The 131,495-nt window shown below is 43.1% G+C and overlaps 2 protein-coding genes across 3 annotated transcripts; one reads left to right on the forward strand and one right to left on the reverse strand.

Annotated features, from left to right (window-relative positions):
• Positions 1 to 14,934: 14,934 nt before the first annotated feature.
• LITAFD (LITAF domain containing) lies at positions 14,935 to 18,805 on the forward strand. Its single transcript, XM_066329603.1, has 4 exons — positions 14,935 to 15,037; positions 16,752 to 16,817; positions 17,996 to 18,155; positions 18,626 to 18,805. The coding sequence occupies exons 1-4, from the start codon at positions 14,935 to 14,937 to the stop codon at positions 18,732 to 18,734; spliced, it is 438 nt and encodes a 145-aa protein (XP_066185700.1). The 3' UTR covers positions 18,735 to 18,805.
• Positions 18,806 to 23,097: 4,292 nt separating this feature from the next.
• Positions 23,098 to 91,420, reverse strand: USP7 (ubiquitin specific peptidase 7). Of its 2 annotated transcripts, XM_066330240.1 has the most exons (32): positions 90,804 to 91,420; positions 61,158 to 61,262; positions 60,731 to 60,763; positions 55,225 to 55,423; positions 53,681 to 53,819; positions 52,894 to 52,982; positions 52,073 to 52,181; positions 46,201 to 46,331; positions 43,744 to 43,798; positions 43,137 to 43,217; positions 42,954 to 43,044; positions 42,085 to 42,167; positions 41,034 to 41,143; positions 40,062 to 40,218; positions 39,041 to 39,185; positions 38,332 to 38,462; positions 37,108 to 37,242; positions 36,801 to 36,902; positions 36,017 to 36,122; positions 35,589 to 35,681; positions 34,732 to 34,799; positions 33,702 to 33,802; positions 32,201 to 32,354; positions 30,813 to 30,880; positions 29,651 to 29,759; positions 29,480 to 29,557; positions 29,041 to 29,141; positions 28,330 to 28,429; positions 27,355 to 27,474; positions 26,056 to 26,127; positions 25,069 to 25,159; positions 23,098 to 24,493 (listed from the first exon to the last, which is right to left on the reverse strand). In XM_066330240.1, the coding sequence occupies exons 1-32, from the start codon at positions 90,883 to 90,885 to the stop codon at positions 24,387 to 24,389; spliced, it is 3,345 nt and encodes a 1,114-aa protein (XP_066186337.1). In that variant the 5' UTR covers positions 90,886 to 91,420; the 3' UTR covers positions 23,098 to 24,386. The 2 variants fall into 2 exon arrangements, with proteins under 2 accessions (XP_066186337.1, XP_066186338.1); XM_066330241.1 differs by lacking the exon at positions 60,731 to 60,763 and having other exon boundaries at positions 90,804 to 91,418.
• Positions 91,421 to 131,495: the final 40,075 nt, after the last annotated feature.

The following is a 131,495-nucleotide window of genomic DNA, read 5'->3' on the forward strand; positions in this document are numbered from 1 at the left end:
ATCTTGCCTGGCAAAATATCTGAGAAGCAAAGGGAGCACCTCATGTACAGCACTGAAATCCTCCTGCAAACGGGGTCCAGTAAAACACAGTGACTCAGGTCAGAGGTTTGTGCTGAAGGAGTTCTCTGTATCTTCTTTTTCAGACTGACATACTCCAAACCACTTAAAAATTACAAATGGCATTACAAAGCTTCAGACACTTCAAAACTAAGCTAAACTCACAACTGAAGCTCTCAGCTCGTGCTCAAGATCCCCTGTGCTGGCACAAAGTCATCATCTTCTCTCCCACAGTCCTCCTGACAGCACTCACACACATCAGCTTTGGATGTCCTCTGCTGCTGTCACCTCCATCTTCCTGGGTCAGGATTTTAAACAACCCAAAGAGTTTAGAGCACAAAAAACTCTTTCTTTGACACATTCTTTTGTCTCATTCTCTTTTTCTTTCTGTGCAGGCTCACACACATAGCCAGGACAATTCCCAGTTCCCAGTTTTTGGATTACCCAGCCTGGTCAGTTCCTCAGTGTGTTTAACTTCTGCTCCTTGGGGGTGCCTTTGAATTATTTTGCTTTCACCAAGCACAGGGATGTGTCCATCCAAGTGAAGGGCACAGCAGCCCAGGCAGCTGGTACCCACAGGAGCAAACTGTGCAGGGGCAGAGAGCTTGTCCCTTCAGGCCAGAAAATAGAAAGCTGGATGAGTCTGGTTTTCACTTGGCCACAGTGATCACAACTACCAGCACCTGTAGGGTTCAGGGTTGCTTTTTCACAGGGCTCACAGAACAAGGACTACATTAAAAAAAGTAGAATTTCAGCATAATTTGGGACTGAAACCTGAACTAGCAGAAAATGGCTTTAAACTGAGCAAAAGTGACTTGTAAATTAGAAGGGACATAGCCCAGCATAAAGATGTGGTTTCACAGCCTGACAGGAGAGCATTAAGCAAGTTCTGCAGTACAGTAAGTACCTTAAGAACCATCCTGCTTACAGCTGATTTCAGGATAATTCCCTCCCTGATCTCCTGTACTACTTTTGCACACCTTTAACTCTCTACAAGCCCCTCTTGACACAGTTTCAGACACAGACTGATAAACGTTTGGACATTGCTGGATGAGTTTCAGAGAATTGTTCCAGCCACAAGACTTCCTGCTGTGTCTTTTGTTTCCATCAAGAAAAGCACTGCATGTAAAGTAGAAGGGATCATTTTAATTAGTAAGGTCTTGATACTTCAGCTGCTGCTCAAGGCCCAGCAACGGGTCATTCAGATATGAGAGGGCTCCTGGAGCAAGTCCAAAAATAACTTTAAAGGTACCTGGATTGTGAGGAATGGGATTATGGAGGCTGCAGGTTCTGGCCCCAACTGGAGCTACAGAAGAAAATCCCATTATCCTGTCCCCACACAGATCTTTGAGTGGCCTACTTTGAGCTCAGTGATGGAAAAGGGTTCAGTGCTTTTAAGCTGTATTCTTCAGGTAAGAGATGAGATACTGGATTACAGATCTAGTGAGTGACCATTAATAGGCAATACTATTGATTGCTGATGGAATTGTTGATGGAATAGATGATTAAAAAAAAAATCTAAGGAGATCTAAGCTCTGGGTTTTTCATTACTTCGCTTTGGTTTTGTAACTCCCTGATTTTGTTAACTATTCTGTAAAACCCCTTTGGAAGCAGATACTTTGGGATGTCAGACACGGATACATTTGAACCTGAGGTTTCTAAAGGCGAGAAGCAGAGGGGGCAGAGTCCCTCGGTTCTGTCAGTGCCACAAACCCGGAGCTCTGGAGCTCTGCAGGCTGCAGAGGGCAGCAGCCTCTAACCCAGCCCCAGCAGGGTGAGCTGCACCCAGGACAAAGCCACGAGTGTTCCGGGGGCTGGAATCCACTCCCACACACCGAGTGCTGCGGTATCTGTACAATTCCAGCCAGAGTTTGCCGTTTTAATACGATATTTGTTCTAATTACTGATGTAACGCTAATTCACATTTTGATTTTTGATTTAATGGCATTGCTTTCTACATACCACAGTCACAATCTCAACAACTGGAGTCGTATCTAGTTATACTTTGCACGTCACTAATATGAATTATTCTTTGGCCAACACCATCATTATTAAGACACCAGGCACACAGAAAAGCTGCTTTGTCCTTTGTGCAAGTCAGAGCACAGGGAATGCAGCTCTCCCTAAGTGGAACCTCTTTTCCGACAGGTTTTTTTGTTAAGTGCTCTAGAAGTTCAGTCGAGGGAAAGAGGTAAAAAAAAAAGCCATGCTTATGAGCTATAAAAGAGGAATATATGTTCTCTTATAAAATGTCATTCTCTACCTACCCGGCAGGTGAAGCAATCTTCCAAGAAAATCTCAGCATAGAAATTCCAAGAACTCTTTGCATTTCCAGGGATTTAGTGGTTGGGATCTGTGCCTTTGATTATGTCAGTAATTCAGCCATTAACCTGCCACAACTAACAGCTGAGCTCTTCCCATCCTTTCTCTTATAGAAACTGTTCTCTGAGATGCGGCTTCTTTCAAGTGAGGAAATTGAAGGGAGGTCCAGCTGTTCGAGATTTAAATTTAATTCTCTTAGGAAGAAAAAGAAAATAAGCATCGTTTTCAGATAATTTTGTTTGCTTCCAGAAGCTGAAACAGAACATTGCAGGCTGGAAGTGACCTATGAGGATCATCAAATCCAACCCCCTGCTCTTCAAAGGATATCTAGAATTAAACTTAGGGCTCACAGACCTAAAAAACCAAACCAAAACCAAACAAACCACAAAAAAACCCCATTTAAACTTGTAAACTATAGATGCTCAAAATTAACAAAAGGGTGCATTTGCCAGTGCAGGGCCCCATGCTGGGACTAGGGCTAATTACTGCCCCAGTTAATTAGAGGACTCCTGAGTCTTCGGGAGCCTCCCCCAGGCTGAACCTGCAGCAGCTCCCTTAGCTCCGACTCCTCCTGGCTGCAGGGACTTGAGGCTCCTCTGATGAGAGGGATCAGGCACTTTAAATCGTTAAATCTGTGTTTTTGTGCCTTTTGCATCATCCTTTGACCTTGTGGTGGAAGAGGGGAGTGCCCCCACCCCTCTGTGTGCCCAGGAACAGATATTCTTGTGTTTAAACTGTGTTCCATCTCCTTCTCACCTTGTCCACTTGGATAATTAAAATAAAATAGAGTTCTAGAGACAACTGGAATGCTGAGATACTTATTCTTCTGGCTGCACCAAAGTGTGCAATTAGACAATAATTCAGATATCTAACCACAGGCTGTTTCTGACATCAGAGACATCCCAGAGTCGCAGGGCAGCTCTGCTGGTCAGCTCTTTCCAGCAGCTCACTCCTCACCACTGAACTTAATTACCTGGATCCGGATAATGAACTTCCCAGACGACCCTGAGGGTTAAGGGTCCACTCCTCTGCCTTCCCACATCAGCATGATGGTCTGTGAGGTGTCCTTGTCCTGTGTGTCGTGTAGGTGGCAACGCTGTTGATTCCCATTGTTAGAAAAATCAGAAAGCCCTTAGATTCCAGCAGAAAATGTGACACCTGTCGGACACTCCCAGCCCAGCCCTGGAATCACCAGTGTCACACCACAGACACCTCAGCACGGCAGGATTTGTCCTCCCTCCATCAAATTTCACAATTCCCCGATTTGATTTTATTTTTTTTCCAGCCTGTGAGTCTGATATCCCTCATTGTTCTGGCTGTAGCAGTTGTTCAGGTGTGACAATAACCAGGAGGTGACAATTCCAGTCCTGTGGCAGGGTGTCTGTGCTGTGGGTTACCCACATTGTGCCCTGTCCCCTCCAAGTCACCCAGGGCTCAGCAGTGACCTCGCAGCTCCCAGGGGTTCCTGCAGCTCTGCCTGTCCTGTCCAGGGAAAAATCTGTGCTCCAGGCTGGAAGAATAAAAATTTCTGCTGGTGGCAGGGATGTATTTGCAGGAAAGCAGAATTTACTCATCTAATGGAACAGTCTCCTCTTGAAAACCATTAGGAGCCATGGTGGTAAAAAACAGCAAAAATTAAAAAAAAAAAAAAATTAATAAATTTTGAAATGTTCTCCCTGACTTTTTCCCATGTATTGTTTCAAGAATTTTCAAGTACCAAGTTAGGATTGTGGATTTTTTTTCAAAATCCAAAATGAAAATGAGAAAATCGTAAGGTACTTCTCATGAAGGTATTCCTTGCAAACCAAGAGGGATATTCACTCATTTTCCTTTGATTTCAACGATTAATTTTGAATTAAAGTGTTTAATGTTTTTTGCCTCACATCATCGATGAGTAAGACTGCATGGATGTCATAACCATCTTTCTGACACCAAGTTCAGAGCTTTTTAAACTGTTATTTTAAAAGGAAAAAAAAAAAAAACAAAACACCAGAACCAACCAACCAAACCCCCCACACCCCCCAAAAAAAAAACCAAAAACAAAACAAAACAAGCCACCACCAAAAAACAAAAAAACCCAACCAAACAAAAAAACCACAGGAGGGAAAAAAAAAAAAAAAAAAAAAAAGAGAAAGCCCATGACTTTTGTGCTTTAACAAAACGACCTAATGGCTGAGGTCTCAGATCAGATGAGCTGCAGAGGGTACAGTGATTTTTCAGATTCCTGCACGATGTGCTCTTGGTGCTCTTCCTACATGTCATTTCAGTGAGCAAACAACTAGGAAAAACCAATGTCCAATTTGTCACACTGGAGGTAATTTTTCGTGTGGAAAGCATTATGCAGGAGTGGTTTCTTCTCTGAGCTCTTTGCCACGTGTCACCCAAATATTTACTTTGCACATGAAAGCAACTCATCCCAAGATCTTATCTGAGGAGAATGGTGTTTCATATTTGAGTCACTCTTATCCTTCATGAGTAATCAGTGTTCCAAGAAAATGCTGTATCAGATACCAAACAGGACAGTTCCCACCAAGAGGAGCTGTGTTCACCTCTGATAAACTGGCATTTTAACTGGGAAAGGAATTTCTTTCTCCCTGCGCTGTATTTATGGCAGACAATAGCAGGGATGTTCACAGACAATGGATTTCTTGAATTACAAAATTCAGACACCGCTGCCTGCACACAAACACCTGCTGGTGTAAACGGGGGGGAGAATTGCTCAAGGTCTCTGCTTTCTATAACTGGAAAAATGGTTCAGATTTTTTCTCCAAGCTTTATTGGCTTTGCCCATGGTTTGTTTTCCAGTAGCAGAGAAGCTATAGCAAAATATGAGTTATCTGTAATGAGATCTCGATTCAACTTCATTTTTGTCATGCCTTAACAGAGGTTGCAGTCAGCTGGGCTAGACCTGAACACAGAACAGCAAGAAAGAGAGAAACTCACTTCAAAAAACACGTGGAGTATTTATATGGGATCAAAGAGAGAATTAAATCTCCGTTTCACCCACCTACAAGTCAGGAGCAGAGCATGAGCCACTTGTCTGAGGCTTCCTTTGAAATCACTGGAGAGGCACAAAAATCTCCTTTGTGCCCCATTCCTCCTGCCCGGGTGGATGAACAAGGTCTGTCCCCACTGCTCTGGTGGGTGCTCTGATGGACAAGGAATTTCTGTGCCCTGTCCTGGAACAGGCTCCAAACCTCCCAGAGCTCCCCCAGGGGCAGCTGCCCCTGCCTGGGTCACACAGGGTTTGATATCCAGCAATGCTCTGGCTCAGCAGAAATCCCCAGATGAGGATTGACAGCCTTTATCTCACACAAAGACAGCGTGTGAGTCTTTATCTGAACTCCACAGTTACAACATCCACAGGCAGAAGCAACCAACTTCACACAGGAAAAAAAAAAAAATCTTGAATCCAGTTTTCCCGTCCTATGAGAAGCTGTAAGCAAAAATGGGAAAAAAGCCACCGTTAATAGTGAACAGCTCCTACATGCAGCAAGTGGCTATTTTTTACAAGGATAGGAAAAGCAGTCATCACTTGATGGACTAATTTATGATTATTGCACCCTGGTTTGTCTCTGATAGCAAACATGATAATCAGAGGGCTGATACAATCTCTCTCCTGCCAAGTATCACACTGTTTCTCCTAGAGCAAGAAGGGTAATTAAGATTGGGAAACAAAGCCAGTGATACACATGTAAATCAAAGTTTAAACCACTGACTTCCCCCACAGGCTGATAAGACACCCATCCCCTAAGAAATGGCCCCTTTCCTCCACACTGATTTCCTGGTATGTAAATATATAAAAGGATTTTTATATTTATATATATATACATACACATATTTATTTATTTATTTATAAATATTTTTTTATATAAATCTTTTTTTTTTCTACAGATATTTCTGTTTTGATACTTACCTCCCCTCTCTTTTTTTTTTTTTTTTTTTTTTTTTTTGACACTTCCCCTTTTTTTTTCTTCTTCCACAGTGTTTTCCCTAGACCTTAATTCCAGTTTAAGGAATAGCACATTGCAGTTTCAACAGGCAGTGACTTTCCTAAGAAAATGTTGTCAAAATAAAGCCTTTCCACAAAGCATTTGAGTTTCCATAATGCAGCATCTTAACATCCCTATTAAAATTGATTCATTAAGATCAGTTCATTATGAACACTACTATTTTACTTTACATGAAGAAGTTATTCATTCCTTTACACAGAGGAATGAATAACTTGCCCAATATCATACCAGAAACCTGTGAAGAAGGAGCAAAGATTTGAAAGGCAGAAATGGGATCAGGCACAGTTGCTGTCAGTCACCTTTTCATATTTTTAGTTTAGCCTGGAGATGTGACTCTTGTGAGGTGAGTCTGCAGCTCCTCTGATGATGTGTGCAGTGCACAAAGGGCTGAGCCTCCACTTTTTGGCAGTGAAGCAAATGTGAGTAAGTGCCCTGTACCTGGTCCTTCATGTCTGGAGGAGAGGCAGGTGATGTGCTGTCACCATTAACAGCATCCAGCCCCACCAAAACATCCATTAACAGCAACAAAAAAATCTCTGTTTCCAGAGTTTCCGAGTTGTGGTGACAAAAGAGGCGTGAAAATTTGGAGTGCACACAGTTCCCTCTCTTCCTTTTCCCATGGCACTTTCCCAGCTGTACTGGGAAATAATATAAAATATTGGTTTGTTTTATTGTACAATCCTGACTTTCCAAGCTCAGGGGCTTCCTGCACTTCTGCAGCCCTTTCTTAAATAAGGTTTTGGCCAGGAGCTGAGCCAAGAGCATGTTCTGTGCCGGTGATGTGGGTCTGCCAGGCAAACCCAGGACATCACCCTCGTGGGAAGCACTGGGGATGGGCTCCTGCTGCAGAGGAAGATCTTTGGGCAAAACAGTTTTGCAGGAGGGTCAGATGAATAAAACCAATTCCTACAGAGAGGGTCACACAGCCACTGTTATACTCGGTGCCAGTTATACTTGGTACTTTGGAGGTGCCAAATGTGTGGTGTATTTGGCCACAAAGGTGATGGAGGTGGTTTTGTCTCTGTTTCTCACCTTTCAAATATATTTTAATTGGCAATAAATTCAGTTAGCTTTCCCCAAATCAAGTCTGGTTTGCCTGGGATGGTGACTGGGATGTGATGTCCCTGATTTCACCTCACCTGAAGAACATTTCCATCTCATTTTCACTGTTGAAGAAAAGAATAAGAGCATCTATTTAACAAAAATCCAGTTCAGCTACAGGCCTGGTTACCAAGAGGATCCCAGCTAAATTATCAATGGTTATCAGCCTGCACAGAGATCTTTGCTGATCTAAGCACACTTAATTGGTCAGAAATTTAAAATGATCACTGATCTCAACTGTGTAATATCAGAGCCCCAGATACACCTATACCTGTGGCTTTTTACCATTCTTTTCAGCTAGAGACAAAAATGATAAAAATTCTAACAGAAATGTACTTGAATTTAAACATATTAACATACCAAATCAAACTTCCAAGCACCAAAAAAAAAATCTGGATTTGTTTTTAACCATGCAGTTGTAGACCTTCTGAAAAGATAGACACTTTTCTCCCCACAGCCCTCCAGTGGTTCCTGGGCTGCTTCTCACCATCTCCATGACTTTCAGCTCAGCACGAAGGAAAAATTCCAGGATATTGGGAATAACACAAACCCACGAAAACAACCTCTGGTGGAAGCCAGTCCCACAACATTCCTGTGTGACAGAGCAGGTGTGAGCAGCAGGCTGGGGCTGTGGCAAACTGGGGTAATTATACCCTGTGCAGGCTGACTCCCCTTCCAGGGGATGTCACAGGGCAGGAGCCAGGGCCATGTCACTGCTCAGCCCTGGGCTCCCTCCCCACGCACACACACTGCACAGACATGGATGAAGAGAATACCCTTTGAAGCTTCTCCTTCCCTCCCCAGATTTGCCAGAGCTACAGAAAGGTAAGAGCTTTCCAAAGGCTTGGGCTCAGCCCTGTGTTTGCTCCTCAGGAGGCAGAGGAAGGGAGGTGAGGAGGGCTGGAGCACACAGGGAGCTCAGGGTGCCTGGCAGCTGTGGCTCTCTCTTGTCAATGTTAACTTTTTGTGATTAAATGGTCAGGCTCTGAAAATCTGCAAGCCTCTCTCATGTTCCTAAAATCTATAGGCCAAGATTTTCCTCAAGGTGTTTTTCCCTTTCTCCTAGAACAGATCAGAGATGGAAGAGAGGAAAAGGAGCTTTCTGTGAAGGTGGAAATGAGAGCAGTAATAAGGACAGAAATTCAAACTAATGCACCGTAGGAAAGGGTTAGCTCACACACAAAGGCACTGGCTTGCTTCAAGTGAATTTAGTCATAATAACTTTGTAAGAGTGGCTAAACCAGCTCCAGATGCTGAAGGACACATTACTTGAGCTGCTCTATCAGCTTTCATTTGAAGGATAAGTTTTGGACATTATTTTTAAAGGAATGTAAATGAAATGCTGGCTACCCGTGATTCAATGCTGTTGGTGAGGGAATGTTCATCTGTAAAGGAATTAAATTAAAAGCTGCCAAACATCAATTTTAAAAGCAATGATGAAGTGCTGGAAACAACTGTATAAGGCTGCCCTCAATTTTGAAAGCTAAAAGGGAACGTGAAAGACACAATTGTGTTCACAGAGGACAAAGGCTGAATCTAAACTCAGCATTTCCTAGCTTCTGTTGCTCAAGTTTTAAGGCATAACCAAATGTGACCATGTCCCAGCAGAATTGATGCAGTATCTCCCCCAAACAGTATTTCAGTCCACAACAGAGCTAATGAAAACCAAGATTAATTAATTGTTAAACGTCACTGTGACACAACAGGAACTGGGTTTTTTTTTTTCCTCAGCCCAGGTTAACACATAAACCACTGGACAATGTGTCCCTTTAGTGGTTATTACTCTATTTTTGGAAGGTAATTAGGGAGGGACAAGTCCTAATGCAATCCCAGGGCTCAGCTGTGCTCACCCTTCAGAGCAAGTGCCCTTTAAATGTGAATAAAGTCGGTCAGCTCAAGGGAACAAGGGATTATACTTCAAACAGTAAAGTGAGGGACAAGGTTTAATAGATAAACCTGGTTTGCATCAAAGGTTGGCACAGGAAGCAGTGATGGATCTTATTCAGCATTTTAATTAATAACCCTGGCAGAAATATAGGAGTGGCTAATAAAATGTATGACTTAAGAAACAAATTATGGAAGCAGAAAATCTATTACAGGGAATAAGAAAAGTTAGAAACCTGCTGTGGCAGCATTTGTGTGCATTATAACGCCACAAAGCTGTGCACTTAGAAAACTACCCAAAATTTCAGCTGCAAGCTGGGAGTTCATTAGTACAGAATGACATTGGAGGAGAAAGACCTGCTGCTGGTTAATGACAACTTAAATACAAACCATCAGCATGAGGTGGCTGAGAAAAGGAAATAAGTGCCGCTGGATTATTCTGCAGACAACTTTTCCATGAAATACAAGCTGACAGTGGTAGCATTCCATAGGCTGAGGGCAGAGATCACTGACCTTTCAGGGACAAGATGGGTGAATCCACTGCACAGAAATGAAAAGGACTCAAAGCCTTGCTCTGTCCTGTGAAGGAAAGAGCAGAAAGGGGCAGGAATGTTCTTTGGGCTGGCTCAAGGGGAGGTGGTTTTCTGCAAAAGCATGATTCTGGCACAAAGCACACAGCAAGAAACTCCTGTTAATAATTCCAGACTAGAAGGTTTGTGAAAGTTTACAGTGCTTTGAATTGCTTTAAGGTGAGAGCAACAGGAGCAGCAAATGTACTGAATTATGGGTCTGCCTTCATGAAGGATTAACCTAACATCTGATGTGGGACAGGACTGGAAAATCCAGGCAGTGCCTGCCTTTCCAGCAGCCTTGGCAGGGCACATCTTGGGGAGGGAATTGAGGCAGTCAACAGAAAAACAAAAGGGACCAGGTGAAGGGTTTGCAACAGGAAATATGGGGCATGTTCAGTCAATGTCCCTCATATGCATCCTCTCCTTGTGAAGAGGCTGGTAACCTGATTCAGGCTTAAAAGCCAGAGTAACTGGGATGTACAAAAATTAATTTCATGAGTAAAGAATGGGGAAATGGCAGAGCGTTCTTCATCTCCTTGAAAAGGTTGTCTACTTCAGATATAATGAATACTTTCTAAAGTCCAACTTCTCATTTGCTGCCAGCAGTCCTCTCTTTTAGCTCCTATTTAAGAATGAGAATAGGCTAATACCTGAATGCTGCTCCCCAGTTATGTTTGTCTGTATTAGAGCTGGAACTAGTCCTTCTTGAACATCTGAAAACCCTCAGCACATTGTGAATGTTACCCTAAATGACCAGCTCAGGACTAAAGGGAAAAGATCTCCGCACTGAGGAATTCAGTATTTCATTGCTAGCCAAAAACTGGAATTAAGTGCTTCAATCAAGTGAAACAGGCTCTTGATATTGTTCAGGACCCAGATGTAATTGCATGCCAGCAATGGCATTTTATGGCCACTCTTTAAAATATCAGAAATTTAAATTGCCTCCTAAACACAGCTGGAAGGGCTAAATGCCCAGGAAAACATTAAACTAGTGATGGCAGGAGAACCAGAACACATTGCAGCAAACTGAAAGCCTTTGGGCCAGTATCCCACAAGCCAACAAGGCCACTGGAGAAAATTCCAGCTATTCTTCCATATGTCTGTGAAATGTGGAGATCATTTACTATCATGTTTTAATGCTCATCTTCCAAACTACCAACGTTTTGAATGTAGTTCCCTATATTCTTCAAACACCCACATCTTAAAGTTTCCTCCCAAACTCCATGTTCCCTTTTTCCTTTCTCTGGACACACCCTCACTGAATGGCAAATCCCACACTGGCATCAGCTGAAGCTGAAATGGAGATTAAACACTTCTTGCAAGGCCACTGCTTGCTGAGATGCCATCCTTGAGAGCCGGGTATGAACCTGAAAGGAGTGTTAGCACTGCAGGCAACTTGGATTTTCAAGTGGAACCCCTTTCCAAGCAGCAGGCACATTTGGGATTAATCCCAGCCCGGGGGTTATTTAGCCAACAGGGGCATTCAGGAGGGGACGTGCAGAGCTGGAGCGTGGGGCTGTGCCCTGGAATTTCACAGTTCATCATCATCTTCACACCCCAACACAGCCCCTGGAGCAGATCAGAGGCAGGTGATGGGAACTGCCTGCCCTGGAACAGAAACCTTTGCCATTTGCACCTCGCTCTCACTGAACTGGCTCTTTGTGCAGGTGCCTCGGGGGGTGATTTAGTGCTTTTTGAAAATACTGATTTCCACAGGACTTAGAGTCAGCTTCATTTTCCAGTGCAAACCATATCCATATCCAGATGTAAACGAGACTAAACCTTGAGAGAAGACGGGGAATTGTTTTGGTGGCCCTGGGACGAGGCGGTTCTGCCTGCAAATGGAGCATTTTGAGTCATTCTGTTCGGACAAAGCCAGGGGAGCCCCAGGGGCTGCTGTGCCCTGGCACAGAGTTTGCTCAGGGTGACTGCAGAGAGCTCACATCACTCCTAAGCTGATAACCCTGCCCCTCCTGGGTGATGCTGTAGGCAAGTTTATAGGGAATTTTCCTGCTCTTCAGGAACTGCTTCCTGATGGTTCTCCTCACGACTTTTCCCTCCAGGGCTGCTCACACTGTTCTCTCCCACATCTTCCTCTCCAACATCTGGAAAAGAGACAAACCTCTTGCTCTGATTTATGGCAGCAACACCTTCAGCTTTGAGAGCCTCAACCCTAAAGGGCTCTCAGGGACCTTGTACAGGGCTGGAACCAAGAACTGAGAGCAGACACCTCTGTGCCAAACTAAAGCACCTACAGAACTGCACAAATACCCTGGAAAATGCCTTTCCCGGACCCCTGGAGGTGCAGCAGTCAGGCTCAGAGGGTATCCGAGCCGCTGTGGTGGTGGCACAGAGCCCGAGGAGCGCTGCCAGCACACAGCCCCAAGGGGACACTGAAAGTGAGCGAATCCAGGGCTTTACAATAGCCTCAGCCCAGAGCCCTGTGCTTGGCAGTGCCATGGATCAGACACAAACCTGGCAGCCCACATTATTCCCCTCTGTGCTGCTGATTTGCTCCCACATCTCGTGTCCTCCGCCTTTACCTGGCGGTGTTCTCCTGGCTCCGGCTGGGTGGAGGCAGGATTAGTCAGTGTGGGCCTTGCACTCAGCAGTTCCCTTGTGTTCACAGCAGTTCACTGTGTTAGCCATTATTATTCCCTCCTACCCCGTGCCTCTGGCAGGTGCCTGCCCGGGTTTACAGGCACTGGGTGGAATTTAAAAATCCCTTTCCTCTTTTTGCTGTTTCACAGCGGGATGGACTCTGCACAAGTGTCACCCCAATGGACACCACCCAGTATTTTGTGTGCCCAGATAGGAATAAGACAAAACCTTGGAGACTCCCTGTAATTCCCCCCACTAATCCCAGAGGAGCAGCTCTTGGCCAACACGGGCTAATGAAACATTCATTATCTGTCACCACACTCCTGAGCCCACAGTCACTCCTGACAGACTCTGTTTCTCCTCCCGTGGTTCTCACAGCTTCTTCCTGCCCAAATTCTCGTGACTCTCACCTTTTTTCTTCTCAGTGGGATCCTCATAAAGCTTCAACAATGTCCTGTTAATACCTCTGCCATTCCCAATCCGCTGTTTTAGCTCCTTTATAACAATTATACTGAGATGGACCTTCCTCCAGCCATCCTCTCCAATCCAGGTATTTGCAGTTTCCTTCAATATCTTCGGCCTTAACATGGCCAATGATGTATATCTGGGTTTTATTCTCCACACCATCCTACCTATTCCCTTCATGATTCATTCTGCTGCCATTTTTCATATCACCTGCCCTTCATCCAGATCTGTGAAAATTACAGCACATTTCCCTGGTGATATTTTCAAATTCCTTTTTTTTTTCCCTCCTGAGGGGCTGATGCTTTATCTCAGCATTACTGCTCCTCCCTCTCCAACACTCCTTGCAAACAGACCTGTTGATTCCATCCTGCCTTGCCCAGCCATTCCTCTGCTGCTTTTCTTTAACCTCACACTTTAGGGCAGTTTGTGCATCTGTGCTCCTTTCCCCAAAAAAAATTCCCTTTTCCCCCCAAAATACTCGCTGATCTGTGCAAAAAGGCTGTGCCTTTCTTCTGCAAAGTAAGTAAATGTCAGTAGGAAATCACTCAGTTCCCGCTGGTTCTAGGGGCAGCTAGGAATAATTAACGCCTTTCCACCGACAAATAATAATGTGTAATACAAAGGCACATCTCCATCTCTGCCCTCTCCTTCCCACCCACCTTCATGGCGAGGATCAGCTCCTGTTAACACCTGCACAAACCACATTTGGTGGCCTCCTCTTGCTCAGAGCCTCAGGCAGCGCAGTCACCTATAATAAGGATATTTCCCAACAAAAGCCTGTCACCTACCGATGAGACAACAGTTTGACAGGACGAAACCGGTCGCGATAACGCTGGCGATAAGGTTGCACAATAACCCGAAGAAATACAGATGTGAATTGCCGCTGATTGCACTGACTTAATCACACGTGAAGGTTTTTCACAGGTGTCCCCAAGTTTGTTCTTCCCTTCCTTGATTCCTTTGACAGTCCATAGGGAAAAAAAAATAAAAATAAAAATAAAGGTAACTCCTTCAGTTTGCACACTTCGAATAGTGTTTTCTGGGGGGAACATTTTCAGCTTCCCAGCACAAAGAAATACTTCACGATGGTATTTTCTGCTCTCCACCTTCCTCATCATGAAGTGTGACAGGAACTGACTGCTCTTCAGCCTCCAAAAAAATCCAGGGTGTGAGAACAGCTGATTTCTCTCTAAGCAGACCTGAGTTTGAGAGCTAGGCACTGCAGAAGCAAATGCAGGGCACGCAGAGTCAGGTACAGAAGTGTTATAAATAACGAGTCCAATTTCATAAAAGAATGCCAATTTATTGATAAGAGTTCGCGAATTAGAATTTTATGGAAATAAGCCGAAATCAGTCAGACAGCATGGATCCTGGGATCGATGCTGGGTGACCCTCAGATCCCACAGCCCTGTCCTCCCTGTTCACAATTTCTGCCCACACACAGAGTCCAGTTTGATACAGGTTTTCTTGCTCGAGGCAAAAGTTGCCTCACCCCATTGTGCACTCTGTTGGTGTTTCAAATTCATATTTCTTTTCTTTCCCCCTGCTGGTTTGGTGGATGGTTTTCAGGGCAGTGTTGGGGCTCCTGGTTAGATTTACAGGAATTTGGCATTCACACGCCCTCCATGTAGATAAGATCCCAGTCAGGTGATGATCACCAGGTCATTGGCAATCCCATCTCCTGGTGGAGACTCCCTTCTTTATTTTGATAAATGGGTCTCCTATTCCTGGAAGCTGACTTGTAATTGCACCACACTTTTTATTTCAAGGAGGCGGAGGCATTTGATACCGTATATATATTTTTACACAGGACATCTATCTAAAAAGACTGAATCAATTCCCCAACGTTTATAAATAGGAAGGTTTTGTTTGTACAGAAGGTTTTATTTTGTCCTCCCTTGGGCAGGTGAGCCGCAGGGATGTCCGGAGAGAAGCAGCGCCGGGAGGTGCCCACGGTGGTGTATGAGCCACACTATGAGCGCTACAGAGCCGAGCCCTCTGCTCCTCCGTTCGGCCAGGAGGGTGAGCAGGGCTGGGAACAGCCCCCAGGGGCCTGGGGGTCACGGGGGGCTGGTTTTCTTCACATCACCTGGGGTTCACAGGAGGTTGGTTTCCAGCACATCACCTGGGGCTCACAGGAGGTTGGTTTTCTTCACATCACCTGGGGCTCACATGGGGTTGATTTTCTTCACATCACCTGGGGCTCATGGGGGATTGGTTTTCTTCACATCACCTGGGGTTCACATGGGGTTGGTTTTCTTCACATCACCTGGGGCTCACAGGAGGTTGGTTTTCTTCACATCACCTGGGGCTCACAGGGGTTGGTTTTCTTCACATCACCTGGGGCTCACATGGGGTTGGTTTTCTTCACATCACCTGGGGCTCACAGGGGTTGGTTTTCTTCTCATCACCTGGGGCTCACAGAAGGTTGGTTTTCTTCACATCACCTGGGGTTCACAGGAGGTTGGTTTCCAGCACATGGCTGTGGTAAATGTAATGGAAAAATTCGTGTATCAAAGATTTGGTCTATTAAAAAGCTACTCGAGGGCATCTCTGAGATTCCAAGTGCAAGCTGTGAAACCACATTTGTAAGAGAAATGACATGGCCCCACTGGACATGGCCCATTCATCAATGATGGGCCTCCACTTCACAGCTGCTGACATCTGATATCAATCCTGAGAGGGGATCTGGAGGATGATCAAATCAGCACCCCAAAGACGAGATCCAGAAAGACTCCTGAATCTTTTCATACCTACAGGAACCCCTTTCAAAACCTCCCTGGAAATAAAGAGATACATGAAACAGAAAACTCCTCCAAACCAGAAACTAAACACCACAAAACCCAAACTCCATTGCAAATCTCTACCACTTCTGGCAAGCCATTCAAAGAAAATATTGCTGACATGTTTTTCACCTTTGCCACTCTGGAAAAATCTGGTTTTCTATTCCATTTGTATCCCTGTGGCCTCATTCCCTGGTTGCACTCACATAATTTGTGAGAAGCTTGAGCACAGGCTGGACTCCAGCTCTGCTCTGCCTGGGGTGAGGGTTTCTCCAGTGCTGTCCAAACTTGGCCAACCAAGATTTCTGTCCTCCTGTCCCAGACCACTCCTGTTGTTTGGTACCGCATCCACGCTAGCTGGCTCTAAAGCTTTTTACATGGATTTATTTTGAATGTATTCATAAATGTATTTTTTAATATAGTCATTTATTTCACCTCAGGTAGGCTGATTGAATTCTTAATTTGAAAGATTAGCAAAAGAACTAATTTTACTTGAGATGTCTTAGTCACCAGCTTTCCTTCCCCCTAAACAAAAGGAAAAAGATATTTTAATTTTTTTTTTCTAGAACAAAGAGTATGATGATATAACTTTGTTGAAAGCTGATAAAGTTTGAACTAGTAAAAAGGCTCTAAATAGTGATAAGGGTAGTTCCCACTGAAGGTAGAATTACTGTTGGTCCTTTATCAGTGGAGTCCTTTAAATTGAGTGCCATGTCAGTATTATGCTGCAATGATGGTTGCTGCCTTTCCTAAAAAATACTTTGGTTTCTCATCTTTTGTTATAAAAGCAAGACCAGGCAGTCACTGCAGGCTCCTTTGGCTCTGCAAACCCATGGATCAGTTCAGTGCTGGATTTGGCACTCCCTGCCAGGCCCATCTCCTCTCACTCCACAGGGATTTTGGGAGGCAGGAGCTGGTTGTATTTACACATTTCCCCGTTTCTCTTTGCACAGGGGGCTACGAGTACCCTTCTCCCCCCCCCTACTCCTACCGAGAGACCACCATCGTCGAGGAGCCGGGTGAGCACAGGGGTTGTGTTCTGACAAATCCTGCCAGCACAGGGGAATGGGCTCACCTTTAGCATCCACACACAGGGTGGGAGTTTGCTGATTCAACCACAGTCTTGTGAGATGGAAGACTTCCACAGAAATGGCAGAAGATAAGCTAAGACAAGGGATTCAGATTTGATTTTCCAGCATTAGTCAATCCACACAAGTTCCTATTAAAAACAAAACCAAAACCAAACCAAACCAAACCAAACAACCCCACCAAAACAAAACAAAACAAAACAAAATCACCAAAAAAACCCCCACAAACAAACAAACAAACAACCCACACAAAAAAAAGCCAAACCAAACCAAAGAGGCCAGAAGCCAGGGCTTTCAGAACAAATCATTTTAAGGCCAGTGTTCCCGTTCTAGTCACATTTGTGGAAGCAGAGAAGCTCAAAGGAGATGCTGAGGAAAAGCTTTGAAGAACAGCCAATAACACCTCACAGAAGGAAAGGACACATACATTTTTAAATATCCCCAAAACCAGAAGGCACTTGAATTCAGACATGCTCTATCCCATCTCTCGAACAGATACCTTCCCACTCCTCAAGTTTTGCCTCAGGCTACAGTGTGAAGCTGTACCCTAAACATGTTTTAGGATCCTTAAAATGGTAATTTTTTGCTGAAAACATTTCTGAAAAGAAATGTAGCTACAAGGGGCATACATCCCAGGGAATATGATAGTCAAGTCTATAGACTGCAAAAAACATGAGCTAGAGACCAAGTGGGGACAGCACCAGCAGCTGTTTGATGGCATTTAGGTGTAAGAGGAACAGCTTTGATGAATTTCTCATAACTGCTGAAAAGTTGATCCAGAAAGTTCCCCAATATCCTTCAAATTTCTTCAGGGAGAACAAGAATTTTCGTATTATTTTTAAATATCAGAAGACAAATCCTCAGTGTCAGAGCACATCCACCAGAGGGTGGTGGGGGCTGCCTGGCTGGGGATTATCCCATCGACAATTCCCTGTGTGTGTCCTTTTCTGAGTTGGTTCTTCAGTGGTTCTTAGGAACACGCCTGAAATCAACAGTGATAACACAGATGCCACCTTAAGAGCCCACATTCTCCCAATTAAGGCTTTATAACTCGCAAAATATTTCCTGTGCTTCTAATTTGGCTGCTTCTCCTCTCCTCCTGAGCTCAGTTTATTTGGTGCCCCAGCCTCCCATCATCGTGGCAGGGATCTTCTCCAGCAAACCAACATCCACAATCTGTCCTTCCTGCCGCCAGCACATCACCACCCAGGTCACCTACAGACTGGGCAAGCTGTCCTACCTCCTGTGCACCAGCCTGTGCATGGTTGGGTAAGTTCTTCTCACGGCCACTGTGCAGATTCAGCGTGGCAGAAGGTTAAAAAAGAGTAATTAAAAATCAAAGTTCTGGTTAGTGCTCATACAGACAGTTTGCCCTTCTCCACTCGATGAGAAGCCATCCTGTCCTTTCTAGATGCAGTCATCATGGCTACAGGGGAGGCAAACTTGCTAAATTTAACCCAGTATGTTTTGCTTTTCGTGAGACAGGCAGAAATTAGTGCAATGTTGTCTACTTCTCAACTGTAACTTAGAATCGGGCTCAGAAACAGACTCATGCATAAGATGTCAAAAACAAAGATTAATTTTTTGGGGGGGATACTTTAAAAATTTATAGACCTGGGCAAGAAGTGGATTCAGGCAGTGGAAAGGCAGAACAAGGCAGGGGAAGATCCCAGCTGTGGCCAGCAGCAGAGGCAAGGCAGTGATCATTCTGTGCATGTCCCTCTCCCCTTTGGCTCCAGGTGCTGCTTCGGGTGCTGCTTCGTCCCTCTCTTTGTGAAGATCTTCAAGGATGCAGATCATTACTGCCCATGCTGCCAATTTCACATTTATAGATACAAAAGACTATAGGAACAAAGTCGCTGCAACCGGATGATGTAAAGCCTCCATTTCCTGCTGGCATACGATTCTGCACATAAAACTACTCCAAGGAAACTTTCAGGACTTTGCTTAAGTTCTGCAACTCCCTTGCTGGTTGAACCCACCTGGTAAACTCCAGTTAACACCACATGGTTGGACTGGCTTTAAAACAAAAAAACCACTTCAAGACTAATTTGCAATGGCACTTGATTTATGCTTTATTTGATTCTCTGCCCTGTGCTGTGAGGTTTTTGCTGGGGAGTACTTCAGCTCCTCTCAAACCTCCCACCCAGCTGGACACAGACTCCTCTGGACCTCTCAGCCCACCACTAACCAAGGTTTGGACATGGATGTTTCAGAGAAGCTCTTGCCTTCTCTGCACTGGAACTGACTGGTTGGGATTTCACTTCTCTCTGCTCTTCTCCCTCCAGGCTCTACCCCTGCAGGGCTGTGGGTGGTACAGTGTAGCTGATTATTTATTAACAAAACACTAAGTTATGAGACAGCCTTTACTCTGTTATGTATGAGGTAAGAAAATAAACCTGTTATTGTTCACAATACTGGCAGAACATCTGCTGTCTGCATTGCTGCCATGCCTCCTTGCACCCAGAGCAGAGATGCAGGTCACTGGGACACTTTACATTAACACGCTACAATCCAAAAGGCAAACACATAAAGAAGAAAAATCTGAATGCAGCTTGAAAAAGTCACCACAACGCAAGGCCTTTATTTTCCCTCTCAGCCTTCTCACTGCAGTGCATCATCTCCCAAAGCAGGACTTATTCGACTTTACACAGAACCTTACAGTCACTTATCTTGTGCAATGAAATATCTGCAATTACAGTGCCCAAGAGGTGCCCAGACCCTTCTTAACACTGACAGTAGCAGCTGCTGCAGCTTACTGCTGGCTGGAAAAATCAGCAGAGGAAGAGAAGAAACTCGTGTATTTCCATGTTATAATGTGGATAATTTCACGTTGGCACATTGATTGCTGAGGACAGGGGGGATGTGTGGCAGCAGCACTGGGCTGCTCCCCAGGCCTGCACCACCAGGCACTTAAAGATCCTGGAGAGCTCCTCATCCAAACCCTGTCCCTGCAGTGACCAGTGTCCCCGCAGTGACCAATGCCCCTGTCCCTGCAGAAACCAATGCCCTGTCCCCGCAGTGACCAATGCCCTGTCCCCAGTGACCAATGCCCCTGTCCTCAGTGACCAGTGTCCCCGTGGTGACCAATGTCCCTGTGGTGACCAATGCCCCTGTCCCCAGTGACCAGTGTCCCCGCAGTGACCAGTGTCCCTGTCCCCAGTGACCAGTGTCCGGCTGTGGGTCACTCACTGACCGCAGGCGCCGTCCCGGGCAGCGCCCCCTGCCGGACACGGGGGGCAGTGCGCGCTCCGCCCGCAGGACACCGGGAAAGGGACACCGGGAAGGGACACCGGGAAAGGGTCAGCGACACGGGCAGAGCCCCCGGCACACCCCTAGAACAACTGCCCCAGCTTTCACCAAGGCCAGCGAGTGCCCCTCCCCTGGTCACCCGACCGACTGGGACCTAAAGGAATACACACCCACAAGGATCAAAGGCAGCCACGCAGATGGCAGCACAGGTTTCACCCATTCACACATTTTTTTAGGGTATTAGGATTTTTCTCTATTTTAAAATCTGTGAAACCACAAGCGTTGCTGTTAATTAGCGGTAAATAATGCACCAAGTCAGTGACATTAATCAGGAAAGGTGCAAAACCCACATCCACGTGAATACAGACACAGCAAAGAGATTATATGTGATTTGAGATGTGCAAAAGGTATTTAACAGTAGTTTGCATATTTTCACACCACAATTTATAGGTACAGTAGCTTTACACAACTGTTTAATAATAAAAAAAAGGCTTCTAGCCATAGCAAATTTAATTACCTCCTGTGCTTGGTACACAGCTAACTTCAACATCACCTGGGGCAGAAATTAAACAGAGTATGTTTGGAGATTTGGAGCCAGATTAGGACATATCACACGTGAACATTTCCCCTTTTTCTGACCCCAAAGACCAGGCAGGTTTAACTGCCAACAACAAATGACACTTGCTACTCACACATCTAACAGCGAAACTCTCCACCTCAATACCAAAACGCTTCAGGAAAAACAAGGGCTCAAAATGTGGAAGCTGACGTACAAGTCAGAATTTACCTTCTGCCCAGCTCCTTACATTATTAATGCCATTCCTGACACACAACTTGGCCGAACCTTGCAAACTTCATCTACTTGATCTAACCAAACCCCCTCCGAGTTCTGAGCGACCCGAGAGCTGTAACTCCCACTCCTCTCCAAAAACCAAGAGCCAAGACACCAATGCAGCGTTCACCCCGGGCTGGTTTATTTACAGTATGTACAGTTCCTACAGAAAACGATTTCTCACAGAGGATATCAAACTGCAACCCCCCAGCGTGGCTCTGTGTGGGCGCTGCCGCCCGCGGTCCGAGCTCCGGAGCCGGGTCAGGGATGCAACGCTGGCACAGGGGATGGTGACAACGCTGGCACAGGGGATGGTGACAACGCTGGCACAGGGGATGGTGACAACGCTGGCACAGGGATGCAATGCTGGCAATGCTGGCACAGGGGATGGTGACAATGCTGGAGGAGCTCCGGAGGGCAGCAGCTGAGGTAGATCCGGGATGCGGGAGGCACTGGCTCTGCTCGTCCTGCGGCAGCACGGCCTGGCCGGGGTCGCTGTGCCAGCCGCGGCTGGGACTGGCCTTGTCACTCTCTAGTCAGCAGCTATCACTGGTGTGATCTGCTCACATTTCACAGAATGCTTTGGACTCCTTTAGGATAAAAGGCACTATGTAAATCTACAGGAAAAACGCTATTTTTCGTAGGGAGAATTCGGATGGACCGTTAACAACATGTTGCTCTGATGCTGTGTGCTGTGACATTACATCCTTATTGCTTAACACCTGTATTACCATTACCTTAATTAAATGCATTCACTGTCTATTATCCACTATCTATTATCCAGATAATTCCAAACTCTGAATAAAGAAATGGAAAGCATGGCAGTTTTGAAGACTGTATTTTTGTACATTTTTTAAAATGAACTGAATGAACATTCTGCACCCGACAAAACTTCCTTTCCTCCTTTTCTCTTCAAAGGTGCTTCCACATTTGAGTAACAAGTCACTTGTGCTCCAAAACTTTTTTCTTTTTTTTTTTTTTTTTTTCAGAAAATCCTTCAGTAATTGAAAACTGCATTTGGAATGCCTCCAAGTATGGACTTCACCAAACTAGTGTAGGAATAGCACAAATACTGAAGCACATAAAATCCAGTCATCTAAAACCCAAAAGGCACCCAAAAATCTACTGTTAGTGGCTTTTTCTTCTGAAACAGGAAGGATTGTGTTAAGAAAGTCCCTAAAAGCTGCCACCATCCCATAAATTAATGTGAAAACTTCGTGACATTCAGATACAAACTCAATTTTATATCCATCTGAACAACTCTAAATATAGTTAGGGTTTACTACTGCTGACCAGAGCCTCTGATTCACAGAAACAGTTTGGAAACAAATCCTGACCTTTACTGAAAGCCTGTAGAGACAATCCAAGTACCAGTAAAAACACCCCATGGATGGTACAATTCTCACCAGCTGGATGTAAATGCAAAGCAAAGCAAAGTTTTTTCCACTTAAGGCATGCCAGTGAAGCACTTCCCTCTATCTCTAACCTACACTCAGACAAGAAAACAAAAGTAAACTAGTTTGCCTTGACTGGAAATAAGAGACAGTTAAAAGCACTGCAAGATACAAACTAAAGAGAGAATCAAACATACCTAGAACTTGCACCTTCTGTTTTGGTTATGGATACAGGGAACACATTACAGAGGGAATCTATCACTCTATGAAGAGACCTTACCTTTAGGGACTCCAGATTTCACTTTACACCATTTATAATATTAGACTTGAGAATCTGGACCACAAAATTTTGTACAGGCAGGGAAGAGTCCAGTCTACCACAAAGACTCTACTACAAACTTTATAAACAAACTAGTAAAATAATTTTTCCATTTGTCTTTTTTTTGTACATGGCTCCTTTCCTGGAAAACCTTTTATTTGTTAAGCTCAAATGTGACTGCTTAGGACGTAAAAAAACCAACCCCCCAAAAAAACTCCAAACCCCAAAACTATTAAACAGAAACCCCCACAAAGTTTCCCCAAAACAACCAAAGAGGATTATACAATTGTCAACACTTAAGGAAAAAGAAAACCACATCTTTAGCAAAGTCTCATGAATGAAAATGTTTCCCAAAATTCTACTTCTAAGGAGAGGAGAAATCTTCTTCAATGTCCATGTCATCACTCATCGAAAAAAATTTTATAGAAAATTTTATTCAACATACAACATTTTCCAGCAAAAAAAGGCAATATACAGGAAGAGGAGTTGTACACTGCGGCTACAGAAACAAAATAAAATACTGGAAAAAAATGTAAAATTAAGTGTGAATTGCTGATTCTATCTTTACTGCACTCAAAACTAGACACGCGGCTGGCATTAGCTCCAAAGAAAAGGAAGCAGTCTGGGGGCTGAAATAAAACTACACACAATGAATATCAACATCAGTGAAATTCACTTGCAGACTCACCCAATAAAATTAACCTCCAAGTGTTAAATTGTACATGTTAATTCATTAAATATACAATTTCTTTTTTCGTTTTTTTTTTCTTCTTTTTTCGTTTTTTTTTTTTTCCTCCTTTTTTATACAAAGTCAACAGCTTACTAAACACTAGTGAGCATGCCCTCTGTGCTAAAAGGCTAGTTCTTGTGTTTTCCCCATCTCTTCCCGTGGTAACTAAATTAATGATATTTATAATCTTTTCACTTGCTTTTGCCAACTTTTGAGTGTCATTCTATTTGCCAGAAGATGGCATAATCAATCACAACGGTATTTCTCAATGGTTGGAAATTTAATAAAAAGACCCAAATCTCTTTTTTTTTTTTTTAGGACTCGGGGCATCCACTTGACAAAACGGGATGCAAAGTATTGACTAAATTAAATGAAAACTAGTTTATTAAAAAAGATTCTATGAAGCTGGAGGAGACAAAAATCCCGAATAAGTGCCAACAATGTACACAATGAAGTAGAGATTGCTATTTATTGATGATGTGAGTTTTTCTTTTGCATTTACAAATGCACAAAAATGTCATTTAAAGTATAACTGAAGGAAATAAATCTGATGTGAGTCTAAACATAAGACTTACTAGCTGCAGTGATGGTGAACACCACACGGGAAGGGCAGCCAGTCAGCTTATGCCATCTATAAACGTACTACAGACAAATAATTTTGCCAATGTCAACTGTTCTACTAAACTCTTCCCTCATTATGCTGACAATTGCCTTGCATTACGTTTACCATAAAATAACTCTCATTGGCATCCAAGCTTTTATAAAAACACCTTCATTTTGCTCAAAAAGGGCAGTCAATAGATACAGAGAAGCCAAACTGAACAGCCTCAACAAAATAAAATTAACATCAGCAGCAAATCCTCTTGCTGAAGACTTCAGATATAGTGCACGTGTACCAAAGTTCTACAGTTGTTAAAAAGGTGCACACACACACTTATTTTTGTCCCTTGCCTTGACAATCTGGTTAAGTAAGTCAGTTATGGATTTTAATAGCTTTTTCAAGGTAAGTGTAGCGACTTCTCTTTGGGGCTTTATTGAAATGGTCAAGCCCTAGCCATGGCCTTGGATGAGACATGTTGCCTAGAAGAGAAAAGAGAAAAAAAAAAGAATGAAGTTTTAAGACTCAACTGGAAAAATTACATTACATTACATGAACTACTCCTGTGTGCCCTGCCCACAGTTTGCTGGGAATCACAGGGAGGGCACAGGAGTGCAGGGCAGGGCTTTTCTTCCAACAGCACATTCCACAGCTCCTTCTGCACCAGGGACCTGCTTCTTCTCTTCTTACTTTCCACGAGAATCAAACATGCAAGGGAGTAGATGGACAATAAGGACAATATACAGCTGATGCTGCAAAGTGTGTTATACTGATACTGGACCCATCTGGTCATTCACATGCAACCTTTTAACTGAAAAGGAAACAGATTATTTATCTATATGCCTATAAAATACACATTCTTGGACTAACACATTCATGTAACACTGCTCAGTGTGCACACAGGTGTATATAAATACTTGCTTAGTCACTACATCTAATGTATGTCATGTAAAAAGAACAAACTCTCTGCATCCTGAGTCGAGGATGAATACATTATAACAGCTGGCAAAGCAACTTCAGCAGGCCAAAAGAAAAGTGAGGTTGTCTATCAACTTACCAGGTTGGGACTCAAAATCTTTCAAGTTCACTTCATACTCATCTTCGTTGAGATACTGGTGTCGGCCCATCATTACAATGGCAAATTTAAACTATGCAAAGAAAAAGAAACCACAAAAACCAAGTGGTAGGATGTAACATTAAAATTAAATCTTCAAGCCTAAGTTCAAAGTCTAACTCGCAGCTGGTTATAAGAAGTGTTCTTCAGGGATTGAAAAAAGTCAATCCTGGTTAAAACATCAACAACGTGGATAATGCGTCAAAGTAAATGCTTGGGAAATCATGAACCCACATCCTGCAATACTGTGTCCAGGTTCAGGTCCTTCAGGGAAAAAGGACAATGAACTGCAGCAAGTGCAGCAACAGTCCAGTGAGACTGTGAGAGGACTGGGGGGAACCTGGTGTACAGGAACCTCTGGGAAATGGGTTCTGTGTGACCCAGAGATGAAAAGACTGACAGGGTATCTACAGCCTTCCACCATCTGAAGGACGGCACACAGGAGAAAGCTCTTCTCAAAAACTGCACAGAGGTGACCTCCATAAGTTGCAAAATGAAACATTCTGATTATGTGCAAGGAAAGCAAAGCCTTCCCAATGATAGTGGAAATACTCTAAAACACAGTGTCCAGAACAGGGCAGAATTCCCACCCTTGGGAGTTTACAAGTTGCAACTAAAAAACCCTGCACAACCTGACTGAGTCACGTTCTGCTCTGAGCAGGAATGTGATGTGGGGGTGGCTTCTAAAGGTCCCACACCAGCTCCACTTTTCTGGGTTACTTGAATGTTTTACAGAATATCTCTCTTGATCTCTTCAGTGATCCTACCCATCCTAACTTATTAGTTCTAGAAAAAGCATTATTTCAGTCAAGCAGCTGTTCTATCACACAAAATCTACTCTTATCCCAAGTCTATGGTGTTCTAACCGACTACAATAGATTCATTTAGGGTTTACAGTCAGCAGTAAAAGCTCTCCCAACTTGAAATTACCTTTTCAAATTCTTTTTCTTGTATGTCCAGCATTGTCTGAATCCGCTTCATAACCTCTCTGAAGTGTTCACCCTAATAATTACAACAAGATTTTTAATGTCAAGAAAGTCTAGGGGAAAAAGAGGAGGCTGTTAATACTTCTTGCTTTCAGCTTTATTAAAAAACATTGCCTCAATCTCTGTTATTTACAAAATAACATCATTCCCTACACTATGGAACAACAGCAGGCAACTTGCTTAAATTCAGGAACTTTAACTCTTATTCATTCAACATTATGCAAACTGTCCCATAAACTGGCCAGGCACTGCCACTGATGTACAAGTCAAGTTAAAACTGAGCAGCAAAATTAGAAAATCAGCAGCAAAACAAGAATTTGTTAAAAATACCCATATCCTTGCTAAGCATATTACTACTTTTTGTACTGCATTTCTGCTCCCTTCTCCATGTGCACTGCCTAAAAAAGTGACAGATACCATCAACTTAAAGATGAGTAATATAAATTTACTGTCGTAACAAGGAAATGCAGAAAAAATGATCTCCACCAAAAGTCACCACACGAGTTTTACTCTTTGATCAAAAATATGGAAATCAGTAACATTCTAATTTTAGAGTTTTAGAGGTAGAGAGATATTGACATATTTCTCATTCCCAATTTTTTGAAGTGATTTTCATACAATGTAACATGAATGAACCAGAAAAAGTTCAGAAGCAAATGGCTAACTGCTCCCAGAAATACATATTGATATTAAGAAAATCAGGGTGACATTCAGCTGGAGCAGCACCACAGAAAAAACTTAAGAATTTAGGCTTTCAAAATTAGCTTTTGTTCTTGTACCAACCTTCTGCCCTAGAAGATAAAGCACATCAAATTACAGAAGGGATGAAATGCAGGCATCTCAGAAAGTGATGGAGGAAGCAACCCCATTTTCCATAATCATGTCTCAGTGTGAGCAGCCATGGCAGGGCCACTTTTGCCAACAACTCAACACTCAGTTGCTCCAGTGCTGGTGGAAATGGGGTTATGGTTTGCTGGGGGATTCTGCAGGGGATGACAGCTGCTGCCACATGCAGCTCTCCAGGTATTGCACAGGCTCACTGAAACACTGAACAACCTGGATATGCCAAAAGAACTGAGCTGGGAAATGATTTAATAATAAAAAGGCACAGATGGGGCAGAACCTTTGGGACAAGAACTGCATTTTCCTACACATTTCTTACACTAATGCATTTCTTCCACAGTCCTTTAAGAAAATATCATCATTATAATCCCACAGGGAGAAAAAGGGAGCCATACTGCACCTGGTGTATCCTCAGCAAGAACGGAATTCCAAACGTCCCGAAAACCTCTTTGTGGAAATGTGCCACTGTGATTAGCATCTCATTTTCTTTGTCTATATCTACCTGGTCCAGAGGAATTTCCTAGATCCAGACAGAGAATTGTGACTCCAATCAGCTAAACTTCCACAAAAAGAAACTGAAGTTTTGAAGTTATTTTTCTAGTTATTAAGAAACTGAAAGCATCATTGATGTACTGTAACTGATTTCAAACAATTCTATTCAAAAACAATTAAAAGAGCCATTTTTTTTTTTTTTTTACCAGAGTCCCTCACCCCTGGCACGACAGCACTTTAGCTTCCCCCACTCAGGAAACACTCTCCTGTCCTGGCTTCCCTGAATGGCTTTTTTGACAAGAAACCTATCAGTGCAGAACTAGCTGACAGGAACACAGGCCTCTTGTCAGCTCCTCATTACACTTTTACACTGGAAACCTTTTTTTTTTTTTTTTTTAATTTCTGATTTTTGAGGTGAGTTAACAGATCTAAATGAGATGTTTAGAAAAAAAAAATCACACATTAACTATCAAATTTGCTCAAGAACCTCAAACATAACAGAAGAGGAAACAAAACCTTCTAGAATACTGGAGCATAGAACTGGGTTCTAAGCATAAACATTTCTACCATGAACTCTCAAACAAACCCTGGAATTACTACCAAGACATTAAGTGTTCTATTGACAGGCTCTTGCAGAGTCTGCATGTATTGTTATAAAAACATATGTAAAAATGAAAGAAACACCATTACAGGGAAGCAGATGGAACAAAGGATGATCTTTTTAAATGTGTTATTTTTAAAAATACACATAATATTATCATGCTATCTGAATAGACATCACAGTTTTTGGACATCAGCACCCAGAAAAATAAAACTACTCCCTGAAAGAGTTTCCTCTCTCCAAGTCAGGTTTTAAAGCTCCTCCAAGACAAGCATGACTCACCTCTATTCGAAACGTTCGACTTGTTGCAGGTGACAAACACTCTAACAGCTCATCCTCCTGATGGACACCAATTATTTTGTAACTTACAATTTCTAGCAGCCTTAAAGATAAACAGGAAAAGTATTTTTAAAAAGTGATTTTTTCAAAGTATTTTAAAAAAAAGATCAGTACAACAATTTCTTTCTCAAACCTCGAGAGAGATTAGTGTAGAATGTAAACTGATGCTGCTATTGTATTTAGAAAATTTTACATCAAATCTTTAGTAAAAATTAAGTAGTAAAGCTGTAAGAGGTTAAATTATTTCTGGCTCATGGCAAAGAGACAGGATGTGCCATTACAAAATACAGGTTTCTAGTGGAGATTATTTTAAATATCCTCTTTAAATGACCTCACTTTTAACCCCCGTAACTCCTGAGAAGTAAATAACATGAAATGCTTGGATTTTAAATAATTAAGAAGTCATAACTAACAAATGCAATTGATGAAACTCAAGGATGTAACTTTATCAAATACAAAAAAAATTAAATAACAGTGTAAAATGTATATTTATAGTTAAGAAAAGTCCTTAACAGTGGCAATCTGGAAGTCTTTAACACAGTATTACATTTCGTCTGTTAATAATGGTTTCTACAGTATTTTAAATTCTACAGATACTTTGCTGCATAAAATTTACATGATCACATAGAAGATATCACAGTCTTCCAACTTTACCTTAATTTCCCTGAACCTTTTTCAGAGAGTTCTACAACTTTTTTACATTCTTCTAACAGGTCCCGCACACACCCATGCTTATCTGGATATACTGTTATTTCCTGTGGAATTTGAAACACAAAGATCATTAGAAAATCTGAAAATGAAAACAACCACATTAAAGCACAGAACACACTGGAGTTCTCCTTAAACACTCATCTTGAAAACACTTAACACCTATGTAATCTTCAAAATTTTTGTTAACGGATCTGATTCTTTTAAACTTTTTTTTGTGCTCTTTGGGTTCTTTTTGTTGTTTTTTTTTTGTTAGATTTTTTTAACATCATGTACAACTTTGTTCTAATTCTGTGTTACTCAGGGGTAGAGCATGTGATCCATAACCACAGCCATGCCAGCTCTGACACAGAAATGACAGCAAGTGTGTAATGGCTTCACTCACCTCTTCCCTAAACTGGCTATTTAGCCATATGCATTTAAAACTTCTTCTGTTTTCAAAATCAGTTATCTTCATTTTGAGCTTAAGAAAGAAGAGAAAAACACTTTAGGCATACTTTGAATAGGGGAGAATTATTTTTTATAACTCACCCTAATAAAAAGAAAAGACTCTTACCTGTTGATAGTAGAGTTTTTTCGGTTGCCTAGGCTTGAAGAACTGCAGAAGATCTCTTAAAGTACCTTCATAATTATGTCTAAGAGGATTACCAGGGCCATCCCTATAACTACAGAAGGAAGGAAAACATGCTCTTAAAATCCAGCTCTTCAAAATCCATCACTGCTCAGCTCATTGAAGCACCAAGAACATTTTCATTACTGGCTTCCAGTTTCATGTAATTGCTAACACAGCCTAAGCAGCACAACACACAGAACCTTAGTGACTTTTAAACACAGCTGGGCTGTGGGAACAGAAGAACATTCAGGGTGTGTATTAACTCTCCTGGATGTTTACAAGCTCATGTCAGTGCTGCAGGCTGGCAGACCCACATTCCTCTGAAATTACTGGCATAGCAGCACATGCTTTAAATTGTGAAAGGTTAATTTGTGGAGCCATATGACACAGCAAATTCCACAGTGACCAAAGCACTGGAAACTACAAACAGCTACTCAAATTCTCACTGATGATGAAGGGAGACAGCCTCAGGTAACTAAAGAGAATCTGCACTTCCATGAATACAGAAAGTTTTAAGTTTTGTGTATGCATTATTCCTGAAGCACATATGCAGAGCTGTAATCCACTACTTTCTGCTGTAGTTCTATACAGATAAATCTAGTTTTACACAAACATGTGTAAAACCACCACTTTAACCAGAAATATCCCTTTGAGCACCTGTGAACTTGTTAGATTGTCATCATCTTCATAAAACCTTATCTGCAGACTTTGAGGGAGGAGGGGTGAATTCAGTGAAGTAACTCCTGCATTTAAACTTGTAAAATCAGCAAAACCACTGCTTTTATGTGCACTTGTTTCTGCTCTCTTCCATTCTAGAAATTCTACATTCACTGGAACAGCACTTGCATCAGCTTAGCAATTTATCCCACAGCATCAGGCTTTGAAGTAATTAATGATTTTTAAAATTACATTTACTAGAACTCTTCTGAAACGTGCAATTCTTTGAGGCTCTAGAGACAGACATTGCAATACTTCAGCTGTCAAAGCAAGCTGCTGTGCTTGCCAGAAACGTAACATCTTAGTGGTAGAGAATTAGTTAACAACCTGGAAAAGACTAATTTTTGAGGAACAGCTTAGACACAGAATGCTAAGGAATTCATCTTACCCTTGGGACTTGAAAAACTGTAATAGCATTGGATCCGTGTTAAGTCTCTGAGCGACTGTCTTTGCAACCTGAAAATAAATTTTTGGTAAGTTCTGAATTGTTTCACACAGTTATGACATTGCTCTACAATCATACAGTCATTCATTCCATGACAGGAACATTGTGCTACTGGAATTCTGAGAGAACTCACTATGCCTACCTCCTCAAGGCTAAATAAACTAGAACTGTTAGTTTCTGAACAGTTGACACAGAATAAGATATTCTAAGGAAAAAAAAAAAAGAGGAAGCTGTTTTAATACAGCCTGTTACTGTTGCCAAAAGGCCACTAAATCCACAACAATTGCTGCATTCTTATCTTGCTTGTTTTTGCTGTTTGATTGCTTTTTGCTGTTGGGTTTTGTTGGGTTTTTTTTAATTATACTATTAGGGAAATAAGTAAGACTTGCTCAGAAGATTCCCACTCCTTTAATTCACTCCAAGTAAGTTAGCTTGCTGAGTAACACCACCACATTATTCCCATGAGTACACTTCACATCACTGCCTCACAAAAGGGGCATTCTGGTTTTGCCTTACCAAAAAAAAACCTCAAACCATACAGACCTTACACTTCAAGTGAAGAAAAAGTAAGAGAGAGCAACTGGCCTAAAAACAGATAAGAACAGTATAGCAAAACTCACCCCTGACTTTCCCTGCATATGCAGATGCTCAAAGTTTCTGTCTTTGGAGACAGAAATTAATTTTATCTGGTTTTAAGTGATTTTTTTTTTCCTTTGACATTGACAAAAGTAACCACAGAACTGCAGGGAGTCAAACCTACTCAGGCTGCTTTTAATAGATCAGGCCAGCTTTATTTCAGGTTTTTTTCTTAGGTTTTCATGTCCAGTTTTCCTCATCTAAACACCCCAACTCATCTATTATTAACACAACAGGCTTGATCTGCTAGTATCACTGAGCATTAAACTTCACTGTGTGAAGAAAGCAGTACAGCTTGGTCTACAAAATAAATATTATTGTTGATATTACAGGCACAAAATAGGTTATCACTAGATTCCCAAGGCATTTTTCTTTTAATGGCCAAATAAGCTGAGCAAGCTTTGTGTGTCACTTTGAAAGCAAATGCATAATTTCATGAGAATATCATTTCCCTGACAGAGCAGAATGGTCTACCAAGAAAGAACCCAATTATCAAATAACTCATTATTAATAACTGGGGGGTTTATAGTATATTTTTCTCACAAGCCTTAGTGGCTTCCTTGAATTTTTCATTTAAAATGAAACGTACACAATGCAAAAAATGTACATGGACAGCTTTAGAACTTTTAGAAAAGTATGTATATTGCAAAAGTGACTTTCCAAACAAGGAAACAAAAGAGAAACAGGACACATGCCTGAAAGTAATTCATCCTATTGGATAAAGTAACAACAAAGCCCGGGTCATTGGGGATGGTTTTATCACAGAAAATGACATCCACACGGTGATAGAGGTCTCTGAAGTATTCCTTAGCTGTTGGGAGCTCGCTGTTATCATTTTCTGGGTCATCCCTACAAGAGCAAATAAATGATGATACCATTACACATCACATTGTTACACAGAAGCAGGGACTTTTAAAAAAACATGTTCTACAGTAAGTCAGCAACAGTGGAGAGATAGAGAGATGAAGTTCAGAAACCTTTTGCAAGAGCCACCACTGGTCCACAGTAGGACTGGTGCAGTCAGCAGTGACCCAGAGCCCGGCGTGTCTGTGTGTGCAGGGCCCGGCACCCACGCCTGCTCTGCTGCTCCCATGCAGCCTGGCCCTGCTCTTGGTTCCTGTGGGTTCACAGCACCACTGCAGCAGGAGCTGGCCCCCCTCCCACCCTGGCACATCCCTGTGTGTCTGCACTAATGCTGCACAGCTTTCCATGAGCCCCTGCATCAATCACTTTGCACAGACAACATGCCTTGGCACAGAGAGGCAGAACAGTGGGCTCAGGGGCTGGTTTGGGTCACTCCTGACTGGTACCCCAACTTCTCTGCAGAGAAATAGCACCAGGGTACAAGCTGTGCACTTACCCAGGAGTCAGCAGCCAGCCAAGGGTGCATAACACCAACTGGGTCAACTGGGAATGCGAGTTCCAAGGCATGACATGAGAAATACATTCATCTCACATAATCTGGGGTAAGAGTGCTGAAGATAGACTAGCTGGCTTCCACCCACTGTCAGCCCATGGAGAGAAACAGAGCAACACAGTTGGGTGTGACCATCAGGAGTGAGAGCATAGAAATGCTGATTTATAGCCCTGTCAAGCTTATGAAAGATCCCTTTATTGGATACTAGATGAGGAGCTCCCCTTTGCCTTGGAGAAATCTCCAGCTGAAGCATCAGTTCACCTACGAGTGGCACGTGCTCAGGCAAACCAGGAGCATCTCATCACTGCAGAGCAGTAAGGACCTGACTGTGAGCACAAGGAGAGGCAAAAAGGGAAAGCAGTTTAGTGTAGTTCTGGGCTGAAAGAGCTCCAAGAGCCTTGTCCAGTGGCCACGGTACTGAGCTCAAGATCTGAAATGCTGGAAGGCTCTTCGGTGTCTGCCTTACAGTGGCTCCAGTACAAAGCTGCACAAATCAGATGCACTGCTGAACACACTCTGGTAATATTATGAGCTATTTTAGGTTACTGGTTTTCTAAACTAAGAGGACACCTTTTCCTTAAGTAATATGGCAGGTGACACTCAAATACCACCGATATTTGCTCATTTCCCCTTTGAATAAACAAATGAGAACTGCAGAGAACACATCTACTATTGGAATGTAATACTTTGCTCTTGATAAAAAAAGCTTAAAGGAAGTTCAGCTTTCAAAGTGAACCAGGTGATTCAACTGCAATAAGGTGCCCCCTTAAAATACATACTTCTGAAACACTATGATGTCACCATCCATTAGTTCATCAAGAGCTTTATCAAGAGATACATCATAGTCTTGAATCCTTTCTGTTAAATTGGGTTTAACTTCCTGCAATAAAGAACAAAAATTATTGATTATAGAATAAAAAACAAAAATAAAGGTCACAAATAAAGGTCACAACAGTGAAGAAATAATCAGATAAGGTAACCTGTACATTCTTTCCAACTGAAACAAATGGATAGATATGTATCTATACAAATCCAATGCATGTATTATTAAATATCTATATGAATATTCCATATTTATACTAGCAGCTGATCTCTGGGCTGATCCAGGGATAAAAGCACCTGAGTGAACAAACTGGAATGACACTGTAACCCTGATCTGCCCAGAGCAAGGAGTACAGCTTTGCTTTTTAGGAAGGCTGATGTGTGTGCTGCCCTGGAACCACCAGAGAGAGCAGCAGGACTGCTACCAGAAATTGCAACAAAACTCCAATTTCTTGTTCTTACTCTAGCAAGGACTTTGCCTTGGCAAGATCTGCATCATCAGCACTCAATAAATGTAGCACTTATGAAGATTCACTGCTTGTGTATTTGGGCAGAAACAGCATAGCAGACTAAGGATTTTGTTTGCTGACTTTGGCTTGGGGAAGGAAGAAGATTTTCTCAACGTTTTCTCAACTTCACTAAGGTGGGCACTGAAAACAGGATGGCCAAAAATGTCAGCAGCAATAGCTCCTCTAACTCAGCAACACAGGTTTAGCACAACAAAGCTGCTCATATACGACATCATGGAGATATTTTTTTGGTTTTAAAGCTTTACACTTGAATCAATTTGACATAAAATCTGTTTTGAAGTTAACTCTCTGCTGCTACACTCTTTTGCAGCACTGTAGACTTCAAAGTTACAGATTACAGTGCTGATAATTTATAAATTGTCACTGTCATGAGCAACATCTTTAAATGAATAAATCTTTTTTTTTTTTCTTTACAGCATGCAAAAGACAAAGTTAAAAAAAGTCCATCAATCCAAACCTCATAGAGGATAAGGCTAGTTTCTTGTGGAAATCCTGCTCTCTCACACATAACTGGAAGCAAGTCACCTGTTGGAGAAAAAGAAAGGAATGTGAAATGTGTAGTGCTAATTGCTAGTGAGACCAACTACAGAAGGGAGAGAATCCCTTTCTTTACCCTGGGTAGATGGTTCTACAATGCCTAAGAAAGAGAGTTTTCCACATTAAAGTTTCCCTTGTTGACATTCAACCAGACACACATTTATGGTTCCTTTCCACTTCATTTGAACAATAAAATACGTGCAAGTTCATTGAAAATCCAAGAGATGAAATAACACTGTTCCTTCCCCAGAGAAATGGTTTAGTATCTTTGAAAAAAATTAATGACAGCTAAAATATAAAATTAAAAAATACATGTAAGTTAACAAAATGAGACATTCAAAATGAAAAACTGAAATATTTTCAGACAGTGGGTATTTGCTGAATTCCTCAAACTGACCCATATGAACATCAAGGCTTCCACAGCATTCAGGCTGAGCAGCTGCTCAGGCTGCCATAGTGAAAGCTTGGAGAAGAGTTATTTGAAAAGCTCCTGGGAGGGATGTATCAAATCCCAAAGCTTTACAACAGGTCTGAAACAGCTGGAACACCTGGTGAGTACAGCAACAATGAACTGAGCACCAGTTTTGAGGCTCAGACCTGCAGGAAATGCCACTGACACCACATGGGGAAGAAAACTCTCAGGTGCTGGATGAAATAAGAATTTGTTTCTGTGGTGTACCTTTGGTTTCAGTGATGGAATTATTATTAAAGGAGAAGTATGTGCAATGTACTTTAAAGACTTCAATGATTACAATGACAATAAAATTCAGAACTCACGTATTTTACAGGATATAGGGGTGTAGATATGTCCACAATAATTCAAACTCCGAGTCTTCGGATCATACATCTTCAGAAACAACATTACATCATCTACAAATTAAAAAACAAGATTTTATTTGAAGTAAGGCTTGGGGAGGGGGACAGAGATTACCGAGATGGTTTTATTTACACAGTAACAAATATGTGTCTTTGATTTATTAATTTATTTTATAAATTTATTCAGTGAGTCTAAAAACATGCAAAGCATGTCTTTCACTTCAAGAGAAATGAAGGAAAAACTGCATGAGAAAAACTTATTTCAGCACTGTAGTAGTTTGATAGATACATCAATGACACAGTTGAAAAAAGGAGTGCACACTGTTTTTGGAGATACACCCAAAATGAATGTATTTTGTATTTTAGAAATGGTTGGTCCATATGCTTACGATCTTTATCAAATTTGGGTAATGTTGCTCCAGTAGCAGCCATCTCTGGATCTACTGTTTCCAAAAATATTGTCCATGGATTCTCATTGTCACTGAGCTCAATCATCTATGTAAAAGATATGAGAGAAGAAAAAAAAGTCTCTGAAGAACCTAATACAACCTGGTATCTGCATTTTAATCAGGTACAAGAACTTTATGACATTCTACAAGTGGGAGAGGTTTTTTTAAAATTGTGTTAAAGGAAGTTTATGAAATTTTTTAAGACAAACATAGACACAAAACTACCAAAAACTTTGATGAAGCAGTAACAATAGGTTTTACTTAAAATGAACCCACTTCTTTACCTTTTAAAAAGTTTACCTACAGCTACCTTTATAACGGCAAGGGCATTACTTCATTTTAGAATAAAAGTACAATAAAACCAATCTCTGTTTTCCATGGTATTTAAACATGTTTTACATTTTAAGCATCAGAATTCCTTAAATCCAGAGGGTTTCCCCCTTTTGTCAAAGGGATATCTCTGTTTTAATCTAACATAAGAAATCATGATCTCATTTTTTTTTTTCCACAGCAGAAAAATCATACACTAACCACACTCCTGCTTCCTATCAAAATTAACCCACTAAACCAAGTCTACTCAAATATCAAACTTCACCAGATACAATGAAATGAATTTTAAATTAAAAGCCAGAAAATCTTATGTCTCAAAATTAGGTATTCTTAAAGACAACTAAAAATCATGGGAGATGTACAGAAGTAATATCATCTCTCAGTGACAACTTACCGTTTTATTGCCATCTGCTTCATTATCTAACATTGCAGGTCTTTTTGTTCCATTACTTCTAGCTTGCATTGGCCATAATCTGATTTGATCCTGGGGAAATCCCTAATATAAACAAAAAATTGTGACAGGAAACTAAATCAAAACAAGGGAAAGATAGGCTAAGATCCTTTCATTACACTCAAACAGGTCTTCTGTGTTAAAAGGTCTAAATTATGATTGCTGTCAATACGTGGAGAAGGTAAGGGCTACGAAACAATCATAATGGAACAAAATAAATACATGCAGGTATTCACTACAGAAAACTCACCATAGTTTGAGAGAGGTTTTGAACAAATTCTGTAAGTGTGGAGTTTTTTAATACTTTGAAAACAGTGTACTTCACTTTTTCTTCATCATACATATCATTGCCTTGGTGACCACAGAACTGATCCTCTGCCACTATCTGAAAAATGACATTTAAAGGTTACTATTCAGACAAGTCCAGCTGCACCATGTAATACCTTCTCAGGATGCTTTACTATGCAACCTCTCTGGCCCTCTGGCACAGTGCTAACACTGTTCATGTTCTCAGGGAGCAAATTTGCAAGAACACAGATTATAATGAAATTAAAAAATCGTGATTGATAATCTCATCAGTGCAAGTAATTAAATACATTAATTCTTACAAATCCCAAGCAATTAAAAACCAGTCGTGCTTAGATCCCAAGTGCTGGAATGTGCTCTAACAATCTTGGCACTTGGAGAAAATAAATAGGCTACATAATTCTATGACTGGTACAATGCAAGGAGACCACTGAACCTTTTCCCTGTATTTCCCACAGCTCCCCTGCACTCTTTGTTAACAGAAGCACAGACAGTGCAATGCTGCCCATGTCCCAATGCAGACTCAGTGCAAAGGCAGTGCAGAACATGCTGGACTTCACCAGGATCTCTGCTTATCACCACAAGAGAGAACAGGCAAGGAAACATGGAGCCACATGGAAAATGGGTTCTATTTCCCTGTGCCAGATGGGCTCTGGAAAGAGCCATAAACAGGGCTCCTTAAGGCAATTCATAACAATCTAGTCCATCTGGCTTTTCCAAAAAGATAATTGCAAATATAAGCACTCTCTCCTTCTGCTTCTACTTGATGAGCTCAGTTTGGCAATAGTCCAGACCTGCAGCCTATGGCTAGATACATTCTAATTTTAGAAAATAATTCCTGAAGGAGATAAAAGTGCAGTGGCAGGACAGCCATTTGAAATAACCTGGTCCTTTTCCCTTTCACCTGAACTTACTATTTTTACTCACAAGCATAACAAATTCTAAAGAAAACAGAAATGTTTATAACATACAGTACTGCGTGGTTTATTACAGTTGTTGCATATGTAAATATATTTAAAAGCACTAAAATCATAATTTCTCTTAGAACACTACTTCAGAACAAAAATTAAATAAAAAAAAAAAAAATCAAGGTTTGCCTCCAGGATGGTTCAATGTTCTAAATTTTCATGGTAAAGTAGGTGCAACTTAATCTGTTTCAAAAGCTGACCTGCACTTGCATATAGAGGTGAGCTTCCTGCCTCTCCTTCCTCTTCTGAGCTTCTATCCTCTTCTCTTCTTGTAGCCTTTCTACAAGTTGTTGAGGAATATCATGGTCGGTGACAGGCTGCAAAACTTCACCTAGAAAGCAGATTTTATGATGATATTTCAAGATTTACATCTAACAGGTTCTTTTTCATACATGCTTGACTTCCCTCTGATTTGAAGTCAAAACCAGCTTTCTTCATCTTTCACTTTAAAATGATGGTTTGATATCATCATGCTTCAGCAAAAGAAGCACTCCTGTGACAAGCCAAAATGCTCTACTTCCATGAAATATGTATCACTGATTTTTGAATGAAATATTCAGTTCAGAATTCAAAAAATATTTGCCAGCGCTCCATTTCTGAAGCATGTATGACTCTATAGAATACAATCAATTTGATTGAATTCCATCACCAAAGTCAGTTTCATCAGTAAGTTTCCCATCCCATAAACCAGGCCAGGTTTGAAGCACTTTGCAGGTGCTTTACTGAGCCAAAAGGTGACCCAGAGCAGAATCCGCTTCCCAAAAGCGAGAGAACGGCCGGCTGATCATCTCTACATTCCGACTGTAACCAAGGCAGGCCTGTTGTGTAGGACCACTGCCAACACTTCCGAGGTAAAGCAGCCCTGAGTCCTGCCTGTGAGGCCCCTCTGAGCACGGAGAGGACACGTACTGAGCTTGGACTCCCTGATGTAGACCAGCATGTAGGCGTTGGTGCAGTGCCGCACGGACAGGTCGTCGTCGTGCCCCCCGTAGTTGTGCTCGATCGCCTCCTCCTTGGTGCACCTCGACACGACGTCGTCGTCGAATTTACACCACTGGGGAGGAAGTTTTATAGAAAGGTGATTTAGCACATAAAAACACGCTCCTGAATGAGAAATTAATCCTATTTCTGGCGTGTCTTTCAGCTCTTTGAAGTGACTAAAATTACCTTCAAGCGGCGTGGCTTTTAAAAGGAAAGCTAGTTCAGTGTAATTTGTGCTACCTGCTACTTGTGCTCAGCATAAGGAAGTCCATAAATACCAAACCTTTACTGAACATTTTACAATGAGTACCAAAAGTACAGTAATTATGCCAAAAAGCTTTTCTAAAGACTGTTATTCAAATATCTAATATTTCTGCAGGAAATAGAAAATTGACTTCATCTGTTGTAAAATGAAATAAAAAGCAGTGATGCACAAGGCATCTATAGTAATTCTTTGCACATTTACAGCAACATGTCAAATTTTAAATTAAAACAATCTAGAATAAATTACAAATAGCAACAAATTCACAGTAAAACATGACTTTTACTCTTACTGTCAACAGTCATGTACACACAAAACCAGTCAACTCAAGGAAAGAGGCACCTGACCTATAAATGTCCAATCCAATCAAGTCACCTAAACCTGGAACAGTGGGACATACACAAACATGGTGAACTTCTGAGTCACAGAAACCCTGGAAATGCTCATATTTGCTTTAGCAAAGTCAGCCTCAAAAACATGCTGGATAAAATCTGACTGCAAAAGAACATCAACACATATACACACAAGCAAAGGGATTTCCTCAGTTAAAAAGTCTTTTGTTAAAAGCCAAGTGTGTGTGTACACTCTTCTTTCAGTGGTCAAAAATCCTGAATATTTGTCCATTATAAAAACTGCAAGTATGCATTTACAACACACAAATACTTTCAGGTGCTTTTCAATACTCACTTTGCCATCGCCCTTTGGATTTAAGTAAACAACATAATGTCCACCATGGTTATCTCCACTGTGCACTAGAACTGCATGGAGAATGTAATTTGCAGGATCTTTAGGATCTGTTTTTTGCAAAAATTCATCTAGTGGCAACTGCTCAGGAAACTCAAACCTAGTTTTGAAAAGAATGAAGACAATTGTATTTGTAGTTAAGATAGACACAGATTATTATGCACTATTATGGAACATTATGTGTACTCCTAAAGCAAAGTATAAAAATGGAAAATGTTACTGTTACAATGCCATCTCTATCCAGGACATGCTGCATACAGTGGCAGAACTTATATTGTTTAAATACGGAATAAAAATAAACTTTTCAAGCAGCTCAGGAAAGTATGCCCTCAGTAACAAGGGCAAGAGCACTTCAACTGAATTAGAGCTGGTTTGGATTCACTGCATCAAGGCAAAACCTTTAAAATCTGTTATTTTCTAGCAGACAAAGGCAGCTTTCCTAGCACAGGTATTACTCTGAAATATCTCACCTTGGTGAGAATGAGACAATTGCCATACACATTCAGTTTACAACCAATCATGTATCTCCTAGATAAATTATCAGCCTCTGCTTACAGTGAGTAAGCAAATGGCTCTCCCTCCATCCATGGAAACAGATGGAGGGCAAGCAGGTAACTCCTTATTCATCCTGCTTACTCTGGTGGCAGCCTAGCCACACTCTGCACAAAGAATGCTACACAAGCCATTAAAAGATGCAGTTCATGGTCAAAACAATCACTATGAATTCGCAAGCATTCAATTTGTCATTCTGAACTCCAACATTCAACCAGTGCATCTTTAGGGGACCTCCACTGTGTGTGACTGCACACGCTTGCCTCTCAGAGTTTAGTCAAAAAACCCAGGACTTTGGGAAGCTACTTTGTGGTAAAATACATTCATATGTCTAAATTCTAGAACAAAACCCAACTCACTTACCTATCATTTATCTTGATGTTTTGGTCAGTCTGAGGATCATACATAAACCTCATGAGCTGTAGGTGTAATACTGGTGGCAATGTTAGGAACTTCACACCTTTCTCTGCTTCCTAGACATTTTAAAGGAAATAGAAGGCAGAAATTGCAGCATTTTTAGCAACTCAAAATATCTGCTTGTTGCAGACACTCTTCATATGGACTTTTATAGACCTGACGATACAATGTGCACCAGAACAGTTCAAAACTTGGGTGCAATTTGAGTATCCTAATGCTGCACCAATTTCCCATGAGCTGTTCCAGTAACACAAGAGCTCAAATTAAACTAAGGCACACAAAGCATTTGTGGACACCTCACTGCATTAAGAACAAGTTACCAGCATAAATAAAATTGAGAGAATATGGAGGCAAAAGCTCATTTTTGATCAATTAAGAATTTCATATTCATTGCATCCTGCCCACGAGGATTTGGCTACTGTGCTATACCTTCCTAAAAATAGCTAAAGAATATGTAGAGCATTACTGACAAAACTTGGTATGTCAAAGCTGCAAAAGTAAGCTTTAGTAAAACATTATTTATAAAGGACTTCAGCTTACTCCAGGGGGTGCACCAAAGTGCAACTGAAGAGCTCAGAAACACATGCACACACATAAATGTTTAATTTCCATGGGTTCATTTGGTGTTCTTGCTGAGAATACAAACATGAACTCTCCAAAGTTACTTTTAGAGCTATGCTGCATTTTTATTTGACACATGGAAGAAGAGACTACTCATAGAGGAAGAACTTCTCAGTCTTGAGATTGGTGGAAAAGCAAATCATTCTAGCAACTGAAGACCTGGACCCATAAAACTCACTACAAATTAAATTGCTATAAAATCTGAGCTCCATTTTAAGAAACATAACACCAAATAAGAGAAGCTATATAAAAAGATTCTCTAAGAAGAAATATCACTAAAATCAGTTGAAAAAATCTAGAATGGGTTTTGCAACATTGTTATTTTATCAAGGATAAAGAAATAAGATTTAAAATAAGGCTAAAAAAAGAATAATACCTGCAAGCCATGTTCTCCTGCATCATACTTGTTATCACCATCCAACTGCTCCACTGCAACGTAGTCAATGAAGGACTCAAAAACTGAATGAAAAAAAGATTGGGGAATTGTACAGAAGGAGGGAAAAGTCTAAGTTTACTCTAGGCCTGCAACATATTAATCAAATGAAATATTAGGACAGGGGAGTTTGTGTTTGAATATTTCTGTCCTTACTTTAAGTAAAGTTTTATCTTGTTTAAGAATGTTAAGAAATGCACCATATTGCAGAGGCATATCTAAGAATACCAGCAGATTTTAAAATCACACAGTTACATCTGTTGGCCACAATTCCTCACTTCCCAACTGTTAAGCACCAAGTCAGAGGCCTCTGTTTGCTGGACTCTTACACATCCCTTCCTGTGCCTTGTACCCCAAGTGCTCAGCAGAGAGATGATAAGGGACCACTGTTATGCTGTTCTGAGTAGTCCATTTTTTTTTTTTCTTATTACTATGGCCAGGTTTAAATAAGAATCTATTTAATCCAAATTCATCTTATATATAAGTTATAATTATTGCAACAACAGCACTGTGATCACCATGGCACAGTTTTATGACACCAGAAAACTCCTAAAGTTCTTAAGAGTTTTATGAAAAGATACCAATGAGAGAATTAGGGAGGAAGGAGCAGGGAAAGGAAATGGAATAAAGGAAAAAAAGAAATGTAATACAGGCAAAAACATTCACTGCATTAACAATGTTTTCAATAAGGTGTCCTAAAGCACATATTTCCAATTACTGTGCCCCAACAAACCCATTTGAAAACAACAGGCAGTAAATTTGCCCAACATGCTGAAGTACTGGATTGGTGCATATCACAATGTACCACTTACTATTTTTCTTTCCCTTTATACTTAGCTGGATGTCATAATAATCTTCTATTCGTTCAGATCGATAGTCTACGTGCTTGCACTGGATATAAGACTGGAAACAAAAGCAAAACAACACAGAAGTTCAATTTGATAAAAGCAACAAGGCATAATTTAAATTATTTCTGAGAAAGGTATAATACATACCACCATCTTCCCTCTGAACAATTTAGGGATAGTGCCTTCTACACACGTGCCTTTCATTTTATTTTCCACATTATCAAGGAGCTGAAAGAAAAATCAGTTTTTACACAAAACAAACTTTCAGTTTTTAAATGTATTCATCACACACGTGACTACTTAACTGATTAGATGCTAAGTCACTTGGACAAAAATGCTATGCTATTGTCTTTGTTCTGGCATCTCCTTTCTAGTCCTTCAAATCCTCTTCTTCCCCCTAAACTGAGGAATACTCCAACCACTCCACTTCTTTGAGTCTGGAAAGCCCCACTGATGTAACAATGCATTTCATCTTCAAAACTGCATTTCTCTCCACTATAAAAGTTTCCACTAGCACATGTTCTAGCGACTTTCAAGCTTCCTTACTCTTTACAAATTCCTCACCCACAAAAGCCACAAGCAATCCCATTCTTAAAGAGAAACCAAGGCAAAAATCTGCTTTTGAGATCTAATTTAAATTAATCAGGGCCACTATTACTCTGATTATCTCTAAACTCTATTATATATGTACATAGAATATCAAGAGAAATTTAATTTATACAGCACAGATCAGCAAGAAATAGTAAAAACATACCACTCGACATAACTCCTGGACATCATGTTGCATGAAGCTGTCTAAAGTTTCCCACCTTTGTAAGGCAAAAAAATAAAGAAATACTCATTAGGAAAAGAACATCTCTAAAGATATTTTCTGATTTCTTTGCAGATCAAGAGTGTAATACACAGCAAGATGTACAGACTGAGATTTGGGACTGGCTGATGTACAGGTCCTTCAGTTGTGTAGGAAGAAGGGGCAGTGAACTGGTGGATGTTTTGGCAGCTGTTCTGTGTCCTCCCCCCTTCTCCTGTGTAGGACTGGGGCAGGGACTGCAAAAGCATCCAGAGCCAGCTGAGGAGGCCACAGCCAGGCTGTTGCTCTTCCAGTCCGCAACCCAGTCTCAGCTCATGCCAAAAAATCTCTTAAATAAAGGCTTGGGAGCAATTCAATGCCATCGGTTTCCACAGCAGGTTTCCAGCTGCTTCTGTTCCAAGGGCCCTTCAGGTACAGTCAAGTGGCGTTCAGGGATTATTTCAGCACAGGAAAGGAAGTAGATGGATTTACAGGAAAGACTGGCTCTTTTGTGCTCATCTAAACAGTTAATCCTGGGCATGCAGTAACTCCAAGGAGGCATTCAGCTTTCTGAACTGTCCATGTGCAAACACACGGTGTGAAAGCAGGGCCCAGGGCACCAGGATCTGAGTGCCTCACAGCCAGCATGGCACACTGCAACAAGGGTGTTCAGCACTCCTGCCTTCAATAAAACAAGAAGCATAAAGTGTTTCTAGTTCCAGCCTTAAATACACTTGTGAGAACTGTAACTTGAACTCAAGAAAGCTTTTAAAGTTCTAAGTCTCTGATAACTTTTTTTGCAGCAGTCACCACTCTGAACTATGTGAAATGAACTCTGTTGACTGTAGGTTCCAGTTTCAATGGGATGTTCCACCCTGGCCCTGGAAGCAGCAGCAGGGTGATCATGAGAAGTGCTGTCCTTATCCTCCCTCCCACTCTCTTCTCAGTGACTCACCCCCACTGTCACAGGGCAGCAAACTAATCTCCAAAGTGTGCCAACAACTGTGTGGGGTCCACACTTAAACAGGCTGAATCAAGTGACCTGTCAGATAATTAAGAATAGAAAATAATGCCCTGACTCTCTAGGCTTTAAATACTAGCCAGCTCATAGGACAAACCAAAGAGAAAGGTCACCCACTAAAATTAGGATAAAGGGCACCTTCATGGCATCATTTACTACTTAAAGAAGTTAAACTTAGAAATTCACAATACTCAGTAAAAAATAATACCCTAACCAGCACCTACAGCTCACAAGGCCAAAAACCCCTCTCTGATTCAATGATGAGGGAAGGGGGAAACCTAAAGCTTCAAATACATTCTAAAATTCTTTTCCAACAGCAAAAGCAGGCATGAACACATTTTTAAAACCCTGCTATTGGATACAAAATTAAGCATCTGCAACACCCTTGGGAAAGGCATCTTCAAACTACTAAATATGTCACAGTTGGGATCTTAGCTCAAGATGAAGTATTTACTCTATCACCAAGTCCTGGCCTGTAACAGGACAGCAGGAGCACTGATAAAGCAAATATACAGTGTGCTAGTAGGAAGAGGGTATGGCCAAATAAACAGACAACACTGAGGCTACTGATTTCCTTTTAAGATTCCCCTGAAGGGCAAGAGTCAAGGTTGCAAAGACACAAGGTTACAAGGAGTGTGTTTTTAGGACAGAGCACAACTACAGGCTATCTGGATGAACACAAGGATGAACACAAGGACAACTGTATGAAAAACATAATACAAAATGTGTTTTGAAATAAAATGTGCTCCTAATGTGTTTTGAAATAAAACTGTGCTTGTCAATATTACTACAAGACTAGCCTATAAATACAGCAAGACAAAGTTATAAAAAATAAATAATAATAAATAATAAAATCCTACTCCCCACTTAGTAGACATGCAAAGAGAAGACTTGTAAAGGTTATACTAACGTTAATCTTTCTGTCCTAACTTGTGTCTTCGATATGTTGTAGGAAAATGTTACAGCAGCCATTAATGTTCAACAACATGGACATGTAAATTGCTGCTACTGCACTAAAGCTAAAACAGATTCCATTTTTAAAAGATATTAACAATACATGAACAGCAGTGTTTCAATGACTATTTTGTTCTGAATTTTACTTAAGTCAAATGCGTCACACAATGTTCAGGTAAATTATAAACCTGCTCTTAACAGCTCTGTTTCTGTACCATTCGCCTTCCCAAAAACTCTGATTTTTGCATAAGATGTCTTTAGTACTGGCTACAAATAAAAACCTATGCAAGCAGACTACAGAAAGTTAACAGTTCACACCATGTTATATTAACACTTCTCTGCACCTCTGCATCTCTCTAAAAGTAACCTTATTAAAATACAATTTTTTTAAAGAAAAGCTTTAAGAAGCCCGAGTCCAATAAGTAGTCCAAGTTTCCGAAACTTACCCAAATGATTTTGTTAACTTTTTAGTTCCAACTGGTTTGTCACTATGTTGCAGCTCATAAAACACTCTTTGCAATGCTAAAGGAACACTTTTGGATGAATCATCTCCTTCTGTGGGCATCATGTACACAGCCTGAAAAAGCATTTAGTTCAATTAGTATCAGAAAAGTTTATTGCTCATCCTGTTTAATGCATTCTTTCCTCTTCAGTGACTCCCTTCATAGAGCTCAATTTAATCAACACTTCAAAATAGTCTGAAAAAAATCTTGTACTGTAATGTAAAAATGTTAATTGTCTGGAACAACTCTTCTTAGAGGACAGTGGTTAGAAAGATGTGAACAACAGATTCCATTCATGGTTATTTTATCTCAATAGTTCCCTTATTCCAGCCAAGAACAGTAAATGCACTAAAGCATTGAACACCTTCAAATACCTTCTCGTGACCGCTACGTCTGTGCCATCATTACAGTAGGACCAGATATACCAGTCAATACTACAGACTTTTGAAAATAACTGGTTTTGTGAAAAAAGGAGCCACATGATACCACAGAGAGCAACAAGTGAACGAAAACAGAAATGGTCCACATGGAGAGAGATGTCAGAGGAAGCTCTGACATTCATTCATTCCTACTTAACGTCATCGCTGTCCAGCAAATAAACAGCTTAACAATTCAATTCACTGATTATACTGATCTGGGAAGGATTGGGAACAAAGAAATTACACAAATAGACCAAACAGGGATTAGGAGAGTTCAATAGTCACTGAAATGAGATTTACTTTTTAAAAAGTGTACATCAATACGTCTAGGAGAAAGCAAGAGCAAACAAAAGGGGGATGTTCATTCGAGAAACGAAAATATAAAAAGAAACAGACAACCCTGGAAGGAGATTAGGCAACAAATGAAACTAAAAAAAACTCCAATATTAAGTACCATATAAGAAAATAACCTGTTAAAACTAGAAAAATTGCCATTTGAATTTCTGCCTGTGAAACAACAGTGAATGATCCACGTCTGTGAGTGAAGTGCTGAAGTGGACCTCAGTGACTCTCCTTCAGTCTGTGCATTAGCCAGAACTCCCGAGGTGTGCAGCACATCAACTCACCCCGGACTGAGCTCCTACACACAGAGCAAGGGCAGCACCTCAGCTGGGAACTGCTGGGCAAGCCCAGCCACTGCCCCAGGCCAGCCCAGGACACAGCCATGGGAACCACAGGCACCAGATAAAGACTACGCTGACACAGAAACAATACAAGGGTGTGGCAAAAGACAAAATAAGACAGAAAAAACAACAAAAGAAGTGCCTAAAATGTTGACAAGACAGTTTTCTGTTCCACTTCTGAGGATCCAATACATTTTCCAAAAGAACAGCAACAGAAATACTCCAAAGAATAAAGAGTATCATCAGAATCGCTACAGTAAGATGAAGAGAAACGATTTCATTAAGAAACTAAATCCCTGATATTCTGACAGAAAAACTATGAATAATTATACAACTGCAAACTAATATGATAACTCACATGACTGTATCTTTAAAATATTTAATTTTCAGAAGTTACCAGTTAAAAGAGATGACGTAAAAGAGAATCATGAATACAAGTAACTTCCAAAATTAACTTCTCCAAATTTTACAATCGTGTAGTTGCAAGCTACACCATTAGTAGTAGTTACACATAATAACAGTTAATTAGTTAATAAAAATTAACTGAGACTTATCAACAACGTTTTTCTGAAGGACAGTCAACAGAAGTCTTTGTTAGGGCAATTTTAGGAACAATAACCCAACCTCACCCTAATGACAACAAAAAAAAGTCTTTTTTTGCTCCACTTTGAAATTTGCTTGAACTGCTTTATAAATTTTATAAATTGAAGAAAATTGCATCTTCAATTCTATCACTGGCAACAGGTTTTGAAAGTTTATTGAGCTTCAACAGCTAACTTTTTTAATGTATAAAGCACTGCTTCAAGAGTTTATAGTGATGCAGTCTGGAAGAGAACTGCATAGGTTCTGATCTCTGTTTCTGCCCATAGATGTGCCAAGTTCAGATTGGGGTCCAGTTGCTCAGGATCCAGTTAAATTCTCAGCATCTCCAGGAGTGGAGAGCCCACCACCTCTCCATACATCCTAATGTAAAGCTGGACCACCCTGATTATGAAAATTTCCTTCCTAAGCTCCGAACATTCGATTTCAGAACAATTCAAATAAGCTAATAAAGTAAATCATTTCCAACTGCTTTATTTTTATCATCCAAATGCAGAATTCCCTTTAACCAGGTCAATCTGGGCAAACTCCAATTCAAGTATCACTTATACATTCAATTTCACAAGCAAAAGTTAATTCTTCCTTTAAGATATCAACACCAGGACAAGTCAGCACCTTGAAGAGTCAACTTTAAATCTCCTCCTGCACCTGGTTTATGAACCTTTATAAGAGTAGGTGTCACTAGCTAAAGGTAGAAACAGAAGTAGTTGAACAACCAAGTCTCAAATCTTCCAAAACTCTATCTTCAGCCCCTATTAACTTTTCTAAACATCTTATAAATACTTTTTTAAAAACTCAATATATAGATACTTGCTATGTTTAAACAAATAGAAATAAGGCGTGAAAATCAAGTCATGAAAAAATGCAAATATAGTCAGTGCTGATACATTCAAAGAATTAATACTAAAATGCTAAACCTACAGCAGGCTAAAAATCAACCTTGTGATTGACTCTTCCATCAAAAATGCATAAACTGGAGTTCAGAATACCTTGATAATTAATCAAAATCAAATCGTTTGCCTTTAGTTCCTATTTTTTAAACGCTTTTTTCACATACCATCTGGACAATTAATTCCCTTCCTATATCTCTCAAATAATATTCAAATAATAATTTACAATTTGCTTATAATTACTACATTCCAGCTGTCATTGAATAAAAACACCAGTTATATTTCTTTTGAAAAGCCTACATGTGTAATGACAAAGCAGACATTTAACACAGCCTTTCTTGGCTCTTCATTCTGTTTGTGTATTTAGGTAATATTTGAGCTCGTTTCTTTCTGAGTTTTTCTCCACACTACCCAGTTTTTAAATATTATCCTCTTTGAATCTTTGTTTTTTTGCCTTACCCTCTCAAATTCTGAAAGTTTGACCTCAAGATAAAGGAGTGAGGCCTTCTGATTCACATAAAAAAGCAGGGTTTCTTATTTAGCACCTGAGAAGTTCCCTCATGAAACTAACACAAAGAGGGATAGGGACATGCATAGGCATACTGACAGATAGAAAAATTCGAGATATTTATGTAATAATAGAATGGTATAGGTTAATTTGAACACATTGTTTAAAGGCAGGAATTACTTAAAGAAGGGAAATAAATACTATGCATGAAATTCCAAGGTTAGGTAAAATACATCGGAAAACTTGGAGAGCCAGATCAGGGAGAAATGGACCAGCATTCATTATTTTAATGCATTTCCATAAACATTCAGTAATGTTTTCATGAGTTGTAGGGAGTTTTGCAAGGGAACCAGCAAGAAGTTCCAAAATGGACTGAATGCAGCCACAAGCACCGACAGGCTGCAGGCGCTGAAGACAGTTCTGGGACAGCTCAGGTAACAGAGGCCAGGGTCAAACCTGGACCCTCTGGGAAGTCACCACTGCCCCTTGCCTACTGGACTGCAGTTAAACACATATTTATCAGCCACAAGCAACAAATAACAACATGCTTTAATGTGAAAGTTCCTTTATTCCCTACCACTGAAGCCACCTCTCGTTGCTGAAAAGGGAGGTCTCATTTGAAACATCCCAGAACCTCCCATCTGTTATCTGGAAGCAGAGCAGAGAAGAAAGGACCTCTCCATCAATCCTCACCCACGCTTCCCCAGGGCCTGACTTTCCAGAGGTATGTACCTGCCTTTGCTATTGTTCATTGCTTCCCCAGCTCTGCTCCTGACAGCAGCTTCTTTCTGAACAAAGCTCTAAGTAACAGCAACAGAAATCATGATTTCTCCCAAGGAAGGAAGGTTCACTGAAATTATGGAAATGGTGAAAAGCAAACCAAGGATACTGCATTTTTTTTTTCTTTTACTTTGGTTTAAGAGGAACAAGTTCGGTCAAAGTGAAAATATAAATGTAAAAAATACTTCTTTCAGACAAGGCAACAGCTGATTCTTCCTGATCTGTACCAATGGCAAATGAGTGCTAAAGCTGTCCAAAACTGCCACTGTCATCTGTTCTGTTTTGAGGGGAGCTCCGAAAGCCTGAGGAATGAGCAAGGAATTGAACATTCCAGCTGATGTCCAGGAACACTTCCATAAAGGAACCTACAGCTACCACCTCTAGTAAATTAAGTTTTCTCATGTGGTCACTAGACAGATATTAAGAGATGCTAAAAGCTGCTTTTGTTTTGGAGCTGGTGAAGAAGTGCAGGGAATGGCAGGTAAGATAAGTTCAGCTGAAACAATCTGTATCACAAAAAGAATTTCATCTTCACTACTTCATGGTACGTATTGATTTACTGACTACAAGACAGTCTTGAACAAACTACTCAACTGCATTAGATGGAGCTATCACAAAAACACTTTTTTTCTCTCAACAGCCAAGTGAAGTTGTCCAAAAACATAAAATGCACAAACATTGAGTGCTGAGCAAAAAAGAACAGGCATTATAACAAGTGAAAAACTGAATGAGTAAATTACACATCATGCAAAAAATGAACAGGTGCATCATGTAAAACAAGTCAAGCATTAATCTGTTGTCCATGGCATTGGGAAGATTTCAGTTACATTCTACTGGAGTTTGAGATTTTTATGGTTTTTTTGCAGCACTTCAGAGTAAACAGCACATTGCAAAGAGAAAAAAGAAATGCCAACTGGGACACTTACAGGCCACAGAGATATAAATAGTAAGATAGTGGGAAATTAAAGACAGTGGAAAGCAGGTACATTAAAAAGGGAAAAGGAAGCTTAACTGAACTGCAACAACTGGCCTACATAAGAAAAAAAAAAGTCTTCATTTGTTCTAACTCCAAGTTAGAACAGTTCTTTTTCACTAAGAGACAGACAGTACGTGCAGAAATGTACAGAAGGATTAATTAGGATCAATAGGAAACTCCAATAAACTGAACAGCTCCAAGTTGCTTTTTCTCCAAGTATGTCCCCTCTTCTACATAGCCACCTGCAATATCAAGTCATCACTTCTGGTTTTAATCCCAGTAAGGGTACTGCAATGTTTTAAAACTTATACATTATCTAGTGTATTTTATATTTGCTTTAGATGAGATATTTCTTTGAAAGGTATTTAAAGAAGTTCTTTCCAGCAAAGAAATAACACCTACAGTAAACCAAAAAATACTACTAAAGTAAATATAAAATGAGGATGTTTAAACTACTGAAAATACAATGCTTTCCATCACTACAAGGATGGCAACCACAATAACAAAAAATTCTGCTGCATAATAGGAATTTCAAGATGAAACAAATGTGTATCTTTGTGCATTGTTTATGGGCTGAGAAGCCATAATTCCCTATTTTAACTGTTTCACAATAGGGAAATTGCTTCCATTTTTTATCTGCAAGATTAAACTTCTCTGCCCATTCCCAGAAATTCCCAGCAATATTAACATATAATACAGTCAGAGGAACACCCCCTAAGCTCAGGTCTTCTCCAGGTGCTCTGCCTGCTACAAAAAAGATAAAAGCTTGTGTTCCACAAACTACAAAAGGCAGCTTCCTGTTCTCTGCCTGCAGTAAGATGTGCATCACCATGTAAGTCACAACTCCTCTGAAAGGATAAAGGAGGCAAAAGAATCACACAGGTCTGTTTTGAAGCATTCATAAATGCTAATTTAAACAGCCAACGTTATAATCTCATGTTCTTTCATGTATTGCTTACCTTTCGTAGCTGATTTGTGAAAAATAAAGTCTGTAACAAACTGTTCATGTAACAAGTTGCTCCCTGGTTCTTTAAGCCAACATATCCTGTGTGCTTCTTTGAATCCCACCTAGAAAATAGTTTGTGGTTAAAAACAGGAAAGTTCTGTATTCCAATAAGAAAGAGTGTTCTAAGGCAGTAGGTAGGATACCACTGGTAGGTATCAGCTACTCTCCACTGCTACTGAAGGTTCAAATAAACTACACTTCACTGCTGCCTGCCAGTAACAACAGTCTTTGCAATTAATTGTTTAGTGATTTTATTACTCTTCTGTTTTTTTAAAATACGTTCTATATGGCAGGAAAATTATGTCAAATGAGAGTGTCCTGGAGTTCAGAGCTGTACTTTAAAGGGCAAGTCTGCACCTCTGTACAACCCTGCTGTTTGCAAGTGCCATGAAGGAGAACAACTGAGATGAAGCAGTTTTACAACAACTGTAAACCAAAGCAAGTGAAACAGCAGAGCCACTTGGCTGCACCTGAAACCCCATCAGCTCCCACACCACAAATGCCCAGGCCAGAACTGCAGAGGTGTTAAATCACAAACCAACTCACACAGAAGCTGAAGCTCCACAACATTTTGCTGACTGATGCAAACAAAAATTTAAGCTATACAAAATCTCTGTGTGACCATGAAAATATTGTCATGTGAGAATGTCTGATGGAAGACACAAATGGCAATAACACAGAATACCTGAATGATCCCCACCAAAAATTAATTAATGACCCCACTCAGAATGAAGAATTTTCAATATTGCTTTGTTTTTAATCAATGATACTTACGCCACTCCGTGTGGAGCATCTGCTTGAACATAGACTTCAAAGGTAACTTTGTCCTCTTCTATAAAGCCTTTCTCAGGATCAGTAACTTCCTGTAAAACACAAATGACACGAGAAAAATGAAATGTGGAACATGCAACGTGACTGCAGTGAAGCATCCAGGTAGACATCACTTTCTAAAGTCCAAGCCTGAGCTATCAATAGTAATAAACTGAAGAAGGAAAACTGAAGAACACCAAGACAGTTGTTTTTCAGCTTACTACATCAGAATTCTTTTTCAGTGTCTCAGTGCAGGAAAGTTGTTCCTGCCTTTTAAGATTTTGCAGTAGGTTTTCAGTTTTCAGTGATGTAAGAGTTGGTAAGCAAATGTTCTGCTTCTTCTGGACAATATTCCAAAACCTTTGCAAATGCTTCAAAAGTCGTCACAATTCAAGAGAAACCTTAGTGGTATTATTAGGGCATTAAATAGACATGTACATATACACAAAAAACATATAGAAATGCAAGCAAATTGATGTTGCTTCAGAATGTCATTGACTATCACATAGTGATAACAGAACACAAGTAGTCAGGCAGAAAATAATAATGAGGGAATATTTAAATTACAACGTAAGTAAAAATACTCTACAAAAATCAAATTAATAGAGTAAGAGATTGAGAAAAAAATCTACAGCAATGACAGAATAACAGCTTGGGGAAAAAAATCTCCTTGCTATCAGCATGTCAGTATGCAGGAGTACAGGTACAGAATGCTATGTAGCAATAGATTAATACATGTCCAATTACTTACACTCCAGGCCATGAAGTTAGAAAAGCCCCAGTCATTCTCCTTATGAAAGAACAAGTGACTAATACGACGACTGAATGATTTTTCATCATCCTTGTAGTTTATTATCTTGAGAACTGCTTGTGCATGACAGGACCATGACCTATAAATACAGAAGAAACACTTGAAACTCTTTCCAAACCAAGCTTTTTATAGTCGTTACATAATTTATTCTTTTTTTGTTAGGGATTTTTGGTATATTACTTTCACACACCAGATTTTTTTTCCTTACTAAATGTTAATTGTTATTGAGGGCATGAACCCCTGGGGCTTTTTGAAGCCACATTATGAATCTGGAATGGAGATTTTCTTATAGGAGCAGTGTTGACAGGAAAGTGTGTCAGTGATTTGCAGGTTGGTTTAAGAAGATGACGGCTCTCCCAGGTGAGTTAGTACTGATCTGCCCCACTGCACAAGGAGGGGCCAACTCCAGTAGTGCTCTTGGTGTCCATGGAGTGGGAGGTCTCAGCCTTTGGTAAGGAAAGGAGGAGGACTTCTACCCTCCCTCCCACAAGATAAACTCCCCAACATTAACTGTCTCAGCAGCATTTCCTCATGACCACTGGTGTTCAAAAGCACCCTACTTGTGCATGGCAATGAGCCTGGACACAGCCCAGACAAGGTCCTGTCACTGCCTCATGCAGTGGCACTGCTTGCTCAGCTCCACCAGATGCACCTTGGTTGGTACTTCTGAAGATCACATTATCCTTTTTCTGTAAACACTTGGATGTGGAATCACATGTCTTGTGACTTGTTAGCACACTTAAAACTTTTTTTTTACATTCTGCTCTGAGCACTCACCTCTACATTATAAAAACGAATAGGAAATGCAACGTATTATTCAGAGTAAACAACAAGCTTTGTGAGATTCAGGGCCAGAATGGAGTTACCTTGCTGGAAAGGAGACCTGAGAGGTCTGCACTCTTCCTGGATAAACAACAGAAATGCCCCAGAAGTTTGCAGTTATCTTTTAAAAATTTTTCTATTGTTTACAAAAGTGGTCAAAGGTAGTCAATGTTGATTTGCATGCAGGACTTCAAGAACAGGCACGTGTTCAGATCTTGCTGGAAGAGCCATGAACTCCACTTGAGGAGAGGATTCATTCCCTGCTCTGCCTGCATTGGTAGCAGTTACCTGCTCACGTGCTTCACAGGGCAGCATTTATAGCTTGGCATGGTTAGAGAAGCTCCACTTTCACTTGAAATAAACCCAGAACTCTTTCCACGCCAAGAAGACTGTCAGTCAAGGACTTCTCCTTCAGCAAGCATATATCTAAATTCTACCACAAACTTCTAGTTACAGAAGCTGATTTTAGCTCATCCTAAAGAGGGGATTATTCTTATGTTCTGAGATTTAGAAAGGTGGGGAGTAAAGGGCACTCAAACCCTTGCAAGAATTCTCTCCTCCTGCAGAAAGCAAGAAGGGTTTTTTTTGTAGATGTTTGTATTTCTTGCAATAGATTAACCAGTATCAAGTGAGGACTTGTACAATAATTGAAAGGGTCTTACGTGGAATCAGACTCAGCATTGCACTGAAGGAAGAATCCTACACTTTTTTGGTGTGGTCTGTCCGGGTAGAGCCGTGGCATTACCATGATCTTCCATGGCAAATTCCTCACGAAGCAGGGAGGGCTGAGCACTGACTCACTCAACCTGTTGAAGCGTTCCACTGTGAACTGAAATGTTGCTTCTGATCGCCAACTTGTATCTGTAACACACACACACACACACCATTGTTTGAAACAGCTCACGTTCTTCACTCCAAAATGACCCACATCATGTAACCTGAGCATGTTTCATCTAGTGGGATGTGGGAAGCAATAAAAGCATCCCCATCCCAGAGGGACAGTCAACTACTTAATTACTGACGTTTCAATTTTTTCTTTTTGCAAAACACTGCAACTCCATTCAGGCAAACAGGGCACTGCAAGACGCTTTCCATTTGTACACTATTTCCTTAAATGCCTCTTTAACAGTAGGATTTGTTACCACTCCAGTTTCTTCTAAAGCAGCAGGTGCAGTAAGACAGAGACATCAAACGCTCTACAACTAAATCACAGCCCACTCTTAACTCTTCTTGTTGTGTAGCATCTCCACAGCCCAGCTTAAGTCACTTCCCTGCATGAACCCATACACACAAAGAAATCTTACAATCTGTTCAAATGCCCTGTTGATATCATGCCACCATTTAGCTGGTTTTGGCTTGCAGCAGCATAATTTAAAACAGATGAATGCCATAGGTTGGTTGTTGGATTTTTGTAAAATTGTATCAATTTGCTGAAAATTAGCTCAAGAGTAGGGTCTTGTTTTCTTTGTGCTATGCAAAGACTAGGGATTTTTAGTGGTCTAGCACAAAATTAAATGAGACTACGTTTTTTTCAAAGAGCTCATTTTGACACATACAATTAAAGTAATTTTGCCTTCTTCCCACATACCCAGTTCTTCACCTACCACAATCTGTTCTGCTTCTGTAGTACACGGCTATAACAGGGTGCTGGAGAGACTGTGACAGCCTCAGCAAGGCGCAAGGCCAGGCTCTCTTTACTGTGACACACCTCACATTGCACTTGGGGAGGAAAAACCTCCAACTTATCCCAACAACTCTACAGGCCAGGGATGCACAAGACACTCCCCTCCTTCTCCATGGCTCCAGTGTGACACTCGTGTAACACGGAATCCTCCTGGCTGTAAGGAGCTTGGACTAGCACACAGGGCAGCAGGCAGCACCCATGGTCACCCTGCTGTTCTCACTGCACCCACGGGGGATGCACAGCTGGAGGTGTGTCACACAGGCAGTGATATCCAATTCAATTGCAGCTGAAGGTGTGTCACAAATGCTGTGACACCCCACTGAAATCAAAGAGCACTGAGGGACACCACCACAGAGGCAGAAATCAAGACTGTGAAATTGTGACAAGGCACAACAACTGTGCTCCTGCCACACACGGACAGCAGTGGTTTACTCAGCCTGGCACAGCACCAGAGACAGCGCTGAATCACTTCTCCAAAACACAGGTGAGTCCTGATTGCTACCCTACTTAAAAAATGGAACACTCTTGATTACAACATGCAGCAGGGTAAAGATTATACACTTCATACAGAAAATTACCAAGTTCTATCCACAACTGCCAGGGAGCTATGACGGATTTCATTCTTCTCCCTTGTGAAGCAGTTTTCAAGCAGTTGTCCTACTCCAGAACTGCGACACAAAGCATTTTTTTGTGTATGGCCTGACAGCCCTGAACATTCCAATTGTCTCTCAAAGGTACTGCAGCCCAAACCTGCCTGCTGTCCCCTCTACTCCTGCAAAGACCTTCGTGTTGTCCTGTGCTGTCATCTTCCTCAATAACACGAGGAGTTCAAAGGATTTCCTTCTTTTTCCCTGCCTGGAAGTGGAGCTAACTAGCAGTCTGTCACCTACGTAAAAAATGCTCTTCCCAGTTTCACTACTCACTGCCCATTGACAGAGAGAAGAGCTGATCTTCTATACCCAAGAACCTGACAGGCTGCAGACAGAGGAGCACTAACTTGATATACAGCCAGGATAAAACAAATCTGTAACTGAACAATTTAAAATCAGTCTGGCATCACATGTACCTCAAACCAACTTGAGGCCACCTCCCTACTCACAATCACGCTATCAGTGCTTCTGGGCTCAGTCTGAGCTGCTGAGAAACGAGCCAAGTTTGCTTTCCGCCTCCTTTGATGCAGCTTTCAGTGCACTTCAGCACAAGGATGCAGCAGTGCTGCTACAGTGTCAGCTAAAAAATGCAGCCCACGCAGCATCTGCAGATGCTTCAGAGAAAGTTTGCTTGTATTTCTTGATTTCTTTTCAGGAAAGCCTGTGCAGGAGAGCTCACCAGGGAATGGGAACTCTGCTCTGGAAAATATTTGAGCAAGCGCTAGTAACTGCTCCATAAAAATGCAGCCTCGTAACACAGGTCAACCCTAAAATAGAAGTTTCTTTAAAAATAACAACCTTCCTTTCTTTCCAGTAAGCTCATTTTTTTCTTAGCAAGTAATGCATTAAAGGACGAATTTTATTAGAAAAAGAAGTTTACACAGCAAACGTGCCAATGATTTTGAGTACATCAATAAATAAAGCCTTTTCTTGCCATCATGAACGTGTCCTCCAGATACCAGACTGCAACTGGCAACAGGATAATTTAGTAGTGACTGGCAAGTGAGACTTTTATAAATCCCAGAACTACAAATTGAACTACAAGGGAAGGAGGACTGATCCAGCTGACAATACTTGGAGAAATTACATGCAATGGACTGTCTTTGCTATGTGGAAAATATTTTTTCATTGATGTGATGAATGTCACATTCAGCATGTTAACAGAAGAAAGATCCTGCAAATCAGAGATCCAAATACTGAATATGATCCATTTTTAAGGCTGAAACACATATTTAAATGTTGATAGTTTTGGGAAAAGCAGATTTCTTTATTTTCTTAGTAAATGTTGCTACCTTGAAAGTGCACTGGAGTTATTAAAATATTCTGAACCTGAATTATTAATGGAGAAACTGGCTGAATATTCTATGAATATTTTAATAATGATCCAAATACAGCATGCAATACCAGCATACAGCTAAGACTGATGCTTCTGAAAGCCTTCTTGCCTCTGCAATTCTTCACAGAAATGAGACTTCAGGAGGTAATGGCAAAGCTGTGAGTTTATGTTCAGCTAGGGACCTTCTGTTTGAACTTTAGCTTCTAAGAGAATTTATTCTATGTGTTGCTTTGAATACTGATGCACTTGCAAACAAGTTTTGATCAGAGCCTTGTTTGTATTATTTTTTTTCCTTTATTTGCAGAGGCTGCTATTCCAGCTTTTAAAGTTTGGTTCATTTAAGTCATTCTCCATACAAAGCACAGCACAATCCTTCAGCTGGTTCTTTTTAATTGCTAAGACTTCACACAGAGCAGCAACAGGTACTGGTCACAGCGCTTGAGAGAACACAGCCTTATCTGAAAGTCCTGCTGGTGGTCCACTGCTGCTCCTGTTCCCTGTGCCTCACAATACCTGCAGCCTGTTGCCTAGCAAAGGGGATAAGAGCTGCACTTTTTTTACCCCAATCTTATCAGTCATTTCTTTATGTGCTAAGCTGGAAAAACGAAATCACCTCAAAAGTTTCTCGAACTCAGAAAATCACCAGAAAGCTGATTTCTGTGATCCAGCTGGAAGCATCAAGCTTTCATCTTACTGTTCACCTCTCTCACAGGAACCATTAAACTCATTAATTTCACTGAAGAGGTATCTAAATTCTCCTCATGCATTCTGTATCAGCTTAGATTGATGCCTCTTCCTATGAGTAACAGCACAGGAAAACTGCATGTTTATCAGAGAAGCCCATATCTCCCATTCTCCCTGTCTTTGGCATCTCTGAGCAGTTCATTACCCATGCACATCATGCTGCAAACCAGGTTACCAAGAGCACAAACAGCAAGAGAGCAATTGCACTGATGTGTAAATAATGCAACAGCAAGCAACTAATCTGATTTACAAGACTTGGAAAAGAAGCATCATCCATTTATGTGATGCAAGTCTTCAGGAATGCTTTTGCAACTCTAACATTTTGCAATAACACTTTTCTATCTGTGTCAATGCACAGCTGTAGCAGCACCAACACGTAACCAGACACTCCTTATTCAAATGTGACAATGAGGAACTCTTAACAGCATTGCTTAATAATCAACTGGAACCCTGAAGGGTGTCCCACTGCAGAGTGGCCCAAGCTCCAGACCAGGCTGGAAGTCCATAAAGGCATGAGAAACTTCCACACATCTCCTGTCAGATACTTCTCCCCGATGCAACACCTTCAATATCCAGTTCTGAGAGGAGTCAAACAGTTGGGAATTGACACAAACAGGTTCACAGCAGTTTTGTGGTTAAAGGGTCAGTGTTATTCTGAATGAAAAGGTGAAGATCTGGCACTTGCCAGTCCTGATATAGCTTTGCTTGGCTTTCATCAGCTATTTCTGCAGTTTAAGTCCCTATTTTGGCTAATTTGTACAAGTATATACAGACCAACTAGTGGACAAATAAGTTTTCTAATTCACCAATGTGTTATTTGTGGTTGTACCAACAGCAAACACGATCAGGCTTCCTACATATAAACATCCCTACCAAGAACAGAACTTAAACAGATCTGTTCTAGCCAGTTGGTGCCAGCCCATTTGGTCTTTCTTCTCTGGCCACCCTCTAAATATCACAGCCTGACAGACATTTAACATCTTTTATAAAAGCTTTTGATAAGAACAGAATTCCCTGTTTCAGTCTCACCTATCTGCTCTCAGCAATAAATCAAACCCCTTTGAATGAGTTTAGGTAATCACATAAATAAAATTCATAGGCAAAGCAGACTACATTTTTCTTTAACTGCAAGACTCTGGTCACAGAAAATTTTATGTCTGCCAATGATACAGAGGTGATTCAACCATGAGATGCTCCTATTCTGAATTTAAACTCTAATCTCTTCATGGAACATTACTATTTTCTATCAGTATTCTATGTTCCTTGAACACATGAAAGTAAGCACTTTTTTGACCTTTAACCTCAAATTCTCATTTTTGCACAAATCTAACTAATTGTTTAGGCCTAGTCCTAAATGTACTCTCACAAGACAGCATGGGAAATGGAACAAATCCCACTCATATGATGGTTCCCTTCTCCCAACTCAATTTTACTTCATTCTTCAAAATGAGCAGTCCATATCCTTTCCTAAGAAAAAAAAATACCATTGCACATTTTCCTCACTAAACCTAACAAATTTAGAAACTTGTCACCTTTTTTAAAATATACCCAGAGTTATGATTATTTGACCTCCTGCAACAAAATGTATACCCTTATTTTCAGTTAATGGCCCAAGAAAAAGACTTCAAAACCACATGTCTCCATTTACTAAGAGGACATTAATACATAATATTTCATTTGCCTTTGTGAGTAAAATTAGGCATCAGAACTGAGAGATAAAGATGTTCTTCAATAGAATATTACCACTGACTTACCACACAAAGACAAAACCAGAGCACAGCTGCCACCTGATGAGAGAGCAGGACAGATAAGGATTCTAAATACCCTGAAGGAATTGCATAACTGATAAAATTACTGTTCAGCAAAGCCCACCTCCAGCATCTTTAAAGGGCTGTATCACAAAACATAACAATGGACAGAAGCACTTTCAGCAATTTTTAAATGAGTACCTAGAAAACGTACAAGAAAAAAATCCCAAACCTTCAGAAGTCTAATCCTGTTGTACAGCTCAGTCAAAGGGATGCCTACACAGAAAACCAGCAGCCAAACTACAGAGGGATTCATTTTTTTTAATGAGCTGCAGATCACAGGACATAAGAGATGGACCATTTTCTCCTCAAAATCATAAAACTAAAGAAGCCAAAAAACCCCATAAACCATATTGATCAAATATTTTCTTACCATCTTCCATGTCTTCTTCAGTGTTGTTGTGTCCATCAGCCATCGCTACATTCCCATTAATGACAGGATTTTGAGTAATTCTTGGAGGATCATCTGTGTCTCCAGCTAAAACAAAACGAAGTGTGTAAAAATTAATCATGTAATTAATGACCAGAAATTAACTTTTTTGTCTCAGGTAGTGTTTATGAGACACATGAATGGTGCACACTTGCACAGAACAGTATTTAATAAAGTTAAGTGTTTATCAGCTGTCCTGATATATGTCTAACAAAAAATCCCCAAATAGGTGAATATTTACGGATGAAGAAAATGGTCCACATTAAAGTGGAACACACATACACAGAACATAAATTGACTTTTAAGTTTCCAAAGAGCCTTACAATCAGCATCTCATAATCAAGTCTCATAAAATAATAACGTTTTTCTTTACCTTTTCTTGCATTCTTACAGTGCAAGAAAATTTTACACAAGTTCAAGTTTCTAAAAGATTTAAGTCTTATTTGGGGAAAATTGGAAAGGAAATCTTTCAGGATTAAGGAACATTTTAGACAGGACATTTTCCAGTTTCTAACCACTGCTGCCATTAAGTTTTGCTCCAGTTACCATTACATATGTAAATGCCACTAAACCAAGAGATATGAGACAACTTGATGAACTGAAACCCCACTACTTATAAGATGCATTCCTTTTATTGAAAAAAACACCTTCCTGATTCCTCCAAAAACTGAACAACACCTCCTTCCATTGCTTCCACACCAAAAGCCAGTGGATAGTTCCAGCATGATTTCAGAAAAGTGGATATATTCTTGGATAAACTAATCTGGGTTTTATCATCGAACTGTAAAACCGATAAGCCCTTGCAACCATCTCAAGGACAAGCACTACTTAAAAGACACTAATTTAAAAGGTCTGATGAGTTTCTCACCATATATACACCTCATGCTATTAACTTACATATTCTACTACCCCTCAAAAGCGCCAAGGTCACTGATCTGGGGACAGTTTTATACCCAAAAGCTACACACAAGCTACTGACTGTGTGCGCTGCCGGGGATGCGGGTAACCTGTGCCACAGCCTGGACACGGTTCCCAAAGGACACAGCACGAGCCCAGCTCCAGCACAGCAGCCGGGCCGTGCCCTGGCCCGTCAGCACCCTGGACAGAGCTGCCCTCGGCCCCGGGCTCCGCACGGGCACGCCGGGACCCACGGGCCGGGACCCACGGGCCGGGACCCACGGGCCGGGACCCACGGGCCGGGACCCACGGGCCGGGACCCACGGGCCGGGACCCACGGACAGGGGACCCACGGACAGGGGACCCACGGACAGGGGAGCCACGGACCCCGGGGGGAGCCCACGGACCCCGGGGGAGAGCCCACGGACCCCCGGGGAGAGCCCACGGACCCCCGGGGAGAGCCCACGGAGCCCGGGGACCCGGCTGTTTGCAAAAACTATCAACTAGCCTATACACTCTCCTTGTATCAAACCGCAGCTGAGTTTCTCCTGGGCAAAAGAGACAAACACAAGCGACAAGGGGGATCGCTGCGTGATCATCTCCCGAGTCTTTTAAAAGGCAGGGAGCTCGTCCCAAAGGTAGGATAAGCCACGGGAGAAGGGCAGCAGCATCAGTCACCTGCCTCTCCTCAGAGCTTTCGCAGCCTCATTCCAATTCACAGCACACAGGAAGATACTTTCACACCCAGCACTTCTATTCTGATTGTTTACTCTCCTAGTAAATCCGCACAAGTAGTAACCTCTGCCCTCGGCACGACAGAAAGAGCTCAGGTTAGAGACTTACTCGTGGATTAGAGCTACCCTAGATCACAAACGTAATGCTCACACACGGCTTCTGGACACTTATTAGGGTGCAGCAGATCCCACTGAGGTTCCAGTGGAAGGAGTGTTGGGAAACGCACACTGCGCAGCACCCCCAGCAACACGTGCACTTTTCTAACTTCTCAGCTTCGGAACAAAAGCAAAATCAAGTATGACTTGAAGTTTCGACTGGGTAAGAAAAAGGTTTGCCGAAGATTGGCTCGGGTGTGGAGGAGCCTCAGGAGCCCCCTCGGCAGCAATGGAACTGGCAATGCTGCAGTAGAACTCCAAGTTAAACATTTACCACAACAAAATTATGGGGGGACGGGTTTGAACTCCTGCCACTTAAGAGCAGGAAAAATGACAACAATCAAAAGTGAGAAGGAAAGATCTCCAATTTCATTTCGACATCCTGCCTTCTCCCCCACTTTTTTAACCTTTTAGGAGCACATGCTGGTCTAAAAGCTGTCCTGTGGGTCACTGCGTTCTAGAAGCATACAGCATGTTCTCAAAATGCAACAATTGTTTACAATAAATTGATACTCATTTTTTAAAAAAATTATTTTTTCCTCCTAAAGTTATCATCAGTGCAACTCAGTATCTGGAAACAAACTGAAGCAAACACCTGAGGAATAGTTCTATTCTTCACTAAAAGCACATCCAATGTTATCTTTTAACAGGGAATTTAAATATTGACACCATGTTTCACAGGGAAAGAACTGTCCTTAACAAAAAAAAATAAAGAGCCTTCTATGAGATACTGTTCTACATCCTCTGAAAGTATGAGGAGTCAGAGATCACAGCAACAGCAATCAACTTAATCAGAGACAGCTTCTGAGAGATCCTGTTTAGTGATAACACAAATGAACCATGATGAATGCCCCTGCTGCTGCTTCTGACATAGATGGACACGAAGTATGTGGTACAGCTTTCAATATGGAAAGCAGATAACACCAGTCAATGCTTTTGGCTACTGTAAACAAAAGAAGCATTTTAAATGCTAATAAAATCCAACTAATCCTTTACACAAACAAAACACAGTCCCTCTTCAACAGATGTACCAGCAAGCGGTATAACAAAATGCATTTTCTACTAGGGCACCACAAATCAGTAATTTGTGTTTTTCTCTCTCGTCCTTAAGAGCTCATAGGAAAGAACTGTAAAATCATACCAAGGTTTAATTAAGAAACATGTTTTCCTTTGCCTCAAGCAGAGGCAATGCCAAAGACTTACTCAAATTATACATTACAGGATTAAGAAAGGGAAAAAAATACCTGTCCACACTGGCCAGGAAAACCTTCCAACCAAACATACTACTTAATACACTGCCGTCTTTAATTAAACCACAGTGTGTCAACATCACTCCAGTCATGTCATCTGTCCATTCCCACATCAGAATATCCAGTTTTAATAATATCCCTGGAATAAATTTGAGGTGCAGTCTATGAATCAACTGAAAGTCAAATAAACCACATCAATTAAAAAAGTATCACAACAAAGCGACTTTAGGAATAGGAAGTGTTTTTAACTCTTTAAATACATTACTGCAATATTCAATGAATACAGCTTTCAATAGCAAAATTGTAGACACTGTAAGACTGTTTTTTAAGCATTTACTTTCCACCTCCCCAAAATGCAACACATAAACTTTTGTAGATATTCTTTTGTTACAAAAAGGAATGCAAGGCAACAAAAAAAACAGAGATGACAATTTCTTCTGAAATATTTAACATATCATTTTCTCTCTGCCCATGGCACTGTGTTACAAATGAAAAATACATCTTGAAGAGTTTACAGGTGATCTCTGAGTTTGGAGGTTAAGACAACCTCCAAGAAGAGCCATTTCAGATATTAGTGAGTTTGTGCACAAAAAAGGAGCTTTCACTTAGTTACTGAAAGATCATGAATGCTGAAGTAAGTCTAAACACTGAGATATGCAACTGGAAGAAAACTGGAGCATGACGCCACAGTTTGGGAAGCTGCTAAGAAGTGTCAGTCACCTTACAGACATATTACTGGATTATATATAAATGACTCTGCAGGTGCACACTTCTCATTGCTCATTAACTAAGTCTGTCACTGAAGTGTTGAGATGAAAGCCGGAGAGCAAAATGGTTGTGGCAACTGCTGCAGGGGAAAGTGGGAGGGAGAAGGGAAAAAACCCAACTAAATTCTCTGAAACTATAAATCTGCCATATAATGACAGACCCTATAGAAAGCATATAGATGAAAAAAATCTGCTTGTTGTGGACTATGAGCTCAGTATTATCTTAGTCAAATACACTATCAGAATTAAAACAGTATCAGTGGTTTTTTTAAAAAAAACACCCTGTATTAAAAAAAAAAAAAAAAAAAGGCAAACCTGTTCTGATAGATTCAGTCTGTTTAATAACATGAACTCAAGTGTCACTGTAAGATACACTGCTCTGTTGTTCTACTGTTCACGACATTCAAATCTACAAGGAAGGAATCTGTTTGCCATTTTTTTTTCCTACTGTTGAGAAAGCAGAAAAATTTTTGTCAAGTTCACGTGACTTCTGGCATAACTTAAATCCAGTTCTAAGACAGGAGCACTGCAGAGTGCCGTGTCCCTGAGCTGCAGGACACGTTGCTCAGCACAAACATGTGTCAGCAGTCATGTGTGGCCAAAAGCTACAGAATGACTCCACAAGCACAGCAATTCCACTACAGCACAAACTGCCTCTGTTTAACAACGATGACGGCAAGCTGTAACTTCACCAAGCTTTCAGTCATGACTCACATCACAGCCACAGTCAAAGTCTGAAAGATTATCTATAATGTTTGTCATTAGCTTTTGGAGCTGGCAGCCACAGAGGAGAACATGAAGCAGTCTCCCCAGCAAGTTATGAAACATTTGTTTCCTTTTGAGGTTAAGAAGACCACAAGGGAGGAGTAATAGCGATACTAAAACTCGGTTACAGTTATCACACACATCCGCCTCACACTGGAAATCAGTGGGACCCGGGGCTTTGCCAGTCCCTGCAGACAGCTGGCACAGCCCCTCGGTGCTGCAGTGTCACAGCAATGGAACATGAGCAGGAGCTGCACCAAGGGCACCATCAGCAGCCTGCAGGGATCAGTCATTCACTGCTGCCAGCAGCTTGGAGAGTACCATGAGCTTTCACAGCCAGGGTCTTGTTTTTAGTGAGGGAAAGCAGAAAACACCACGACTTTCTCCTCTTCTGCTGGACTAAACGGACATCCCAGAATTAAAGCTTTCATGGAAGTTTTAAAGGGGCATTTTTCTTTTTAAACGCAAATACAACACTATATACAGATATGATAAAGTGTGTGTGTGTGAATTCCAGTGGTAAACTGGAATTGAGTGAACCTGGAGTAAACACTAGGAAAAAGACTTTACTGAGCTAAAATATCAGGTGGCAGGAGATAAGAATAAAGTCAGAGAATGCAAATGAGCAAAGTCCATGCTGTAGCAGTCAACCTACATCAGCATCAAGGATATCCAGTGCACACTCAACACAGTCCAGGCCCGGCTTTGCATCTCAGTGTCAGGACTTGAAGCTGTCACACCCCCAGGGCAGCCCAGCAAAGTCATGATCCTCTGCACTCACTACAGAACATCTCTTCTATTGTGGAACAAATCATTCTCTCTTCAAAAGTTTTTTAAAATTATTATTTTAAAATGCATCAGCGTTTTAAATAAATCAACATCCAGAAGTTTACTTCAGAGCATAGTTTAAAATACCAGCCTGACATAGATAATAGCACACAAGTAAATAAATAAATAAATTTTAAAAAATCATCACTGCTAGAAATCATAATGAATAAATATTCTGTGATTTCAAGTGCTATAATAAATATCACCTCTTCAACCACCAAATTGATCCTTGCTATTGTAGCCATTGGGCAGCATATCAAAATACGTAATTGAGAAATTAGAAATTCCTAAAGCAAGCAGTAAATGCCACGCTTTCCAACACAGTTACCAAAATGTGGTGGTGCAAAGAGGACACTGAAGAGACCCAAACAGAAAGCAAGAATATTACTTCTTGAAAGTAAACAAGAAAGTTAGAAAAATGTGAAGATGATGAACAAATACCTGCCTTGAGCTGGAAGAAACAATGCCAACGGGTTACCTCACAACTCTGGAGCAAATCTGCCCAGGCCGTGCCTGTAAGGGGCTGCAGACACTCCTGTGAACTGGTTTTTATGTGGCTGTAAGAGCTCACAAGGAAACTTGTGGGCTCCAGCAGCTCACTTCTCCAGAAGTCTGGAAACCATTGCTCTGAAAGCCAGATGAATAGGGTGACTCCCAGGAGGGTAGGGTTTAAAAAGAATAACCAAAACCCAAACCAACAAAAAAAACAAATACCCAGGCCAAAAAATAAAATTGAAACAACTACACGTACCAAAATTAGCCAAACAAGCTCCCAAGTCCATGATCTGAATGGAATTCATTTACAGTAGTCAATCTTTTAACTACTAGAAGTGTTCAGAGGAAAAATTTCCCCTCACTTGCTCTGAAAGAACTTGGCTTTTCCAAAGTAAGAGAAACCATTTGGCCTCTAATCCCTACCTGCAGTTAGAATACAAACACCACTTATTGCACAAAGGGACTCAAGAGAAAAGGAATTAAATGAAAAGCATTCTACACAGTTTCATTTCTCCAAGACAGTCCTAGGTTGCTATAATGAAAAATCTGAAGAGGAATCAAGCAATTTCTGTACTGTGGCTGCCTTTCAAAAGGCATCCAAAAATAAAGCAATTCACCTACAACATTTCAAAGGTATCACACAGTAACAGAGACTGAGATTATTTTGGCCAGAAGAATGGGAAGAGGGGAAAGGGAAGTACATAAACCCTCACGATCCTATGGATGAAGATGTAGATAACTGCTTGTAAATATTATGTCATTTGTCTCAGCAGTTAAAAGTTAATTCTCCCATTAGCAAAACTGGGGAAAATTTACTTTGGTCTCATTTAGTGTTTTTCTTTCTTCAGGTTTAATTACTTGATCCAGCACCAAAAGGTGTATCTAGAAATGTATGTACCTTGACAAGAAAGTTATGAAGGACAATGACTAAGTCTTAAGGGGGAAAAGCTTCTAGAGAAGTATCAGGAGGCAGAGCCAAGCTTACAAACTAAGGGAGAAAGGTGTTAGGGGCATAGGAAGTGAGGAGACTTCCAGCTGGGGAAAAAGGGTTTAGAGATCTTCAATCCTTTCAAAATTTGCTCTATTACATCTAGAAACGAAAGAAAAAAGACATTTATTTACTAAAGAGCAAGTAGTCAATGCTAAATCTTTAAAAACAAAACAAAACAAGAATGAAACAGCATTATACAGAAGTCTCTTGCTCTCTAATTGTCATCTGAAACAAGTAATTATTGCATTATTGACTGGGAATTGCAAATCTCCCAGAGAAGGAGATGATGTTACACAAGACAGCAAATGAAGAACTGGGATGGGACAACTTCCTGGAAGCAGACTCATCTCTGCCATGCCTACAGAATATGTAGCAATGACTAGACAGACCGTAACAACACTGCAGCCACCGCTTATTACACTGATCAATCATTATGTTGTTGCTGCTGCCTTTCATTCCCAGCACTGGGGCTGCCCAGCCAAAGAGGACACTTGGACAAAGCACAGCATGGCCAGACTGCTTCCTAACTGTGCCAATGTAACTAATGAACGGGAACAAAACCGTATTACTAGATTACGTGATTATTCCATTCTTGGATAAAACAAAGCAGTTACACTCCAAGAAGCCCCTGAACACTGAACAACACGCATGAACACCACCAGTCTGTAAGGTAAATAGTATCAGAAGCTTCATCCCACTGACACAGTTATCTTCATGGGAAAATAAACGGGGTACAATGTAACTTTGTGGATAGAAAAATAGCTGAGAACAAATAGCCTGCCCAGAACCCGCTCTATAACTAAGCAGTTTGCTGCAACAACTCATTTATCTGCTGATCTTCAAAGACAGGAGCAGTCTGATGGCACTTTACAAAATAAATCCCTTAAAATGTCTTCAAAATGTGATTAATCTCCTACTGACACATAAAAAGCATTTAGGGCATTATCAATACAACTACTCAGGGGACTTTAAGCTGCCATTGAAGAGGTCACCCCAAAACTTTACTGAAACCAAGAGTGACTAAATTACCTGCTTTCAGCAGTTTAACCCTTTGCTTTATGAATAATTCAATGTCAGATGAAAGACTGCACGAACAAGAGTTCAGTCTGGACACTACCAACACACTCATAACTACCCAACAAATTTACAACTTTATGCTCATGGTGAAGAGTGTGTATAGGCGGCCTTCACATTTCAAGGGATCTTTCAAATGCTTCTTAAGGCCCAGGTGTTTAATAACTGGGGTAGACAGCAGCCCTGGTATGAGCTTTTCTTCAGTACAGTGAAATTATTTAGCAGAAGATACCAACCTGCTTGTCTCATTATCCTGGCTTTATGCATTATACAGTGTCACAACCTTTTGGCAGCCATCAGGACAGGAGAAGGTCTGCCAAAAGACCTCTCACAGTTCCTTTTCTTAGTCTGAAGAGCTTTTTTAGCTTAGGTGATGCATCTAGAAAACTATCAGATCGCGAAGAAAGGCAGGAAGACTGTTTCTGGCTACCCTGTAACACTCAAAAACCAGTAACTAGAACAGTTGACAAGATAAATTATTTTCTTCCATGATCAGGAGAGGCCGAAACATCAGAAGTGTCACGACCCATTACGGCAGAGCTCCTGGACTCGCACTACCTTCTCCTTGCTGTATCTAGAGCAGCAAGACTACAGAAGCAACACCCCAACTCGTCACGTCTTGTCTCTGCACATTCCAGAGATGGCAGTGTGATTACATCTCTGCTGCGGGTCGGGCACTCGGTCCCAACCTTCCCAACACACCCTAAACAATGTGTTTTTCCAGCATCACACCCCTCTTTATGTTTTACTGCTCTACTGAGTAATGGCCTTCTCTGCTGCAACAACAAAGGCTCCCATCTGTGGCATCCCTAGAGAGGCTCCAAAACTACTCACAGAAAAAAAAATGAAGTTCTGAAAGAGGGAAGAAAAGGATGCCCCCTCAGCTGGAGCCAGGACAGTCCAAGGGCCACAGAGAATTTATGTTTGTGTGACACTATACACAGCATGCCACAGGGCTGTGGACGTGTTCTTGGTGTGTTTAAGATAGACAATTAAAAAGCAATTCAGATGAGTTTATATGGACAATAATAAAAGCACATTATGGAATTAGTGATTCTGCTCCCCTTAGCACCTCCTTCTCTCCTTGTAGAAGTCTAGAAAAGCACACACCTCCACCACCTGAAATGGCACAGTTTTTATTACTCTAATACAGAAATTTTTCCGAATTCATTTCTGTATCATTTTGGATGAGTACAATCCACAGTCTCAGTGAATCTTGGGGTACATCTATTTAATTAAATACAAGAACTAAACACTCACATTATGCTTAAGCAGCAAAAATGTTTTGCACACTTACCAGTAGCATAAAACATTGCCTTACATGGGTATGATCACACACACCACTTGCCCAAACTAGCTCTGAAGGTACACTGCTTCTGCGCAGTTACTTTGCTACAGAGTCAAAATATTATTCATCACTATTTCACACTCTGTAATTCTGTTTTGAGACCAGATTCATCCTCACAGCAAATGCTAATTGCACTGCTCACTCCTGAACTCAGCCTTCAAGCACGCTGAATTTTGCTCACACTAACAGTAGCACAGGAAGGTAGCTTGACTGTATTTTCTTAATGGTTGATGTGATTTTTAAACTGTTGAAACACTGTTGATCAGTCCATGTTGGAGTTTAAAAGCAGAATTAATTTCCTAGTAGAGAACAACACTGGATAACAATATGGATTTGCACTGGAATGAATTTTATAGGCACTCGGAGCAAAAAACACAACCCACCTACTTTAGCTCCATCTTTTAATTGACCTTTTAACAAAAAAGATCATTCCAAGCCACAGAAACTGTGCAATGTGCCTAAACCCCTCACGTTTAGGGATCTAACACTTGCAGCATTTCTTCCTGTTCTTTTCAGTGATGGTTTTAAAGGTCTTCCTTTATTACTGGAGATTAGCTAACACTGATTTTCTTTTCCCTCTTCTTCCTTATGCTCCCAGTTGTGCAGAGAAATGGGTAGGTAGATAAGGTATTCCAGCTTCATGGAATCTGACTCAGTGGTTGCTGGTAGCTGGTAGTTCTAGACTAGGCTTTGGTGAGAAGAGGGAAAGGCAAATAAATCAGATTCAGGAAAATAACATTAAAAACTATATAAAACTCTGAAAAAGCAGGCAAGCACAGTTAATTGTATTTCCTTCTCACCTGACAACACAAACAAGCTTAAATCCAGGTTTCTTTGGTGCATAGTAAAGGAGTCAAAATCAATATGCTTACAAGAAAATATTCCTTTGAGGAATAGAACGTGTTGCACATGTGGCTGCTACAGCAAAGCAGCCTGAAATCCCAGCCCAAAGCATCCCCAAACTTCATCTGGCAGTCCCATGGTGAATCTAGGAAAATGTAAAATCGTGTCTCTGAGGACACATGGAGTGGTGACCTCTGCCATGGCACTGGATGCATACACTGCCCAGTTGGGATGCACAACTGGAAGATCTCAGCAGCACAATATCTGACTACTGTTTTAGTTCTTCTTGAGGCAGTGATTTCTGCAACCAAGAACCACCACAGGCTCTAACTAGCACGGTGCACTGAGTACTAGAGCAATCTGGAATGTAATATAGAAGCGGAAAGATATTGTTTATACAGAAGAACCTTGAATCAAGCCTGTTGTATGTGCTGGTTTGGCTTCTTCTTGACTAGAGGAGGATACAGGACTTTCTACTACTTATAATACACAAGGGACTTCATATTAAATTACCAGAATGCAATCTAAAGAAACAAAATCTGCTCTCCAGACTTCTAGCACATCTTTCCTCAGTTATCCAGGACCCTTCCTGATCTACTCAGTCAATACGGCTAAAGAGCCATTTGATACCTTGTACCATCTTCATTTTCCTCCTTGTAACTTTACTTCTCCTATACCTTTTCAAGATGGAGGAAGAAAGCAAGGCTGTTAACCAGAGTGCACTCAGTGCTCCAAATGCAGCAGCACAGTGAACTTGCACAAAGCGTTCATTATTCCCAGTTCACTTCCAAAGGCGATGCAGTGAATGGAAGAAGATTCTATGAGGAGCAGTGAAAAGGTACAGAGGCAGCGTGGCCAGGCTCAGACACCCTCGGGGTGTGCACAGCAGGGAAGGGATCTCACCATCCCTCCCCTGCACTCATGTTTAACATCAGCATCTGCCACTGACAGACCTCAACACATCGCGTTAAACAATTTTTGCTCAATCCAGAGTGCTTAATCTTATGCAAATATTCAGGGTTTTCATAAGGAACTTTTGAACATTCAAACAAAAAACCCTGTTACTAGCCTCAAGTATTAAAAAAGACCAAACTGAAATTCTTGACAGAGAACACAGTTTTGCAAAATCTATACAACTTTACTGTAGAAAAGAGATGGCGACTGCCAAAGTGTTTGGCCCTTCTCCTTTAAAATGAACAGCAGGCCCAAGTCATGCTTCTCTTCCAGTTCAGGACAAGGATTCCCAGTTGTGGAGAAGCATCATTCCCAGTGTGGATGCTTCTACACACAGGTGACTTTCCTTCTGCTCTGGAGAGGAGGCAGTGAAGTGCAAAGCTGAACCAATTAGCGTGGGGTGCCCGGTGCTGATAAATCCTAACCTCACATCAGGGTCGCTTTTACAAGTGTAGATTAACCGTGGGGAAAACGACAACAACAATTAAACCATTCAAGGCCTGAGGTTTGAGGTTGTTTTGTTAAGTCCTTTATGTGAAGTGATACACGTGCACAGCCTGGTAACACAGGAACATTTACTGCTTCCCGCCAGCCATACAGGGAGCACTGCTGACAAAACCATTATTTCCTACTGAAATTCACTTTCCACTGTGTTTAGTAACAGATACATTTCAAGTGTAATAGTAAACCATGGTTTTAAGAGATTCCTACTAAAAAATAATTCTACACTTTGGGTTAATTTTAACGTTTGTTTTCGATATAACTAACAAGTAATTTTGCGCTCATCTAAAATTAACAACTGCAAAATAAGCAAAACAAAAAAAGTTCCTTTTTTCAAATAGGATGATCTGGAAAAGAAGCTTTCTAGTTCTTTAAGACTTAGACTTCTGAGTTCTATTCTCCACCACCTTCCTAAATTCCTAAAAGACCTGGTTCCCAGGAGCTTTGGAAGTTGTTCCTTAATAAGCTCAGTTTTCCAGCCTTGCCTGTCAGCACTGTGCCACAGGCTACAAAACTTTCACTGAACGAAGAGGATGAACACAGAATGACTGTGCATGGAAAGGGTGTCCAGCTGGGATGGGAGATTTGGTGATGCCCCTGCCTTGAAGATGAAAAAGGCTCAGGGCTGGTGTCCCAGGGAGCAGACTGTGGGGTGGTTTATTTGGAAACCCCTGCTCCCATTTGGAAATCCCCTTCCCTCCATCAGTGTCCCCATTCTGAATGAATTTCCATGAACATTTTGGGGTCTAGACACTCCCAAGAAACCCCAGCCATTAAATTTCTGGCCAGCCTTAATCTACTGAATCATCTGCCAGGTGGCTGCTTTCTTCTACTTTGTAGCACGAACACTAGCAACCATTAAAATAATTTTAGAAGCCTTAACAGAGCACTGATCCAAGAGTTTTCCTCAGTCTCTACAACAGAACCACTAAATCCCAAAGCAGTTTACACTTTCTCCAGCATTCGTTTTAACTAAGATTTAACCTTTATTTTCCCTTTCCATTCTGACGGCAACCTTTCTACCCCCAAGTGTTAATGCAAGAAAATTATTACTTAGGCTCTAAGAAAGAGCTGATTATTGTTGTAAAATGTTCTGAAGATCAGCTTCACTTTACAGCTTTGAAGATGAAAGTTACTGTACTGAAAACATCCAAATGTTAGCAGACGCCAAAATTAGCACTAAACAGTGTTAATTATTTAATACTGTCTACATGGAGAACAACTTCCTTCAAACAAGTAACACAGCTGAAAAACCGTTTTGGATGGAATCTCGTGTGTCAGTCTCCCCTATTTACCATGGAATTCTTAAAAGAATGGAGCAGGAGAACTTTACAATCCTCAGTTAAGCACTCCACTGACAATTCTATCACTTTTCTTTGTCAGCAATTTTAAGTCGCATTCTTTTCTTACTGAAAACAAAAGAAAACTTTTAAGTGACTGGAAAAGCTTTTCCTGTTTAACTATTCAGTGTTAAATCGCCAACCAGCTGTTCTGGTGCCAAACAGGCTGCATGGGACCAGGGCACCAAGTCCCTGCTTCCCAAGGCCTGTTAGTTAAGGAATCACAATCACGAATGAAGTTACACTTTGTATTCTCGAGAAAACAGTATACAGACCCAGGCATAGACAGATTTTGGGGCTAACTTGCTTTTCCAAATCCTAACACAAACACACTGAAATCCACGAAGCAAAGGAACTGCTGTGTACTCCTCCAGAGGCGCAGGCAAATTCAGATCTCCAAACCTGAGCAATTTGTAATACAAACAAGAATAAAGAAGAACCTACTGATATACACTGGAACACCTCTAAACCAGCAATCTTTTACAACTGTCACACAGACAGAGCTTCTTAAATCCTGTATTTCATACAGTAACACCTGCAGCTGCAAACTTCAAAACTACACAGTTTATGAAAACAACTGTTTTGGAAACAGCAATGTGAGAGATGCATTCAAGAAGGAAGTCCTCATACCTATGTAATTAAATTTTCATTTCAGAGAGCAATCAAATGGCAGGGGTGGAGGGATAATGATGCTTCTGAAGGAGTTTATTGTATATGGTGGGGCTCTTGGATATTTCAGTGCTCTTGGTAATGTCCTGATGTGTCACCATCCCAAATAATCACCCAAATTAGTTCTCCTTTGTAAAGGGAGACAGAACAAGTTGGTCAAAATTCTTCTCCTTTTTGTTTGGAAAACCGAGTTACTTCACATGTGGCAGCAGTTATAATTAGCACATTTTTCATCAGAAATACATTCTGAAGAGGAAATTGCATTTCACTGCTCACATGTTTGTTGCATATTTACTTTCTTACTACATATTACATTTCGCTTTTGTTTCATAAGCCAAATCCTCAGACAGTACTTCAATAGCTTTCTGGTCAACTATTCTTGGAACATAAAGTCAACAAAACAGACTCGAAAACACATTTTAGGACAGTTGGCTACTGCGTGTCACTCAGTGACATCTTTCTTATGCTTTGCAGAACACCCTGATTCCAGAAATACACTCCCAATCTCAATACTCTATTCTTTCTGGCAAATCTTCCCAACTACTTCTATTTTCACTCCACTGCTAGTGCCACTCACCTGAAGCAAAGTTTGAGGACTTCCAAAATTAATTACTGCCTCCCTGCTTTGCCTCGGGCTAGAAGCTGGTATAAACACCACCACTGAACTGAGCTGTATCTCAAATTCTTTATTTTATTGATGATGCACGATTCTTCCTTTGTCTCAGGACAACCCAAAGTCCCTCAAGTTTACTCCGTACCCTGTATTTTTCTCTCTAATAATGCAGCATTTTGTGGTCTGTGTCATCATCAGCCACTACAACCTCACACACAGCTGGGACAGAAACCCACAGCACACACACTTCTTTTGCTCCAGTTAGTCCATTCACATTTCCTGCTACAACTTTTACCCTACAAATGCTCTCACTAAATGGAGTATATCTCTGGACCATACAAAATCAGATTTTTCTTTCTACAGGATCCTCATGGCATCTCTTTTTCCTGGACTACTTTTCCATGACTTTAAAACTGCTAAGAGTTTTCCTTGAAGGGGTGTGAGCATGGAATAGAGCATGGCAGCGGATCACAGGGGAGAAGAGAAAAATAAACCCAAACACAGAGGTACACCACAAGCTGCCTAGTATGTAATTCCTGGCACTTCCTTAGCTCCAGACCTTTTTAGCCAAAAAAATTCAATTAAGAAGCCATAAGGATGTTCCTTCTTTCAGAAGCAGCGAAGACACGATTTAAGAGATCTTGCTGAAGAAATAGAAGTACATACAAAAAAAAATATCTGCAATTAATCTGCATTATTTGCAGGTTTTTCACTCAAAAGTGACTAATTTTTTTATTCATTAAACTAACTGAACCAGAGCGTTCCAATTTAAATGCCTTTACAGTCAGATCTGACCCAAACCTGAAACAAGCTCCAGATGTTACTGGTCGAAGTCGGAATTAGATCAGGATTTAAGAATTGCTAGAGACAGTAATAATTTAACTGCAACTGTTATCCCTTCCGGAAGGGGAAACTTTTTCTCTGAAAGAAAAGGACACACTGTGCAATAAAGAATAAGAAGAGATATAAAAGACAATTTTTAAACCAGACAAGATTATAATAGACAGGGACTGAAAAGAGAATGGTTACTTTAGTGGTTATTTTGCTGGAGGTTATCAGGGAGGAGAAGCTGCTCTCAAACCAGCCAAAGAACCAAACAGACCCTTTGAAAGAATATTCAGTTATTTTACCTACAGAAAGCAGGTGGCTACAAGTGGCAATGCTGTGTTTATCTGGGTGGCAACACAACACTGGCATACTTCAAACAGCTAAACTATACAACAGGAAATTTATCTGTGCACATGTAACACGAGAGTTTTTACCTGTTGAAGCTTGTTCACAAACCTCATCAGACACACGCATTGTCTGGATTTCTACCTAGAAGATGTATCTTTTTCCCTCATTATTCTTTTACCATAAAAATGTTAAAATAAACATAAACTGTTAATTCATATGGCCAAGCTCAGGTATTTTAATGTCCCTGTGGATGTTTTATTATTGATGCATTTTCAGCAAACTTTAGGATCAAAGAAAAACAAGACCAAAAAGAGAAACACAGACAAGGGGACAGGGTGAGTTCATCTCTATCTCACTCAGACTTGGACGATCTGGGTAAACGAGATATTTCACTAAACATCTAGATGATCATCTGTGGGATGTTAGAGATCTCTGAGATTTTATCAGAAAACTTCTATCAAGCTGTAGGATCTCCCCACACTGCCCTTCTCAAGGCAGGGCCCTGGGATTTAAGCCAGCTGCAGCTGAATTGCAGCTGAAATGCACCCCAAGGCCCAGGCTGCACACACAGGAAAAATACCACATCCACTACTGCTGGGTTGCACAACTCAAGATAAAAAGGTGTTCCTTCTGTGTTCAAAACACTGCAAATGCCACCCTCTCCTCTTTGAAAATTAAAAAATTTACTTCAAAGCGCTGACACAGAAGAAATGACCCCAGAACAAAGAGAAACACCTTTCAATTAACTTACAGGCACCTGGTTTTAGCTTTTGCTATTGCCATCGTACCTAAGACGTGCAGTGCTCACAGCCAAACTTGGGGTTATAATGGAGGGGATGGGTATTTCCATTATTTTCTGCAAATCCTACTAGCAATCAACTCCACAAATTTCTCGAGCCAACAGAAAAGCTACAAATGTAAGGATTTCAATGCTGATAGTGTTTATTCTGTCTGAATATAATCCAGCACCCTTGAAGTCTGAGCATACTCCCAAATCCCTGCATACTTCCTTCTCAGGCACACTTCCAAACTCACCCTCTGAGCTGTACAGGGAAATTCCACTGGAATGCTGAGCTCCAGCTACTGGGGAAGAGGAAGACTATTCCACATCTACCAATAAATACATTTGCAGACAAACTCAAGACACTGCTCCCAACCACTCCAGAATCCTGGCATCTCTCTGCAGCTGAGGTTAAGAACCAACATGGAGTGACAAACTCCTGCTGCCCAACAGCACTGCCTGCACTGCACTAACTGCATGTTACAACTGCTGTTCTAGGGACAATTACAATGTTTTTAAAGAGAAAAAGTCTGCTGGATGTGCAGAGTTTCCATGAGATTTTTGTTATCAGTTTTAACAACTATGCAAATTGGCTCAACAAAGATACAGCTTTCACACTTTCTGTTCTGTGAGGACTAAATCAGAAACCGTAGTGTTGGTATCATTTATAGACTTTAGGGTTATTTTAGTATTACTGACACTATTACTGTAATACTTGATTTACATAAATACTTCATCTGAGATTAAAGAAATGACCCTACTATTTATTTCATATACTAGTGCACTTGGTCTGGCCAGATCTTGGATAGGATCAGCAATCCAAGTGCCAGCAACAGCTTCTCAACATCCAACAACCAGGATCTGTGCTCACACAGGTCCCTAACCTTCACGACACTTTATCTTCAGGGGAAACAAAGAAAACCAGGAGACAAAAAGCAGGAGTTCTGGTGCATTAAGGGTTTTCAGTTTTTGAGTTTTGCTCAGAAATACAGAGAGGATGAGTGAAAACCTCGGCAGGTACATGATGCCCACACAAGAGCTGCTCCTGCCACTGCTGCCTCCTGCTCTCTCACTGGAGCTCTGTAAACTTTTTTCAGTGGTAACATGCACTTCAGTAGAGCTCAAACAACTTAACTCCAATCCTTGTATTTTATTATCATTGCTTGAAAAAACACATCTCCAAGAGCTGCTAGAACTCTGTGGAAAGGAGAAGGGATTTCTCACCACTATAAATGGTAGATCTACAGCAATTTGTATTTTCTCCCAAATCCTACAACACAGAAAGTGATTAAGCAATCTGGGTAGGTCACAAATCAAATTATTCAGGTAAATTCAGGTGCTGAGCTACCATTAAAATAACATTTAAAAATAGCTTTTGCTGCTACTGAACATTACAGAGAAAGTCCAAATTTCTCTGCAGATCAAGGAGGCAGCTGCATACATTCAACCACTACAGTTACATGCACTTACTACAGTTATTCTGGACTTCCAGTTACAGATCCTGGTGAGTGAATCAACATGGGAAAGAAAAACAGTAGGGTGAGGAAAGCATTCCAGCTCCCAGAAAATTCAAGCCCACTCAACACAGCCAAGTATAAAGCTATCTTTTGAATATAAGCTGAACTTCTCAAGTGAACATATACCACTAAAATTTCCATGTTAGCAAGTGCTGGCAGCACTCCCTGCCTGGCAGGCAGTGAACACACCATCTTCTTTTCTCAGTGGCAGCAGGAAAAAGGAGCAGGTATCTCTCCAGCCTCTCCTCTGCTCAGGTCCAAGGAGCACCTAGACAAGGCTGCAACCAAGAACAAGGAATTCCTCCCAGCTGCCCACCTCTCCAGGTGCCCTTCTGAACTAGACAAAAAGGTAGGGCACTTTTCTCTTTTGGAAGCTGTTATGTATTTTCAAATTTTCTCCCAAGGCAGTTCTTCCCCTCTACCTTTGGTGCAGCTTCACCTGGGAAACACAGAGCAGTGTCCTGCCAGCCCAAGAGGTCACCCAGCTGGGAGATGGCTGTCCAGGGAGGAAGTGCTGCCAGGTACAGGACTGCAATGGGCTGCAGCACATCCCCTCTGGAGAGGTAAGCTACTAAATTAATAACCCCTCCCCAAATTTCTGAGCACGATGTAGAAATCAAAACTGCACATTACCAGCAGTGGGTTTACAACACCGAGAGTTTAACAAGCTTCTCACAGAAGGCAACAGTCCATATTTAGGGTAGAAATCAACTATAATTGCTCAACGACTCCAGTCACTTTAAAAAAAATTCTTACTCTCAAAAACACAAACATCTATTTACAAAGCTGTATGCTGCCAAAATTTTAAATACTTCAATTGTACACCCATCCTTTGATTTAATAAAGCGTGCATCTGAGGTGGTTAATGTGCATTTCAAGGTATATTAAAAATGAGAGATCAAAAATTAGCATTAGCCCAGGTAACCTCTGCCAACATTTTGCTCCAGCTCTGCTAACTAGACCCTGTCTAGAATTAAGCTCATCAGTTCTAAGCCAATTTTACCTTCTTAGGTCTAACCTGTGAATGTGATGCTAATAGCAAAAGGCACACTTTAAGCTGAATTCAAAATGACAGAAATTTCATGCAACTTTTCAGATCAGGAAGCAGGTTAACTCAGAAACTCTCTGCTTCCAACACACCTGCTAAAACCCTTTATTATCTAACCATATTCCAGAAATCTGTGTCTCCTGTTTAAATTAGTACCATTACACTGGCCAGAAACTTTGGCTGATCAAACAGCTGCAGTAAACACCAACTCCAGGTCGGAATGCAAGCTGGAAATTTTTATCCCACACGAAAAGACAACTTGGACAGGAGACTTAAACCCCCACAAATACGTTTAGATAATAATTTAATTTAAATTATTATTTAAACTGATATTCTACATTAATATTTAAATTTATAATTTAGATTAGGTAACTGTTTGACTTTTTAATATGTACTTGAATCAGAAAATAATAACCCACTTTGTACAGGTGAAAAAACTGAAGACCCTTAAGATGTATCTCCAAGATGGAAAATGCAAGAAACTATATTAAGCTACAAGGAATACTCCAGTGGGAAGAAAAAAAAAAAAAAAAGTAAAAGAAGTAAAGACATTCAGAAGCAGACCTGTAATAGAAACAATTTCATCCCCAGAAGTAGTTTGCATCTGAACAGCATTTAATTTTTATAATGGTAAAACCATGTGTCTGCACTAAAAGCTCTGTAAACCTGGATTTTATACCTTTGGAACTTTGCTACAGCCCTGCAATGCATTTCTTGGGGGAGACAGGCCCAGGTGCTAAATAAAGGGTCTTGGGTAGGTTTTAAAAACAAGTCATAAGAATTTCCTCATCCTCCTGCCTCCTCAGTAAACCTGACCCACTTGTCCGTGGGGCCAAACAATAAAGCACACCAGTGAACTGAGCTAGGCTAAAAATATACACAAAATAAGGAAGTTATTGTAAATTCAGATCTCTTCATTCATCTTCTTACGAGCAAGGAGGCAAAAGGGAAGCACAGAGGTCAAAAAACCCTGCTCTGGAAGACAACCTCTTCTCTGTAGCAATGTTGAAGTTAACTAGACACAACTCTTCCCCTGGCTCTCAGCAGCGTGTAGAAGTCAACCGACACAATGAAGTCTGGTGCCCAGACCAAAATCAAGGACCTTCCCTGCAGCTTGTGCTCAGTTTTGGGTGAAGCTCCTCTTTCTTGCAGACATTATTCTCAGCTGGACTGCTGCACAGCCACCTGACACTGCACCAGTCAAGAGATTCCTTGGATGTGGGAGATGCCTCTGGCTCCAGAGAGGTCGAGCACGCACACCTGCCAAGTGGGCTTCTGCTGGACTAATTTAAGCAAAAGCCAGGTAACAATAATAATAATCTTCAACAAAATTGGCCTTCAAGATGCAGTTTGTGCTGACTTCAGTGCTACTGGTACAACTTCTCCAGCAAAAGCAGGTATTTACACATTTGGGTAAGTAAGGCTCCCGTGGCTCATGTTCAGACCTTGAGTGAGCTTTACTTCAAGCAATCACATACTATTCATGGATTTGATCAGAGTTTTGTTCTTCAAAGGTGGCATAAAATATCTAAATTTTTATTCACCTTAATTATTAGTTGGAATACAGATTTACAAACACTTCTGTGGTATGTACAACCTGAAAGACAGCCAACAGGTAAACGTACTGAGGAGAACCACTTGAGGCACGGGCTCTCACTGCCCTCAGTTCATTGTAACTGCAGGATGCTGAAAGGTCTTAGAGAATTAGTTGGAATGTTTTCTTAATCCAGCAGGAGAGGTCACTGACCAACAGAGCTGAATGAAGTGGTTTTATCCCGAGTTTAAAAGTCTGAAGACAGATGCTGAGGCTCCACAGACCTTTCCCCACCTCTAGCTCAGCTCCTGCTCAGCTGCAGGGCCTGAAGCGCCCTGGGTCTGACTCCTCACCTCCAGCCAAGCACAGGGGACACAACACTCACGGCTTATCAACAGGTAACTGACACTGGCACAACCAGGTCCACTGCTGTGCAACTTTCTAATTAGTTTCCCATTAATCTGTGCTATTATCAAAATTAAGAGGGTTTCCCCAGCAGAGCTCTGCTGATAGGCAAAGGAGCTGCACAGCTTTCCCTCCTTCAGAGGGAAGCCACAAGAATCCCTACCAGTAAAGACCACATCCTTCCTTCTCTCCTGCTTTGGGTGATACGCTCCAGGACACAGGTCTTAGGTCAAAGCACGAGCCTGATGATAAAATTAGTTGAAAAAACAAGATAAATCTGCTGAGGATAAGGAAATATTTTAAAATCACTATGGAACTGAAGCAGTATATTTAAAGAAACAAGCCAATCATTATAAAATTCTGTGGTTAAACTTTCAGAAGAAACTACTTTTAAAGTATTATTAGTCAGTTTTCAGTTCTGGCAGATTTGGGGTTGATTTTACTGTTACTTATTTTTAAATCCTCCACCATAAGGACACTTTAAGAAAGAATGAAAAAAAGAAAAGAAAAAACCCAACACTTAAAGTTACGGTTACCTTTGTGGCATGACAGAAATATTACTAAGGGTTATATTAGCTTTTAAGGGGACTAGTTTTTTTGATGCTAGAGTGCAAGAAGTATTTGAAACAGTCAGACTTAAAGAGAGGAGGTGAAAGCCACACAGGAAGAATGAGAGGAAAGCAGATGAAAATTGTGAAATACCACTACTCTAATTGCTACTAGTAAGGAGGGTTTTGCATGTGCATTGTGATCCACTGTTTAATCCGTGTAATATACAGACACATTTGAGTTATCTCTGTGTTCATACTTCTAATAGTTTCTCCTGTTCTCTAGAATTAGATTCACCCCTTGATATTATTAAGCAACTAACACTTAACCAGCTGAAAAATTCTTTAGAAGAGGTCAGTTCCTTGCTATTCCCAAGGAAGAAGGCAATCTAACTCATCCTTAGCTTGATTTAATGAACAATAAAAGGTTCAAACAGACTCTGCTTAAGCAAATTTCCTTTTACAACAAGTAGACCTCACATTGTCTTAGGACCTGAAGCCTGTATACCCACACAGCAGCATGTCAGTGTCCAGTCAGCTCCACCACCTGTAAAAGAAGCAAATTAACCATTTCTCTAACTGGAAGAATTAAGATACACTCTGAAGGAAAATTTGTGCCTAAAAATCGTTACCTGATCGCGGTTACCAGAAATATCTGGTGATAAGTAACTGAGACACATCTCCCAACTACTGAGCAGCAAAGAGGCATCAAGAGAACTGTCTGGATTTGTGAGCAGGAGAATCCAAGTTCTGTCCCACCTCCAGCTGAAGCGATCTCAGGTCTTGAAACAAACCAAAGATGATGCAGAAATCATCATGCCCCTGTACTAGGATTCAGAATTCCACCTTGACTGATTTTTATGTGGTGGGGAAGAAGAAAATCATAAAAATAAAAGAAAATGTTCTCTCTCCAAACATTCCTTAATCTCTTCATTCTTTTCCAGCAATCAGAGACTGTTAAGACTAATAAATGCAACAGGTCACTGTCCAAAAACTGCACAGTGCTAAACAGCACAGACATACAGGGGGCTGAGGCAACCTGGGAGGACCAGACCCATCATGGGCCATTATTACCTTATCTCCTAAAGATAAATGTAACAGCTGTACATTTTTAATTCACTGAGTAGGCATTTTATGAAATCAATTTACACCACTATTGCCTGATCAGTTTATCAGAAAGAATATTAACCTCCTAAGTTGTATTTGGAGTTTAAAGCCATCACCAAGTTTAAATAGGTACTCTCACACTTTCACCAAAATCTCCACCTAAGATCTGCTTAACAGTATCAGGAATATTAGAGAACTCACTGAAGGAAAATCTCTGTTGTGGGAATACACAATCATTCCTTTTTCCAAACATGGCAGAAATCCATCCAATTGTTGTATTAGGATACACATTTAGAACTGCCCTTAGACCTTTACCAAAACACACACGCACAGCTGGAGATGCCATATTCTTAAAAAATCATCCTTACACTGCACCTTGTGAAATCATCAGATGATCAAGATTAGAGCTCAGTGAACACCAATGACACTCCTACACATTCCTTGTTATTTACATTAGGAAAAGGGAAATTATGAAAAATTACCTTAATAATTTTCACAGATCTCTGCATTTAAATCAAGTTCTACTGGAGTGCATTAAACCCCTTAACACACAACATACAAAGCTCCAAGTTCTGTTTTATGTTTCATATGTTTCATATCAAAGAGATGTGACTATATTAAAAAAACCTCATCACCTCTCCTAGGCTGCAAAACACTGCAGTATAAAAAAAAAAATCTATTTTGAACTTTCTCCTTACAGGACATTCCAGCTCATGTCCACATTGTCTTCCTGTGGCTTGCAATGTGCTTTGGGGTGCCAGCCAAGGGCTGGTTCTGGTGCAGAAATCTGATGGTGTTCAGGACACCTGGAAGACTGTGTAGATTCACACATCAGCACATGGGCAAGAACAGGCTGAGGGAACAGCGTTTTTCCTTCCCCAATTTAAGCAGGATGCTCCTGGCACACCTTCTCTGAGCAGCATCACTCTGGAGCTCACTTTTCAGCTGCAGTCAGAGAGAACTCAGGTTTGCAGACAGTGAACATCCTGTTCTCCTAAGACATTTGATGCTGCAGAGCATGATGGTTTTGCTTAAATCTTCACTTTTATATGGGTCAGGAATTACTTATTTTGGTAATGTTTAAAACAGCTGCCAAAGAGCAATTAAAAACACTAACTGAGCTATGCTGTATTGATTAGAGCACGGAATTAAAGTTTTCTCAAAATTTATCACTTAATCACCATATTTTTAATACATTTTGCCTAACAAATATGCTCATGCTGTTACACTGGACAATCAAATTGTGATATTCTAGATCATAACAAGGCCAATACAAAACAGTTTTCAAACGTATTTTTAAATTCTGAAGAGACTCCCCAAGATTCTTAGACACTACAGTAAGACTGTCTTCCCCAAACTGGAATTAGTCAGCACAACATTTTCAAAATCCACTTACTAATTTCCAAAAGTCTAATTAATTATTTCTAGTGGACAAAATCTCAGCCTTCTAGGGAATCTAGGCAGATCAAAGTCAGAATAAGATTATTTCCAAGCTCACCAGTCTTTATTTTGCTGGTAAGTCATTCAAACCCTACTCAATGTTTCTGAACTTATAAAAATAATTTTACTACAATCAGCAAAGCAAGATGAAAAATAAATGGATTAGCAGAAATGTTAAAATGTTGCAGTCTAAGCCTGCAACAATACAGATTATGCCACAGCCATTGCCCCTGATTAGATGCACTTTCACTCTTTTTGCTACTATAGAAAATTAAAATGCTATAACCACTGCAGCAAAATACATTAAGTGACCAATGGAAATGTTTCAGAAAACAACACTGTATGTTTAATAACCTGACAAATAAGACAGCTCATCTCCAGCCCCGTGTCTAATTGTCAGAACCCCTTTTAGTAACTCTTAACCTTGTTGCTGGTAATGTCAAATCAGTATGTAGTAGATTTTGAATATATTAATATAGATATTTCAGGGGGAAAAGCACACTTGCTATGGATTACTAATAACTTGTACTGCAAGCCACTCAATATTTTACTCCTTCACAATCAACAGCCCTAAGCCCTACAGCCCCAAGATACAAAGTCAAACATCAGCAACTGATCTGAGACACCTCAAAGCATAAACTAAAGCAAACAATGCCCTATTTTAAATTTATTATCATTCAAGAAAAATTGGATGCTTCACAAGCTTTAAACCAGTTCATTTTCACCCTTACCCCAAATATTGAATGATGTCATGCAAGATGTACTGGTTAAACTGGTTTAGCTGCTACAGGCTGGATGCACTCTTTAGATTTTCTTGTGATAAATTACTTCGCAGCAATGAAACTGATTCAGTTAGTTTTAAACAACTATCTTCACCTGCTTTTTTAAAGTTTTTGGGCTCTTATTACTTCTCCTCACACAACTTGACAGCTTGCTACTTTACTTTGTTTAACTCCCTAGGAACAATAGGGAGCAGTTTTTACCACTTCCGAAATCAGTCAGCAGCATGGAACAACTGTAAGGAAGTCTGAGATCCACAGCTCATCCTGAGGAGTTCACATCTGCACTTCCCTCTGAGCTTGCACACATTTTCCACTATTTCCACTCCTTCACAGAGAGTTGACTAAATCTGACAATTTACTGAGAACAGTTTATGGAGAATGCACAGAAGGAACTCCAGACATGGTTTATACTCTTCAGAAGCCACCAAGGCCGTTTTCCTGGCTGGCATGAAGTGGCTACTTGAGAATGATCCAATGCACATCTTCTCCCAAGGCCAAGCAAGCTGTTTCCAGAGCTACCAAACATGATCATTACTGGGAGCAAGAGGCCAGGCCTGGAACTCTGCACTAGGTATAAAACCAGAATTAACCTAATTTTGCTCACTGCCCACTGCATCAGCATTTTTATATTCCCTTGCTTGACCATCATCTATTTCGTGGGAAATGCTGGAGAGGTGAAGGGGCAGGAACAACATATAAATAAATAGATACTCAGTTGTATAATGAAATTAGTCTGAATATTCTCCTCTCAAACACATAGCCCCATTTTATCACCACCTGGCTAAAGGCAACATAGAAGATGGCAAAGGAGCACAAGGAAAAAGAGGGATACAGGCCTTCAGCAGGAAGGCATAGAAGCAAGCAGTAAAAGAAGTGAACACTGGGTTATGTATGCAAATGATATTAAATTGCAGGAATTGAGAATACTAATGAGGACAAAATATGAGAAGGAAGCAAGCATTGAGGAGACAGGCGAAAATAAGTATTTGAGACCAATATTCCACACTGTGTCTGAAATCTAGCAAATTCTGTCAGTAATAAACAAAGAGCACAAACTTTCAGCTGCATGAAAACTGCAAAACAGTGTGATTTTAAACTTTTCACATACACACAGACATGTCAGATTTTTCCTGGGTTTTTTTTTTTTTTTTTGGTACATACCTTGCACCATTTAACCTGCAATTCACGTCTCAATTTTAAATTGCCCAAACTAAGGGAAAACTTAAAAGATGGCATTGCCTGAGAGGCTGCAGAGCTGACACAAGGACAGAACACAAGTGTGCAACCTGAATTACCCAGCAGTCACTGCATGTTCCCTGCCTGTTACACTGTGTTGCTAAGCCTGGGCTGGCTACTTCAGGGAAGAAACTTCCCTAATGAGAAACACACGTACCTATGGAACTATGGGCAGAGGCTGAAATTACAAAAAATAAAACAACCAAACTAGATCCAAATTATAAACAAGGGAAATTTATAGTTTTTAAACTGCAAATGAGACACTTCATGAAAGAACTCTATGCAACATGTAACTACATTTGTATTAGGCAGAGTTCTTTGAAGTGCACACATTTGTGAAAAGATGTTACAGTGTAAGCATATATAAAGTATCAGACTTGGATTCAATTACACTTTATAGAGCAACTCACAAGCAACGTTAGAGACCTAATTCTTTGCATGATAAAGCAAACTACACACCCTACTTACAGCAAAGAAAAAAACTAATATTTCTTCCACTAAATTTATTTAGCATACAAATAAACTCTGCAGAATTTCCACAGGATAATTTACTAATCACCACCCCAAACTGTTAATTTATCTAACACCCAGGCACCAACGGCTCATCTGCACACTCCCACTCCGTTTCGGCCCAAAGGCAGCCAGAATCACATGCTTTTATGCAGCAGTGAAGAAATGAGAGGTGCACACAGAATCCAGGACTGGGGACAGAATTTGGCCAGGTAACTGTCAGCATCTGTGCCACCTCAAACTGCCCTTGTTATTCCTTCCTGCCCCAGTGCCAGACCCTCACAGCTCTAAATGGGGCTGCAGGGTGAACCCAATAACAACCTGAACTGCATTTTAACCCTCCAATTTCTGTCTGTAATAGTCCCAGGGAGGTGAGGCAGCCCAGCTGCTGGTGTGACACACGTGGAAACAACCAGCAGCAGCAAACACTGTGATATCCAAGCGTCCCCTCAGCTTGGGAAGCAGCTGCCTTCAGTCACAGGGACACAACCCTTAAAGTGCCCTGAAATTTAAAGTTTCTCTGTCCACATATCACCAGTAAGGCTAAAGCTGATTATGAACACCCACAGGTAAGAGGACTAAGTACACAAAGGGCTGACTGGTAACACAACAGCATTGCAGGGAGCACTGCAGGCAGGTGAGGCTACATCAGCCTGGTCCTGCTGAGCAGGTACCTGGCCCTTACCACGGCTGTCACTGCTGCTGTCCTTCATGATGCAAAGATTAATTTTTTTCTTTCTAGAGGGAATGTCTTCACCCCTCGTGAAGTCCAAAAAGCCCTGTCCAGTAGTACTCTCATTTACACAGAGCATCCATAAGGTCATCAAGGAAGAGTAAATTAGTCATAAGGGAAAGAAGAAGGGGAAAAACAAAGACATGAGAGCAAACACTCAAAACACCATAACTGATTCAACCCTGAAGAGTTTAATTCCACACTTCGATTGCTACATCTGAAATTGTTATTTCACTCTTTAAAAATTGTTCATCTGGTGTAGCTGTACACAGACTAAGCAAACCTCCAAGTAATTTAAAATCAAGATGTGCAATTTTCCACTGTGCATTCTTCACATGCCTCCTAAATCTAATGTGATCATTCACTGAAGAATGGCATCCAATACTGCTCTGTGCACGTTAAAATTAAGCTAACTACATGTTATTAAGTCTTTTCCTCACTGCTTGAAAACATCTCTAAAGAAAGCACAAACACCCATATATTAAGATGATGAACACTGTTTTACACATTAAATTAATATATACCCATGATGTCAACTTTTAATAAAAGTTAGCAATAATCTGATCACTGCAGTCCAGCAAAATTAACATGTTTCTCGAAGAAAAAATAAAGTGTGGGAATTAACCTTCAAAGGCTAAACTTTTCTGGTTTTGTTTTCACATAAATGGACAGTTCTGCAAAGTCTCAAAAATTACCAAGTGTGTCATATCAGCTGGAATCAGCTGTGTGTGATCTAAGAGATTTCAAGTAGATTTCTGAGACAACGATGAATTCTCAGCATCACTATGCTGACATGTGCAGACACTCTTCCCTCCAATGGAAGTGGCCAGCAGCATGATTTTCACAACCACCACAGTGATTTCTGCATGCATTTGGACACCCTTATTCCCACTGGCAGAGAGGGTGCAATCCACAGAAGTTTGGGACACCCTTAAACTGTATAAAAATGTCCAGCATGTCACAGGGAGCCTGGCATGGTAGAGCATCCAGCCCAAAAAAATCAAAATAAAAACAATAAACACAGTCAATATTTAAAAGGACTTGAAAAGGACAGAGAAATGCAGATCACTAAAGGCTACCAAACAATCTGCTGAAAACTACAAGAAACCTACAAGATGCTAATGTTGTTTGTATGTATACAAATGAGAGGTATATTTCAAATCACCTCCTTTCACATATTTGTCCCATTGTATAGAAACTTCAATCTGGCGATTTCACTAAAACAGAAATGAAGAGTAACTTAGATAGTAAATAAGTTTTAGCCAGCATTGTATGAAATAAGACACATGTTTTTTAAAAAAACAGGCTTTATGTAATGACCTTCTAATCTTGAAATGTAATCTCACCAGTCACTGTGACAAACTTCCACTGAAGCACCTTCACTCCTCCCAATTTCAATGGCTATTATTTAGCAGAAAGGTACATTTGCTAAGTCGATTGTCCCGTTTTCAAGCAAAATATCTTGCGCTGGCAAGTATTTATGTCACTTTCACTAAAACGACTGAATGTGAATTGTCATCTTCACAGCCAGGCATTCTAAACGATATTTAGGTAGTTAGTGATTTTGACCTCCAAGTCAATCGGTAGGAGCAGCTACCTCACTGTGGCCGTCCTTCCTTTGGGAACGAAAACCCCGCCGTACATTTGCCCAAAATAATTTTACAGCGTTGAATTCAGATGGAAGGTGCTGCTCAGAGGAGGGGAGGGCGTGGAAAAAACCACGACCACAAGGCGAAAAAAAAATAATAAAAAAGAAAGAAAAAATAAGAGGGGGGAAAAAAAAAAAAAAAGAAAAAAGGCCCAGCTAAAGGCACCACTGGAGACTACACCGGACGGGGGTAGGGAACATGCAAACGTAGTGCCTCCTTTATGGAGCCAGCGCAACTGCATGACGGTGCAGGATGCGGGCCGCGGGCTGTGCAGGCGCTACACATGGCCAGCGCTGCCCGCCGACCCGCGCAGGCCCGGCCGGCAGCGGCTTCTGTAAATAACCCTCCGAGGAGGGTTAATTAAAAATGGCGAGCAGCGTAGCCGCCTGCATACAATGAGCGGCCGGGCAGGGCAGGGCTGCAGCCCCCCGCCCGCCCCGCCGGGCAGCCCCGCCACAGCCGCGTCCCCTCCGCCCGCCCCGGGCAAAACGCTGCCCCGGAATCACGGCAACTACTTTGACCGGACCCCCGTATCCCCCCCCTCGGCTCGCCCCGACGGCCCGCGGGAGGCTCCGAGGGTCCGCGGCTCCTTTTGTAGCGGCGCTTCCCCCGCGCCCTCCCCCTCCCGCGGGGCGAATTCCCGCGGAGCCCCCCGGGCCGCCCGGCCCCGGCCCCGCACCGCAACTTTCCCCGGCGGCCCCCCGCAGCCCCGGCGGGCAGCGCTCCCCGCGGCCCGAGGTGCCGGGGCCAGCAGCAGCGGCCCGGGCTCAGCGTGTTTACGGCGGAGGGTGGCCCAGCAGCCCCGAGGGGACGCGGCGCCGGGGGAGCCCCGGGAGCGGGGCAGAGGGGGGGGAAACTCTCCGCGGAGTTGAGGGCGCGGGCCCTTGCCCGGCTTTACCTTCCATCTCCATGTCCTCGGGCTCGCTCAGCTGCTGCTCCCCGGGCTTCTGGTGCTGCTGCTGCTGCTGATGGTGGTTCATGTCGGGCTGGGGCTGGGGCTCGGCGGCGGGCCGGGCCTTTCCCGCGGGGGGCTGCGGGCCTGCGTCGGGAGGGGAAGGGGCGGAGGAGCGGAGGGGCCTCGGCAGCGGCCGGGACTGGGCGCCCGGCTCGGGGGGCTGCGGCGGGGCTCCGGCGAGTAGGGAGCGGGGCGCCGGCGGAGGCAGCGAGACGCGCACGTATTTGCTCGCTATTCGCCCAATCTCGGCGGCGGCACCCGGTCGGGGAAAAGGGGCCGGGAGGAGGGACCGGCCGGGGGCGGCGGCTTCCCCGGGGGCCGGAGGGGAGGGGACCGGGAGGGGGGGACGGGAGACCCGGAGTCAGGGCCCGGCGGCGCCCGGCGCTTCCCCTTCCCCCGGCGAGGTGTCCGCGGCGCTGCGAAGTCGGGGAGGCGCCGCGGGGCCCCTGCCGTGCCCTCCCGCCCCCCCCGGCGCCCCGGCACCGCCGCTGGCCGACGCCCGGCTCGCCGCTCCCGGCCCGCGGGCCGCCCCCGTCGCCCGAGCCCCGGCGCGCTGCTGCCGCTCCGCCGCCGCCAGCGCTCAGTGCCTCAAAATGGCGGCTGCGGTAACGCCGTGAAATGTCACATCCGCATGAGGGGGAACGGCCCCGCAGCCGGGGAGGGAGGGAGCGAGCGAGCGAGGGAGGGGAACAGCGCCGCGGCCGCCGCCGCCGCCCCAGGAGGCCGGAGGGGCGGGGACACGGGCGGCCGGCGCCGCCGTCGCGGCCTCCCGGCAGGGCCGCCGCCGCCTGCGTGCGGAGGGCCGCGGCCGCCGCTCCGCGCTGCCCGCCGGGCCCTTGGCGGCCGAGAGCCCGCTGCTCGGCCCGGCTCTGGCCGGCGGGGGCCGCGCCCTGCGCTCGCCCTGCGGGCCCGGCCGGGGAGCGGAGGGAGCCCCGCACGGCCGCGCACCGACACCGGCCGCCTCGCGCGGGACCCGCGGGGCCCCGGCCCGGCTCCGGAGGGGCCCCGTGGGCTCGGCTGCCCCTTGCGCCGGGGCCCGCGGCCGTGCGGGGGCTCACGGCCGAGCCTCCCCCGCACGGGGCTCGGCCGGGCCGGGGGCTCTGGCGGGGCCGGGGGCTCTGGCGGGGCCGGGCCCGAGGTGGGCCTTGCCCGGCCCTGGCAGAGCCCCGCTGCCTCCTGCGCGGCACGGGCGGGCGGGGAGAGGACGGGGCTGTGCGGAAAGGATCTGCTGTAAACAAGTCTGTCCCTCGCCTGCGTGCCACTGTTTTGTCACGAGCCTTGCCTGCAGGATGTAGTCGCTCCCAGGGAAGAGACTTATCTGTTTTCGCTGCATGGATGGAGAAGGCAGGGGTGCAGATGAATAGATAATACCTGAGTGGCCCAGGCTGCGGTTAGAGCAATGCAGGAAGCTGCTTGGTTTAAGGATGAAAGTGTACTTGGAAGGCTGTGCGGAGTTCCATTAAACAGCGCAGTGTTTACTTCAGGCTCCTGGGAAACAGGCAGCAGGATGGTCTCCGAAGGGAAGGACTCGGAACATGCAAAACTGGGCCTCCTGAAGGGACTGAAAATGTACCTATGCAGACAGTGCTGGTCTGCCTGCAAATACATAAATTAATTTTTAAAATTATTCGTTTTTCTGATTTATAAAATGAGTAAAGCAAAACCTATCAGAGGGGAAAATTCAACGTGTCTGGTTTCTCAGCAGCACAGGAGTCTACAGGGGTAGACAGGGGAGGAAAATAATTTCCAGGTGTGATGTGTGTAACCCTGCCTTAAGAAGTATATTCCAGGTCTAGAAAATGGAAAAATAAGCAAAGATGAGGATCATAGTGGGAGGATCAGGTTTTACAAGCACTTCATTTGATAGCTTGCCTCTCAAAATATATATTCTGACTTTCCCTGTTGTTCGTCTGAATTTTCAAAAGCTTTTTTAAAGAAAAATTAATTACAAATCTGGAAATTATTTGTTGCTGTTGACTCAGGCAAAAACATGACAAATCTGCCAAATCTGGGTTTAGTGTCTCAGCAAAAGAGGGAGATTAGGCAGAGGTTCAGACAGAGATTGATGCACATATCTTTAGTCTCCTCATGTCCTAAACTTTGAGTTCCCCACTGCCAGTCTTTCCCTATAATTATCTCCCAGAACAATTACTCTTTCCTAATGACTTCCATTCCAACCTCCTAAATCATACGCAGGTTTAAACTCATCCCTCCATCCTCCCTTCCAAGATCCCCAATACAGGATGAACCAGTATGTCACAAGAAGGTGGCCACGGGTTATTACCTGATTCTTCAGCCACAGACACTGGGCTTGTGGGCAAGCAACAACTGAGGAAAACAATTTCACTACTGCAAAGAACGAGTCCCTAAAATTAACTGCAGGCTCGTGTTATCATAAGCCTTAAAAACATTATTTTGTGTGCAAAAACTTCTCTGAGCTTCAGTTCGTTTTAAGGTAGATAATTTTCCAAAATTGTTGAGATAATGTTCCAAAATCCCTACTAGTTTTAGGGGTCTGGAAATTGTGCAAAATTCATCTGTACAAATCTTTGACTGTGGAAAAGTGTAGAAGATAGTGTTGAAGAGTGAGGCAGGAATTTTCCTGTCATTAGCTGCCTGTGGGAGCAGCGCTTCAGTTTGTGAAGGCAGCATATCAAAATCCAGCACTTGATTGTATATTCCTAATTTAAGTCAACTTTATCTCTTGAGAGTCCAGCGACAATAAGGTCTAAAATACCTTAAAATGTTTTGAAAAAACATAATAAAATGTGTTGTTTATGTTGTGCAAAAAATAGCAATAATCTATTGAGAATTGATTCAAGTATTTATATTTAAGAGGGAATAAATTTTAAGTATGGGTATGTAGCAATGTCAAATGCATTTATGAAATAATTAAATAGGAGGCATTTTATACCATCAGCCAATGATTGTAGCAGTGTGATTTGATTGTTCCTAAGCAGGAAATAGAAATCTTATAAACTGTTGAGCCTAAGGTGAAGTCTAGATCTCAACATGTGCTAACACTTTATCCTAACTACATAAATAATACGTCTGCTGAATATTCCTGACCCTTTGCCACTCCCTCCTGAAATTTTCTTCTCTCCAGCACAAGACACGAAGGCTCTGTCCTTTAAAGGGAAGGATGGTCACCTTTGTATAACCACCTGGCCATGTCACTGCTGCCAGCACTTCCCACTGCCTCCATTCCAGCTCTGATTCCAAATCGCTTACTCATCCAGCTGATCCATAAATGCCTTCTTACTTTCTTACAAATCTGTTTCTGCACTGCACACCACGTCCTGCTGTGACTCCCATCCACGGTGGTTCTGATGGCAAATTCCTTGTGCAGGAAAGCTGGGCAAATCTCTGGCATGGGTTACTGATATTTACAAAAAACTAAAGTAAATACCATTAGCAGGAGCATTGTGAGTAGAGTCTAAGTATCCATTCCTTTCATTCTTGTCCTTGCTTTTTCACTCCTTCCTTTCGTTTCTTACACCCATTAACAGAACCTTCTCTAAAGCCAAGCCTCCATCCTGTCTCCCAGCCCTCCCTCTTGGTCTCTTGTCCACTGGGAATCTGGTGAAGCTGTGCCTGAGCACTGGATTTCACCTCCCAGGTCCAGGCCATGGGTCAGCAGGGAAAGGGGATCCCTCCGTGTGGTCAATAGCGCTGGGGCTGGCTGCAGCCTCCCCACATTCCCTCCACGTTAGTCATCCTAATGAGATGGAGTTAGAGGTGCTATCATCTTTAAAATGCCATTGAAGGAATGGGCTTTGTTTTGAGAGGCTGACCTGCTCCTCAGCCTCCCTGAAATGTAAAAATAAATCCAAGTCAGGCTGTTTATTTTTAAAACACTCCCAAGCCCGTGTTTGTGCTCCAGGCTGAGCCTTGGGGAGCCAGAGAGAGAGCCCCGTGTCTCCCTGTGCCTCTGCCCTCCAGGAGAGAGATCCTGACCGTGGCAGAGCCACAGGTTCATCCCACCCTGCTCTGTGGTGCTCCATCTTCAGCAGGGCCTGATGGCCACTGCTTGGAAAACTCTGGGAGGGAACTGCACAAAACTGAAGGAAAGGAGGAGGGTGCTCAGCCCATCGTGTGCCCCGTGGCGGAATCAGCCAGACCAGGCGTGTTTCTACCAGCCTGCTTATTTCCTCCCTGCTGCAGGAAACCTTGCTTCCCACTTGGCTCCATTGGCTGCCCTGGTTGAGCCTCGGGATGGCCTCTCCCGGCCACTGAGGACTCATTTCCAGCACCACGGATGGTGCTCCACGATGTGTGCAGGTGGCCGTGTCTGTCATTAAGAAGATGTACAACCTTTTAATGACACAATGGCAGTTACACCAGCACACACCCTTAATACAGATGCATTAAACCAGCAGAACTGGGGTTGCTGCATGTGCAGCTTATTCTGCTGTGTTTGTGGGTGAATACCCATTAATGCAGACGTGCCTCTGTGCCAGGAGGCTCTGACACATACTCAGGACACTGAGTGTGCCCCACTCAGGCAGCCTCTTCTGCTCTCTTATTGTTTTTCTCCTCCATCTCACATATGCACAATCAGACACTTGCTATTACAGTGATAAAAGTAGTTTTAAATTATCTCATGGTAGCCAGAAGCCCCCTATTCTGTTGTTCATGGTGCTTCTAATGCTTCACCCCATTGCCTGTGCTGCCTGAGTTGCTTTGTACCTGGAAAGAGTGAAAGGAACCTTTCTTTAGGGACCTAAAGAATCATATCCATTGTCCCTGGTGCTCTAGATCAACGTAACTGCAAACCAGAGACCTTCCAGCTGAAGCAGGTGATCAGTGGCTCTTGCAAACACCTTCAAGCTGAGTGTGGGGAAAGAAACAATCACAAGTCTCCTGCAGCACGTGAGACAAGAAGCCAACAGACAAAAGCCATAAAATGTTGTTGAAGGTTCAAAATGAGCTGGGAAAACTAGGTTATCCGTTTGACTGCAGTGTATGTATTTAGCTGTAGCAACTTGTTCCACAAGTAGTGGGATGGATGAAGTTTCATGCCCTGTAAATGTATTTTCTACGTTTTGTAACACTCAATATCCTGCAATAACCTCAGACTTTTATGGCTTTTTTTCCTAGTGGCAAATGGCTCCAAATAACCCCAGTCTTTCTCTGAGCAAGGGCTGGACTCAATGACCTCTGAAAGTCCCTCCAAGCTGCAATAATTCCATGGTTTTTTAATGTGCCAGCAGTTTCCACAAAGTATGCTGGTATTTCCCACTTCAGTTTTTTGCCCCTCTACTGATTGGGGTTTTTTTTGAGACTGATGGAGAGGCAGACAGTCCAATAACCTAAGCTTTGTTTCCTGAGAAAACTGGAGTAAAATACATAATTACAACATTTTTCAAGGATGTTTTCAATACAGAGATCTTTGGTTTGATAGTTTCCCTTTAATCACACAAACATTATATTTTAAGGAGAGATATAAATCGTTATTCCTTAGTAATAAAAGGTGGTGAACCCATTACAATTGAATACACCATAATTCAAAGATTTACATGATTTAAAGTATATTTTGTAGCAGTTTTTCAAAGCAAAAATCTTCATATAGCTTTTACAGGCAGTTGAGACATCTAATGTCATAACTATTAAAAAAATTAATAAACTTTAATTTTCACAATAAAACCAGGACTGTTTTGCTGAAAACTTGAATGGTTACACCTAAGCTGTTAGGTGGTGACCAGTCTCTGTTTGAAAAATCCAATGATTCTTTTTTTCTTATCATATTTTGTTGGACACTGTAAAGTATAAAGTCAGGAATTTCAGCGATAGACATCCAAAGTAAAAAGAGAATGGAAGGTACTTTACCAGTCCAGAATGTGAGCTCTGTGTATTAAATTGAGTTAGTGGCCTTTTTAGAAAAAATAATGGTTTGTATGTTCTGTCCATCCCTGTATTGCACACCCCAACAGAGGTGGCATAGAGCAGTGGAATGAAAATGAGGTGAATTCTTCATTTGCCATAGCAAGTGATCACCTTGCTGCTAAAAATTGTTTCATTTTTAATTTTCCTGATTTTTGCCATCAAAAACAAGGATCACCTGTAATGGCATTTAGAAAATGACTTTTCTATTCAACTGAGAATACCAAAGAATTTCTGTGCGTTTTGCCCAGGCAGTTCTTGAACAAAACAAGAACAAAAACTTTCCAGTTAAGGTACCACGCTGAGAATTAGGAGATGGTACTTCAGTTCTTGTCTTTGTCACACCTGTGTCACACTTGTGCCACCTGCTCTGCAAAGCACCACATGGCTGACCCCAAAGACCACAGCACACATTTAAGTTGGCCTTGCTAACTAGAAGCATTAGTTGTGTGTCCACAACTGTGTTTCTCTGCTCCAGTTGCAGGAAAGGGACTCAGACATAGGCAGGTACAGTCTCTGCTAAACAAAACACTTTTTTTTTTCTGCTAGGTGTTCTGCTGCTAGGCAAACAAGCTATTATGGAAACCACTATGTTAAAATGAAAATTAATATAGAATAAAACATGAAAAATCTGAGTTTTTAAAATTTGAGCCATTTCTCCTCTCTGAAATCACCTTCTTTTACCTGACTGCATGTCACATCCCAGCCTGGATGCTGAGTTTAGCTTTTGTGTGCTGTGAAGCTGATGGCAGCCCAGGCAGCAGCCTGAGCCTCACCCTGCCATCTCACCCCAGCAATTTCCTTATCTCCATCCTCTGCCTTCTTCCTCAAAGAAAAACCTGCCTTCACAAATCCCTTCCTACTTTCAAGATTCCACACTGATGATGACCTTTTCTCTGACACTTGGTTCTTCTTCACCCTGGCCTTCACTCCATCCTGACAGTTTAACAAACTGAAAGCAGGACAAGGACAGCGTAACCAGGGCATGCCATGGCTACATCCAATCTGTATCTGTCATATTAGAATAATCTGTTGTATACTAAGGGATGGATTTGATTTCTTTTCCAATGTGTTATTTACAACCTGGCAGAGTTCAGGACAAATGTAGGAACTGATCCTGCAATTCGATCAGCCCCGGCAGACCCAATGAAGTCAGTGGAGTCTGCACGGATGGATCGGATTCCGGTATTGAAGATTATTCTTGTAAACTGTTTCACAAGCAAACCTCACAAAATCTATTCACAGAATGACTAAATAAACAAGGCAAGAGACATCTGTAGTTGGCATTTTTACTTCGTATGAATGTCACAGCATTGGCTGAATTAATCCATTTTTGTTAAGTGGCAGAGAAAAACTCCTAGAGAGAGAATAAAATAGAAGTGAAACTAGTAACAGAGAGAAACTTTTGAAAGATAAGCTTGGGAAGATACACCTCTTGCTTTGAAGTGAATAAAACTGGGTCCTAGAAGACAGAACTCTCTTTCTATCACTTTCAAATGAGAGCCCTGATCCTGCAGGGAGTTCTGGGCAGGAAGATCCAAGAATCAATGAAGTGTCCTTCAGTGTCTCAAGTTTTTATTTCAGGTCAGAAATTCCCAGTAAATGAACAAAAGTATTTTTCCCTTTTTTAAAAAAATCAGAATTATGAAGATTCATAATTCCTGCAAGAAACTCATGAAGTAAAAGCCCCTTGGCTTTTGATAAAGATGTGGCTGCTGAATTTAGCCCTGAATAAGTTCTCTCCTATTATTACGAATTACAGTTCAGTAGGAGGAAGAAGTACTTAGATTAGAACCCCCTGCCCTTTGATTGTTCAGCCTTATTGCCATTGTCACCCTCCCATTTTTCCTATGCTATCTGCCAGCCAGCAAAGCTGGAGAGATCAAAGTGCAAGCCAGCCAAAAAACTCAGGACAGAATTAAAAAAGCTATCTTTAGTCTTTTGTTGTAAAGGTCTTGAGAAACAAATGAGATTTTTTTGTCGCCTCCTCCTTAAGGTAATTTTCAGAGGTAAATGCTACAGACATTTGAGCAGAAACTGAGTGTTAATTGCTAAAAACGGCTCTTGGTGTGTATTTTGAGGAGGAGGAGGAGTTTCTCACCCCAGAAATGCCTGGATTTTGCAGCTTGTTGCAGAGAGAAGGAAGATATCAATTAGAGTAACAGAGAGAGCAGGGCTTGGAGCACAGAGATAAGCATCTGGAAGGCTCCTTCAGGCAATTGCATTTGAAGATTTGAAAATGGGAAGGATTAATTTAACTGGGATTCTGAAATGGAACTGAAACTGGAGTTGTTTGCTGGTGGAATCACATAATTGCACTTCTTCCTATTATCAGCAGCAGTTTACATTCAGAGGAGTTTGGGAAGCTGGACTTTTAAGAACAAAGAAGGAGAACTGACAATAGTGTGGGAAGCAAGATGAGCGCGTGAATTAACATTTCTACAGCGATGAAGTCGAAGCCAACTGTGGCATCTAACCACCTTTACTTGTCCTCAACATTTAGCCATGAGTATTAATTCTATATAATCGAGCTGGTTTGTTATCTGGATAGGAGATAACAGATACACACCCTGCTTTCTGGGCAACCCTCCTATGGCCACTGGAGTAGGAGTGAATTGGCCTTTCACTCAGGCTACATTTCGGTTGAGCTTGGGTTTTAACAATGAAAAGCATTTGATTCTGTCGAGAAAACTTGGGGGGAGGGTCAGAGGAAGATATTTGGAACAGTTTTAGATATTTACTGAATGTTTCTGCCAAGAGTTAACTCACAGAATCATCTGAATGCTCTGGTCACAGCAAGGGACAGGGGTTCTTATTTATGAATAGGATTTTATGCTTCTGAGTAGCTTCAAGGAAATCGGTCTCAGGGATCCTCCACAGTAGAAGCTTGAAGGAGCAAAAGCCATCTTTCAGCACAGCCCAAGCCCCAGGAGGCTGGAATATTTTAAATTCTTGTCAGGAGCTTTCTATCAAAGACAAATCTTTTGCCTCTGCCCTTTGATCAGAACGAGGAGAAGATTTTTGAGTGATGATCAGCTGGATTTCAAACCTGGGAAGACTTACAGCTTCAAGTGAAGAGGAACTGGTGCTTTCATTTGATGATTCCTAGGTGATTGAGCCCATCATAGCACCAAGTTAGGGCACTGACCTTCCCCAGTACCTGTGGGAAGCAGTGCATGCAAGCAGTCTGGCTCCTTGATGTAAAAATGCCAACAACTTTTATCTGAACTGAATTACCCCAAGGTAGACTCTGACGACTTTGTTGTGAGTTCATATGGCAATGTCTATTTTTGAAACCTCCTACAAAAAGCTCAGTTCTAGGGTCTTTATGAGGATCTGCTATTGCTGACTTCCTTGGATCAAATCATTGTCTGGTTTCTTAAAGACTTTTTTGCTGACTTCAAGTGAGTTTCATGCATCAGTCATTTCTTTATCATCATTCAGGTTTTAAATGGTAGAGTGCTGCAGAGAACTCATCTGGGAATCCCTGCAAAGAGGAGACTTGAGACACTTGGCCATTTTTACCCTGATTCTTATGATGAAGCCCTGTTCTAAATTTTTATTAGGAACCAGAGGTAAAGTTGTAAAGGCCACAGAAGGTGAGCTATGTGGACTTTCTCCATGCCTCTAAAAAACCATTGTGCTTTAGATTTGGTCTACAGCAAGAAATCCTATTTTAGTCATCCAGTGCTGTGGAAATTGTTTCTGATGTTTCAGAAATCAAGCTTCTCAAGCCAGTAGAAACTTCATCTGTCTCAAGATAACGTTCCTTAGCTCTGAGTTGCTTTTGCTGTAACCTTGTGTGCATCTTTCAGAGAATGCAATGCCGTGATGGAAATCTCTCTGAGTTACCACACCTCTTGTTTCAAGTGTGACTTGACTTCTGTATCCATCCCTTTCTCCCAGTAATTCCATCCTGACATGGTTTTTCTCATAGTTGTAGCTTCTCTTTTGTCATCTCCTGGCACTCCAGGGGTAAGAGTCCAGACAGCCACTCACTAGAGCTGAGTTCTCTGAAGAGACTCTTCACTCCTGTCCTTTAACAGAAGAGTCTGATAGATATTGATTTGGTAACTTCTGTGTTGTTCTGTGAGACTTCCTTCCTACTCTCATCCTCTTTTATTTTTTGCCCTCTGGTTCATTTCTTTGGTAAAACATTGACCCCTGCTCCAACTGGGAGCTGCATGGAGCAGCCAATCCTGTTGTGGAGACCACCAGGTTGTGCCTGGCACTTGTACTCAGTCACCACCTCTCTGGGTTATAAAGGCTTGGGTTTATCTCATTCTGAGAAGTCAAGATATAGAACTGAGAATCTTCACTGGAATGAGGATCTGAATGTCCTCCTCCAACAGTAACCTTTTTTTTCAGGAGTTGATATTCCACAGTCAATGCTGTTTGGGTGTTGCTAGTACACTGTAAGTTCTCACTAGGCATTCACAGCACTAATGTTTAACCAGAATTAAACAAAGAACAAACCAACAACTAGAAAAAGCCATGCATGTATTAATTCAGAAATGGGTTGATGGAATATTTCAGATTTACACAGATTTACAAAATAAAAAAGAGCTATTATTGGTTCTAGGAATTTGAGTAAAGGCAAGAGAGGAGAAAGAATATTTTCAAAAGTTATAGACTGAGTATATGAAAAATGCCTTATTAGTGCTAGGTTCTAAATCATGGACACACCTTTCCAGGAAAAAGGTGGAAGCCTGAGCCTTAAGGGGTTTAAAATAGTAGGAAGGAGTCCTGCACAGGTTACACAGACACTCAGGACCTGAGGAGGGCAGACAGTGCCTCAGCCAGCACAGGTACAGCTGGAAGAGGATGAGCCCTGATGCCTTCAGGCTCACAGAGTTTTCCAAAGGGGATATTCCTGTGCATAACTTCACACATGGCCATTTGCAGACCTGCAAGTCTAGTGCAATTGATTTCTTCCTCTCTATAGCCTACAATTTGAGAGCTGAAAATTGCTTAGAGAAGAGGGAGTGCTGTCCAAATGTGAGAGCAACTTGATGTTTAAATAGGTTGTTATTCAAAGATTCTTCCAACTTGCTACTGATCATCTGTCAGTCCAACAGCTGGGCACTGCTTTCAGGGGAGTAGGACACATTTTCCAGTCCAATGTCCTCATTTCTGTGTGTGTGAATAATAATTTATAGCAGTGTCATACAGTCCCAGAAATATTGTGTTGCCAAAGTCAGGATGTTTGAAGATGTCACCACAGTGCTCACCTTTCCCATCCTCTTGCCATTTGTCACTGCCCTCAAAACAAGGACAGCTTTTTGTGAATCAGCACTAGGGCTGCTGCAATTCTGCATTAAGGCCAATCCAAGCTGGAGTTTTGTTGCTTCAGTGTATTGGGCTGACAGTGACAATCTAGGACCTGGTTCCCCAGAGGATCAGATATCTCTGCCCTAGAGAGGAAAAAGGCTGGAGGTGCTGTGATCTCAGGCTGCTGATTTCATCTGCTGGCCCGAGCGTGCTGGAGCCTGGTTCAGCATCAGACAGTGGCAGTGATAGAGAGATTCAGCATGGGCAGGGGCTGGAAGTCAGGTAGGTTTTTGGTCTGATGTGTCTGGTTATGGAGAGCTTGTACACATATAAGCTGTTTTTGAATCCTGCCAGGCAAAATCTTGAGGACTGACTGTCTGGAAATCCATGGGACACCCTCAATCTTCTGCCCCAATGGAGGAGACAGAGGAGTGAAGTAGATAGACACAGCAGCAGGGCAGCAAGGAAACGTGCAGCAGTCACAGCTGGAAGGACTCCAGCTGACTCTTGAGGACTTGCAGGAACAGCCATGATTTTGGGAATTGGTGGCTGAGCAGGGGGAGCTACATCTTGGTGTGGAGGTGGAAGGAGGCAGGAGTGGAAGCCCAGGCCTGAAGGGAAGAGAATCTCCAAGGGCAGGCTGAAGTCCTGGTGTGGATGGGCAGCCCAGGCAGGTGCCCAGGAGCTGTGCCAGGGTGCAGCTCCAGGAGGGATCTGTGCATTTGGGCATTGTGTGCTCAGCCTTGGATCTCTGCCTCTGGTGGGTCTGGGCACTGCCAGGGAGCTGCACAGGGAGACCTGTGCCAACACATGTGCTTTGTGTGATGCCTATGCTGCCACAGTCACCTTCTCCTCTTTCTCTGTCACACAAACTTCAAGCTCATTACTTTTCTTTCTAGTTAAAAATCACTTTTTTGGTTAAAAAAAAAAAAAAAAGGAACATTTTGTAACTGTCAGAGAAGCCAAAACTTTTCAAAGCTTAAATCTTCAGAGCACTTTGGAAATTCCCACCAGAAAATAACTTATCCAGGCAACTGGAGGGAACCAAGGCTGGTTTGGGAGTAATTTCTTGGGATATCAGACTTCAAGGGAAACAAAATAGTGTGAGAAGCACAAAGGCCTATTGTTCTTCCTGTTCTCCTGGCTCGTCAGCACTGTGACTGTTCCTGCCCAAAGGAGCTTCCTCGTTCTTTCTCAGTTATTTTTCAATCCACTTCTTTCCATTTCCAAAAGACAGAATGTGAAGTGGATCAATTAACAAAATAACAGATCTCAGGTTTCCAAAACCAGGAAAATACTGGAGCCCATCTGACAATGGCCAGGATTGGAGGATCCCTTTGGGAACACCAGCTGGCACCAGAGGGGAGCAGGAGATGACCAGACCCAGCAGCAGCAAGGCTGACAGAGCACTCTGTCTCCTCTTGAGACTGAGGGAATTAAGTCTTTTTACGAAACTTTATGTAGAAAATCTTATTTTCATTTGTTTTCCTAGACTGATGGGGTGGGATTCTTTTTGCTTTATTTATGGAGAGATGATTTAGCCACATGATTAACTAACAGAAGAACCAATTACAGACATATTGTAGTAATTGTGAGTTTGCATACAGAAAACTCACCATGGAAATTACATGAAACGGGCTCATATCAGTGAAAAGGAGGAAGACTGGCTGTTAGAGCAGGAAGAGTGTCGACCACATCCTCCCATCCAGACCTGTCACCTTGCTTTACTTTAGCACTCTTGGAGATTCTTTTCCCAAAACCACTTTCGGTGACATTTAAAAAGCCCTGCAGTTTACTAGGTGCTCACGTTTGGCATTTATTGTATCCGATAGTGACTCACAAAAACTCCTCGTGGCCTGTGTTCACTGTTAAATGTTTTTACTGTGCAAAAGACACTTGAGTGGGAGTGTTATAAATGGGAGGTGTTTGTGTGGTGGCTTGCAGCCAGCAGCCAGTGTGGCCTCTGCTGCTTGGGACACTTCCTTAACCCTTACACTGGAAATAAATAAATACATATAGGTATTGCAGAGGCTCTGTAGAACAGCTGCTCCCAAGAAATACAAGTCTTTGAATATCAATGACTTACCTGTTAGGAAGTTTGGATCATTCCTTGAAGGACTGGATAGCTTAATGGTTGAATCCAGGAAGCAGAAAAATAGGTTAAGTAAGTGAAAGAAGCACAAATTGATAGCAGTAACCTGTAGGCAATCTCAGTTTGTCCCAGAGGAATGTTGTCACAGAAAGACAAAATGCTTCTGAGATATATCTGGAATTTAAAATTCACAAATTCGGACTACCTACTCCCACTCCCAAAATAGTTTGCTGTATGGTTTAGCATCATCTCAGCACGCTGAGGGTGAACTAGGAGAAATGCCAGCTAATTCATGAACAGAGGGGACTGGGCAGCAGCATAAAGAAAATTAAGAGTTCCATGATTTTTATCTCACTCTAATAAAAAAGGCCAACATCAAAATAGCTGTTCTAAGTCTAATTTTTCCTTATGGATTTAAACTCATTGTTGTACACTAAGGAGACAAATACATCTGTGTATTCACACTATTACTGTCAGTGATACTGAGAGAAGGAAAGGCTGTTGTTACAGTCACCAGAAATATAAATATATAGTTAAGGTTAAAGATGGATTCTGAAAACCGATGAAGGGAAGCAATAAAATTACTAGAGCATGTCCTCTGAATATCCTGGAGCAGCAGAGCAGAGGATCACACAACAGCTCACCCTCCAGCAGCAGCTCACCCTGCAGGAAGAGCCCAGGACAGCTATGGGTGGGCACAGTTCCCCTCCCAGGAGCTACAGGAGAGTCTGATAACAAAATAAATGCAGAGCTCACATAGCTAACGTGCTACAGGCTTTGCAAGAGACATCCTCAAGCTCTGGAACACGAGCAGTTCAGCACAGTCAATCCATGGATTCAGTGCACTGGAGGCTTGGGGCTCTTACACAGCCCAGGTGCATCTTGCAAGTCTCAGGTGACACCACATTCCTGGAGAAGCAGGGTAAAGGGGCAAACAGTGGGCCATAAACCATGGTCATGTTCAGCCACCAGCCTCACGTGGCTTTTCACCACGTAGCCTTTACAACAGCCACGAGCCAGCCCTGTGTCACCCACCCTGCTGTGCTCAAGGGGGACACTGACACCTTCCCCAGGCCTGTGTCACCCACCCTGCTATGCGCATGGGGGACACTGACACCTTCCCCAGCCCTGTGTCACCCACCCTGCTGTGCTCATGGGGACACTGACACCTTCCCCAGGCCTGTGTCACCCACCCTGCTGTGCTCATGGGGACACTGACACCTTCCCCAGCCCTGTGTCACCCACCCTGCTGTGCTCATGGGGGACACTGACACCTTCCCCAGCCCTGTGTCACCCACCCTGCTGTGCTCAAGGGGCACAGTGACATCCTCCCTGCAGAGCCAGCCCTGCCCATGGGGTGGTCACTGTACACTCAGGAGTGATCTGTTCACTCTGAGCTTTAGCAGACCATGTGCCAGCTGCTGGGCTACTCCTTTGGTGACTGAGCTCTGGGGCTCCTCAGTGTGGGATGAACCAGGAGTGCTGGGAAGGGCTCTGTGCTGCCCTGGCCAGCCACGTGTGCTCTGCGTGGCTGGAGCAGGGCCATGGGAAACCTGTTAGGAAAAAAAACTTCCTGTTTGGCTGAGAAAAGCAAAGGTGAGCCCCAAGTTAGGCACATGGTGTTGTTACCTGTTATTGCCTGGGACTAAGGTCAGGAGTGCCACCCTCCTTCCAGCAGTGAGGAAGTGCCCTCTGTGCTGGTCCTCAGTGTGTCTGTGAGGGCTCAGGCTATGCCCAACATGTTTGTCATTTTTCCCCAAAGCAGAAAGGAGATTAGCTCTCAAATGAACACACCCAGAGTGCTGTGTGTGTCACTCAATAGTGTGCTGTGCAGGGGAGAACCCCACCATGCCTCCCCCATTGTAAAAGCTGCAAGGAGAGCCCAGCTGTGCTATCAGACATCACAGAATCTGATCTGCACGGGACAATGTGCAGAAACCAAGCCTCGTCATTTCTGTTGTTCCTAGAGCATTGCTTATAAGCAACATTTCTCCCTTTTGTAAAGTCCTTAGACATAATTGACTGTATTTTAGCAAGTTTCTTCTCTGTCTTCCCTTGTTTCTCAGTGGGTTGCCATGCTGAGAGCATAGGAAGCAGCCTCCTCCATTCCTTTCCCTCCTGCTCCCCTGGGGATCTCTCCCTCCCCAAATTGCAAGCAGATTGAGACGTCTGGCATCCAGAGAAGTGGGAAAACAAACGACTCTCTCACAGTCCCCATTCCACTCCTTGCCTGCCCTGTGAGCCCAGCTGGGCTCTGTGCAGGGGCCAGGAGCTGCTGCAGCACTGCAGGGCCACGGGGAGCTTTGTCCCAGTGCTCCTGTGAGAGACACGTGCTTTGACACTCATTCTGGCCCCTGTGAGAGAGGTTAGACCCCTGAAAAACTGCCTACCTTAACTTGACCAGTTTTTATTTTCCCCTGTTCTACCGCCTGCAGCAGAGTGGATTAAACACCGAGAAAAAAAAGTGCTGTTGGAATTTTTTGCAGCTTTCAGTGGTTCAGATGAGCCGAGCAATCAAAGGGCAAGGCAGAGGCATGGCTTTTCATTGCTGCTATAAACAATCAAACTCAGACTTTGCACCATGTAGAAGGCTGTGTTATAAACAAGCACGGCTGCTATCATATTACCATCCCCAGGCTGATTTATATAAACTGCCTTCTGAGCTCTGATTAGCTTCAAACACACGTGCTTCTATAGGCAGAGCAGATTGCTGGAATAAAAATTTCAATAAGACTTGTAATTATTCAGGTGCCTACTAGTGAGAAATTTCTGTTCCAGGGAAGTTGCAGGCAGTTTCTGAAGTGTTTTAGGAGGAAGGCAGTGAAGCAAATGAGGATGGACTGGTATTTCTCTCGGAGGAGGCTGTACCTCTGCGCTGCTCAGGCTGTACATGAGTCAGGAGCAGTGATTGTTCCCGTAGATCGCTGGAGGGGCAAATAAACGCGTTGTTAAGTTAAGGTAGAACGCAAACATCTGCATCAGGCCCTTTTAATTTCTTCTGTGAAAGGAATATTTACAGCTAGTGAAACCCAAGGAGTTTTCAGGCATATGTTCAGAGGTCACGAGCAGGACTGCTGTAAGGGAGCAGGCACAGCTCATACTCCGGTACAAAAAGACTTTCTGTCAAGGCATATCATAGAAAGAACACTATTATTCCTTCCACTCAGTAGTTCAGAAATCACACAAGACCTTGATTATAGACTTATATCCTATCATATAAACCCCTTTTCCCCAAAAAAGATTTCTGAGGCAAAGACACCCTCTTTTTATTTGCAGAGCCAGATCTACCTATGGCCAAGAATATATTAACTCCTGCCTGTTCAAAGAGCAGCGCAGTGAGGCTGGAGACACAAGAATTAAACATTCTAGTGGAGGTGTAGCTGCCAAAAAAAGTGCTGCAGATGACTAGGGAACAGCTGCCCCCAAATAAACTCGGGAAGGTGCAGGGTACCGCCGCAGCCCAGCCCTGCATCAGCAGAGCAGCGGCACAAATGTGCGAAATGGGCGAGCCTTTATCAGGCAGAAGTCCCCGCTGGCCTGGATTCCCGTGCAATTGAAAGCAGAGTCATCTGCAACAATGGGAGCTTTATTTATCCCCGCACAATTGCTGCCAAAGCAGTCCTGGGACGTCCATGAGCCTGCTATGAATATGTTTGGAGCGGGATGGATCTGGCAGCGCGCTGCCAAACTGCTGCATCACCACTCTCAGGTCTGCCGGCCGGCTGCACGGGCTGGCAGGGTGGTTTTGGGCAGGGTTGCTAAGGAAATTGGAAAGCTTTTTTTAGGAGCCTGAAATGGCACTGTTCAGCCTGCCTGCCCCTGCGGAGAGTCAGGAGTGCTCTACCCTCTAGAGGCGGTGGTGAGGATGGGATCGCTGCTGGAGCCAGGAGCCAGGGCACCCACACGCTCACAGCTCTGCCGTGGGTGCTTCGAGGAGTAATGCATAAAGAGATGAGTCAAGGGTAAAATGGGAATTGTTTTACATCTTCTGTCTGAGGGCTCCCAGGACCACATCATGAGATTGCCTTTTTTTTTTTTTTTTTTTTTTTTTTTTTTTTTTTTCTTTATGCAAGGTAGAAGTAGATATATACCAAAGAAAGGAGAATATAAGTTTTTTCCTTTGTCAGGGACATTTGGCACTTTGTGATGTGCTGCGCGGTGCCTGTCAGCAGGGCAGAAATCCGTGGCCATCTGAGTGTCCTACTGAACTGTGCTTAATCCTGTTAGCCTCGCTAATACGACCTACTTCTTCCCAGGACTAAGAGTCATCCGGGCTTCATGGGAAACAATCATGAAACTAAATCTGCTTTCAGCGTGGAGGACTCCTAAAGGAAGAGTCACTTACTGACAAGCCTGGACTCGAGACCAGAGAGGCAGCAGGACTTTTATAAGCTCACACCAGAGAGCAGCTCAGCAAGGTAGAAGACTTTTCACTGGACATTATTACCAAGCCTGCAGGGCCTAGGGAGCAGTGAGAATTTGGGAGCATCAAACTGATAAGTTCTTTGGAAAGACCACTGATTGCATCAGGGATGATGGAGCCATTACAGCAGAAGGACTCAATGTTCTACAAGAGCTTGAGAAGAGACCTGGGAAAATACTTCACTGTCCGCGGCCAGGGTCTTTCTGTAGAATTTTCAAATCTTCACTGAAAATAAAACAACGGGAAGAATTTTAAGGGGAATAACCTTTCCTGTTTTGTGAATGTGTCTTTTCTTCGTGCAGTCTTCCTGGCTCCTCACTACATGAACCCTCCAGATGTGAGGGCTGAGGCAAAGCTCAGCCAAGATCAGGATGGCTTTGGTGAACAAAAGAAGTAGGGGACAGCAAAACAGCATGACAGGTACTCTCTGAGGTGATGCTGACCTTGTTTCCTAATGGGCTGAAAAGAGAGAGGCAATAAGCAAATATAAAAGGATAAAAGGAAATTTTATATTAACTATCTACTTGATCTCTTCCCAGAGTGAAGGGTGAGAACTTTCTTGACAGCTTCCAAGTACCCGGGGTACTGCTCCTGGGTAAATGTAAATGATGCATTGTGGAAAAGCCACTCAAGGCTACAGTCTGAATTTGGCTAATTAGAAAGCCTATTTCTGAACATGTGACCCTTCCCATGAGAGGGGCACACTCAGAAACTGGTACAGCAGAGCAAATGTAGATGCCAGGTACAGCCCGAACCTGAGAACCAGAGCTTCCAGTGCGCTGTTACCTTGTTCCTGGGGAGAAAGGCTTCTATTCTGCACTCCAAACCACAGCCAGCTGGGGGATAGAACGGCAAACTTCGAGATGTGCTGCCCAAGCACAAGGACCTTGTCCTAGACCCAGAATTAAAGCCCGGCGTCAAGCCTCGAACATGCCAAATGTCACAAACCTCTCAGCAATGCGCAGAGATGTCACCAAAGATCCTGTGCGACATTCAGTTGTCATTTCTCTCCGGAGACATGCAGGAGGACACTGTCTCAGCCTGCAGGGCCACCAGTGTGAGCTATGCGGTGCATGGGAGACCACGGAAGAGTCTCCCTCGTTATCAGATGCTTTAAATCTTTGTCATCCCGATACCGAGAGCAGTAGGGTGATAAATCAACAGAAAGCAAAGCTTGTAGGTTGAGAGTGGCTCAAAAAATATCTGGCCGCCCTCAAAGCATTCATTTCCCACTCCCATCGTCACCTCCAGCTTGCTTAGTGCTGTTTGCTTTTCATTTTGGTTTAACCTTCCCTTAGCTCTGGTGTAGTGGACCATCCAAAACCAACCTGCTTACCTCTTGCCTCAGCTCCTAAATCCCAAACTGAGACATCTTGCAGGGGGAAGAACAAAATGTGCAGCTTTATGAAGAGACTGTAGGGATCCAGGGGAAAAATGAGAGGCAAAGCTCAGCAGTGAAGAGTGAAAGGGCTGGCAGGAGGTTGTGGGAAGGCTCAACAGCAGAGACCAGAGCCCATCTCTTCTCCCTTGCTTTAGGCAAATCACTCTCTAAATGAGTGCCGCAGGGCTGTCCTGAGCAGCTCAGTTCGTGTTACAGGCAGCTGTGATACAACACTCAAATGCCGAGGTGGTTACTTGACAATGGTGACACAGCTCCGGGCTGGAAGATTCCCAGTGGGGAAATGGATATGTAGAATGGAGTGGTCGGGGAGATAAAAGGTCGTGAACGCTGAACTAGAAATGTTGCTATTGGTATGCAAAAGGATATAAACCAATCTCTTAGTATGAAAACATGATAAAATAATGTAATTTTCATTGAGCAAAGTAACGCAGGGACCTATTTGGAGCCTCTCTTCAATCCTCCCAGATTCAGAAGTATTAGACAAGTAATTTTATTTCCCTGTCACAGCTCATTATGAAAGGACATGGCATGCTCTGCACCCTCTCTGGTTCTGAGGTTGGTTTTATCTCATAATGTTCTGTATGTGAAAGTATCCTGATCTTTGATCAGCATTAGACCAACACAAATAAAGTTAGAGCAATTTCACTGGACGTTATCTCCAGAGAAGGCAGGATTAGGAACAAAAGATCAATTTAAGGTGCATTGACAGAGCTGGATGCTGAGCTCTGAGTGTCTGAGTGTTTCTCTAAACTCTGAACAAGAGCAACACACGGCTTCTGTGCTGTTTTCCAGCTGGTTCTGCTCTGTATGGTGACTAATGTTACACTGATCTGGTGGAATAACATCAAGGATCATATGAAAATAGTCCTTCAAGCACAGTTTGCTACCAATCAGGCTGCAAATGGGGTGAAAAGCTTGAAAGAAACATTGACTCACCAAGCCAGAGCTGCTTGGGCTTTGCCCAAAACTTCCTTAAACAAAAACTGCTTGAAGAATCCTCAAATCTTCAACAGAGACATTAAGAAAGTGTCCAGAGACATACAGGTTCTGCAGTAGCAGGGTTTCTGGAGTGTGCATCGCTGCTGCCCAGCAGCCAGGTGTGGGTCTGCTCCTGCAGGAGCTGCCCCTGTGCTGCCTCCCCAGCCCTGCTCTGGGTCAGTGATGCTGCCCAGTGCTGCTGTCAGGGGCTGTGGTGAGATAAGTGTGATGACTCACTCCTCTGCTCTGTTCGAGAAGGGTGTAAAGATTACACAGCTCCTCTTGGTTCTAAAAGAAAAAAAAATAGAGTTTTTAGAGGCTTTGGGCACAGTGCATGGCAGAGCCATGGACAGACTGCATTACATCCCTGTGAACTCACAGATTCACTTCTTTTTTATGGGAGATATTTTTCATTTCTGTCACCAAATCAAGGGAGAATCATCTTCCTGTCCACCTCCCATTCAGTCCTCCTCCCATTCTGTCCTCCACCAAAATGTTTCACTAGAACTTTCCTGATGGTGCCAACACCTGATAAATGGCACATAAAATACAGCACTATCAAAATATGAATCAGCCACAGAGCACCTCACTCCTGGTGAGGTGACACAGATTAAAAACCAGGCTGGGAAATTCCTGATGGATTTTCTGCAGCTTCATCTTCCCAACTTCTTTTACTGTTATGCATAAAACAAAGACTATTTGTGGAAGGTATCAACTTGCTTGAAACAATACAAGCAAATGAAAACAGAGCCCTGCCTCCTTTTTTTAGTAACTTTGCAAACCAGCGTGGTCTAGCCATTCATCCAAGAAAATTCAGAGGAATGTGAAACCCATTGCCTTGGCATCAGGACAGAGGACTGGATTAAATGGGAAAGCCAGCTCTTGACAGCAAAGAAGTTCCCTTCTGGTATGAGACATAAAGGTTCACACCCTCAGCTGCTAAAACAGAGGTTTATACTACACCAGGAACTGTGTCTTTCTTTCTCAGATTGACTTCAAAAGTGAAGATAAAACAAAACAGGAACCAAGATTCATTTAGGCACTGACCTATGGCAGATTTGGACAAGTTCTGTCACCAAATGCCTCGGCTGTTTGAAGGTGCCACGTGCCAGGTGGGCTGGAGCTGGAGGTCTTTGTAACCAGAGGCACAAGAAGCCACCCAAGAGACCCTGAGCCCCCATAAAGCAGAGCCCTCGGTCCCCTCCTGCAGGTGCCAGGGGCACACACACGGGCAGGAGGGAGCTGTTCTCACTGCCAGGGAATGGCCCTGAGTGTGCAGGACAGGCTGGCAGGACAGCCCCTGTGCAGGGAGGTCTCTGCAGGAGCCTGGGGCACTGAGCTCAGCCAGGGGCTGCTGCCATCCCCACCACCCACACCTCACTGGGGGAAACCAGGCTGGAGGGTCAGGACAGCACAGAGGGTGGGAGGTGTGGGGCTGCACCTCACTTGTAGCCCCCTCTCCTCTCCAAAATCTCACTCATGGATGACCCATGGATGGCAGTCATCAGGCCAGGGATCCTTATTCACTCTCATGCAGTTAAAATCTGATTGATTTCCATCTGGTGACTTCAGAAAGTGGTTGCCATACCCAACTTGCCTCAGGCCATGCATTTTGTCTATTTATATCCTTGCAAAGGAGAAATAAATACAGGTGGATGATATGGGAAAGTGCCCTGAACCAAGCAGAAGGCTTTAGTGATGGCAGTTTTATCATGTCTAATGATAAACTTAATATTGCAGGAAATGCTGAAAGTGAGAAGAAATGAAAACAATTTGTATCTTTTGTGGATGAACTGTAAACCATGACACCAGGGCAGAAAACTAAACTATCCAGAAAATAAACCCCCACCCCCCTCACTGGTTTCTATTACACTCAACAGTTAAAATATGCTGCTGGTGGGGAAATCTTGCTGTAGACAGAATAAAGGAATAAAGCATGGCCCAGCTGCAGTGCAGAGCTTGTTTCCCTGTCTGTGTGTGCACAGCGGGCACTCTCTGTAATGAAGGATAATTGTGTCAGTACATAATTAGAGATAAAAAAGCGGGTGGGTGAGATGGCAGTGATGAGATCAGCATGGCAATCCTCCTAAAGAGATAGATATCTACTTGCCACGTGGTTTGGGGCCAGGACTGGGACTGGGGTCAAGGAACCACGTCTCTGTCTTGGCTGTTGCATGACCCTGAGGAGAACATTTAACTTCTCCGTGTCCCACGGCCCACGTGGTGCAAATGAAAGCTGATTGTTCAAATGAATGTCACCTCTCTGCAGAGGACCCATGAAAAATTCAGGCAATATTTGAATCATTTAAAGGTTCTTTCCAAGATGCACTGGAGCAAAGTTTACAGAGCAGTTCAAAGGCTGGAAGACTTGCAAAAAGAGTTTAAAGGGATTATTTATGACTTAGCTAAGCATTGGTTAATGGACAGTGTGTCTGGAGGCAGCCAGGATCCGTGTCCACAGGAAAGGAGGGGATGGGCAGTAGGGAAAGTATCAGTTATCTTCTCATGGGTCCAGCTGTTGACACAAAGACTGGGAGAAGTCTAAGCTGTTCTGTAAATGGAGATACTGAACATGAGACCTTATTCTAGAGACACAGTGCCAGAAGGGACTAAGGTAGGGAGAGAGATTTGGGAAGAAAAGGGGTTTGCAGAAGATGATAAGGTGGGAGAAAGGGGGATTGCAAAAGGGGAGAGGAGACAGCAAGAGTCAGACAGTAGGGTCAGAGTTGGTAGGGACTCTCCTTGGCCAAGGATAGCAGAAATCTCTTCAGCCATGCCTGGGAGGTGGTGGGACCCCAGAAGTGAGACCCCAGCGTGGTTGGGATGTTCCCTCCTCTCCCTCCTCTGTGACTGAGGTGAGCATTAAACACTTGGTCTGGGCAGCACCTGGATCTCAACCCCAATAACCTGCTGGAAATGTGCCAGGTGAGGACCATTACTGTTGGAGCCCCAGATAAAGGGTTGTTTTTTATGGTGCAGGTGGTCCCATGGCCAGTGCCATGGAGAGGAGGGGCCCGAGGAAGCCCTGATGAGCAGCACTGCTCTGACTTGAGCGCAGATAGAGCAGGGGCATTGTTAAAACCACTCCTTTGTGGGACATTCCTTTTTTTTTTTTTAAAGGCCATTCATATAATGCTGGAACTAGAATGGGAAATGCCTTGTCTGGGGCTTCCTGTTGTCAGAGCAAGAAATGATCCAATATCCTCCCTCTCAGGGCTGGCGTGGGCCCAGAGCACTCGGGATCACGGGGCTGGGGCTGCTCCTCCTGCCCATGGGCACCCTGCCTCCTCCTCCAGCTCACATTTTATTTTTAATTCAGCTCCTCCGAGGGATGGAGAGAGGAAGAGGCGGGTGCTGCCCTGGGTGGAAGTCCAAAGAGCATTGTTTTCTCATTATGAGCATTGTGTTGCCATCATGGATAATTATAATCTTACATCTCGTTTCTTTTCTTTCTTTCTTTTTTTTTTTTGAAAACCACACAAAAAGCGCCGAAGCCAGAAACTTCTTGGTGACAACCCAGGAGATGTCTGTTGTTCTTCCTGACTGTATTTTATCTTATGGGGATTTGAGGGTATTGCTGTGGAAATACCAGATATTAAAACCTCATTATACTTCTGTTTGCAAAACAGATCTTAATCGCTCGCCATCCTAAACAATTGCCCTGGCAGGCAAGTTCTGGAAAAATTAACAGCCAAGAAGGATGAAAAATCTTCTCTTTTTTCTTTGTTGAAACAGCAAAATCTGCATGCAAATTCACTTAATCAGCCAAAACGCCCTGCTAATGCAGCCCTATTCCCAAGGAGGCACTTTTCCAATTTTCTGAAGTGGAGCTACTTGTGTTTCCTAAACCTTGTTCCAACCAGAGCTATAAAATAAAGTTCAAGGTTTTTCTGCAACCTGTCCCAGCAAATGGAGCTCTGCTATGAGGCAGAGGGATGCACTCCATCCTTGCCCTCCTCACCTTCCCTGTGTAACTCCCAGGAGAAGTCAGAGCCCCACTGGCCTCAAGTGATCAGCACTGCAGGTCAGCACAATCCTGGCACTAGGGATTTCTGCTATCTCCTTGTCCAAAAGGAAAAAAAAATCTCATGCACTTTTGCTGAGACTCCTGAGTGATTCCTGCTTCCAAAAAACGATGTGGTAGGACTGCCATGGATTTACTGGGAAATAAGTAATGAAGTCTAATAGGATTGTCTTGGTTTCATGGGGATTCCAGTCCTGTAATTCCTGTCCTTGTGTTTGACTGAGTTCCCTGTGGTCTCTGTTACCCCTTGGGGTCTCAGTTGCATCAGCCACGGGTCTCCTAATTGTCAGTTCAGGCTGTGCTTAAAGCAAAACCACTCTCATGAGGTTCAGAGGGTATTGCTTTAATGGCAGCCATTTCACTAAGTGATGAATTTTATTTGAACGCTTACTTGCCTTGGAGAAGATTAATCTCTTTTGCTGTTTCCCCTCCTGTAGAGAGTAGAAATTCCTCGACTCTGGAGATCTGACTCCTAAAAAGCTTGAAGTGAATGGTCTGTGTGCTGCTCTTCCAAGCCAGTGCTCGGGCAGCAGACAATTCCTGAGATGACAACAGAGTCCCCTCCAGGTCACCTCATCCAGCGTCTCTGAAAGGGCCCTGGGTCCCAAGCTGCTGAGAGGTGGTCCCAAAGAGCCCCTGAGTGCAGGGCTGACCAGCCTGGTCCCTCCATCTGTCTGCTCACAGCCCCTCCCTGAGGGCAGCACCCCCTTTTTGGGTGGCTCCCCATGGAGTGGGGTGCCCTGCCCCTACCACACTGTGCTCTCACTGCCCCCGGGGCCACCCAGGCAGGAGTCTGCAATAAATGACACAGACCTCATAAAGCTTCTGGAATAATAAGAGTACAGCACCCCACGGAGGTCTGTGAGAGGGCAGGGGTGAGTGCAGTGCTTGGCTTTGGTTCAGCCACAGTTTGAGACTGATGACAGAGGGGTGGTGATGTAACTCCTCTGTAAGACTCTTAAAAGAAGCACTTCAGTACAGGACTGATTGCAAGGGTTAGGAAACTTCTGAGATCACTGCTCTCCTTTAGGGGCTGTAACTACTGAAAAATGCCAAAAGATAAATGGACATTACGAGTTGTGTAACTTTACGTCCCATGTCTCAGCTCCCGGTGGCCAGTACACGTTTATTTACTTATTTCATGGAAGTTCAGTGCCTGGATGGGAAGCTGAGGGCAGGTTTGAGTGTTCCAAGCACAGAGTCACGACCTCTGTGGCTGCTGAAGGCTCCAGGAGGAGCCTGGCACAGGGAGCTGGGCACAGGGAGCTGGATGCTGGGAGCTGGATGTTGAGTTCTGGGCACAGGGAGCTGGGTGCTGGATGCTGAGCACCGGGAGCTGGATGCTGGGCTCTGGGAGCAGGGATCTGAATGCTGGGAGCTGGATGCTGGCTCTGGGCACAAGGAGCTGGATGCTGGGCTCTGGGAGCAGGGAGCTGGATGCAGGGAGCTGGATGCTGGCTCTGGGCTCAGGTACCTCCCCGCCCCGCTCTGAGCCCCGGGCGCTGCTCAGGGCAGCGATTTAATGCTAATTCGAGCTGATGGCCGTGATTTCCAAAGCACTCAGCGTTATTGTGCACACCTTTTCAATCTTGTCCTGTCGTTCAATACACATCGGCTCCCAGCTAATCCCGCCGTCCCTGGAGGGGTCAGCTCCTCCATCAGCTCCTCCATCCCCTCCCTCTGCTCCACCCCGACCTCCTCCCCGCCTCTGCTGAGGGTCTGTTCCCGTTAGCAGGGTTCAGACGGAGGTTTTATATGAAATATCAGCCTGAAGGTCCCTGAAAATTATTTCTTCCCAGGAAAAGACGCATCCACCCGTTATCGCAGGAAGGTCTGCTCTAGCAGGGCTTACAGTGACATTGGCCAGTCAGGATCTGGTTTGGGTTTCTTGTTTCATTAAAAAGACATAGCTGTAAAGCTGCACAATGAAAAAACCCCCAAATTTAACCCAATTAGGACCATAAGGTGCTCCATTTGAATTTGGAATGTCGCTTTAGATACACTACACAGGGACAGAGGCACTGAAGACACAGAGACTATGCAAAACCTAAAGGCGAACACCCTGGAGAGTGTTTCTGGTGAGAAGGTGCCTGTTGAGACCTTTCACGTTTCTCTAAAGGCAAAGTGATCCTGTGTGAGGTAACCACATCCCCGTGTGCTCTGCCTCGGGAGCCCAGCAGCATTCCCAGGACAGCCCCAGCTCCCCACTGCCGCCGGGCCTGCACACACCTCTGACATGACCTGGAGGGGTTTCCTGGGCTGCTCTGTCCACGAGGAGTTCGCTTTTATCGAAAAATCACCGTAAACCTGTTACATTCAACCTGCTCCCAACTAAAGTGGGTAACAACGAGCGAGCTGCTCCCCTGGGCTCTTCTTTCTCTTTCTCTTCCTCATCCTCTTCCTCTTTCTCTTCCTCTTCCTCTTCCTCTTCCTCTTCCTCTTTCTCTTTCTCTTTCTCTTTCTCTTTCTCTTTCTCTTTCTCTTTCTCTTTCTCTTTCTCTTTCTCTCCCTTCCCCATCCTGCGGGTCAGGAGCAGCTCCTTCCTCCCGGCGCTGTGCTCACTGCAGCACCAGGCAGAGCGCATCCCTGGCCCCGGGGCTGCGCTGCCCTCCCCAGACCGCCACCGAAACATTTCACTTCTGCAGAGATATTGCCAAGGTGAGAACAGGGATGCAGGAGGGGGAACCTCCTCGGACCTGCTGAACGGGTCTGAAATCTGCGGGTCCCTCTGTGATGTCAGACAGAGCCGAGCTCCCAGAGGGGCATCTCTGCTCCCAGAGGGGCATCTCTGCTCCCAGAGGGACATCTCTGCTCCCAGAGGGACATCTCTGCTCCCAGAGGGGCATCTCTGCTCCCAGAGGGGCATCTCTGCTCCCAGAGGCGCATCTCTGCTCCCAGAGGGGCATCTCTGCTCCCAGAGGGACATCTCTGCTCCCAGAGGGACATCTCTGCTCCCAGAGGGGCATCTCTGCTCCCAGAGACGCATCTCTGCTCCTAGAGGCGCATCTCTGCTCCCAGAGGGACATCTTTGCTCCCAGAGGGGCATCTCTGCTCCCAGAGGGACATCTCTGCTCCCAGAGGGGCATCTCTGCTCCCAGAGGGACATCTCTGCTCCCAGAGGGGCATCTCTGCTCCCAGAGGGACATCTCTGCTCCCAGAGGGGCATCTCTGCTCCCAGAGGGACATCTCTGCTCCCAGAGACGCATCTCTGCTCCTAGAGGCGCATCTCTGCTCCCAGAGGGACATCTTTGCTCCCAGAGGGGCATCTCTGCTCCTAGAGGGACATCTCTGCTCCCAGAGGCGCATCTCTGCTCCTAGAGGCGCATCTCTGCTCCCAGAGGGGCATCTTTGCTCCCAGAGGGACATCTCTGCTCCCAGAGGGGCATCTCTGCTCCCAGAGGGACATCTCTGCTCCCAGAGGGGCATCTCTGCTCCCACTCCTGGAGAAAAAAAGTTTCATTGTTTTGCCCCCAGGCGATGGCACTGACACAGACATTCAGTGTGCACAAGGATAAACGCTCTGTAGCTGAGCACATTCATACCCCGAGAGTCACCGAGAGGGATTTAAGCACAGGAATGGGAAGGACCAGAAGATTGTGCTTAGAACTTCGCAGCCTTGCCTTTACAAGAATTTCTGACAATTCGAGTCAGCCTGCAAGGAGCTCCTGCCAGGTATTGTGTGCGAGTCCTCCTTGCTGCAGGAGGGTTTCAGGGAAAAAAAATAAAATAAATTCCCTTTATATGAAGCGAGTGGACACTGTCAGTCCGACAGAAGGATGAGGCACAGGACGCAACCTCAGGAGCGGGTAAAACATGGAATATCTCGGTGGAAGCCGAACCCAAGGCCGAGCTAAAGCTCTGTAAAGGCTGCAAAGGGAGCTCCGGGGCTGAAAAGGTGAGTTTTGTGTAGGAAGGGCTCCGGGTGAGGGCAAACCCCCAGCCGGGATGGATGGGAGATGCCTGCTTAACAGCCCACATTCCTGGGCTCTGCCAGCTCGCCCTAATCTCCCGATCTTCACAACAACCAGCTATTTGTCCCTAAAGTGGGCTGGCAGGGGACAGAAAAGGCCTTTCAGGTACACAGCTTCCTGCGGCGCTGCCAATTCTCAATTTTTATAGGAGGCATTTCGCAACACTTTGTGTGATTGATTTTTAATTTTTTTTTAAATATTATTTTTAAAGCTTCACACTCTGGAATTATGTCGACGTGAGAGTTTCAGCCCAGGGTTTAGATTTTTTTTTTTTTTTAATAACCTGCAGCTTGTTCTTTCAGAGGAGGGGAAGGTGATTTGGGCAGCTTTGTGCTTTTAGAGGCTGCGCCCCACAAAAGTCTTCCTAATCACGGCCCGAACTCGGGATCAGCCCCATCAACCCCCAGAGCAACTTCCCTAAAAGCTGGGAATCGGAGGGTGAGGAGGGCAGACACAGCACAGGGTCTGACAGAGACTAGAGGGGAAAAAGCCTGCTGCTTCCCTTGCAGGAGGGTGGGATAGAGGATGGAGAGGCCGGGCCGGGCAAGGATGGGGAGCAAGGGTGGAAAGTAAGGGTGGGGAACAAGGGTGGGAACAAGGGTGGGGAGAAAGGATGGAAAGCAAGGATGAGGAGCAGCCCGGGCTGTGCAGGTGACCCAGGAGCTCCTGGGTTGGGCAGAGCCCTCCCGAGACAAACGTGTCCCCCCGAAAGAGCAGCAGCTCGGTTATTTCGTCATGTCCATAGTGAGTGTGGTACGAGGATGCTGTAGTTCCTTACACCCAGAGGAAGATTTTTGGAAAAGCTTTTTTTTAGCACGATCCCACAGAAAAGGCGATGCCAGCACATCTTTCAGCGTGAGCAGACAAAGGTGTCGCAGCAGCGGCCGGAACGAGAGCAGAGGACGCAGCGGATTGAAATAAAACACAAAATAAGCGTGGGCCAGGGGCTGTGCTGGATGTGTGCTCACAGATGCAAGTCCCAGGGAACGGGGGACGGCTGTGGGACCGCCAGGGACCCTCCCTCACCGCCACCAGCACTAAGGATGCCAATCGAGGGCTAAACGGAGCCCGTCCGCTCTGTGCCGCACACAAAAGGCGCTGCCCTCCCCCCATCAGCCGCTCCGGATGGATGGATGTCCCGACAAGTAACCCGGAGCGCGGGTGGATCCTCCGGGATTTCTCTCTGTACTGTTTCTCTAAGTCACTCCTGACACAACCCGTTATTTTAACTCCAAAAGGCTTTTCTTTCCTGAAAATAAACGCTCTTAAACAGGTTCCCCCAAGTCAGAGCTGCGTTAGTGTTTAATAATCTTTGAGGGTAAATTGAACTCCCCCTCCAAAAGCAGCAGGGAGAATTGAATCTGATGGTTTCTATTAAAGGAAAAAGGTGCCCTGTGAAATTCTGCCGATGCGTTCAGCGGAATGCACGAGTCACATTTGTGATTAGTTATTCACGTTTTCACTTTGGAGTGTAGGGTCACGATGTGGTAAACCCCGGCAGCGCTGGGAAGCGTTTCTTTTGGAGGAGAAGTTACTCGTTGGAATTTCTAAATATATTTCGGGTCGATCTTAAAATAATTGACCCGCGTGGAAGGTCACTCGGTGGAAGCCTGCGGGGAAGGCTGTGGCCACCCTTCTGCCCTGGAGGTGGGCGGTAAGCTAAACGACAGCAGGAAATGTCGCTTTTGCCTGAAGTTACGTGAAATAATTTCAAAGCCACCAGAGAAACACCCGTCTCACAGGCAGCGTCGGGCTCCCTGCAAACACTCCTTGGGAGCTGGGGAAGCGCTGGGGAAGCCGGGCTGGGACACGGGGCTGTCCGCCGGCAGGGGACGAGAGGGGACAGCAGCGACACACAGGACCTGGCAGCAGCGGGCAGGGGACAACAGGGACACTAGAGGACAGCAGTGATGGGCAGGGGACAGCAGGGGACAGCAGAGGGCTGCAGGGGACAGCAGGGACAACAGTGACAGGCAGGGGACAGCAGGGGACAGCAGCGGCGGGCAGGGGACAGCAGAGGGCAGCCAGTCCCCTGTCATTCACCTTCCCGGAGCTGTTTCCGTGGGTTGTGTGTGCAGCAGTTGGCATTAGCAGCCTTTCCTTCCCTCCATCCCTCCGGAGAGCTCAGCTGCCCGGAGCTTTACCCACCCACAAACCCGCCTCCGAGCACTGAAAACCAACGGGCGGTTTGTAAACCGGCGGGATAATTAATAATTTATCGCCGGTTCCCCCGGAGCGCTGCGGGGCCTCCGGGGACAGGAGAGCCCGGGATCGCCGTCAGGGGAGCACCAGCGAGGTGCCACTTAACCATTCCCACCGGAGTTCCCATGTCTGCAGAGGCATCTCCAAGGTGACAATAGTGATGCAGGAAGGAGAACCTCCTCAGACTCCTCAGCTTCAGAGCTGGAAGTGTCTCCGCAGCCGGGCTGTCAATCCAAGGCAGCGGTACACGCGGGCAGGCAGCTCCAGATGTGCCCAGCCCCAGATTTGCCCAGCACAGATGTGCCCAGCCCCAGATGTGCACAGCCCAGGTGTGCCCAGCCGCAGATTTGCCCAGCACAGATGTGCCCAGCCCAGGTGTGCCCAGCTCCAGATGTGCCCAGCCCCAGATGTGCTCAGCCCAGGTGTGCTCAGCCCAGGTGTGCCCAGTCCCAGGTCAGGTAATCTTTGAGCAGCGTGTCTCACAGCAGAGCTGCCCGTGCAGGAGACTTTATTTATAGCTGGAGACACGGGCACAGAGACACAGACTGCAGCTTCCACGGGGAGTGCTTGTTCCTCGTTAGACCCTTGGTCCCAGTTTCCTTCAGGATGTGTCATCTCAAAGCCTTGCCAGAGACTTATGGATTGTATTCAGATAGAGGGGGACAAGTACTATACAACCAAATTATAAAATTAATCAAGCCAGTTGTTATTTGAAAAAAAAAAAATGCTTCTCCCAGAGCTCATAATTTATTAAAATCTGAAATCAAGAGCTGAATATTTATAGTTTACTTTTGTTCCTCTTTCTGGAGCTCTCTAGACAGACATTTTGTTCAGTTGGCCTAAAAAATTAGATCTGCGCTCAGAATGAAGAAATCTGAAGTGCTTGCACAGATTTCTTTCCTTCTGGAAGATATTAAGAGTTTTGCCCATGATTTTTCCATTTAACAAGCCTTTTGGCCTTCAGTGACTTTGGGCATGGTTTTTGACAACATTGTCCAAAGCACAGCTCACAATGTCATGCCATAGCTGTTTTAAATTGCAGTGGTAGAAAGAATAATTATTTCTAGATTATCACCTTAATTGGCATCTGCCTAAAAAATGGGCTTATTTGTTTAAAAATCTCTTTCAGGAGTTTTTTTTTTTTTTTTTTCCCCAAATCACAAAAAGTAATTCAACACTCACTATAGAAATAGATAACCTACAATCATAAGCACATCTGGGCTTGGTATTAAAGGCTGCTTATTCAAATTATGCTCACAAGTAGTTCCTTAAGGCAATGGACTGAAACTAAATCCAGGTAAGACAGCTATAGCAACCCAAACTTCTTGTCTTTGTGCTACCTTAAAGCTTAAATGCTAGAAAATCCCCTCCAAAGCCAGCTTGTGTCCAAGGGTGGGCAGCAGCTTTATTTCTTCCATCCTAGTGAAACCCCTACTGAAGAATGAAGCAGATTACACGGAATCCATGGAATTTATACTCACATTCAAAATTAATGGGCATATACCTTTACATGGAACAAAATGAACCCCATGGTAATTTTTAACAAGTGTTTTTAACTCTGCGTTGAGGGGTTTGCATACATGGGGGTGAGACACACACACACACCCAGAGCCCTGGCTCCGCAAAAGAACAGCACAATTCAAAAGGTGAGAAGTTTTAATAAAACTGGTATGGGGCAAAAGGCCAGATCAGTAGGAATTCATCTCCTCAGCACAGGCTGGTGCTTGGAGCACGTCCTACAGATGTTCTTTAACAGTAATTTTGTGTCTTAAGGTGCATGTCAAAGCCTCCTGGCACAGCTGGGAAGTTTAAACCAGAAGAACTCTCTGTAAAGGCACCTACTCAGGAGAAAAAAGTGACAAAAATGATAGCTGAACCAGTCCCTCTCTGCACTGCTGCAGTTTGGGAGTTCTAGTGCAAACACTGGAAAAAAGCTGTTCTATTTACACAGAGAGAAGGTCAAAGCCCTGGCTGGAGCTGTGTCTGGTGTCCTCAGAGCCAGGACATCAGGGAGGACATCAGCCCTGAAGGCAGAGGTGGCAGAGGGAGAGGCAAACAGGATCCTGGCTCTTGTGGGAGATCCAGTGCTGGACATGTTTGTTTGGCAGGGTTTAGTATTATGTGACAGCTAAGAGTTATCCATGGGCTGACCTTCCAGCTGGATGTGTGAGGAGTACAGGGCTACAGAGAGAGGCCTGACAAAATCCAGGCAAGGACTGTGTAGGGGCATCCATGGATGGCAGGGAGAAGGAGCTCTGCAGCCCTGAGATATTCTAGAAACACGTGGTTTTGTTGCAGGGGTGGTGGGTAAAGAGGGCTGCTTTCAGCCCCCAGCCTCGGCTGGAGGGAAGCCCCAAAGAGAGAGGGAGAGAGGAGGGGGATGAGGTGAGGGAGGTAAAAAAGCTAAGGGGGGTAAGAGAGGTAAGAAGAGTGCCGGGGTCAGGGCAGTAGGAGAGAGGCAGGTGGAAGAAGAGGAAGAAGAAGAAGAGAGGTCCTTGTTCCAACACATTCTATCTCCTTTTGTGTTGAATATTCTAATTTACAGTGACCAACCGGTGCAAGATACAAAACCTACAAACTTTGCATACAACCTCTGAGAACTACTACATTACCATATCACCCTATATTCTAAACTCTAAAGACTACTCTTCTTATCTACTTTTTCCTTGATGCCTTGGCAGGGTGATGAGGGGCTGCATTCTTGGGTCCTTTTGTTTTCTGTCCTTCACCTATCTCCAGTTAATCACCATCCTCCTGCCTGCCATGCCCACATCTCAAAGCTGCCCTTCATTTCTATTTCACTCACAGATTTTACATCTCCAGTATTCCTTACCAGACAATCATATCCATAAGCCATCCTGTCCCATCTTTCCCAACAGGATGCACTCCTTCTCTGAGATACCTCCAGAGGCAAGCTCTTCAACCTGATGGAGACACACTCCAAGTATGGTATTTTCTCCATGCTGTTAAGATTGTTGTTGACTTTGACAGATTTTTCTCTGCTTAAATAATATTTTCAAGTCAGAAAACAGCACTAGGGAAATCTGCTTAACACTCAGCAGCCAAACTTCTACCCCTGAGTTTTACACAAGGAAGCATGAAGTGCTCAGAAATGCAGAGGATCCACACTCATGCTCCAGGGTAACTGGATTTTCCTCCCAGCACTAAAAGGCTCATTTGTCCGTGGGTTATTCAGCAGGGAGGCAGGCAGTGGCTCGCCACAGGCTCCCTGCAGCCTCTGCAATTATACACCAGAGCAGGGCTGTGCAATTACACGGCCTCTGCCATTCAAATGCCGCAAATCATTTTGCAAGCACTCATTAAATAACTTGCACAACAACCTTGCTGATAAAGTACACATGCTAATCATGTCTGAGCATCACAGGCTCAGGCACGGAAGATTCAAGGACTTGCTCAGGGTCACACTTTGAGGATCAATAGAAGTCACTGGTGACTTCCCTCTCATTACCCAATGCCAGTTCTTATATGCAACATCCTCCATTTGGATTTTAAATGCAGATGACTGATGCCATCCTTCTATTCCTGTTGGAAGGAATCCACGTGTCAAATCTGAGTGTAAAAATACCATGTTTTGATACAAACATGTGTCATAAAAGGAAATCATGCTAGTAAAAGAGCTTGCAAATTCATAGGTCTTTAAGTCCTGAAGCATCTCAAAGAGCTCTTCCTGAGTATTTATGTGATTTTCACTTCACCACCTCTCAAGTAGAACATAACATTCCCTTAATAGCACACAGCAATACCCAGCATAGAAAGTGAAGAACCACATCCAAGGATAGGTCTGAAAATGAGGAAGGATTTAAACCCAGAAATAAGGTGGTGCTTCACCAAAAAGCGTGATCTAGAATTCCAATTTATTTTCCCTGCTTACCAGAAATTCTATTACGAAAATCTGATTTTCTGCATATGAGAGAGCAGAGGATCTCAGCCACAAAGTTTCAGACCAGGGGGAGTGTCAAGTGTGCTGAAGGGCATGGTCCCCATACTCACACCTTGGTACCACAGCATCCTTTTGCATCATCCAGTTGCACTCACTCCTGGGTCAAACAGAAGGAAAAAGGCTACTTACTTACAGTCTGGTTTGCTGAAAATGACCTCACAGTATATAACTCCCCAACAGCTTTGCTTTTATTTATAAAGGGGCAGATCAGCATTATTATAATTGGGAATGGATGAAGCCATGGGCTCAGGAAGTCCAGAAACCATTGCTGTGGGAGTGTGCACCAGGGAAGGGCTGCTGTGTACCTGCCTCACTGCTGAAGACGGTTGCCAGCCTCCTTGGCCCTGTTCCTGCAGGTTTGTAGGGGGAACCTGGGGAATTCCTGTCAGAAGCATCCAGACCACTGTGATGTTGGTAATGAATCCATGAATCCCTTGAATCCCTTTGTTTTGTTTCTCCTGTATTCCTGAAGGGATCCCTGGCTGTCTCCATCTCCCTTGGCTCTCCCAGGGGCAGCATTCCCTGGCCTAAGGGCTGCAGGGGCTCCCCAGGGGAAGGCAGCCCCATGGGCTGGGGTACCCAGGAGTGGGTGCTCCTGATGTGCTGGTGCCAGGCTCACTGTCCCAGCCTCTGTCCCCTGTGGATGCCCTGGGATTCCAAACCTGCCCTTGTACGGTGTGTAGGGGTGAAGGATATGGGCACTGAGGTGATGGGAGGATCAGGTAAGGTGAGAGAGAACATCTGGAGGGAAAATCTGGAGATCCTACTGCTCTGCAGCTGCCAGCCTTGTGCTGAGCACATACCACAGTTCTCAAACCTATTGGAGAAAGAGTATGTGTTCAAAGCTGGTTCAAAAGCAGTGAGGAAACAACCCCTGCTGTCAGTGACAGTAAGGAGCTGTTCACTGTGTGACTTGCACCACGTAAAGCAAGGACACAGCCCTGCCAGAGCCGAGGTGAGGCCCCATCACAGCCAGGGCTGAGCCTTCTGTCAGCGCCTGAGGCTCTGCAGGGAACAGCCTCTCTGCCCTTCTCCCTCTCACATCTCCTTTCCCAACATTTCTGTCGTCCTGGCCTTTCTGTTGAGCAGCACCTTCCACAGACAGGCTTTAGGGGTGGAAGGCAGCTGCCTCCAGACAGAGATCTCCTGGCTTGGGCTGTTCCCTGCTCCAGGAGTGCAGCACAGGAGGAGGAGTTGGCACCACTGCTCCCTCCTTCCCTCCCACACAGCCTTTGTGTAAATGGGGAGTTTCTATTCTACTTTCTTAATCTGGTGTCCTCCTGTGAATGCCACTGGGAGTAGAAATTCAGGAAACCAAGTTTTAAATGTTTGGATGTTCAGATCCTGTTAATCAAGGCTGGAGTTTCTTAATGAAGGCAAAGAACAGCACTTTCATTTCGTTTTCAGTTCTGTGCAGAGAAGAGGGCTCCAGAAATTAAGTGATAATTCCATTAAATTATTATCCATAGAAATACACCCAGATTAGTGTGATAACTCGGCTAATGGCATCTGTAATTATTTGATTACACATGCTGAACCACGGATCTATGAATATTAAATATATTAGACACTAATATAAAGCCAAGGGATAATCTAACTGTCATGAATTCAGATAAAACAGTTATAAAAAGCATATGTGAAGTATTAAGTTCCCCAAATGAAAACCAGCAGTACATCCCTTCCCAACTCTAACTCAGTGTGATGCTTCTAGGCTGTTTAGAGAAACATATTGCTTTTCAGAACAGAATAATTATCTTTTTGCCCTCAAATATTTGAACATCTGTGCACTGACACACACCTTCTCCTCCATCCTCATCCCCAACATCCCTTGAACTGCCAGCTGTGGCACAACATGAGCCAAGACCCTGAATCTAATCCAGAGAAGAAAACGTAGATATCTCATATCCCATATGTATTTTTACAATCTGTTTCCACTGATTCAGAGGGAAGGACCTGGCACACTGACCTTAAGTTGACAGAAATAAACACAAATGAAGATTTGAAAGAGATATGTGATGATAAATGATAATCATTCTCCCCAGAATGAAGAAAATATTATGTAGAAAACATGATGTGGACTAAAACAATTCAGTTTCAAAAAAACCCCTGACAAAACAACAAAAGAAGCAACAGCAGGAAAGCACAACTTCAGAGGAAGAATAGTAAGAATTCTTGAGAAGAAGGGAAATATATCAAATAGCTGATCTCATTGCTGTGCTCTGTGACAACTGTTGGGTTTTGGGTACAGGGAAACCCCAGACCTAAAAACACTTTATAAAATATCCAACAAGACCCAACTGCTGCCCCTGAAAACACATCAGAGGTACCTTGCAGCCAGGTGGAACTCACAGTACTCACTGCAAACACAAAGGTACCCAAATGGCTCTGAGTGGGCAAGTTCAATCTCTTCAAACCTGTGGCAGACTTGAGGCAGCAAAGGAAACCAGCCCAATGCTCCAAACTATGATCCAGCCCAGGAATTCCCAGCCTGGGCAGATCCCACAGGCTCTTGTCCACCTGGCATCCAGCACCCACCTGCAGACAGGACCTTCTGGCTGGCAGGAGGGTACTCTGGTACTTTATTCCAGATAAACCACCTGGATGGATGGTGATCACCCCTGGGCTGGCAGAGCTCCAGCTGACACGGTGAAAATCACATAAATACTCAGGAATTTAAAACAAATTGAAGCTGAGTTTTAGAATGTCTTATTTGTTCTACAAGTTGTATTGGGGTTATTTATGATTTTTTCTCACCATTTCAGCAGACATTTTTATCTCAGGGATGGCCAATGTTTAAAAAACTCACCTTCCCTTAGCTTATTCCTTCTTCTTTCCCAAAAGACAACCTAATGGTGAAGGAATTTGGCAGCTGATATTTCACCTGCAGAAGAGAAGAATGACTGAGAACACAGTATTTAGCTGCTGTTGCTTGATGAGTTTATATTGATTCATGTCAGCCCTGTAACGTGTCTCAGCACCTCCACACTGCATGAGGCCAGTAACCATCCTGGAGAACCAATCTGACCAAAACCCAGCACTGTTGTAAACACAGTAAGATGAAAAACTGCTTTGAATCTCATCTGTTTTGGCATGTGATGGGCAATTGGGAATGCTGGCAAAAAAAGAAATGGAGGGAAATTCTGGCTGAGGACCTGTACTTTGTCCCTGTTTGGCTGACACTGCCCCCAATGAAATGGGGTGAGCTGGAGCAGCAAAAGTAGGCAGAGACAACCCAAAATACTTTGATCTGCAAGGCCAGAACTAGAACTTCAGATCTGGAGTAAAAGGCAAAGAGAATATAGGAGAAAAAAAAGTTTTTAGAGAAAGAATATCCCATTTCCATGTTTATTGGATTTCAGGGTTTGTTTCTGTCTGTTCCCAGGAGTAAAATACAGGAAGAGTTACAGAACATTTGTTGACAACAATGGACTATAGCACTGGAGGGAGAAAAATATGCTTTGGAGTAAGTGCTTCAGCATCCTCATAAATCTGCACTGGAATAGACTCTGGCCATTGTATTTCTGAGGCTGTTACAACAGAGCACAGCATGGTGGTTGCTCTCACCATGGAAACCCAGAAAACTGCCCCATCAGAGGAGGTTTGCACTCTACAACACCCATCTCTCCCTGTCCCTGCTTCTCAAAGGAGCCTGATACATTCAGGACTTGAAGTAGCACTTGAAGCCCGAGCCCCAGCTCCAGTGCCACTTGAAGTCTCCTGCACTCATCCAGCAGCAGCCACTGGGAACATTAGCAGCAGCTCTCTTATGCTGCAGAGAGCTATTGAAAAATGGGGTCAAACCTGGGAAAGAGGATTTTCAATTTCTTCAATACACAGCAACATTTTGGGGCTCAGCACTCACTCTTTGTGGAGAATATTGGAGAGGTTTAATGACCTGAGCTGAAGTTTTGGTTGTTATTCACAATATTGCCCTCTTCCACCATACCACTCTGAAGAAGGGGACTCAGATCATGGCCTGAGCCCCCAGAGAAGTGATTTTAGGCTGCTCTGGAGGAGCTGGTGCTGGGGCTCCTGCCACCTCCTGCCACAGTCCTGCCACTCCTGCTGTCCTGGGTGAGGCTCCTGGCAAATGTCAGCCTGGCAGCCAGAGGTGATAAAGTCACATTACACCTACAAACCAGAATTCATCTGTTAAACTTTGTGTTCTTATTTTCATCCTGTTTCATTTGAACCATTTTATTAACACCTCGTGGCAAAAAAATCTTATGCAGTCTGCCTGGTGAGACCAGGTATTTCATTAGGCTCTTCTGGAATCACTAGGACATCACCTTCTTTTTCCCTGAGCTAGAAAACTGATCATTGCAGAAGAGAAACCACAGGCATTGTCCACTGAGACTGAATGATTCCACTACCTTCCCCAACTCATGTTTTGTTTGCTCAAGACAAATTCTTAAGAAGATTTTAAAGAATTGACACTATGGGGATCCCTGAAGTGCAAGTATTCTTCCACGTTTTTGATGGAATAGAAGTGTATTATCTCCTTTATATAGGTGGAGAATTGAGCAGAGAAGCTAGAGGACCCATTTTGGGAAGTGTTGTGCATCCTACTCCCACATAAACTAAATGAAGTCTTCCCTGGCCAGGGTCCCAAGAGATTATTGGTATTCCAACTGCTCTTGAATCCTCCAATAACTGAGCTACAGGACTGCAAATATTATATTTAGCACTCGAAATTCTTTAAACTTGAGCAGTCAGTCTTTACATACATTACAACATGGGAGTAGGTGGTTTGGATTTTTCCTACTCAACTGATTAGAAGAGTGTGGGGAGAGATGCACTTTCTGAAAGAAATAATTTGGTGAAGAACTGAAAGGACATTGAAGTTGGTATCCAAAATCCAATGTCTAACCTCTGTTCCTATTACTGCCCACAACTGTGCACAATATATCCACTTGCTCTTTTAACGAAAAATGTTGAAATTCATTTGTCCTTGAAGCAAGCCAAATGTTCAGTAGCTTCAGTGGGGGTTCTGCTGAGCCTCGAAGGCTGGATCAGGGAGCTGGCTGGCATGGCTTACTCAGCCATCTAATCCTGCTCAAATCACTCCCTGCAGAGCTCCAGGGGCAGAACTGAATCCCAGCCTGCAGCACTCCTGTTGGTGTGTGTCTGGGACAGTGTGAGTCAGTGAGGCTGAGGCAGTGCTCCAGCACTGCTCTGGGTACCAGAAAAAGGGAGGGCATTTGTCCCCATTTGCAACAATACCAGGTATGAGAAGATGATCATACCTTTGCTCTCCAAAGCCAGCTCCAGCAGCACAAAGCCAGTGTTTGCATGACTGCACCCACCAAAGCAAGTAATAAACTGGTGCTCTGCTATGACCCCATTGCTGGGTTTCAGGGGTGGTGGGTTATGTGACATAACTGGCTGTGTGCAGGTTTGCTGACAGCTCAGAGAAAGCCAGAGATGGAGACTTCCTGCCTACAAACAAACAGGCAAACAAACAAAGCCACCTCAGGACAGGGTTAGCTTTAGAACAGCCCTGAAATCTGCAATTCCAAACCACTCTGCAAAGAGTGATACAGCAAGCTACATCCCTTTCACAGTCTGTGATGCTCTATAAAAAGAGAGCAAATAAATGTTGCAGTGACTCAGAACTGCCTTTGGGATCATGCAGGCAACCTACTGGAGACCTTTGGCATCCTGCTCCTCCTTCAACTAACACACAGCAGTGAGTGCTGAAACACCTGCCAGCTGCAGTCATTTGCATAGTGCCAAATATCCCAACATCCCACCATGAGTTCACAGGGAGAAATTCTACTTTCATTCAGGTTTTTTAAATCCCCTTCGTTTCCTGTCTCACAAAGATACAAATAATCTACTCTTCTAGCAAAGGAAACACTTAGATAATCTCCACGTTGTCATGTATTGGCAGTAAGCAATTAAGATGGTTTTACAGTTGGAATGTGACCTGTAGCAGTTGGAAATTATGGGATATTGTTTCTCCTGCAGCCTTGGACATGGTCTTTGGATACAATTTTGGGTAAAAATTTACGTATTGGGCCAGCAGTTCTACTAACCATAAGCACAGCACAAGCTCCCAAACTGAATTCAGCTTGGAGACCTGTCTTAGTGCTGACAACACTCAGCACAACCAGCCTGTGCACAGACAAATAGAGTGGTGTAGGGTGGTATTAGAAGTCATTAGAAGCCATCTGCTCATTCACTGTACAGCATGAAAATGTTATTTGCTGGTCCTTCACAGCAAAGACCATATCTTTCACTTGTATGCAGCAGTAGGACCTTGTTGGCAAATCTTGACTGGTGTGCTGTGTAGAAACTGGTTTTATTTTTGATGATGCTCTAGAGATTTATATTTCAGGAAAAAATAAACAGACTGTTTAGAGAGGTTTTACAGACACGTAAAGTTCTCCTTTCAGAGCAGTTCTTAAGGCATGAAGAAAGATCAG

Source organism: Sylvia atricapilla, chromosome 15 (genome assembly GCF_009819655.1).
Source record: "Sylvia atricapilla isolate bSylAtr1 chromosome 15, bSylAtr1.pri, whole genome shotgun sequence".
Classification (NCBI taxonomy): Eukaryota; Metazoa; Chordata; class Aves; order Passeriformes; family Sylviidae; genus Sylvia; species Sylvia atricapilla.

What these genes read in the sequence shown, in the direction of transcription:
- LITAFD (XM_066329603.1), top strand. Translation starts at nt 14,935, where the DNA reads ATGTCCGGAGAGAAGCAGCGCCGGGAGGTGCCCACGGTGGTGTATGAG. An exon ending in TCCTCCGTTCGGCCAGGAGG is followed by an intron (nt 15,038 to 16,751) that starts GTGAGCAGGGCT and finishes CTCTTTGCACAG; the next exon opens with GGGGCTACGAGTACCCTTCT. An exon ending in ACCAGCCTGTGCATGGTTGG is followed by an intron (nt 18,156 to 18,625) that starts GTAAGTTCTTCT and finishes CTTTGGCTCCAG; the next exon opens with GTGCTGCTTCGGGTGCTGCT.
- USP7 (XM_066330240.1), bottom strand. Translation starts at nt 90,885, where the DNA reads ATGAACCACCATCAGCAGCAGCAGCAGCACCAGAAGCCCGGGGAGCAG. An exon ending in TGAAGAAGACATGGAAGATG is followed by an intron (nt 60,764 to 61,157) that starts GTAAGAAAATAT and finishes CTCTCTCATCAG; the next exon opens with GTGGCAGCTGTGCTCTGGTT. An exon ending in AATGCTGAGTCTGATTCCAC is followed by an intron (nt 53,820 to 55,224) that starts GTAAGACCCTTT and finishes CTGTATTTATAG; the next exon opens with GTCATGGTCCTGTCATGCAC.